This window comes from Eulemur rufifrons, chromosome 16, assembly GCF_041146395.1.
Source record: "Eulemur rufifrons isolate Redbay chromosome 16, OSU_ERuf_1, whole genome shotgun sequence".
Classification (NCBI taxonomy): Eukaryota; Metazoa; Chordata; class Mammalia; order Primates; family Lemuridae; genus Eulemur; species Eulemur rufifrons.
This window is the reverse complement of record NC_090998.1, coordinates 65,386,357-65,530,535: the sequence shown is the minus strand read 5'-3', so window position 1 is coordinate 65,530,535 and position 144,179 is coordinate 65,386,357.

Sequence of the window (144,179 nt, the reverse complement as noted above, 5' to 3'; positions counted from 1 at the left end):
CCTTTTCTCTGTAATAGGATTATAATGTAATTACATTTATGTGAAATAATTTGGAAATGCTTCAAATATACTACCATCTGCTGTGGTATTAAATTTTGGGGAAAAAAAATTTCGTCAATATAAGAATATTTTGCTTTTTGGGCTTCAACAGTGGCTACAAATATCTTTTAAAATACCTGATTATAATAAACTTTAATATATACATGAAGTTACTATCCATTTGGTACACAGTGAGAAACAAATGCTGTTTTAATTTATTGGAAAAATTACAGTAAGTGCAACCCTATTTGCATGGCTATCCAAATGCCCATGTTAAAGCCAAGGGAGAATGAATGCAGGGTGGGCAGAAGAAAGAGTATGTTCTACACAACGAAAGTCAGTTTACCTATGGTGTAGACCTTCAGCCGCATAGCTACGGGATAAGGGTATTATCCCATTGCCTTTACCCTTGTAAAGTAATGATTGCTTTTGGAAGAGAGGTTAGGATCAAGATGAGAGTGAAACTACCTTGTTTTTTCTCATTATGACTATGTTGAGTTGCTGTCCAATTATGAATTGGCTGTCTTAACTCTATTACCTAGAAGCAGAATGTGAGACAAGTTTTTGTGTACTAGTGATGTATTTAAAAGAGTGCTCATAGTTGTTAAATTATGTTTAGCCTAAAGCTGCCTCCTATAAGCTTGCCTAAAGGTTTCTCCATACATAGTAAAGTATAACCTAACAGGATGTGTAAATAGACTATAATCTACTCTTGAGCACTGCCTGTGAGTTTTGGCGAATCACAGGCAGCCAACTGTTCAACTATGTTCGAATAAGGCAAACGCCAATCTGTAACTAATCCAGCTGTTTCTATACCTCACTTCCATTTTCTGTACATTTTTCTTTTCCTGTCCATAAATCCTCTCCAACTACATGGCAGCGTGGATCTCTCTAAACCTCCTCTCGTTCGTGGGGCTGTCTGATTCACAAATCATTCTTTGCTCAGTTAAACTGTGTTAAATTTAATTTGTCTAAGTCTTTTTTTTTTTTTTTTAAACACAGTATAACCCAGCCAAATAGTGGAAGAAGCAGTACTGGGAAGGGGAAGAAGTCAAGAACTGGTGTGACTTTATGGAAAGCCTCAGATTTGCCAGGCATCTCTGGAGTGTAAATAGTGTCTCAGAGTTTGTTATGCCTTGAATCACATGTCTTGGATTTTCATACATCTGTATCAGTCAGTCCTTGGCCAAGGGTGGCACAACTGGACATTAAGGGATACTTGGTGGAACTACCAAGCACTTCCAGTTATTTGCATGTATGGGCAGCAAATGTGCCTCAGTAGGCCCAGGGAAGCCTCCAAAGAGAGTCGCAGGGGCAGGCTCTTAAAAGCAAAGACACAGAAGCTGGGGGAGGGACCCAGAGAAAAGATTAAAGAGATTCAGGGAATCTGGGCAAGACACCACAGTCCACTACAATGGTTTTATGCCCTAATTCCAAAATAATGTGCTGTTACTTAAGTTACTATAGTGTTGAATATAATAGGGCACGTATTTTCAGTATACATTGATTCAAGTCTAAATAAAAATACTAATTTTGTCACAGACGTTCTAAAACACAAAAGTATTACCTTTGAAATTATTGTGATTAGATAGCTACAAAATTTAGTGATTGATAGCTGCTTGGCTTTTGTTTTTTGATAACATACTGGCCTATGCATTGATTTTACTTTAACAGCTTATGAAAAAAATATTTGTATCAATCTGGGTAATCAACACTTTATAGTTGAACCAGGCACAGTGGTGCACATCTGTAGTCCCAGCTACTGGAGAGACTGAGATGGGAGGATTGCTTAAGTTCAGGAGTTTTAGGCCAACCTGGGCAACATAGTGAGACCCAGTGACTGAAAAACCAAAAAATAAAACAATCAAGCTCTGCAGTTGAAATATTGCTTCTGTAAGTGCAAATTCTAAAACTTTAAAAACTGTGCTCTACTATAAGTGCTATTCAAAATTTAAAACATCTGTAATGGCCAAGGTTATGAGGGAGTGTTCTTTTGTAATCATCAAACAAATAGTGATTTAGAATATACTTTGTACTTAGCTTAAAAAAGACACCACACATGCACACACAGTAGTAAGTTAACCTAAAGGTATCTATTTAATCTTCAAACATGATTTATGTATTTATTTAGTATTTATTATCTATATATCTCATATTCTACTTATATATGAATTATATATACATATAAAATATAAATTATATTGCTATTTAATTACTAGATTAGATGTATGACTACCTCCTCAAAGGAGGATGTATTATGTAAGATATTTATCTGTTTATTTCATTTATCAATTGTCAAGGCATGGAATAATGTTTCTATCAATGAATAACAGAATTCTAGAAATGAATTATATTATTTATTGTTATCAATTTATAGGTTAGAACTTAAGACACTAAGAAGTTACAGACTTTCCAATGTCACTCAACTAATGTGATCAGACTAGAATACAAATCTTGTAACATCCAGGTATTTCAGTTTTGGCATACTCTCATCAATGCTTGCCTGTTAATGTATTTATATATGGACAGAATTTTAGAAGGTATAAATTTATTTCCTTCATTTTCAATCTTGCAAATGGAGATTCAGTTCTTAGATTTGTATCATCACTCAGAGAGCTCCACTGGCAGAATTTTTTAAATAAAAAAATTGTATTTTTAATGTATGTATTTGGTAAAACAATAAAACTCAAAAATTATACAATAAAAATAAGGGTAGATTCTTAATATAACTTGGTGGTGTTTTCATAACAGAACATATAAATCTGCCTCATTTTAAAAATTGCTATATAGTATTAAATTGTATAAGTGCGCCAAAATTTCCTTACCCTGTCAATAGGCAGGTTAAAAACAAATAGCTGAACAAACAAAACATCACAGTCATGACAGACTTCTACTTTTGGATGGAATTAAATGCTTTTTTGAGTGGACACACACGCTGTTGGACAATAACTAGAGAAAACTAATTTATGAAGTTATCTGATAAAGATATCAGGGAACTGCAGAAGCAATGAAATTGAATTGGTTAATATTCCAGAGAGCAGAGAACTGCAAAGAGTTAAGCTGATGATAGCAGCTGCCTTTTCTCTGATGTCATTTACTATTCATGAACACAAGCAAGAAGCTAAGAATTAGTGTTTCTGCACAAAGAATCATGCAGAGTTTTGTTTTAGTTCGGTTTTTGACAGTCTTGCTCTGTGCCCCCTAGAGTGCATGCAGGAATTTTTGCTGTCACGTGAGACTTGCTTCTTTCTCAAAACATTTGCCATTTTGTGAAGTTGTGTAGAAGGAAGGGTAAAAATCTTGAACTGGAATGAAGTTTACAACAATCCTGTGGCGCTAAGGTGACAAAGATCACAGGCAGGACCCACCATGAGGAGGAGGCCAAAGCTTTATGTTGAAAGGAGTAAGAATAAATCGGAGTAAGACTGAACTTTTCCAAAAGTGCGATCTAGCCTATAATTATGTTAAGGTCACCTTTCTTCAATTTATTTCCCAAGGGGAGGAAAGAATAAACCTTTTTTGGGAGAAGATAACACCATCTGGAACCTCCAAATTTTTGTTTATACAATACTCATTATTCATTCATTGTATATATATTTCTGCTGTGTATTAGTATAGGTATATACATATTATTGAATATATAATCAAAGATGAATAATTGAAATGAAAAAATCTAAAATTAAGGTATCTATGTATCTACCTGTTTAATAACAGATTAGATAGAGCAAAATACAGAAATGAGCAAATAGTCAATAACAAATATCCAAACCTAAAGTCAGAGTGGAAAAAAAAAAGGTAGTATGAAACATAAAAAGAGCATAACAGAGAATTGGGACATAGTAAACTGTTCTAACAAATACACAAGTTAAATTCCAAGGCAGAGGGGATAAAACAGAACAAATAATATTTGAAGAAATTATGGCTGCTGGTTTTCTAAAAATCAAATTCAAGACACTCTTCAAATACCAAACAGAAAAGATACCAAAGAAAATTACACCTGGAAACATTATAGCAAAACAGTTAAAAGCCAAAGACAAAATAAAATTATGAAAAGCTTTTGAAGGAAAGAAATCACATAACCTTAAGGGGATCAGCAATTAGATTAAAAATTGACTTAATGTAAATATTAAAATTCAGAAGTCAATGAAATAATGTATTTAATGTTTTGAAAGAAAACCTAGAATTCTAAAGCTAGGAAACATATCCCTCAAGATCATAGATGAAACAAAGACATTTTCAGACAAACAAAAACTCAGAGAATTAATTATAACAGATCTCTGCTAAAACAAATAGTAAGTGGAATTTGTGAAAGACTGTATTTTCCAAAGTTTGTCAGAAAAAAAATATCTCTTATTCTACAATGTGACCTTGCTACTACTCCATCAAGTATGTAGATAAGGATGTAGAGCAACTAGAGTTCTCATATGGGATGGCAGCTGTTTAAATTGGTACTACCACTTTGGAAAACTGAACAAACCATATTTCAATGACCCAGTAATTATATAAATATATATCCCACAGTAGTATGTAGAGTATTCACCAAAAGACATAGACCATAATAGCAGAATCTGGAAAAAAACAAACATTGGAAACATTGGTCAGTATTAGAATGGATCAGGGATCAGCAAATTTTTTTTCTACAAAGAGCCAGATAGTAAATATTTTAGGCTTTGTGAGACAAATACTTTTTACATATTCTTTCCTTTCTTTTCCTTTGTTTAAAACAACATTTTAAACATACAAAAATACTCTTAGCTCATGGGCTATATGCAAAAATAGGCCATGGGCTAGATTTTGCTCATAGGCCGTAATTTTCCAACTTCTGAAACACAAAAATAACTTGTGATATATTGCTACCAGGAAATATTTATAAAGCAGAGGTGGGCAAATTTTTCTCTACAGGGCAAAGATAGTAAATATTTTAGGCTTAGTGTGCCATATAGTCTCTGTCACTAAACTCTACATTTGAAGTGTAATAGCAGCTATAGTGTGTAAAAAGAATGAGAAGGACTATGTTCCAACCAAACTTTGTTTGCGAAAACAGATGGTAGCCAGACTTGGCCTGTGGGATGTAGTTTGTAGACTCAAGCTATAACGGAGTGGAAATAAATAGACAAGATGAGTAAAAACATTATGGCTGAATCTCACAAACATAGCACTGACAAACAAACAAAAAAAATGAACCAAACAAACAGTTTTAGTATATATGCTGCTGAAGTGAGCACTGAACCAAACAAGCAAAAAAAAAACCAAAACAAACAAACAAAAACAGAATCAAAAAGAACATACAACAGAATGGCTCCATTCACATAAAAGCGAAAACCAAACAAAACTATGGTGCAAAAATAAGGATAATGATTTTTTTTAGCGTGTGAGGGTGGAGGTTGTGACTGAGGTAAGGCTCAGGTTGGTTCCTGATGTGTTGATATTATTCTATTTCTTGATCTCCTTGCTGGTTATACAGGTTTATTAACTTTGTAAAATTTTTGAACGATACTCATCGAAGTTGTGCAAGTTATTCTATGTACGGAACACCTCAATAAAATGCTTATTTGAATAAAAACCCGACACTACGAGGATTTTGCTTCAAGCATTTATTTTACTGTGATGGTAACTGGTGTTACAGAATAAAGATCTTCACACTGAGAGGCACTGACGCAGACATATTCAAGGACTACATAGTGTTAAGGAAACTGATTTGGGAATTCCTAGCCTTCACATATACTCATATCTAAGACTAACATGCCTGAGAATGTTGGCAAAGGCCTCGTAGTTGTCATTTCCCACAGGTTGTTTTTTTTTTTCACATTCACCTTTCTTTTACTTTATAAAATATGTGCGTATCTCTCATTTATTTGAAATCTTACCATGGTGCATTGATTGCTCCAGAGTGTAAAATCTCCATGGCACCAAACAATTGACAATTTCAAATATAGATTTATGTTAAAGATAAATAGCTCCAATAACTGGATTACAAGCCATATTAATATCTGGTTGTTTCCAATCTTTGTATGCAATAAGATAGAAGAATGGCTTAATTGTCAGCTGATTAAAATTAACTTCTTCAGTTGATCACTGTGAAATTATTGATATACAACTAAGGAGTTCAAATAGTTGAGGGACATAGATGTAAACTTTTTCTTGCTTTCTCATTTATTTATTTATGAGACGGTAACCATCAATGCTGATATTTATTTAAAAAATGGGACTAGAATACATGCTAGATCCAGTCTCAATCTAGAAGTAAGTTATAGTCATATAAGGATACATGAAACAACTGGTGAAAAAAAACTTTGTCCATTGCACTGAGATAAATTTTTAAATTAGCCATCAAAATATGTTGTATTCATAATGTTCTAGTCAATAGTATATCAGCACTATTTGTAATAATACCTTAATCCAGGAGAAAATTTGAACTTTTTGGGATCATAGAATACCAAATGTTGATTTATATTTTTGTGTCGGAGAAGTATAATAGATGATTAATAAAATATTTTTAGGCATCAAAACATAGTTTAGGATAAGATTCTATCAGAGAAGTGGATTGGAAATTTGAGTTCAAGATGAAATAATGTAAAAGTTAAGAATGTTAAGAACTTTTCTATGCATTTAAAGAATGTGTTATAATAGGAATTCAATGCCTATGTTGTTTAGGATCATTCATTTCAATTTTATTCATTTTCTAAAAGTGTTGCAAGCAACTTATTTTAGTTGCTAAACATTAGTCAATGTTTATCAAATGCAGAAATCACTTCCTTTAGTCATATTAAATGTATGAAATATTTTAAGCTAAAAATGTATAAGGAAATATAAAGTTTTACAAATTCCTTTAGGAAGTATTTGGCTAATAAAAGTTGAAAACACCTGCTTTAATAAAGTTCGTATTATTTAACTAAATAGAATAGACTAAATTCTTCACATTTCCTCAGGATTTCATATTTATTTAATTGGATTTCATGCAAAATGTATAACCTGGAGTTGGCAAATCTCATTTAAATTACTTTGAGTTTGTTTTTTAAAGAAAGTTTTGTTATAGGGAAAGTTTTGTTTTGCTTTTTAGCTCAAACTTTGAATATTATATGATAATCATGTTAAGCTTTTCAGTAGAAGATTATTGTCTTCCTAAACACACAGTTGTTCTAGCTGTTTCACTCTCCATAAGAAATCTGATCCTACTGAGACCAAATAGGTAGTCAAGGAGAAGCTGTATCTTTATTGCTAATCTTGCTCAATTCTGTTGATTTTATTTATTGGTAGAGATAAAAGAAACTTAATATATGTGGCTTTGGCTTTAGCATTTCTAGATCAGTTTTTATTATGGAAAACACTGGAATCACCATAGCGTTCAAAAGCTGGCTCAGGCAATGTTTCAGGCACTTAGTGCTGGTAAAGTAAGTGCTCAATAAATAATAGGAATCATTATTAAGATTTAATTTTGAGAGCTGTGGATTCATTTTTCCAAAGCTAATCCCTTGCAGGCTGGCCTTCCAGGTGAGAGTTGACCTCCCTTTGATTTGCTCCATGGAAACCAGCAGTGGCCTGGTGCTTAAGGCAATCAATTTTGGATTACTACAAGGCTTGGCTGCCAGCATCTCTTTTGCATTCATCACACCAAGAGAGGCTGTTTCTTCTCCAACCTGTCACAGAGCCCATTATTTGGGGGCTCTCAGAATCTGACTTTTGGATCTTCTAGATCTTTGTGCTTAATGGGAATCTGGACAACTGCTACTGCTCTTGTCTCTGAGCTTTCTCCTGCAAATTCTATTTCAGCAGGTGTGTGTGTGTGTGTGTGTGTGCCCCCTGGCCATAGGCCTTTGTTCACTCAAACCCTACGCATAATTTATGTGATATTAATGCATATGCATGTGAGAGGAAGGGAAAAATGTAGATAGTATGCTTGTCACCACATTATAATTCTTAATGTCTCAGCCACAAAAATGCATTTGTGGAATGTCACTTCCTAGGGTATTTGTGAGAGTTTCATAAGGTACTATTTGTAAAGTACTTACAAGATGCCTAGTGTTCATTCACTCATCTATTGACATATTTATTTATTTATTTCTAACATTGATGGGGTACCTGTAATGAGCCAGAGAATATTCCAAACACCTAAGGCATTAGGAAATTTTCAGTAAATATTAGGCATTATTTTATTAGCAGAGTTTTACTATTATTGAAATTAATTTATTTTTAATGTATGCCTACATTAAAATTAGTCATGGTTTTATAATTATTTATAATTTATTTAAATCTACTTCTATAAAATATGTGTGTATGTGTGTATGTATTTGTGTGTTCTAGTTAATTTTAATTCTTATAGTACTGCATAGACAGGGGTCTAATATTGAAGTGCCCTGGTTTGCAACACATATACATGGGCCATTTGTATTCATTTAAAGTATTTACTCAGAAGCCATACTCCAGAAGTCTAATACAAGCATGTGAATTCATATAGACTTACATCTCATAAACAATAGAGACTAGTTCATTTTAAGCCTAACAAATGTTAAAAATAATTTTTTAATGAAGTAAGCAGTATTTAGGTATAGGAATTGATGAGGAATATGTGCTCTTGTATAAAGACGGTATAAGAATTTAGAAAGCTGAGTAAACTATATCCTTAGAATGGTGTCCTTGATTTAGAATTCCTTCCTGATTAGATTTTTGTCATTCACATAAACTGAATGTTTATTAAATAGTAAACTTTTAGCCAAATCCTGCCACAGGAATATTATTGTAACTGCCTTCTGCTGTTGGAACACTCAAAAAGACAGAGACTTAAAAATTTACCAAACTTAACATAGCATTTGTTTGCCTTTATGTGTATTTGTAGTTTGCAACTTAGTGCAAAAGTTGCTATCATTGTAGCATACTACCTGACGTTTAATATTACCTTACTTACTTCTGTCTATTATAGGCTCATTTAGCAAATTAAGCTTAAGAATTTTGAAGAACAGGCCGGGCGAGGTGGCTCATGCCTGTAATCCTAGCACTCTGGGAGGCCGAGGTGGGTGGATCATTTGAGCTCAGGAGTTCGAGACCAGTCTGAGCAAGAGCAAGACCCCATCTCTACTAAAAATAGAAAGAAATTATATAGACAGCTAAAAATATATATAGAAAAAATTAGCTGGGCATGGTGGCACATGCTTGTAGTCCCAGCTACTCGGGAGGCTGAGACAGGAGGATCCCTTGAGCTCAGGAGTTTGAGGTTGCTGTGAGCTAGGCTGACGCCATGGCACTCACTCTAGCCTGGGCAACAGAGTGAGACTCTGTCTCAAAAAAAAAAAAAAAAAAGAAAGAATTTTGAAGAACAAATTAGCTTATAACAAATCTATCATGTAAATTAATACATGAATAATGGTAAATTGTAGTTTTTATATAGTGTTATGCACATTAAAAGGTGATTCTAAAATGCTTGAAGAAATGTGAAATGTGTTTGGCTTGTACAATTATGGTCACATTATGAGTTTTTCTATTTTTTCTTTATAGCAAGGATGGAAGCTCAATCAGCAATTCCATATTCTGATATATCATAATAAAGAAACTGAATCTTAATCCAAAAATTGTTTTCTTAAAATGTAAACATACATATGCCTTCCTTTTTTGTCTTATTTTCTAACTTTAAAGCAACATATGGTTACTTCAGAAAACATAGAGTATACAGAGAAATACGAAGAAATATTCTGAATTACCCCAAATTTCACAGCCCCAAATTCATTAATTTTGAAAAGTATTCTTCCTTGGTAATGACATTAGCTGTTCTTTAGGCTTTTGCCAAAGGTATTTTTTTTTCTATAGTCTACTTCCTTCAATTTAAAAAGAAAGAGATATTAATTTTACTTTCCATAGATAGATAGCTCTGGAGACAGAACAATTGTATAAAATATTCTTAATGTTTATTCCAAAATGATTATATGTATAACAGTTTTGATTTTTAAGGTTAAAGCGTGCACTACAAATTGATTTAACTTCAGGAGTTCTACAAAAAATTTCAAATGCATGACCAGGCACCATCTTAGGTGCTGTGAAGACAAGATGTTAATTATTAGCATGGTCCTAATTTTGAAAGACCTGAAAGCCTAAAGAAAGGAGAAGGCAAAGGCATAAATACCAAAATAGTACTCTGCAAAAACTCTGATATAGTAAGAACAGTAAAATGCATAGCCGAGACACAAATCAAAGGAATGAATTTGGAAGGACATGGATTAGTTCATCAGGCCAATGGGACTGGGGAAGCACAGTGGTAGGGAATTTCAGTTCGATTTTGTAGCATATGCAAAGACATAGACACATAAACAGGCATATTGAGGAACTTGGGCAAGTTAGCACGGCTGTTGTATAAATGTGAAGTATGATGAGCCAACACTTCATGCGTGTTTTAGGTAAGGTAGGAAACTCGAATAAGTGAAGAGAGCTGGATGAAGACAATAACAAATGGTTGGAGGCTGTGGCAAACTGGAAAGCATTTGACGCATCTAAAAGTGGTGTAACAATAAACCTTGTTAAGAAATATGTGCAGACATGTAGAACGAACAAGGCATCTAAAGCAAGTTAGGCTGGAAATGCATATAAGACCTGCAAGGATCTCTTGGTGTTAGAAAGTCCTTGTGATAACTCCTATTTCAGGCATACAAGCATAAGCCCCTCCTTTTTCACCTCCTAGCTAGCTCTACTTTGTCTGGGTCTGATAAGAGTGACTTTATCTTGGTATTAGCAACTTTCAAGTTCAAGTTCAACTTTCACAATACCAACTTAGACTTTAACCTTTGGTCAGGGTTCCCCAACCTCAGCACTATTGACTTTTGGACTTGCTAATTCTTTGCTGCAGAAGGCTCTCTTGTGTATTGTAGAAAGTTTAGCAGCCTCCTAGGTCTCTACTCACTGGATTCAAGTAACACCCTCCGTTTGTGATATCCAAAAATACCTTCAGACATTGCCAAATGTTCTTGGGGAGGAAGAAATTGCTCCCTAGTTGAGAACCGCTGGGTTCGATAATCATCAGAGTCCATGTAACGCAGTTATATTATGAGATTTAGACTTTAGAGAGGCAATTCCTTTGGCAGGACAAATAAATGTGTGAGAGTGGAAAGGACAGAGAAAAACTGGAGGCAGACAATCCAGCTCAGAAACTATTGCAATAGCTTTCCCTATGCCTGTGAATATGAATACTTTAACAACTAAAATAATCATGTAACCAAAACAAATATTTAACTTTCTATAAAAGGCCAACTCACAGACTTTTCAACCATTGCCTCATATTCTGAATACAAATATCATTGCCAATGACATATATTATTAATCATATCCTATAATGCTTTATACGAAGCTCTGGTTTCTACATTTAATATTTTGCATAATGTCTATGGTTTTTCTTTCTGTACACCCAACAATCCTAAATGTGTTACTTCCTATTCTCTGTTAGTAACTATAAACACAAAGGGTTAATTTCACTGGAAATAGTACATTAACGTTCGTAAAGGGAGTCTCAATTGGTACTATGGAAATCATAATAAAAGCATATGTTATTGCCATCTTGGAGCATTTGTTTCTTTACACCTATTTATTTAAGAAATATTTGGGATCAACTTTGCGCTAGGCATAGTGTTAGGCTCTGAGGACATGATAGTGAGCAATAGTGATGTTTTTCCCTTATGAGCTTGAAGTTCAGTAGAAGACTCAAACATTAGTCAAATAACTGTACAATAAAAATGAAACTATACCTATGGATAGTGCTGTGAAAGAAGTAGGGCAAAACATTTTAAGATAATTATAGTGATCATGTTAAGTCACAGAGTTATAATCATATTTCAGAGTAATTGCCCAGAGTGACACCTTAAGGCTATGACTGTAGCATAAGAGTATACTCTTGTTTTATGTAAAAAAATGCATGTAGACTATATTTGAACTGATTTATTACTCCATAAAAGTTTTACTTATTATTCTATATATTCTTATAAAAACAAATCTGATACACAGTTGACCCTTGAACAACACCAGCTTGAACTGCCATGATGCAAATTTCTGTACCTAACCAATCATTTACTCTCCAAAAATTGGGATAATAGGTAATCACTAATGTTTGCTGAATAAATGAATGAATGAATGGATTTTAAAAAAAAAAAATCTGCTGTATATAAGGCACTGCAAAAAGCAAGGCACTACTTTCAAGAACTTAAAAATAATAGAAAGAGAGAGAAAACAACACTCATATTGCAATGTGTAAGAGTGATTTGAAAGAGCAAAAAAAGATGGCTTTCTTTGAAAGGCAGCATACATATTCACGAAGAGGTTTTGGAAAGGAGTTAGTATTTGAATGGATTTTGCTGCATGAAAAGATATTTGAAAGGCAGAATTGTGAGAAACGACATTGATGGCATAGGAAAAATACAGGGAGATGATGTGGCTAAGAGAACAAGGATGAAAAGGAATGATCTTTTGTGACCTGCAGACGTGATGGGATCAGAGGCTTCAGGAGAGCTACCTAGCAGTGGAATCGCACAGGGATTGCAACTAGGAAATCACCATTTAAGGAGGTAGAGCAAAGTGTTTAAAAGGCCATTGAAGTAATTCTCTTTTTATCTAAAAACTTCTCTGCACTCTTAAAAGTAAAAAAGTATAAAAGGAGTTATTATTGAAGACCCCAAACCACTCTTATTTTTATAAATTATATTTTCAACATTAGACATTTGAGAGAAATTTAAAAACGGTAAATTCATTTGAATAACCATAATAAATCTTTTAGTTTAACATAAATAACATGTTTTATAAAACATGACTATATTTTACCAAACAAAAAACAGTGAGAATATTGGCAGTATTTTACATTTTTTGCAAATCTAATACCTGGCTTAATTGAAGACCCTCTGAATCACATATTTGCTGCTTCATTCTACCCTATTGGCCTACGTTGCCTTTACCAAAGTATATGAAGAAAATCTAGCCTTATACCCATGTGTAGGTAGAAAAGAAAAAGCATTTTAATGGCCTTTTCTGAGAATTGTAGATATTTTTCTTTGATACTAAATCAAAATTTGCAAGTGGTAGTTTCTTAAATGTTAATGACAACACAAAATCTGAAACTGTATCAATCAGTATTTTACACTGTTGCCTTAAAATCGATTGGTTGCTCTTGTAGTTTCAATGCATCTTTTACATATGCATTATTTGGTAACCCTTTACAATAGTTTCTTGGAAAATAGTGGCTTACTTAACTATGCAGATCTTCCAAAGTTTAACACATTTTTATTATTCAGTATTAAAATATCATACCTGATAATATCGCCACCAATAGCCTCAGAAAAGTCTCTTTGTGTTAAGAAGCTATCAATCTCATGGTGGTAGATGCAATTTTTTAAAAATTATAATTTTTGCTTGAAAGCTTAAATCTTATCCTTGGCAACAAACACTGTAATCTCTATTCTTGGAAGTGAGAGGCTTACTTTGTTCATTTTTGAGAAAGTATCTGCCAAATACACAAGCCTGAATAATCAGTTTGCCAGTTAGTTCTTCTTTAAAATACAAGTGTTACTTCATGAAAAAAGAGGCTAGTTCAGCTTACCACTCAGACATTTGCAAAAGTGCTTTTCTTAGAGACAACCATTGTACTTTTATATGAAGAAGTATGAGGCAGAATGTTAAAAAAATGCATACTTAGGGGTTAGATATTTAATATAAATTTCTAATTTGTACTGCTTCATAAAGGGCATTCTTAAATGAACCTGGAGTTTTTGTTTGTTTGTTTGTTTTTTAACTGTGAGTGCACGGTAGGTAGTAACAATTAGATTAGAATCTACTACAGTTGGGTGGCATTGCCTTGATTCATGCTCATTACCACCAGTGTGATGTCAACATAGGAAAAGGTGAGGGCAAAAAATGTCTTATAAAAGATAATTTTGACCTTGATGACCTCAAGTGTCCACAGACTACACTATAAAATACTGACCTGTGGTAATTAACTTTTTTTTATTTTAAGAATTTTGGGGCCGGGCGCGGTGGTTCACGCCTGTAATCCTAGCACTCTGGGAGGCCGAGGCGGGTGGATCGCTCGAGGTCAGGAGTTCAAGACCAGCCTGAGCAAGAGTGAGACCCTGTCTCTACTAAAAATAGAAAGAAATTATATGGACAACTAAAATATATATATATACAAAAAATTAGCCGGGCATGGTGGCGCATGTCTGTAGTCCCAGCTACTCGTGAGGCTGAGGCAGTAGGATAGCTTAAGCCCAGGAGTTTGAGGTTGCTGTGAGCTAGACTGACACCACAGCACTCACTCTAGCCCGGGCAACAGAGTGAGACTCTGTCTCAAAAACAAAAAAAAGAATTTTGGTTTTATAATTGTATATGATAAAGCTGAACTTATTTTATTAGTTTTGTTGACTTTTGATTGACTCTCCTACTCGACTTATTTTTTCTATGTATGAATGGCTATAGTACAGTAAGTTAGTATTTGTTTTTATCTTGTTGACCCAAGATACTGATCATATATACATAAGCTAACATATTACCTCTACAATAGCCACTGTACTCCCAGGGCATGATTTTAAGAGTGAATTAACTTATCTAAAATAGTAACCTAATATTTAGCATTATAATTTGACAGCAAATGTCAAAAAGTCACAACTTAAAACTTCATACGTTAATGCTTATGGTATAATGAATAATTATGAACAACTGGATAACGAGAAAAAATATCAAGTTACAAAAGTCTTTAAAAAATGTGATTTGAAAATTGAAGGTGGAGGAGAAAATCAGGTAAGCAAGTTTGCTTTTTAAAAGGCTTAATTACCATTCTGATGCAAGGATCAAGCAACAGAAAATGTGCCATCTGGCTATTGTTTAATTGCAACTTTTTTTATTCTTTTAACTGCCAGGGGAAAATAATAGTCTTTATTACTCTAAGTAACCTTGAATATTCTGTATTCTTTAACAAAATATATTATTGTTAAAAATTTAAAAATAACTATTTTATCCATGTATTTTTGCCACCTTATGGCATGGATCTGTTTCTTTATTTTGCTTTTTTGTTTCTTTACTTTCTTATGAATTTAAAAATAGAGTGTTCCGATGTTTTACCTCAAAATAGTTTGAAAATAAAGACAAAGTTTGAGTCTGTTTGGCTTACACAAAATAAAATATTCACTTTCATAATTTTTAAAAAACAATTTCAGGTCCATTATAATCTATTTTAAGATTATGAAGAATATTATAATTCTGTATATTTTCAAGAACGTTTTGATTGTGTGTAGCTTTTCATACATCACTTCATTTATTGTAAATTTCAGTGATAGTCATTAAGCATTAAATAAACACCTACTATGTGCTAGTCTCTCTTAAAAAGATGGTTTCTTTGGTAAGAGGAATATGAAATCAAAAGGGAAAAGCAGACAAATAACTGAGACTTAATACATACAATTACATTTTAGAATACAGGTTTGTGTAGATTTACATACAGATTTTCTATATGTATAAGCTATCCCTCTACAAAAATTCTAGATTGGATATTTAATTTCAGAATCTTAGCAGGAGAAATTGTGACTATATATATATATTTTCATTTTTGGCAAAACCATACTATGCCTGTGATTTTCAGGAAGGAAAGCTAGATTATGAGCCAGAACCAGTTTAGTCTTCACTGAAGTTTCTTATTAGCTTTGTGATTTTGGATAAGATCACTGCTTAACTTGTTTCAACATACTAATATTCCCTCCTATCAGGGAGGGTTGTACAAAGAGGCTTTGGTTATATTAATATTGTTTTATCTATAAAATAGAATGAAATGTGACAACATACTTTGATGCAACAGAGCTTTGTAGAGGTGTATGTTTGTTAATAATTCTGTTTTTGTTTTTTTTTTTGAGACAGAGTCTCACTCTGTTGCCCAGGCTAGAGTGAGTGCCGTGGTGTCAGCCTAGCTCACAGCAACCTCAAACTCCTGAGCTCAAGCGATCCTCCTGTCTCAGCCTCCCGAGTAGCTGGGACTACAGGCATGCACCACCATGCCCGGCTAATTTTTTCTATATATATTTTTAGCTGTCCATATAATTTCTTTCTATTTTTTTTAGTAGAGATGGGGTCTCGCTCTTGCTCAGGCTGGTCTCGAACTCCTGAGCTCAAACGATCCGCCCACCTCGGCCTCCCAGAGTGCTAGGATTACAGGCGTGAGCCACCGCGCCCGGCCAATAATTCTGTTTTATGGACTTTTCTCTGTTTGAAATACATCATCGTGCATTACACATTTTCATGAAGATAGATATGTAACATTTTCCAAACTTAATTAGATCACAGATTTTTCTGGAATATCATATGTAATCATGTTCTGCAGTATACAATTTTGTAAACATTGTGATACCAAAGCAATAAGAAATTTTTAAAGAAAGATTGCTAAGCACTATCATATGTCAAATTTAGGTTAGATGGTGACACCTGGTAGTAGAGCTAATTGGCATTCTTTAGATGTTATCAGCATCCTGGATCGAACACACAAAAACAAACAAACAAAAAAGAAAGTTAAGGTTACTGTTATGATCTATTAGGTCAATTACCAAAAGGGACTTCAAACTTCCCCAAAACATTGCCATTCTCTAATAAGAATTCCTTTCTCCAGAATGTTACCTAAATTGAAGCTTGAAGACTTTAAATTAAAAGCAGATTTAAGTAACTTAATTTTAATAAGTAGTTTGAATTTGTATCAGATGGGATGTTTGTAATGATACAGTACAATCGACTGGGATTTGGAGCATAAAATGTCATGTTGCATGCCATGGCCAAAGGAAGTCAGATAGCTAAATCCAATATCTATGGAATGGAAAGTATATTCTTCCCACAAGAAGTTACTGCTGGACACAGGGCAATTGGCAAAGAGATTTAATCCTCTTAGAGGGAGGGAGAATAAATAGTTAGAAACAATAATAGAAACCATGGTAATTCTCCCTCTTGTACAAAAATATTTACTTCCTCTCTGCATACAAAATTCACTCACTCTTTCCTAAGGAACATACCCCAAAGTCTCACCCAGTCCTGGTTTTAGGCTTGAAGCCCGGGATCTCATGATAATGTCTACATCAGATTTGATATGGCTTCTCTTCCACCAGAGAACAATGAACTAAAAAAAAAAAAGCTATTTTCTCCCACTTATACGATATATTAAACAGGTACATAATAACTACAAAAAGCACTATAGCGTCTAGTGTAAAAAGGGGAAGACTGGCAGTCACTGGTCACGAGTCATTGTGAAATAATTTGGCCATAGTTGTAAAGGACTTCTATCCTGAAGGCAGAACATTCCTGGATTAGATCTCAGTTCTATTTCTTGGAAGTATTTTCTCCATGGGGTTTGGATTTCTGTTCTGTAAGGACTTTCCTTAGTTATATTTGGAAGGAACATTGCCATCCTTGGGAGTAGAATAGTGTTCTCAGTCTCAGTCATCTTCTGTCAGTACTAAAGTTCTTTTCTTTTTTTTTTCCATTTTTGAAAAAATTTTATGGAGATTATAATAGTTGTACATATTTATGGGGTACATATAATATTTTGATACATGCCTACAATGTGGAATGATCAAATCAGGGTAATTAGGACACCCACCAACTAAAATATTTATCACTTCCTTGTGTTTGGAACACTTCAAATTCACTCTTCTAGTTATTTTGACATATGCAATTAATTTTCGTTGTTAATAACTATAATAGTCCTATTACGCTACAGAACACTACATCTTATTTCTGCTAACAGTATTTTTGTATCCATTAACCAACCCCTCATTTTCTCCCTCTCTCCATTACCCTTCCCAGCCTTTGGTAACCATCACTCTACTCTCAACCTCTATGAGATCAATTTTTTTAGCTCCCACGTGTGAGTGAGAATATGCGATATTTGTCTCTCTGTGCCTGGCTTATTTCACTTATCATGTCTTCCAGTTCCATCCATGTTGTTGCAAATTACAGGACTTCATTCCTTTTTATGGTGGAATAATATTCCATTGTGTATATCTACCACATTTTTTAATCCATTCATCTGTTGATGAGCACTTAGGTTGATTCCATATCTTGGCTATTGTAAACAGTGCTGCAATAAATATGTGAGTGCAGATATCTCTTAGATATACTGATTTTGTTTCTTTTGAAATGTATACCCAGCAGTGGGATTGTTGGCTCATATGGTAGGTATACTTTTATATTTTGAGGATGAACTCTCCATATTTTTTTTCGTAGTGGCTGTAGTAATTTACACTCCCACCAACAGTGTATGAGTAAGCATTCTTCTTTCTCCATATTTTTGTCAGCATCCATTATTTTTTATTTTTTTGATAAAGGCCATTTTAATTGGGGTGAGCTGGTATTTAATTATGGTTTTTATTTGCATATCTCTGATGATTAGTGATGATGAACATTTTTTCATGTATCTGTTGGCCATTTGCATGTCTTCTTTAGATAGATGTGTATACACATAATTTGCCCATTTTAAAATTGGATTATCTGTTTTTTTCCTATTGAGGAATTTTAGTTTTTATATATTCTGCTTATCAATCTCTTGACTACAGGTTGTCTCTTCACTATGTTGATTTTTTTTTTTTTTTTGCTATGCAGAAGATTTTTAACTGATGTGATCCCATTTATCCATTTTTGATTTGGTTGTCTATGCTTTTGAGGTCTATTCAAGACATCTTTGCTGAGATCAATGTCCTTAGGGATTTCTGCAATATTTTTATCTAGTAGTTTCATAGTTTCGGGTCTTACATTTAAGTCTTTGATTTATTTTTGATTTGATTTTTGTATATGGTGAGAGATAAGGGTCTAGTTTCATTTTTCTGCACAGTGATATCCAGTTTTCCCAGCAGCCTTTGTTGAAGAGGTTATTTTGTATTTCTTAATCCTTGCCATTGTCTCTTTTGGTGGCACATCTCTTAAATTCATTTTTGCTTTATGCATAAACACTTAGTTGGAGAAATGGTTTTTTCCTCTAGATTGTATTATTTTTACAATGCTAAAAATCTATCTCATCTCTCTCTACTGGAAAAGAGACCCAATTCTTCAAGAGACTGCCCACTGTTTATAGGAAGTCGTCTTCTCTATTATCACCTGAGATTTATTCCATTGTTAGTGAAAGCAGTAATCTTTTTGTACTTCTCTGCTGGGGTTCTTCTCACTTCTACCCTACAGATTTCCAGACAATAGGAGGCATGACATTAATGCTTCCTTTACTTAATTTACACTTAGTGAATCAAAGTTCTTTGTCTAACAGCCCCACAATTTAAGACCAAATTCTACTTTTGCAACTATAAAATTAGTCTTACACTATGGTAGAGGAAAAGGATTTGGTTCTAATTATAATGGTCAGAAACCTTTAAGGCACTAAAAAGTCATGTTTGACATAACTGATGGTGGGGGTCCCATTAGATGAGACTGAAAAAAAAAGGCTGAGGAAAGAATAATACTATAGTAAAATAGGAAAAAGTAAGTTACTGAAGATTTCAGTGAAGATAAGACCCAGCTCTGTTGGAGTGAGAGAATGAGAGCGATTGTGACAATAGTTGGTGGTTTTTAGAGTGAGAATTTTAGAACTCAAACAATTAGAAATACTATAATGATCAGTATTCTGAAGAAAGAAAAAAGATTTGGGGGTATGTGTTAAATATTCTTATTTAATTTTATTTAGAATATAATATATCAAAAAGATGTTATTTTATGCACATTTTTTTCAAAAAATCCTAAGAATTTATACCATTTGTAACATGTAAAAAACTAGGAGATACAGAAAATTACTTTATTGATTACACAGAATTTCAGAGATAAAAATTAAAATCAGGTTAAATGTTACATGTCATAAGAGAAAAAGGAACTACTAATACATGCCCTGTTCAATACAAAGACTATTTACTAGAAAATGTGGTCTCAATTTGAATTAAAGTGACATGTAGGAACTTACTGTTATTATTTCTTTCCAGATAAAGCACTTATCGTACCAAAGTCAGCACTAGTGAAAACAAGGGTTGGATGACTGATTAAATTCCTATTTAGGGAGAAGAATTACACTTATTAAGAACTTTGACTTTCCTTGGAATTCGGATTTTAACCTACTTCAAACCTTAATTCACATAGCTAAGAATTATTATAAAAATGTATTGCCCACTATTTTTTGAGATCAATATAAAGGATTTTCTAAAAACATATCTCCAGATGATTAAATTCTCACTTTGAAAATTCTAAAGAATTGAATTTTCTTCTGCACAACTGTGTTGCAAAAAAACTGATAAGATTGATGATAGAATAAAATCTACATTCTCTTAGTGAGAAAATTTCTATGCAATTTAGTCCTTTTGTAGATTATCACTTGAATAAATGCATAGAGAAGCTATGGAAATGTGTGTTCTGAAATGAGTCCTATAATTTGGAGATTTACATTAAATGTTCCAATTGTATTAAGACACTTATTTATTCATTTTTTTCAGAAGGCACTGTGATAGAAAATGAGAATACAAGGATAAATACACCAAGGTTCTTGCCTGACCTTTTGAAAACTGAAGCACTGCCTTCATAGATAAAATCCTCTGGAGTCCTCATGCTCAAATCATTATTTCTTGTCAGCTTCAGAGCTAGAAAGTGTACCTGACATGGGAGAAGTGGGTTTTTATTAATCAAGTGCTTCTATAGTCTCTCCTAAGGTTATGTGAAAATATACAACTTATTGAAATGCATTAAAAAAACTCACTTTGTTAATTGTGGAGTCTATTTCAAAGCCAGTAGATTTGATGTGACTATCTTTCAGAAAAATATTAATGATTTAAAATTGTAATTGAGAATCTGAAAATACAGATACTTGACTGAACTCCTGGTGATTTGGGAGTGATGATGTATTTTCTACAGTAATGTTGAATATATATGATTTTAAAATTATATTCTCAAAACTTATTATAATTTCATTGACTCTAAAGAGTCATAAACAGTAAATACATTTTTAATCTATGTACAATTAAAAAAGAGAAATAGTGCCAAATAACAACATACAGTCATTGGTTAAAAAATCCTCTTTCCAATATCTTATCAAAATGGGAAAATTAATATTGAAATTAATAAAATAGAATATAAAAACAGAAATCCACATTTCTGTCTTTTTTAAAAAAATAATTGGTACATCACATGCACTTATTAAAAATGATATAGACAGATCCTATGTACCCTTGACCTAATTTCCCACAATAGTACCATCTTGCAAACTATACAGTATGATAGCCAATCCAAGAAATTGACATTGACATAATCCACTGATCTTATTTAGATTTTCCTAGCTTTACATGTACTTATCTATGTGTATGTATGCATGTGCATGTATATTTTATACTAAGAAAATGTTCATGTGCCTATTTGTGTGTCCAACAGTACATTCAAAATTCAGAACAATTCAATTACCACATGGACACTTCATGTTGCCCTGTTGCCTGACCTTCCTTCCAGCCCCAAACCCCAGCCTTAACCACTGGCAACCACTAATCTGTTCTCCAATTCTATAATTTTTTCATTTCAAGAATATTATATAAGTGGAACCATATAATAGGTAATCTTTTATTAGTAGCTTTTTTTTTCACTTGGTATAATTCCCTAGAGATTCATTCAAGTTGCAGCATGTTTCAACTGTTTGTTCTTTTTCATTGCTGAGTAGTATCCCATGGTATGAATGTACTGTAGTTTGTTTAAACGTTCACCCACAGAAGAACATCTGGATTGTTTCCAGTTTTTGGTTATAACAAATAAAGCTGCTCTGGAGGTTTGTGTATAGATGAACATAAGTTTTTTGTGAACATAAGTTTTCATTTCTCTGGGAAAAATGTCCAAGAGAATGTCTGAGTCTTATAGTAATTATATGTTTAGTTTTACAAGAAAATTTCAAACTGTTTTCCAGAGTGGCTTTACCCTTTTGTGATTTATATTCTTGCCAGCATATTGTGTTATTGCTATTTTTTGTTAAATTTTAACCATTCCAATAAATATGTGGTGATATCGTGTTTTAATTTGCATTTTGCTAATGATGAGCATTTTTTTATGTGCTTACTTGCTATTTGTATATTCTATTCAGTGAAATATCTAAGTCTTTGTCTATTTTTTAGTTGAATTGCTTGCTGTTTTCACTGTTGCCTTTGATAGTTCTTTATGTACTCTAGATAACTAGTTCGTTTTTGGATATGTAGTTTGCAAATATTTTCTCCCTCTGTATATAGCTTGTATTCTCATCCTCTTCAAAAGGTCTTTCCCAAAGCAAAAGCTTTAAATTTATCAATTTTTCCTTTATGGATTATGCTTTTGGTGTCAAGTATAAGAACTGTCTGCAGAACCCTAGATATCAAAGATTTTTCTTCTATTTTTTTCCTAAAAGTTTTGTGATTTTGCATTTTACATTTAAGTCCATGATTCATTTTGATTTAATTTTTATATAAAATTTGAAGTTTAGGGTTTTTTGGTTTTTTTTTTTTTGTCTTTGGTTGTCCAACTGCTTCAGTACCACTTATTGAAAAGACTATAATTTCTCCACTCAATTGGTTTTTGTAATTTTGTTAAAAATTGTTTGGGTATGAGCACATATTTTTGAATTTCAAAATATCACTGGTCTGCTGGCCATGCCTCAGTGCTATTTCTTTTCTCCAGCCCAAATTACTTCATTTAGGTTCCTTTACCCTCTCTGCTTTTTAAGTATAATTGTCCTACATATATCCTCTTCATCTGTTGATCCTTACATCAGATGGTGTTATAACTTTGCTTCAATCATCAAATATGATTTAAGAGACTCATGAGAAGTAAGTAGTCTATATTTTTCTTACTTTTTAACAATTCCAGTGTTCTTTCATTTTTGAAGAACTGCGATCATTTCATTTTTGTTTAAGTACTTCCTTTAGCCATTCTTTAAGGATAGGTTTGCTAGCAAGAAATTACCTATCTTTTTTTATCTGAAGATATCTTTATTCCCTCCCAGGATGCTCAGGAAAGACATTTTAACCAATGTGAGTATTGCCCAATAAATGATACTATGATTCTCTTCCTTCCTCAATGATTTGTACCTTTCATCTCACCTCAACCCCAGATGCATCTATATTAAAAAGAAGTGATTACTTATTAAAATATATAGGAAAGGGCATAGGAATTTAAGTCAGGGTATCTGGAAGACGTAGCAGAATCTTATGACTTGGAGAACTTCCCTGGGCCTCAGTTTTCTCATTTTTCTAAAAAAGGAGAGGAACTATATGAGCTCCTTCCAGGTTTGTGATGCCTTATAGCATAACACAGTGTTATGATGCTATGCTTTTATTGCTTAACAATTTAAGATTTTTATGTTAAATATATTTAATATTTTGAGGTAAAAAATCCTTATTTCCATTTAAATATTATATTCATTTTAAATACATTTTTATTATATTTTTCCTTGATGGGTCATAAAAATTATAATGAAAATATTCCCATTGAATAATCCTAGTTGTTTAACATCTATAAACTTTTAATGACAAATTGTTTTAATTATTATAGTTTTAGGTTTATGCTTATTGAAATAATCAGAATTACAAACTTATTCTTATCCATATTATATCTGTATTACCCATATTATACTATCAAAGCAAAACTTGCTTCAGACAAAATTAAGCAGATAAGGAAGACTGTATTCAAGACTATTGAAATAGGAGAGAATGCGGTTTAAACGCAGCTCTGCTGAAACAAAGGCAGAGGGGGTTTTAAGCGGTGAACTAGTGGAAAAATACTAGAAGACAACATTAGAATAGAGGTTGATCAATGGGATGTGTCAACCGCATTGAGTTATTCATGGGTTTGAATTTTTTTCTGTGATTAGTCCATTTGTGTTTGCTAATTGACACCCACTGAAGTCAGGCTCCTGTCCTCTCACGGAGACAGGAAGATAGGGGCACTATTTTCCTTGACAACTACATTTCAAAGGGAAGGCTCACGGGTCCTTGAGAAAGACTTTTCTGTGTTGTAAAACTGGCCAAGAGGATTAAGAAAAAGAAAGACAAACATATATCACAAAGAGCAGAGAAATAGTTTACAATGACAAGTTTTCCAAAGTAAATGATCTAAGAAAAGAAAGGTTAGGGTCCTAGAGTTAAGAAAAGCCTGTCCGAAGTTTAGTTAAGGTGGGGAGAAAGTAAGGCCAGTTTGGTAAATACACATATTCATACATAAATAATCATATCATAACATATGATATATACATTTACTTATATATGCATATACATATATTTGTTTATATGCATTTATATGTACACACATATTCAAGCATATATACACACATGTATTGTACATATACATACACATATATTCCATACATACATATATCAATTCGCATGACAATTTATTGTAAAATTATTTGTAATGATGAAAATTGGAAGCAACACTAAACCTATTAATATAGAAAATGTTAGTTAAATTTTGATTCTCCCATATCATGAAATACTTTGCAGACATTAAAAACAATGGCTTAGATTTATGTGCAATGATCATGGAAAGATATTCTAGATATTATATCAAAAAAGCGAGATGGTAAAGATGGTGAAATCATTACACGACTAAATGAAATGATTAGAAAAACAAAAGTTCAAAATAAAAACTAAGGATGCAAATTCTATGTTGTAAATAATTATATCTTGCAGAAAAGATAGTCCATTCATTACACACCTGGTTTAAAAACAATTCACTTTCCATAGGCTTTTATGTATCATATTTTCTATGTAGGGTTAGTCAGAGCTATTCTCTTTTCTGTTCTGCATGTTAAATGTGGCATTTAAAAATTAAGTATTTAAAATGGTATATAAATATTGAAATTTGTACTAAACCAAATTATTTGCTAAACTATTCATTATAACTTACTCACAAAGCTAAGTTTGGGATCACAGAGTATATGACTAATTGTTCTGCATCTATTGTATGCTCATAAGTCCTAGTAATTAAGTGTCGGGGATTTTTTGTCTCTTGTTGATTGATCTTGGAAATTTATATTTGAATAACCTATATTTAATATTGATAACTAATGGTACAAGTTAAAGCACTCTCAAGTTAAAGCACTTTTCAAAATTGTTTTGATCATGACTATTTTCAAATGATGTTGATATTTTTACAATATTTTACATTCAAATATTTCCAAAAACAATTTAAAATCTAAGCACCATTTTAATATAATCATAAAATAAATATAATTATCTGAGAAAGAATATGTGTTTAAATATAAAGGAATATATGAAACTAAGAGACAATGTAAAAAGTTTAAAAGAAAATTGATTGAAAAGGAATGAGAACATGTTACCTTGCACAGGAAGACCTCATTTTCAAGCCAAATATTGAAAATCCATTCAGTCAAATGGATATTTTTTTCTTGCCTTTAAAAATTGCAATTCCCTTCCCAAACCTTTGAATGGAAAATGAAGTTTGTAAAGCACCATTCTTCAGTTATGGGAAAGCTAAAGTCATTGTTGAACTTGCTAAATTACTCAATTATTCCAAAAACGTCCTTCAGGGATTGCCAAGGGTGACGGTAGTGAATGAAATTGATCTAATCTAGCATATGAAAAAAATTTCTTGGAGTGGAACACTTGTTTCACAGAGGAATCTTTAGGGAAATAACTGGCAAAATCATCCTTTTTTCATGGAAAGAAACTTATTAACATGACATATAAGAGAAATCATGGACATTTTTAAATCCTAAAGCAAAGGTTGTCTATTAAAACCTCACAATAATACTGGCTTCAAGGGAGTTTACAAGCATCCTGAAATAAGAAAATGCCTCAGCCTTTGGCTCAGTTATATATGTACATTTTTGGCCAAATCTTTTTAGTTCTTCTCATGCAGTAAGGTGAAATTTAATTTACTTTATGATCTGTCAGGTACATGCTTCAAGACTTTGATCTATTTTAAAGGCTGGTACTAATAAATGGTACTGCAACTTTCATTCATAAAACAAAGCTACTATGTGGGACCCTACAGTACTGGACCCAGTGATGAAGTATATCTGTACTACACTTGACAGCTTTCAAAGTTCTTTTATATATATTTAGTTAGTTGAATACTTTCAGAACCTCAGCAACTGCTATAACAACCACAATACTTTAATTAATTTTGCCACCGACTCTACTCCTTTCTGCCAGCAGCTGCCTATAGCTACAGAAAAACAGAAAACCATGCTGCCTGATATCACTTTAAATTCATGACCAGGGATCTCAAGTGGGTCCTTAGCACTGCCAGGCAATTTTATTATATTTCCCTCATCACTGTTCTTTCTTACTTTCTACATAACTATTTCACGTCTTCCTTCTCCTCTCTCTCAGCTGGTAACTTTGCTTCTCATTCACTGAAATAACAGATGCAATTATTAATAGAAGAGAATTTCTAAAAATGCTATAAATAATGCTACCATTCTACCTTAGTCTGAGCCCTCATATTTTTTTCTTCCTTTGAATTCCAATGGATGAGCCATTCCTGCACTCAGGCTAACGCTTCCACTTGTCCATCCAGCCCATCCCCTTTTACGTCCTCAAAGGTTTCCCTTCTACTTTTTTTCACTTTGTGTTTTGTGTCATAAGTTTTTCCTTTCTTCTGTCTCTTTGCTCTCACCACGCAAACATATCACATTAGCTCTCTTCTTAAAACATTTCTTCCTTAACTCTACATTCTCATCGTCTAACACCTCAATTCTTTAAACTTCTCTAGAGCGTTTCAGTAGCTTGTTATCTCCATTTCCTCCTCTCCTATTCTCATACAATTCATTCCAATATTTTTTTTTGTCCACCACCATTCCACTCAAACCACAGTCACAGTCATAGAGCTGACTAATAATCTCTACATTGTGAAATCCAAGAGTAAATTCTCATTCCACATCTTGTTAGTCACTTAACAGCCTATAACACTGCTAACCACACCACCACATGAATCTTTTTATTGCTTGAATCCAGGATATCAGTCTCACTTGGTTTACTTACATTACTAATTATTTTTTTCTTTGTAGATTTCTCCTCCTTTCCCTGACTTCTAAGTACTGTAAATGCACAGGGCTTAGTCCCTGCATAGCCCTTCTTTATCTACAATTAATATATTTTGACCTTATCCAAAATGTTTATTTAAATACCACCTAAATACGGATGACTTTGATTTGCATATTCAGCTACATCCACTTTCTTAAACTTCAGACTGAAATATTTCAACTGCCTATTTAACATTTTTTCTTGAATATACTAATAGGAGGCCTCAATGTTTACGTATACAGAAAGAACCTCTGTTCTTTCCCTCACGAAAACACTCATTCTTGAGTAGATGGCAACTCCATTTTTTCATTTACTTAGACCATCCTTGATGGTTCCATTTTTTCATCCTTCACATTCAATCTATAAACAAATCCTGCTGACTTTACCTATGAAAAACATCTAGAATGTGACCAAGCCACCATCATCTCACCAGCATTATTGCAATCACATCTTTTTTCTCTAACCTTTTCTCTTTTTCAACCTATTTTCAACATAGCAATTGGGTTATGTAAAGTACATCAAATAGAATCACTTCTGTGCTCTAAAACCTTCAGTGTGTCCTCATTTTTCTACCTTGACCTATAAGGAACTCATAATCTAGATTCCAGATAATTCTCTGACTTTAGCACCTCTGGCTTGCCCCCTCATTTGATTTACTCCAGCCACATTAACCACAGTCTGTTCTTGAGATAGTCCAACCTTGGATTTCTTTCGCCATGTTCTTTTGACTCCTCTCCTCACTTTTTTAAGGTCTCTGCTCGGCTGTCTTCTTCTCCTAGAGGCCTCTTCTGATGTCTCTATTAAAAATCAATAACTCTCCACAGCTGACTTTAGTGACTCTTTAGCCCCATAGACTGCTTTTCTTTTTGTCTTAACATTTTTTATCCCTAATTCTAAAGTGCAAGGATTTTTGTCTGTTTTAAATGGTGATTTAGCACACAGAAGTAGTCAATGAATATTTCCTAAATAAATAAATACCATAGATTTTTGGTACACTTCCTTTTCTTTTTTTTGTCTTTCTAACCATGCATAACCTTCATTAGGCTACATTTTCTATGTAAGAATGGGCCTTCATCTGTTTTGTTTGAGGATGTACCTCAATGGTTAGACCAGTGCCTGCCTCATGGTAAGACTCGATCAATACATGTGAAATTAATGAACATACTTTAAGAAAAAAGTCAAGCATTTAATCCCAGAAAATTTAAATAAATTGCATGAATTTATATTGCTATGTAAACTAAAACTGACTTGAATACATATCATTAGTTTTAATCTGACTGCAATTTACATTTTCTCATCATCTTCTATAATACCATTTATCTCTCAATGTCTATATAAAACTTGTAGATCAACAAAACTCTAGACCAAACACTATTTGTGGTTCATAACAAGAAACTTTGCACCTATTTTGTATGTTGTTGCTTTCTGGCTTGGATGCTTTGCTCTTTCTGACTGCTTGTAGATATTTCATTTATCTTTCAAACCCAATTCAAATGTCAACTTCTCTTTGAAACCTTTCTAGACTTCCCCCTACAAAACTAATTATTCTCTCTGCTGAGATTTCCCAGCTCATTTATGTACTCATTAAACAATTATTTATTGAATTTTCTAGGCAGCGTACTAAACACTGTGGAGAAAGGAATGAGTCTCTTGATGAATATTTTACTTTACCACCCTATAAGTCGGTTTTCTAGGGTGTTAGTTGAATTTCATGTTGTTATTATTATTTTATACATGTACTACCACAATTTTTCTATGAGCAGATTCCACGAATTATCCTATTTGTGGTGGTTGTGGTTCTGACTATTCTATTTGGTGTGTAACAGAATCAGAAAATGATTGTTGAAGTGAAATTAAAATATCCATTCATTTAAGGGCTATTTCTAAAGCTACATGTGAAAGCTTCTACAATTCCTCTGTTACACACATTATTCTTGGTTAGAAAGAATACCTAATCACTCTACACTCAAATCAAATGGAGTACAATTTCAGTAATTTTTACCTAAAGTCTGATCCTGCTTCTTATCCCTCCCTACTGCCTGTTTTTCCAGCTGAATACATCCACTGTGTTTTTTTTTTTTTTAATTAAATGCCTATTACTAGAAGAGAAAATAAAACATGTTTTTGATCTAGAGATTTGGGATATTTTATCTTTGACATGTATTTTGTTTCTTTACTCACTTTCCAAGGTACTCCTTTTATCCTTGCTAGAAGAGCCCAAAAGTTAGGCTATTTCAAATAGATTTTAAAAATCTATTCACTTTAGAGGTCTGGGAGGCAACTTAATCCTGTTGTTTGATCAATAACTTAAGAGTTATAACACTCTTCAGAGAGAAGTGTCAAGAGTTTTCACTCTTGCCATGGAGTGCAATTGGGAAATTTCTGATTCCAAGTAAACATTACTTTCTTAATCTAATTCAGATGATGGATGAAAATAGGTTCATGTTCCCTGTTCTCTGCAGAATTTCTTTTTCTTAGACTGAAAACCAGTTCCCCAAAATGGCAAGAATCTTGATCTTTTCCATAGTGATTTCATCAATTTTGCTGATAATTCTTCTACACATCTCCCATGCTGATCCTTTTGTCTGATGTTAAGACAGGTGTATGAGATTTTTCTGCTATTATCAGCTCATAACTTAATGAAAAAAGGCAGCTATCAGTGTCCAGCAGCTGTAGTCAAGATAATTTGTGGTCTCAAAGTTTATTTTCTGTTAGCTTATAAAGTTTTAAACACTACTATTTTCTAGCATATCAGCAACACCCCTTTCAGTTTTTTAACAGTGCTTTTTATAATGAAGATACAATTTTAAAATTATACTCTATATCAATATAGTAGCTTGTTAACTAATTCTTTAAAGAAGCTACAGGTAAACATTTATTATTACAGTTCATCAATAAAATTATAACATTTTAAATTTGAGAATACTAGATATTAACTAGAATGATGTAACAGAGCACGCATATAAAGAAGCAACCCTTCTATTAGTAATGATCTCTATTTGAAAATACAAGTTTGTTTACTATGAAAAATCAATAAGCATGTTGAGTAACAAAGACATTTGGATCTCTTCGAGTATATGCTTTTGAATAAAATACGCATCTGAAAATATGATTTTCATTCTAAACTTGCTAATCTTTTAAATTACTATTTATATTTCAATTAAAATATTCAGTATGCCCTAGGACATATTTCTTTTTGTTAATAATATCAAGAGTGTGCTGCTAACAGGGAAAACTGGCTATAGACAAGTTTTGTGCAAGTTATTCTTTGTAAGACCATTCACTCTTCTATGCCCAGCTAGAATTCAGCTGAAGACGAAGTGACAGTGGAGGATGAAGTATTGCCTTTGTCAGGCCCAGTCAGTATAGAAATACAAATGCTAACATTGCAGAAAACTAGGAACAGCTCAACTTGATTCACCCTAAAATGTAGATACAAAATTGCTACTAAGTAGAGCAACAGAAAGTACTAAAGACATCTCCTGTAGCCATAAACAGTCAAAGTGAACGATCTGATGCATGCAGAGTGCAGTCAGCACATCACAATGAAGCTGAACCAAATATTTACCAGGTCTTGGTACTGGAGCCATGAATCAAATACACAATAATGAAGAGCCATATTCCAATACTTTGAACTATTTGTTTTCCCTTTTACCCTCAGTGTGAATGCTTCAGAAAAACACTACAGAATTCTGTTTTTAAATTTTCTTTGAGCCATTCTTTCACTGAATAGAGCAGCTGTAATTTCTTTTTTCCCAAAGTAGGACTGCCAATTTTAGCAAATGAAAACATTTCATGGAACATAGTTATACAAAACATTAATCATTGTTTATCTGAAATTCAAATTTGACTGAGCACCTTGTATTTTATCTGACAACCCTACCTGAAAGGGAAAGCAAGGAAACTCTCCTTAAAACTCAGTTTCAACTTGATAATATGAAAGGTGAGATTATAATGCTTAGAGGACATTTTCTTTCTGGTTTATTTAAAGTTTTAATGTACTCAGCTGGAGTTGAATGCTGACAACGGTGCCCAGACTGCTTTAATTTTGTAGTCTTTTTAGAATCTTAAAGTTTGAGACTCATTGAGTAGGGCATGAATTCCTTTTTCTTCCACTCCTGTCCCAAACAACCCATGTTCACAAAGTGAAAAAGAAAAAATCAATGTGAAAAGTAGGCTAAATAATCTGCTTAACATTTTTCAGACACCAAAATACTAGAGTGTGACTCTTTCCAAATATACTGTAGAGTTTCTGTTTTTATGGGAAAATGAAAAAGGGCTGTTACGGTAGAGAGAATTTTGACTTTGGTCCCAGGAGATATGTTTCATCTTTATCTGTCTTAAATTGGAGCAAATAACGTAATCTTTCAGAAACTCAGTTTCTTTCTTTTTAAATGGGGAAAAAATCTTCCCAAGGTAGGCTCCTTTCAAATGTAACAAAGTACAAAGTCATATTTCTCCCCATAATTAAAATTTTAATCAAGCCATTATTTGTAGAGTCATTCAAAAATTCTATTGTCCCTGAAGTTCTGTTCAGTATTTTCTTTGCTTTATCATGACACAGATTACCTCTCCCTTTTCAATATTATATTTTCAGGAGTGAGCACATATCGTGCACTTAGGAGGCATAAAATAAATGTGTGCAAATACTGAAGGAATACAGAGTATAGAATGATGATGTGTGATTGATGTCTGGCTTTATGTTGATTAAATTATGGAATATTTTTCCCCAAACAGTCAGTATCATGACTTGAATGAAAGTTCCATGAAGACTTTTTTTTTTTTTTTCCCTGTATTGTTAAATACTATATTTCAGCATTAAGAAGAGGGCCTCATTTGTAGTAGGCACTCAATAAATACCTATTGTGCAAATTAAAAAGTCTGCAGAATCTCCTTATAGCACCCAGAATGTGAAGTCTCTTTGCTTTGAAAAAAATCTATATAAAATTCTGGGTAGAAAAGGGAGAAAATATGATTTTCTTAAATGAGGTCAAGCAATTTTAATATTATAAGAAACATAATTCACTTTTTTATTAATATGTCTGTTTTTATAAATTAAACATTCATAAAGGCATAATCAACCATTGAAGATTTGAAAAATTTGAAGATTTTTTGATCTGGTAACCATTTTCATGGCAATAATTTCACAAATGTTTGTAACCTAATAAATGTGGTATATACATACACGTGCACACTTTTTTATATCTAATATGTGAATATACTCAATTTATCTAATCTCCTCAATTTACTTCATTTCGTTAGATCTTCCTATCAGATACCATAATAGAACACTGGGGAGAGAGGCAAATCTGAACAAATACATTCCCTGACTTCAAGGACATGCTGATATAATTATTTTTGACATGAGATCTTTTTCTTTCTAAGTATTTTGTGTAGTTTTAAAGTATAAGCCATTTGAATTTCTTACAGCACATCAAGCATGGTGAATTTCAAATTAAATTAAATAACTTAATAACCAGGGACTACTGTATGACCAGAAAATGTTTTTGGCTACATTAGTAATCTGTAATGTTAGTAATGATGTGGATTTACTTCAGTGACTCTTCCATTTCAATACTTTTATACCTCTCTATACCATAATCACAGTATCCTCAATAATAAATGATAACTATTAAAGATTTTAACATATAGGTACCCTTCAAACAGGTTTTAAGACATCTTATTTAATCTTCACAAGAACATTACGAGGTAGAGAGAGGTATAATCATTGTGTTGAAATGGAAAACCCAGAGCAGCTGACACAATATATAAGTAGTAAAGCTAAGGTTCAAGAATAGACAACAATGGGCAATGACATGTTTCTTCTCATAATTGACTTCAATTAAGCTATGAGTTTAGGGCCCACACACCACAGTTTTAAGTAACCTCAAGGACCAACTGGCTGCCAACAATTCCACATTGAACTGTTCATTCCAGAATTGATAATTCGTAATTTATTCATTTTATAAATATTTAATTAACATTTACTATTTGTCATTTGGTCTTCTGTACTAACAAAGCAGACAAGATTTTTGGCCTGGTGAAGCTTATATTTAGGAAAAATAGAGTCTGAAAAATGAATTTACAAGATTATTTCAGAAACAGTGTCGTACAATAAAGAATATGATTGCCTTTGGGGTCTTATTCATAAATTCTTTGCCAAAAATAAATAAATGGGACCTGATCAAATTAAAAAGCTTCTGCACAGCCAAAGAAACAGTCATGAGAGCAAACAGACAACCTACAGAATGGGAAAAAATTTTTGCATGCTACACATCCGATAAAGGACTGATAACTAGAATCTTTTTAGAACTCAGGGAAATCAGCAAGAAAAAAATCAAACAACCCTATCAAAAAGTGGGCAAAGGACATGAATAGAAATTTTGCAAAAGAAGATAGAAGAATGGCCAACAAACATACGAAAAAATGCTCAACATCTCTAATCATCAGGGAAATGCAAATCAAAACCACAATGAGATATCACTTAACTCCAGTGAGAATGGCCTTTATCAAAAAGTCCCAAAACAATACATGTTGGCGCGGATGCGGAGAGACAGGAACACTCATACACTACTGGTGGGACTGCAAACTAGTGCAACCTCTGTGGAAAGCAATATGGAGATACCTTAAACAGATACAAGTAGACCTACCATTCGATCCAGCAATCCCATTATTGGGCATCTATCCAAAAGAAGAAAAGACATTCTATTACAAAGACATCTGCACCTGAATGTTTATAGCAGCACAGTTCACAATTGCAAAGATGTGGAAACAACCCAAATGCCCATCAATACATGAGTGGATTAGTAAAATGTGGTATATGTATACCATGGAGTATTAGCTATAAGAAATAACGGTGATATAGAATCTCTTATGTTCTCTTGGATAGAGCTGGAACCCCTTCTACTAAGTGAAGTATCCCAAGAATGGAAAAATAAGCACCACATGTACTTACCAGCAAATTGGTTTCCCTGATCATCTCCTAAGTGTACATTTGGGAATAACACTAATTGGGTGTCGGGCAGATGTCGGGGGGTGGGGGGATGGGTGTATACCTACATAATAAGTGCGATGAGCACTGTCTGGGGAATGGACACGCTTGAAGCTCTGACTTGGGGGGAGGGTGGGGGGGCATGGGCAATATACATAAACTTTTGTACCCCCATAATATGCTGAAATAAAGAAAAAAAGAATATGGCTGGCCTTTGCCCCATTTCTTAGGAGACAGCCTATAAATCCTTGGAATTTCTTGGGTGATAGGAATGTCTGTGCTATTCATGGTGGGTCCCCATAGTTTGTGCTACTGCGATGACTTACAGTGGGCCCCTAGAAAACTTGCACTAGTGAGAAAACTCAGAATGGGCCTGGCCATGCCAGGAAGACTAATCATGTGATTAAAGGGTTGGGATTTGAGCCACATAATCTCAGCCCAACTAACCTCTGGGAAGTGAAAGTAGGATAAAGATTGAATTTAATTATATAGCTAAAGACTTAATTGATCAATCACCAATAAACATAATAAAACCCCAGTGGAAACTGGACACCAAACTTGAGTGAGCTTCCCTGATTGGTGATATATACATTGAGGTGCAGGAAGGGTGACTCATCCTGACTTCATGGGGAGAGGGAACAAGTAGCTTTTCATTTGGATCTCTCCAAGATCTCATTCAGTGCCTCTCTTCTTTTGGCTGGTCCTTATTTGTATCCTTTTTGCTATAATAAATCTGTAATTGTAAATACAAATCAGAGAACTCAGAGCACTTTTATGAGTTCTGTGATTTGTGCTAGTGGATTATCAAGCTTGAAGGGGTAGTGGGAACCCCTGAATTGGTAGCCACTCATCTGAAATTGTGGGTGGCCTGGGGACCCCCAAGCTTGGGGCTGGTGTCTAAAGTGATGGTAGTGTTTTGAGCTAATATTTTGCCTTTAACCTATGAGATGTGGCCTAGCCCTGAGTGGTTAGCTTCAGAAGTCATTGCAGAAAAGTAAGTGTTTTTTAGGGCAGTTAAACAAGATGATATGAAAGCAGATGCCTGGGAGTTGGTATTTAGAAAGAGAAATTGAAGAAGATCGCTCCCAGGAATAACATTTGAACAGAGATCTGAAGGATCAGAAAGACCTAAGAATGAATAATCTAGAGGTAAACTATTCTAGGTAAGAGGAAGCAGCAACTTCAATGCCATAAAAATGTTTAGGGGAAAGAAAGAAGCTTATTGAGCCTAGAGCAGAAGGAAATTGATAGAGGAGAGATAAACAACTAATAGATCCTTAAAGGCTATGTTTAACAGGTGTGGCAGAGATTCTTTACTGTTCATCAAAATCCATGTTCTCCTCTCCTTTATGATAAAACACAGATAGATTATGTTTCCCAGCAGCTCTTAGGATAAAGAGGAGGCATATGATTGAATTTTAACTGAGGGAAAACAGGTAGAAATGATGTGTGTTCTTTTTAGCCCAAGACTCTTTTTTCATTTTGCAGGGCTTGATGCAAATGAAAATGATGAGTTAAGGGAACGTTAGAGTTACCAGGTGGAAAGGAGCTGCTTTCCTAAATCACTACATGGAAGGGAATCATGTACCCAACAGGAAAAGAACAAATGATAACAAATGACACAAACCAAACCAAATCAAAACAAAAATACCTCCCATTGTTTAAATCCATTAAACATTTGGGAGTCTACTCATTAATACAGAATCAGATATCTTTCCCAATGTAAACCAGTATAATTTGTTTTTGCAAACCTTTTTGATACTGGAAGGCTTTTAGGTAAGAAGAGCTTTAACACTGAGGATTGAGAGTAGGGTAGTGTTAGCCAGAATATTTTAAAAGAATTTCTAAGTCATAAATTTTAATGAGTGTTAGGAATCAAGCCAATAAGAGAAGAATCAGACCATAAGTGCAATGGGCAATATGGCAGCAAAAAGAAGATATAATCTGAGGGCCAGGAGTTTGATCAAAGTTAGAATAAAGAAGAAGCATGGGCACTAAGTGAGCCATTGGCAATTACTACAAGAGATGCTAAAAGGTCCTTAGCTTGTTATTTTTGGCTTTGAGACATAGAGTTCTTTTATATATTAGACATGCAAGGTTTAGTTAAGGCATAGGTTTTGGGTAGACAATAATGATAATTATGATTTATTACATATCAAGTATGATTCAGTCACTGATTCTTAACATATATTAATAATATCTAAAAAAACAATTTTAATTATATAAAATAAACAGTGTTGGAGGGACTATGACAAGTTAAAATATTGAGATTTTGGAAGGTTGTACTTAAATAACTGGCTATTGTTTTCCAGCTATTATATATAGTAGGTTTTAGATTACAGTCCAGTTCTACTGACTCCACCAGCCTCACCCTTTCTACAAAGCAGCTGCTTCTTTACACTGAACATCATCATGAATAATCACTCCTGAGTGATAAGACAGACCCATGTGGTTGACTAACTGATCTTGTCACTTTCAATATAGATATCTTGGCTTCTAAAAACCCCATAATCATAGTTGTATTTTCTGATCTGCATAATTTCTCTTCTATCTATCTGTCTTAAATTTAATTAAGAAGTTCACGAGTGGAAAAGAGAAATAATGTCATGCAATTCTAGGTCTTTATTTTTTGTTACTTTGAGAAAAACTTTCCAAAAGCCCTCTTCCTATTTGGTATAGGAATGGATTAATACTCTCTGGCACTAGGCATAATGCTCCTATTGCCCTAATTATGCAAGGCACAAAGTCCAAAGCTAAACTACATCAAATACACAGCAGGCCTATTATTTGCAAGACAACACAAAAGAATACATTGATTTAAGGGGATGATAGTTTATTTTTTTGCATGGGGTGTACAAACACATAGCTTTTCAGATACTTCAGTGGTGTAAGTATTAAAAACACATACCATGAAGCATACTCTGTCCATTTAGAATTTACTTGTTTTGTTTAAGAAATGATTTTCCAGAATTTATGAAAAAAAATAAAAATAACTTTTATTTGAGCATCTCCTTTTTCCTCAGGTACATTTGGAGGTGCCTTATATTATGGAAAAGAAAATACAAACTTAGAGAGGGTAAGCTACTTGTTTGAAGTTACAGAAACTTTGTGGCAGAAATAAAAATTTATTTATTTATTAATTATTTTTTTAATTTCAGCATATTACAGGGGTACAAATGTTTGGGTTACATATATTGCCTTTGGCCCATCCGAGTCAGAGATTCAAGCGTGTCCATACCCCAGACAGTGCACACTGCATCCATTAGGTGTGAATATACCCATCCCCTCCTCTCCCTCCACCTATCTAACACCCAATGAATGTTACCTCCATATGTGCACATAAGTATTGATCAATTAATGCCAATTTGGTGGTGAGCACATGTGGTGCTGGTTTTTCCATTCTTGTGATACTTCGGTTAGTAGAAGGGACTCCAGCTCTATTAAAGAAAATACAAGAGGTGCTAGGTCACCATTGCTTTTTGTGGCTGAGTAGAACTCCATGCTATACATATACCACATTTTATTAATCCACCTGTGTATTGATGGACACTTGGTTGTTTCCACATCTTTGCAATTGTGAATTGTGCTGCTATAAGCATTCTAGTGTAGATATCATTTTTATAGAATGTCTTTTTTTCCTTTGGGTAGATGCCCAGTAATGGGATCGCTGGATCAAATGGTAGTTCTACTTATAGCTCTTTGGGGTATTTCCATATTACTTTCCACAGAGGTTGTACTAGTTTGCAGTCCCACCAGCAGTGTATGAGTGTTCCTATTTCCCCACATCCACACCAACATTTATTGTTTTGGGACTTTTGATAAAGTCCATTCTCACTGGAGTTAGGTGATATCTCATTGCAGTTTTGATTTGCATTTCCCTGATGATTAGAGATGCTGAGCGTTTTTTCATGTTTGTTGACCATTAATCTATCTTCTTTTGAAAAGTTTCTGTTCATGTCCTTTGCCCACTTTTTAATAGAGTTGTTTGATTTTTTTCTTGCTGATTTTCCTGAGTTCTATATATATTCTAATTATTGGCTCTTTATCAGATGTGTAGCATGCAAATATTTTCTCCCATTCTGAAGGTTTTCTGTTTGCTCTCGTGATAGTTTACTTGGCTGTGCAGAAGCTTTTTAATTTGATCAGGTCCCATTTATTTATTTTTGTTGTGGCTGTGATTGCCTTTCAGGTCTTCCTCATAAATCTTTCCCTAGGCCAATATCTATAAGAGTTTTTCCAACATTTTTTCTAGAATTCTTATAGTTTCATGCCTTAGGTTTAAGTCTGTTATCCACCAAGAGTTGATTTTTGTGAGAAGTGACAGGTGTGTATCCTGTTTCAGTCTTCTACATGTGGCTATCCAATTTTCCCAGCACCATTTATTGAATAAGGATTCTTTTCCCCAGTGTATGTTTTTGTCTGCTTTGTCAAATGTTATATGGCTATATGAGGATGGTTTTATATCTGGATTCTCAGTTCTGTTCCATTGGTCTATGTCCCTTTCTTGTGTCAGTACCATGCTGTTTTGGCTACCATAGCCTTGTAGTATAGCTTGAAGTCTGATAAGTTGATGCCTCCTAATTTGTTCTTTTTGCTTAAGATTGCTTTTGCTATATAGGATCTTCTTTGGTTCCATACGAAGCATATAATTATTTTTTCTAGATCTGCCAAAAATGATGTTGGTATTTTAATAGGGATTGCATTAATTATCTAGATCACTTTGGGAAGTAGACATTTTACCAATGTTGATTCTGCTGACCTATGAACATGGCATGGTTTTCCACCTGTTTACGTCCTCTCCTATTTCCTTCCTCAGTGTTTTGTATTTCTCTCTGTAGAGCTCTTTCACCTCCTTAGTTAAATATATTCCTAGATATTTTATTTTCTTTGTTGCTATTATGAAGGGTATTGAGTCTTTCATTTGGTCCTCAGTTTGACTGTTGTTAGCATACAGGAATGCTACTGATTTGTGTACATTGATTTTGTAACCTGAGACTTTGCTGAATTTGTTTATCAATTCCAGTAGTCTCATGGCAGAATCTTTGGGATTTTCTAGATATGAGATCATATCATCAGGAAAGAGTTTGACCTTTTCTGCTCCAATTTGTATGCCTTTGATTTCCTTCTCTTGTCTGATTGCTCTGGCCAGGACTTCTAGCTCTGTGTTCAATAGAAGAGGTGATAGAGGGCAACCTTGTCTGGTTTCAATTCTAAGCAGTTATGCTTTCAATTTTTCCTCATTCCATATGATGTTGGCTGTGGGTTTGTCATAAATAGCTTGTATCATTTTTAGGTAAGTCCTGTGTATGCCTATTTTTTTAAGTGTTCTTATCAGAAAAGGGTGTTGAATTTTGTCAAATGCTTTTTCTGTGTCTATTGAGAGGATCATATAGTCTTTGTTTTTGCTTCTATTTATGTGGTTAATTACATTTGTAGATTTGCGTATGTTGAATTATCCCTGTATCTTTGGGATGAAGCCCACTTGGTCGTGATGGATTATTTTTTGATAAGCACCTGAATTCTGTTTGCTAGGATTTTGTTGGAGAATTTTTATATCTACATTCATAAAGGATATTGGTCTATAGTTTTCTTTTTTTGTTGTGTCTTTTCCTGGTTTTGGTATCAGGGTCATGTTGGCTTCATAAAATGTGTTGGGGAGGATTTCTTTCTTCTGGATTTTGTGGAATAATTTCTGCAGGATAGGCAGCAGTTCTTCTTTGCAGGTCTGGTAAAATTCCGGTATGAAACCATCTGGTCCGGGACTTTTCTTTTTAGGAAGGTTTTTTTTGCTGCTTCAGTTTTGGTACTTGATTTTGGTCTATTCAGGAATTCTATTTCTTCCTGATTGAGCCTAGGGAGGCTGTGTGTTTCTAAGAATTTGTCCAAGATTTATACTCAGATCAATCCCAATATAAAATGCTACTGTTATTTAAAAGTTTGGATTAACAAACAAAATTGTTTTCATTTTAAAAGTTGGTATTTAAAATTTTTAAAAAAGGAAGGCAAACTATTTTTTTTTTTCTGGAATGATATTTGAGTAGGCTTCATTGACTCAGTCATTCAGCAAATATTTATTGTGTGTCAAATATATGCCAGATATTTTGCTACATACAAAGACTAAAGCAGTGAACATAGACAAAATTCTGGAACCTCATGGAGTTTGTATTTCAGGTAGGAGAGACAGATAATAAAATAAATTAACAGAGATGTATTATATGGGAGATACTTTAAAGTTCTAAATATAATAATATGTAATAATATGATTTTTCAAAAGTTTGGTTATGATGGACATTTTGGTGTTTTAAAACTGAATATAAAGTTATATGTCTATTAATGAAGGATGATGAATTATTTTCTTATATATCTACAAGTTTGTTTCATCTTACAGAAACTTACTGTAGTTGTTGTCAGATAATATATATAACAACTGTTAAATGACAAAAAAGAAAATAAATCCTGTAACAATGTTCTGAAAATAAAAGATATTTAAAATATTACAGCAAAATTGTTTTGATTACTGAGGTAATTCCCTGGATATGCAAAGAACCACAAACAGTAATGCTATTTTTTGGCCTATATTTTAGATGCCCTTCTCTATATGTAGTTACAGCAGTGCTGTTGATTAGTTAAAATTAAGTATTTTAAAAGTATCCAACTAATGACACATGAAAACTAGGGCAATTTTTAATAAGAAGTAAAAAGATGCATCAAAAATCTAAATTAATAAACTGGGAGCAGAGCTAAAGCTGTTCGATCATCTGTTTAAAATGTCTCTCAAGAACACAATTCTTGTCGGATTAAATGAAGATACTTCAGTTTGGAAATTATAGCTTCTAAAGGACAACACATGCCATTGCCCCCGTTTCTCAACTGTGCTTGTTTTACAAAGCCCAGACCAGATGCAAACAATTTAATGGCATTTAACAAAATCTTTGTGTGGAAACCCACAGTGGAATAATGCTCATTGGTCAGTACTCAGGCTTGCCTGGAATTCCATTTATTTTATTTTTGTTTCTAAATATAAAAAATATAGTAATCAATATGCCAAAATCACAGTTGCTCAACACATTTCATTTTCTATTTCTTTTTTTTTTTTTTGCCTCACAAAATAGATTTCTTCTCTTATTTCTTTTTATTTAGGTGAAAAAATGGCTTTAAATGGTAGGAAAATCATTCTTCAGTTCTGTTTTCTCCATTACATAAGACATAACTGCACATGCAAAATTACTCTGCCCAGGGGATTGCTATTTGAAAGCTCTTTAAATTCACTGTGAGAAAACAATCAAGAGGACATATAAATGTGATTGAAAAAGCTCCAAATTGCTACCTTTGAAGCTACATATGCAAGATAAATATGTCTCTACATTTCCATTTATTTTGTTTTTTTTTTCTTTTTAAAGCCAGTGGTAACTAATATGAAATATTTTTGTTTCTTCATTAAAATGAAAGTTCAAAAGTGCCTGGATTATATTTGATATTTTTATATCACAATGTGCTTATATTGATTTAGTTTTCTAAGAAAACCTTTTAGTTTTTATCTTAGAGAAAGGCAAAACAACATTAATATAACCTACTTGTTAAAAATAATCACATTATATTTATAAAATTCTTTGGCTATATGGAATTTATTGTGATTTTAGGATAAATTAAAACAGATTTTTTCCTAATGTATTTTTATTTTTCACATTACATATGGTGATTTTATTTTTCATGGGGCAGGGCCCAGTCAGACAAATTAGATCAGAAATGTGAAATTGCATTTGGTTCTCTCCAAACAGCCAGGAAATTATAGTCATCTTCAACGTAAGTCCAAAGATGAAGAGCAAGGAGAGTTTATCTTCAGTGAAAATAGAAAGAGAAGACTGTATATTTTTAATATACAATAGGAGCACAAATCAGATAAAATAGTCCATTAAAAACACAATTTCAGCCTCTCAGGAAAATCTTAAAAATATGATTTTCCTTCAGTCCTAGCAGGTTTGGGATAATTCAACACCACTAAAGTCAGTGGTCTTCAAGCAGAGTGTTCCACACCATTTGCCTCCCCTGCCAACACATCTTCTATCCTGGGGACATTTAGCAATATCTGGAGAAATTTTTGATTGTCACTCCTGGAGGCGTTACTGGCATCTAGGGGGCAGAGGACTTATATGCTATGCATGTAATACATAACACAGCCCCCAAAACAAAAAATTATCTGGCACAAAATGTCAAAAGTGCCAAGGGAAAAACCCTGAAAAGGTAAAGATGATCTTGTTCTCACCATCATGGAGGCCAATCAAAGAGTTCTATAGACTTTATCTTTTCCGTAAACATCTAACTACATGCCAGATGTTTAATATTTTATATCAACTACTGCATCAAAATAATTATACAGAAACAAAAACTGTATGACTAAGCACAGTTTTTTGAACAGTTAAAAAAAAAAAAGGTATTTTCATGATTCTCCATCTTGGCCCTGTGCCAAGTCACTATGTGAATTCCTAGTCTCACAATTTGTATTAGGCCAAATTATCAGAGAGCTCTGGTACATGAGAAAAGGGTTTGGCATTTCTGATTAGAAAATAAAATTAATCTCCGGGCATTTATTCATGCATATTTGACTATAGGCCTTTTTCGTATTTTCTGAATGGCTGAAAAGAAAAGAAACTCACCCAAAGTTTTCTATGGAAAAGGTTTATTTTCTGAGAGACTATCATTTGTGTGAATAAAAGGATAATCTATGTATTTGTTAACTGTTGCATATATATTGTCTGACACTTGTTGGAATATTTCAATTACATGGTCAACAAATGTTGCAAGAACCTAAGGAAAATACATAAAATATGGTGAGTTGAATATAGTGGGTAATTTTTAAAAAGGTAAGATTCAACTTTGCTTTCAGAATGTTGTGCTTTGAAGTTATACTCACCTTCATTCAAAATATTTTAACATTAAAAAAGAAAAATTTTTAATGATTCATCCATCCATTTACTCATCCAACAAATATTTACCATAAAAACTTCTATGCATACCCTTTGTTATATGCAAATATATTAATATATACACAGTCTGCATACAAGGACATTACAGTTGTAGATAAATACTCCAGGAAAGCAGGAAATCATTTTTGGTGGTTTGTTCAATGTTGTATTTTTTAAATTACTCGAATAGAGAGTGAATACTCAAGGCTTAATAAATAATATATTTATTGAATTAACACATAAATTAATGAATATGTATGACATGACAAGCATCCACCAGGTACTTTGGCAGTTCAGAGAAAGAAAAAGTGTATGTGGTCAGACACACCAGAAGGGCCTTTATGGATGAGGTAGCATTTGACCTGAGCCTAATATAATGAACAAATTATTGAAAAATAATGGAAAAATTAGGGAGGGATGGATTATCCTAGAGAAGAAGAGGATAGATTTGGTTTTGTACAAATTGAGCTTTAAAAGATAAGGCATTCGTGATGAGCTATAGGGTGGACTATTACAAAGATGGGTCTGTAGTGCAAGAGAAAGGCTAGGGCTGGCGATAGTGATTGAGGAAGTAGCTACTCAGTGGTGTAAGAAGCAGCTTGAGAGTGGAAGAATATTAGACTCAGAAGAGAGAAGGAGGGTGAAGGAGTGACTAACAGAGAGATGGAGAGAAAAAGAGAGAGAGATTTAAAAATGGAATATTCGAAGAAGTGAGAGATAGAGGTATGGATCCACCTGTGCCTGCTGTAGTACAGTGTCATGATATCCAAGAGAAAAAATGGTTTTCAAAAGGAATTATTAGTTCATAGTGACAAATAATGAAAACAAGTCAAAGAAGATGAGGCTTCCAAAGGCCACTGGATTTTTCACCAAGATGCCAATATTTCATACACATATTTCAGGTAATAGAAAGAGGCAGGGACAAAGGTCAAGGAGAATTTTCATGAAAGAGACATGGAAGTTTCACTCCTCTTGCCTCCACCACTTTTCTGGTTCACAGACTCATTATATTTTACTTGGGCTACAGCCATAGCCTCCTAAATGGCCCTTCCCTGGCGCAATGCCTTTTATGCACAGCTGCAATGTGAATCTTGTCAAAGCTCAAATTTGAACATATTACTCCCTGGCTTAAAAGCCATCACTGACTCATCATTATTTATAGACCCAAATTTTTATCTTGGTACTCAAAGCCCTTAATTATCTGCTTCTATTTTTCTTATCTTATTTTTATATGTTTCATCACAGTTTGAATAATTATATAACAGGTGGTACTCTGTATTTGCTCCATTATTTCTTGTCTCAGTGTCTTTTCTTATGTTTTTATTTCACCTATCTTGGAACATCATTATTTTCATTTCTCAATGTCAATATTGTAGGCATCCTTGGCTCACCTCGATGCTTCTCTCACCTAAAGATTATTTTAATTTTCCACTCTGCTGAAATATCTTTGGACCTCCTTCACGGCACTTAAGTACTTATTTCTTTATAATATTTATTTGTTTTAGTTGTCATATAGTTTGCCTTCCCAGAATCCATGCCACATGCTCCTGTTAGTGGTAGCCTAGTGTAAAATAGGTGACTACTCAGTCATGTATTTCACACAGGATTGACACCATTCTCATGACCATCGTGAATTGTCTTGTGATCCAAGTAAGGCAGAGCAATCGAGCATCAACTGCTGGACTTTTCCTGAAACTATACAGAATGATGTTTTCCCTTTCTACTGGAGTCCCTAAAGTGAGATAATTAAAGCCTGAAGCTGCTGTGTACATGAAGAGTACCTGCTTGAAAATCAAATCAATACAGGGACAAATGGAGTTGAAAAGAGACGAGAGACGAAGAAAGCCCAATTTCTAAGAAAAGTTTTTTGAGATGCTGAATTCAGGGATGCTGTGTTGCTGAACTTCAGAAAGTATCATTTATTTGTATTCCGTACGATAGATACCTCCTGGAATTGTGCCATGTGACAGACTGATATTCTAGTTATTTGAGCCAATAAATTCCCATTCTTGTATCAACCCAATTAGAGTTCCTGCCATTGTCATTTGCAAATAAACAAGTTCATACACTTTTATGTGGCTTTTTAAAACATTTCTTTGACCAGATATTAAGTTCTCTTTTTTTTTTTTTTTCTTTTTTGAGACTGGTTCTCACACTGTCACCCAGGCTGGGGTGCAGTGGAGTGATCATAGCTCTCTGTAGCATTGAAGTCCCAGGCTCAAGCAATCCTCCTGCCTCAGCCTCCCTAGTTGTAGCTGGGACTACAGGTGCGTGCCGCCAAGCCTAAGTAATATTTATTTATTTATTTATTTTCCTTTTGTAGAGATGGGGGTCTCACTGTTTTACTCAGGCTGATCTCTAAGTCCTGGGCTCAAGCCATCCTCTTGCTTCAGCCTCCCAAAGTGCTGGAGCCACCATGTCCGGACAAGAATGAGTTCTTTAATACAGTATTTGCTTATTCATTTTGAATTCAAATCATTCCCAACACAGTGATTTCCCTATAGTAAACAAATTTATTTAGTTTAGTATACTCTGATACTTTAGGGGTTCTAAAATTGATAAGTTGGTGTCAATAGGAAGAAAATTGAGGAATATAAACCATAAAGTGTTTATGTGGTAAGTATAGAGTTAGCAGTTTAGGGAAAATACCAACGTTTCATTTGAGGGAAAGACATTGGCTTTTGAAACATTACATTTAAAAACTCTAAACAAACATAATTACATCATATAACTTGTTATTTTAATTTATAAATCATTCATGCAATTATTTTATTACTGGATTTTTAATTGTATAACTGATGGACCATGGGCAATATGTAGCATTTCTGATAGATGTGGATCAATAGCTGTATCTACCTACTAATGTATCTATGTGTTCACCTCAATAAGAATATCTTAGAGAAATATGAGGCCATTCACAGTGCTTGAGAAAGTAAAATAGCTTCATATCTACACACACACACACACACACACACACACTCTCTCTCTCTCAAACTCTAGAGTCATAACAGAGGCATGATAATGAGACATTCTGTTAGTGTTTGGTAAGAAATCTAAAGAAAATAACTGTTATAATCTTCCCTTCCTCCTTGACTTGCTTGCCAATTTTAAAAATCCTCCAACTCAGAGCCCTATTTGGCTCAGTCTTCACTTTTCTTTTTTCATACATGTTTTAAACATATTAGTAAATGTCTCTAAATTATAACAAAATAAGTATGAGATCCTGGAGAATGCTTTATTGGTTTTTTAAAAAGCAGTGAAAAGAAGCAGAAGGATTTGGGGATTAAAGAGTGCAGGCAAAAATTATTTTGCTAGTCTTATGTAGTTGAAAAGAGTAATCGTGGGAGCAGGACCCGAAAATTAATGGATTTCTAAAATGGCAAAAGTGTTTAAGTTAAAATGGATAGAAATGTACTTTTTTTTAAGGGTTTGGAATGCTAGAGAGGACTATTATGCTTAGGTGTGGAATCATTTTCTCTGATGTTATTAATGAAAAGTCAAATCGTTCCTTTTCTGGGCTCTTTCCAAGGCAATTATGCCTGGAGATGTGAGAATGTACCAGATGACTTCTTGAAATGCTTCCTTTTGATTTATAACTATCTAAATGAGTATATATAGACACAAATACACATGTACTCAATTTGAGAAAGAGCAGTGCTCCAGATATGTGTGGGCATAGCAATTGTGAATTCTCTGAAGAAACCAAAAGAAAAATCTTTGTAGACAAAAACTTGCAACAAAAATTTAAAGAAGTTTCTCAAAATTTCTTTTACCCTTCACACTGATGTACTACGTAAGGCTTTTTTGTGAAAGTTCTATAATCAAACGTTAAAACTTTCTATATAGTACTCTTTTTCTATTTAGAGAAAAGAGATCAATGAGTTAAATAATGTGATGCAAATTAGTACCATTAGAAACAAACCAGGAATAAGCTTAGTTAACAGGAATAGGAAATAAACCAATATGTCTTTTAATTACATTTACATGGTTACTAGTCAAAGCAAAACATTTACATTTCTGTTTCTGCGTAGTTCTGACTTCAGAAAATACATTATTTTTAGCAGTTCCAGTATTTTCTTTAAAATGAAAAAAACGTCAAATTGTACAAGAAAAAAAAATCAGACCATGCGTTCATACTTGGAAAATTCCAGCTTCATCATTGAGTATTTATCCTCAGTGTGTTTAAAAGCTGTTATTCACTCAACACTTACACAGTGGGGAACAAGCTTGAGGAAAACTACCATTATTTCTCTGAGCAATTTAAACTTAGAAAATTCTAAATGTTGATAGTGTAAGGTAATAAGAACAGATGGCATAATCTTTATGTAACTATAAGAAATTTCCTATGATTTTCAGCAGAATTTGAGTTAAGGCTAAAAACACATTGCTGAACTATTTTACAAAGCACAGCCTTTAACAATAAGGTTAATGATAATACTAATAATGATAATAAAAACTTGTCAGAATGACACTGTCCATTAGAAACAGATCTGTTCTGAAACTAATCTATAACTACATAAAATAAACCTTTCTAGGCCGGGCGCGGTGGCTCACGCCTGTAATCCTAGCACTCTGGGAGGCCGAGGTGGGCGGATCATTTGAGCTCAGGAGTTCGAGACCAGCCTGAGCAAGAGCGAGACCCCACCTCTACTAAAAATAGAAAGAAATTATATGGACAGCTAAAAATATATATAGAAAAAATTAGCCGGGCATGGTGGCGCATGCCTGTAGTCCCAGCTACTCGGGAGGCTGAGACAGGAGGATCGCTTGAGCTCAGGAGTTTGAGGTTGCTGTGAGCTAGGCTGACGCCACGGCACTCACTCTAGCCTGGGCAACAGAGTGAGACTCTGTCTCAAAAAAAAAAATAAATAAATAAATAAACCTTTCTAATGGAATTTTTAATCCAAACTCAAAAAATAGTTTTCCTTAAAATTGTGTTATTTTTGATATTTATCTTGGGTAAATATGATAAGGTTCAGGGTGCGGCATAGAAAGATATATATTCCTTCATCTTATACTGTGATGTAGGTTACTTTCCCCATTCCTTAGCCAATTATCTAGCCCACGGTGATCTTGGTTATATGATATTTTTCTCTTTTACTTAAATAATTTATTTCTTAATTACATTTGATTGTACCGATACTCCCAAACTTTTTAGTACATTCTCTCCTTTCCCCTACCATAAACAACATTCCTGTTTTATGCCTGTCCTGCCATATGTACTAAAAGTCTGGGACTCACTGGCCCAAGATATGTCCCAAGACAACTTTAATTCCTAACACTTTGCACACTATTTTAGGTACCTGAAGAAAGGCCCACTATTTCTGAGAACTAAGCCACCAAGTTCTCTATCCTCAAGGAAACTTTAGAACTTCTAAATTTACGTAAAATTAGTTAAGCTCACTGGGCTTAATCCAGTTATTCTATTAAGGTCATTAAATATGAAATGTCCAATTTTGAATCCAAAGTTTAGTTTACTGTATATATAAAAAGAAGCTGTACAACTAATCAAAGTATGAGCTTAAACTATTAACACAGTTTTGCCATCTTAATTGTTTATGCCAGCAATGAAGAAGCCTGGAGACCCAGTGGCGATGAAATCGTGAAAAGCGTTTTCCACAGCTTGTGGAGAATTGAATATTTTTCCCTGCAAGAAGTGGTCCAAAGCCTGGAAGAAGTGGTAGTCAGTTGGTGTAAGGTCTGGTGAATATGGTGGATGACAGTTTCCAAGTCCAGGCTCTGTAGTTTGAGCAGTGCCCTTTGTTTGGCACGTGGTTGAGCACTGGCCTATTTCTATTGACCAATCTTAGATGCTTAATTGCAAGTATCCCCATCATTTCATCCAATTGGTTGCAGTAGACATCTGCTGTAATTGACTGACCAGGTTTCATGAAGCTGTGGTGGATAATACCAGCACTGGACGACCAAACAGACACCTTTAGCTTTTTTTGATGAATATTCAGTTTTGGACTGTGTCATCCTTATCCAACCATTGTGGCGAATGCTTGTGATTGTCAAAAACAACCCATTTTTCATCACACGTGACAATACAGTGTAGATATGGTTTGCCCCTATGTCGTGACAGCAAAAAAAGCAAGCTTCAAGATGATTTCTCTGCTGATGCTCATTTAATTCATGTGTAACTCATCTATCCAGTTTTTGTACCTTGCCGATTTGTTTCAAATGGTCCAATATTGTTGGAATAGTAACGTCAAACCTTGCTGCTAATTCACACATAGGTTGAGATGGATTCACTTCCACTACAGCTTTCAGCTCATCATTATCTACGTTGGTCTCAGGTCACCCATGTGGCTCATTTTCAAGATTAAAGTCACCAGAACAGAACTTTTCACACCATCAAAATCCTATGCATTCATTAGCTGCATCCTTCCTAAACACTTCATTGGTATTTCGAGCTGTCTGTGCTGCACTGGTACCACGATGGTACTTATATTAGAAAATAACTCGAATTTTTTACTTATCCATGGTTTCACAAAAATTGTTCTAAAAAATTTTGAAAGATAATCACAAGCCAAACCATGTGTTTGAAAGAGTAAGGATGTACTTTCACAATAAAAATAAAACAAGAACTGTCAATGTGAAATGTCAGGGATATCAACTGTCAAACTTAGTACTTAAGGAAATCAGACATTTCATGCTTAATAACCTAAAATTATTCTAGTTTTCTGATTGATGTCCCAATTATTTACCTTTTATTTAGATAATGTGTAACTTTCTTTCTCTAGTAATGCTTACTGCCAAAAATCTTTTGATCTGATAGTAACATGGCTACTCAGCTTTCCTTTGATACACACACACACAAACATCTTTATATATAAATATATATTATATATACAAATATATATATAAATGTGATAAATTTGTATAGGGTTACTAATAAAATTTTATTGATTTCTACCATTTTACTCTTGGTTTTCTCTTTGTCCTACTTTTTACATCCTCCTGCCTCTACTCTTTTCTGTTAACTGAAAATATATTTACATCTTCTGCCTAAACTATGTAAGGATCTTTGAGAATATTGATTTCAATGAGAAACTTCCTGATTTATAAGATTATTCACTGTTTTAACTGTATCTTATATAATCCCACAAAATAAATATAATTCATATTATTTTATACAGTTAAAGTTTGTTTAGGTTTATCTATATTTTAGGGTTCCTTTACTCATTATTTTTATTTGCATCTTAGACCTTTCTTGGGGGTTTATTTCACTAAGCTCTGCTGTATAATCTTAAAAATTCCTTTTCCAAGGCTCTATTTATTGGGTGTCCCATCTTAGTTTTTAGTTTGCCTAAAAATGTTTTTAATATACTCTCATTAAATTATAGTTTCGCCACATATATGATTTTGCATTACCAACTTTTTCCAAATATTTGGTCATATTATTTTGATTTCTATTGTGGCTGTTGAAAATGTCAACTGGTTAATTTTTATTTAATTTTATTTTTGTGTGTGTTGAGTTGGCTTTTTTCCCCTGACTCCTTTTAAGTTCCTCACTTTATCTTCATTCAGCTGAAGTTTCATTACATTATATCTTAGTTCAAATTCCTTTGTATTCATCAGTTCAAATTCCTTTGTATTCATCATAGTGAGGCTTCTTGTTCCCCTAAATCTGATGATTTCTATTTTGTGTCAGTTCTGGAAATCTCATCCAATAGCTATTTGAATCTTGTCTCTCATCCATATTATATTTTCTCTTTCTAAAACTTCTTGGTCTATTTTTCTTATGTCTTAATCTTTTGGCATTGTGGAAAGAAATCTTCATATATATTTTCTAGTTCATATACAAATTCTCACTTCAGCTTTGTCCAGTCTATTAATTAGTCCAGGAAAGAATTTTAGTTTTAACTGTTACTTTTTTTCTCATTTCTAGAAGATCTATTTGTTTTTTTAAAAAACTCTATGGGATCTTGTTAAAAAAATAATCTCTTTTTCTGCTGTCATTTTTAATCCTTTCTTTTAATTTTAAACATATTAGCTTCTTATTTCATATTCTATCTTATATATTGCTGAAATCTGCAGTTTTATGGATCTGTTTCTGTTTGTTATTATTTCCACTGCTCCCACTGACTTGCTTCATTGTTTATTTTATGACTTTTACTTTGAGCTCAATTTCCATGGGAATTTACCTATGGTAAGGCTTTGAGCTTTGGGCTGAAGGTGATTTCTTCCAGGGAGGGGTTATATTTCCTTCTGCCAGGCATCAGGGACACTACCAATCTGGAACTACTTTAAATGCAATTCATATTTGTAATTAGAAATACTTAGGGGAAGGTATTCTACCCCTCCCTGCCCCCACCTATCCAGCACCAAGGCTGAGACAGTCAATCTTCATAACATTTCCTTTTTGGTCAAGGCATTATATATAATAATATGAAGGCATCCATCCAACTTCCCTTCTTGCACAGGCTTTAGGGTTTGCTTTCCGCCTCACACTTATGTGGACTTTTAAAATGGAAAACCATAGGCAAGGAATGGCAGATGTCTTAAGGACAGCTGTTGGCTTTAGTCCTTGATGGCCTATCCAGAGTCATGTTTTCTTGAAATTTTGTTCTCTAGGAATTTTCTTCCCTCTGTTGCTGCTTTTTTTTTTTTTTTTTTGAGACAGAGTCTCACTCTGTTGCCCAGGATAGAGTGAGTGCCGTGGCGTCAGCCTAGCTCACAGCAACCTCAAACTCCTGAGCTCAAGCGATCCTCCTGTCTCAGCCTCCCGAGTAGCTGGGACTACAGGCATGCACCACCATGCCCGGCTAATTTTTTCTGTATATATTTTTGGCTGTCCATATAATTTCTTTCTATTTTTAGTAGAGATGGGGTCTCGCTCTTGCTCAGGCTGGTCTCGAACTCCTGAGCTCAAATGATCCGCCCACCTCGGCCTCCCAGAGTGCTAGGATTACAGGCGTGAGCCACTGCGCCCGGCCTGTTGCTGCTTAAATTACAAACTTAAGGAGAATTAATAGATATTGTACTCAGCATTTCTATTTTTCCAATTTTGAGTGGGTATCTCCAGTCATTTAGTCTATCGTATTTCCAGAAACAGAAGTACCTAGACTAATTGTATAAAGTTAATTTGGACAGATAAATCAGCCTAGTTCCACAATAGGCACATGGAGATCATCCACTTTATGATCCTAATTGTATATTGTTCTAGGATGAATAATGTCCCCCCAAAATTCATATCCACCTGGAACTTGTGAATATGACCTTATTTGAAAATAAGGTCACTGGAGTGTAATGAAGTTATGATGAAGTCATATAGATTTAGGAGCGTCCTATATCCAATATGAATAGTGTCTTTATAAAAGAAGACCCAGAGAGAGACACACACACAGTGAGCATGCCATGTGATAACAAAGACTGAGATTGGAGTGATGCATCCAAAAGCCAAGGAACCCCCAAACTTGCCAGCAACAACTAGAGGTTAACAAAAAGGTGTGGAATAGATTCTTCCTCAGAACTTTCAGAAGGAACCACCTTAATTTCAGACTTGTAGCTTCTAGAACTGTGAGAGAACAAACTTTGGTTGCTTAAAGGCAGCAAGTTTTTGGTAATTTGTTTCAATATACCTAGGAAATGATGAAACATTTACTATGGGACCTCCTGATTTTTAAGGTATTTGCCCTGAGTTTTATTTGAATCCGTGGCTATGCATTAATAGTCACTCACCCTAAGATATAGAAAGTACTTTTTATGCCTTGAATCTTTAGGCATTATTGTAGAAACTTTACTTTCATGATTTACTAAGGGAGTAGATTCATATAAAGTTCATGTCTAAAGAGAGAGAACATCATTTAATCATTTTGATGTGTTAATCACTAGTAGATTATGGAAATAGACTCTAAGCAGCAAAATCTCAGAATTCTTGTGATAATCTTTTTAAGAATAAAACAAAGTATCACATAGTGTGTTCATAATAGAGAAATTTTCAGATGAAAAATGCCACCATAATTTTCAAAAATTATTAATGGTTTTCAAACCTATGACATATAAACACTGACATGTAAGGTAATAGATATATTTTATATTGGTTTCTTGCTTGAAGAAGTATTAAGATGTATAGTTGCTCAAAGTAAATACTGACTTTAGAATTTGGACACTCAATGTTTGCCTCATCCATCAACATATTTTGAGAATCCCTTCAGCTTTCAATATTTCCTTAGTGTTAAATGAAGTGGCAGTAATAAAAGCTGTTTATCTTTGTGTGCCCTCCAGCAGTCTTTACAGATGATTTATTCAGAATCAGAAACAAACTACTCCAACAGGATAGTTTTTTAAAAACTGCCTTTTGCTCAAGGTATGCGCATGCACACGTGCCTACACTAGCGACACAAAACAGATGGAACTGTAATGTAGATTTTACTGAGTTGCAACCAAGAGATTTGGGAAAGAATCATGTAGCTTTGATGTTGAGATAAATTCTCAAGGATCATTTGTTTTCTTATATTGACCTCATTTTCTTCTTAAACACTGTCAAATTACATTTTGGGGTTATCTTATAATTACAGTCAGTCATGTGCCACATGACCAAGTTTTGGTCAATGATGGATCACATATACAAAGGTGGTACCGTTAGATTAAATTGGAGCTAAAAAAAATTACTATCACCTAGGGACATCATAATGTCGTAACACAATGCATTATCTTTTCTGTGTTTAGATGTGTTTAACTACACAAACACTTACCACTGTGTTACAATTGCCTACACTATTCAGTACAGTAACATACTGTACAGGTTTGTAGGTTAGGAGCAATACGGCACATCACATAGCTTAGGGGTGTGGTAGGCTACGCCATCTAGGTTTGTGTAAGTTCATTCTATGATGTTTATACAATGAGCAAATCATGTAAGAACACATTTCTCAGAATGCATTCCTGTCGTTAAGCCATATATAACTATATATCCCTAATTGCAGTCTATATTTTACCTTACATAGATAATATATTATATATACATCTATCTATATCTACATGTATATGTTTATATGTATATTGATGCTCATATATACATACATATGTATAAATATATATCGATATATATACGTTAAACACCCATGTATATGTTAAAAACAGAAGATACTAAATGCTAAAATAGAAATCAAAGTTAAATCTCTGGTATGAACCAACCTTATTTAAGCTATGTATTTACATGCTGGTACATACGTACATTGATTCCAAAGGCCTTAATGGTATTTTTTAAAAGTTTGAATATTCTTTTCTATTAGAGACTAGTGATCATTCTTCTTCATTATATCCAGCCACTAAAAATATTTAATTGCCTACCATATAAACAATTTCTGTATCATAACACAACTATAAAATTCTGATTGATACCTGATAAAGGTCACATAATAACTTTATCCTTGGGAATATCCTAAACTTCCTTGACACACACTCTTTCCACAGTACCCATCTGATAACACTTCTCTCCTGGATTCATCCAAATATTCTCCACATTTAGGCCGGGCGCGGTGGCTCACGCCTGTAATCCTAGCTCTCTGGGAGGCCGAGGTGGGCGGATTGTTTGAGCTCAGGAGTTCGAGACCAGCCTGAGCAAGAGCGAGACCCCATCTCTACTAAAAATAGAAAGAAATTATATGGACAGCTAAAAAAATATATATATAGAAAAAATTAGCCGGGCATGGTGGTGCATGCCTGTAGTCCCAGCTACTCAGGAGGCTGAGACAGGAGGATCGCTTGAGCCCAGGAGTTTGAGGTTGCTGTGAGCTAGGCTGACGCCACGGCACTCACTCTAGCCTGGGCAACAGAGTGAGACTCTGTCTCAAAAAAAAAAAAAAAAAAAAAAAAACAAATATTCTCCACATTTGCACCTGCTCCCAAGCCACTGAAAGTTACTAGAGAAGTCACACACCTGGGCTGAAAATTATAATATTATTTTAAACAAATCACCACATACTTCAGCTGAGTACTCAAGAATGTTTTAGAATTATACCATATTTTCAGTTTTCATAGTGTTTGTGGCGAGGTAATAGATTTACTTTTCTCCTTGAGTCTGAAGCTTTTTCTCTAGCAAAAGAAAAGAAATGCCTGGGAGCTCCAAGTCTAATTTTTCATCAGCCCAGGAATGGGGACTTTTATTCAGAAATTAACCTGAATAATAGAAAATAAAGAATGTATTTTTTTTTGTAATTTATGACTTACATTTATTATAGTATTAAAGGGCTTCGATTTGAGAGAAACTACCTTATATATACTTCTTCCATGTTTTCATTCTTACTTCATGACCTATTTCATTCTTCATTTTGAATTTTTGAAAAGGGGGAAATTTTTTATCTTCTGTATTGGAACCACTATGTTGTCACATTTTCTCTAATGAATGCATTGCTGAAAACATTTCATAACCCAAAGCTTACATAACTCAATTCAAGGCTAAGTTTCCAATTGAATGCGAAGAATGAGTATGCAATAGTGCTTATTCTTGGAAAAAATAAATTTAAAAGCATTAATATTTCCTTCCCTTGAATGCTGATTTTTATTTGTGCAGCATTATTTGTTACATTCCTATCCCAGAAATTAACTAATTAACTACATGATATATAATGATGCCATTTGTTCATCTTCAATATCTTTTATCACATCTAACTTCCTCTTTAAGGTTATTGCACAGTAAGCACATTTTTAGCACCAGCCTCAAAACTTAATGAGTGCTTAGAAGATACTATTATAAGACAACATTTTAAGTTAAATAATGATATAGCAATAATAGCACAAGGATAAACAAATCCCTTACGGAAGTACTAATGTGCACAAACAACAGCAAAAACGATCCTGTAGTTTTAACCTCAAAGTGACTCCGCAATGTGAAAAATGGTACATATAGTTTACAGTTCACTTTGTCTTTGAGATTTGAAATTATTAAAATTATGGACAGTATTTTTAAATTGAGAGATTTGCATAATTTCAGAATGTGCACACAACGTGAAATTTAACTTAAAATTCACTTCATTCTTATACACCTAAAGTTCACATTATATTGTTTTTGCTCATCAGCAATCATTCACCTTTCTTTAGGTTACTGTACTCTGGAATTTCACTGGATTTGCTATCATCTCAACACTTAGAAATTGTGACTGGATAAGGCTGGCTCTAATTCAATTCTGGGGGAAAATATGATTACCTTAAAATAATTAGTTTATACTCTACCCTTAAATAAAAATGGTTAATGAAGAAATGAAAGGAGATCTTGCTGATACTACTGGGCAAGAGAAGGTTGCAAGTTCTTTAAGATTTGAAGCTGCCACAATGTAACGCCAAAGGCTAGTACAGAGAATGAATGCACAGACTGGAGGCAGAGCCAAGAGAGAGAAACCAGGAATAATTACATCATTTCAGTAAATAATTTAATGACTCCTGAAACTAGTTCCTCTGGACTTTCAGCTTATATAAGATAATAAATCCCACCCTTTTACTTAAACACATTGCATTAGTCAGGATTCTTCAGAGAAACAGAACCAACAGGGGGTGTGTGTGTGTGAGTGTGTGTGTATGTGTGTTGTGCATATATACATATATAATGAGGAAATTGGCTTATGGAATTATGGATATTGAAAAGTTTTGTGGTCTGCTATCCTCAAGTTGGAGATCCAGGAAAGCAGGCGGTATGATTTCATTCTGAGTCCAAAGGCCTAAGAACCTGGGAAGCAAATGGTATAAATCTTATTTTCAGGGCAGTAGGCAACCTATGTCCCAGCTGAAGCAGAGAGATAGTAAGAAAAAACGTGTATTCCTTCTTTTTCTGCCTCAGTGGATTAGATGATGCCTACCTATATCATGAAGGACAATCTACTTTACAGAGCCCACTCAATTCAAATGCCATTGTCATCCAATCCTAACCTCAGCTGGAAACACTCTCATAGGCACACCCAGAAATAATGTTTAACCAGATAGCTGGACATCCCTTGTTCTAGTCAAGTTGAGACATAAAATTAACTACTATACATATTGAATTGCATTATCTATTACTTGCAACTAAAAATATGATATTCCTGTTATCAAATACTTAAATCTTCTTTTTTTCCTACTTCTATTTTCTCCATCATAACCTCTATTATGATTCAATAAATATCCCTTCTAAGTCAAACAACAAACCCTTCATTTGTTCTCTCATTCACATCCCTCTCAACTTCTCAAGAAGTTCTCGGGTTAATTCCTCATTCAGCTACATTATTTTTCCCTTCTCTGAAATTTCTGTCACTGAAATCTCCCAGCTTAAAATATCTCCCAGCTGAAAGGCTAATCATCTAAAACAAAACCTTTCCTTGTCCTCACATTGTCCCCTCAAATAACATTAAATTCCTCTGCTTGTGTGATAATAAAAAATAGAGGCATTGTCCACACTGTTACTAATTACTTCTCTTTTCAGAACACCAATCTGGTTCTCATCATTACCACTTTACCTAGAAACACTACTTTCCAAATCAACACAAATCATTCTCCTTTATTTCCTCCATCCCCTGTTTCAGCAGTGTTTGTTCTTTATCTCACCTTACAGGCTTCTCCTTGGTATCTGTTTTTGTTACCAGTTCTCTGCATGTTAACCCACATCTGAGATTCCATTTTGGTTCCCCTTCCCGTTCCCTCTTTTACTGTATCATTTCTTACATCTCTTTTCTCCTCTCTTTTCTCTCCCTTTTTATTACCATGATGTTTTAAGGCAATTTTATTTGATCCTATGACATCAAATGGTGACTATGCTGATGTTCTCAATACAAAACCTATCCTCTGATCTCCAGATCCATAAACTTAACTGCCCAGTTCACATTTATTCCTACAATGCATGTTTATTATGCATCTATAAAGTGCCACTTTTTTTGTGCTTAAGATATACATCACCAGATGAAATAAATATCCATAATAGGGCCAGCAAACTTTTTTTGTAAAGGGCCAATTATTATATTGGGCTTTGCAGACTATATCCTCCCCATTGCAACTCTGCTGTATAAATAAATATATAAATATATATTTATATAAAATATATATTATTATATTTAAATATAATAATATATATTATATATATTTAATAAATATATAATATATATTTAAATATAATAATATATATTATATATAAATATATAAATATTTATATTTATATATAAATATATAAATGAATGGTGGTGGTGATGTTCTAATAAAACTTTACTCACAAGAACAGGCAGTAGATCATATTTGCCCCATGAGCCATAGTCAACTGACCCTGGTCCATAACAACTCTTGTTGAATTACTCATGGGTATTTTAAACATAAATTCCCATGGCTATTTGAATTAATTTCAGAAGTCTATGATCCAACCCAGCTGGAATTCTTTCAGTTTTCTGATTACGCCAAGGTCTTTCCTGTCTAGTGGAGTTTGCATCCACTATTTCTACACCTGGATTTCTTTCTCTAGTTCTTTGCATGGCTGGCTCTTTCCCATCCTTGTTAAAGTGTTGCCAGCTTTTATCCCCTATGCCATTTCTATTATATCACTCTTTATTTCTTTGGGAACATTTATCACAATATAATTATTTGTTTATTAGTTTACTGCCTTTTCTTTTCCTCTGGTATGCAAGATCCTTGAATACAGGGTCCTGATTGACCACAAAATCCCAACACCACCAACCATAATGTCTAAGAGTCAATAAATATTTGATAAATAAGGGAATAAATGAATCTGTCTTTATGAAAAGAACTATAAAGGAAAAATATCCTAATAGAAAAAAAAAAGGTTTTGTTTATTCATGTTTCTGGATTTTGCATTTCTTCATAATATAATTAGTTTATTCATTAGTTATCTAACTTATTAACCCAATAAATACTAACATGTAGAGCAGAATTTCTCAATCTCAGCACTATGGACACCTTGAGCTGGATGTTTTTTTTTTTTTCTTTTGTGGGGCTATTCAGTGAAAGGTAGGTTGCATAGCAGCATCCTTGTTCTTTACCTGATAGTAATCAGCCCCATCTTCTTCCTCCCCGAGTCCTGCCTAGTTGTGAGAACCAAAAAAAAAAAAGTGTTATGCAGAAGTAGAGGGTACCACTAAAGTATGTAAAAGAGAAATTTAACCTAAATTAGGAGTTGGGGAAAACCTCCCTTTGAGAAGTTATTGTAAGCTGAGATTAAATTAGTGTCCTAAAAGAATAGGCTAATTAAAAGAAATTGAATATAGGGGAGTAGTATGGAAGAAAAGAGCACACCAGACAGAGGAAGAGGCATGTAGAGGAACAAAGTATGGCTCATTTGAGGAAGTGAAAACAAAATGGCAATCTATCTAAGGTATAGAGAGCAATTCATCATCTAAAACCTGGAGAGGTCAGCAGGTGCCAGATCGTGTTTATGCAGGTGCACTTCATTAAAGATTTGGGACTTTATTCTACAAAAGACTTAAAAAGGAGAAACATGATCAGACTTGAATTTTAAAAATTCACTCTGGATTATCTAAATAAAATGGATCAGAGGGGGGAAAAACAGCCTGTAAGGAGTGAACAGAGAGGGTCTGATGTATCATTCTCAGATGCCAGGTAATGGTGAAAGCAGTAGGGAAAGAGAGAAGTGGGTGGATGTGAGAAATTTTTAATAGTGTGAATTAGCTGGGCTAAGTGATTGAATGGATGTTAGGGACAAGGATAGATGAATTATGATGCAAGCAACTAAGCGGATGGTGGTATTTTGTTATTATTAATGCTAGATCCACATACCCAAACTAATATAGGAAATATCTCAGAGGATATAAACGTAGCTTGAGGGGGCACAAAAACTCTTAATACTGACAACTTAAATTTTTCTCTTTTTATTTATTTTTACACTTGTATTATTCTATGTATTTGTTATCTATTACTGTCTAACAAATTAACACAATTTCAGCAACTGAAAACTATGCATATTTATTTTTTCACAGCTGGTCAGGAGTCTGGGCATGGCTTAGCTGAGTCCTGTAATTCAGAACCACTCACAAGGCTGCAATCAAAGTATCAGCCAGGGCTGGGGTCTTATCCAAAGGCTCAACTTCAGGAGGATCTTCTTCTAACTCTCAGTGGTTGTTGATAGGATTCAGTTTCTGTGGGCTATTGAGCTGAGGGACCTCACTTCGGTTACTTACTGGATGTTGACTCTATTTTGCCCTCAGTTTCTTATCTCATGGGCCTTTCCACATGGCATCTTGCTTCATCAAAGGTAGCAAGAGAGAGAACCTACTAGCAGGACAGAAATCATCATCTCTTGTCACCTAATCATGGCAGTGACTCCTCAGTGTTGCAAGTTTCTGTTGGTTAGAACAAGTTACTCAGGAGAAGAGATTACACAAAGCCATGAACACCAGGATGTTGGGGTCTTTTGGCACCACCTTAGACATCTACCTACCATATCCTATATATTACGTCAGGCATGTATTTTAAAATAAAATAAACATAATGTGAATACACAGGTATTTAGAGGTATTAAAAAGTCTAAAATAAACATTTCATCTAATTTAACTCTTCCCAGGAATAAATTTACACAGATTTTGGAAGCTCATATGTAGCATGAACAAGAAAATATATGTTCTATGCAGAAGGTGCAAGTTGAATGGAAATAATGTATTGGTAAAATGTTTCCACTAATTACACAGGTATTTATATTATAGGGTGGGACTAGGCAGGGACTGTGGAGAAAGGGGCTCAGGATAACTGCTAGGGACTATAAACTTAAAAGCATAAATTGTTTTAATATTCTTTAAAAATGCTCACATTATTTTTTTCAAGAAACATCTGCTTTGGACTGATCCTAAGGCTTGATGTCCTAAAGTCTTTGTAAAACTTGGGAAACTGAGCATAACATTTTTTCGCCAAGTATCTTACTTTACATAACTTCCTGCACATTGTTTGGAATTGTTCTTGACAGACCTTAATCAGCTTCACGGAACTCTGTAAATTTTCAAGCATAAAATTTAATATTTTGTCTACCCATTTCAGAGAGCAAAAAATGAATGTAACTCATTTGTGACAATAACAACCAATGTTTAAAAATTGCTTTTACATTTTTTTTTTAAATCTGTTCTTGGTAGTTAGGGGGTTTCCAGAGGATAGAAACTTCTAGATCTTTTATCTACCTTAACATGACATCTTACAATGGTGATATTTTCAGTTTATTGATGTTTTTATAATTCGTGATGTATATATAATTCAAATATAGATTATTTGAATTGTTTCCACTAATAGTTTTCTATCTTATTTCAAGCTGCCATGTGAGTGCTCTTAAATATTGCTTCTATCATTCGAAGCACACATGTTTAAGCTTTACAAATAACTCAATTCTCTTTCACAATTCATTTTTGTAAGAATTTTCCATGCAAGTACTTCAGGAAAGGGCTATTATTTTTAAATATCAGTTTTCTAAGTTCTGTATTGTTCCTAAATGTCAGGTCAGCATTGCCAATTTTATGATTTAATTATTTGATCCATGATGTCAGACACTTATTATAAATAATGAACAATACTTCCTTTAATCTAGAGCAAATGTTATACATATGGAAATAGTCCAATTTAGAATTTAACAAGAAGGGAAGTAAGATAATTTATTAGATTTCTTTTAACATTGTGCATGTTCAATAATGTGCAATGAATACAATTAATACTGTCTGCTGTGAGGTCAAAGTAATACTGTCTTCTGTCAGTACAATTGAAGTTTCAGGTTAATAGGCTTGGCTTATTCTTTTCTTGAAATTTCTAAGTTCTGAGACTACTTCTCTCCATTTACAGCTCTGTGAACTAAAATATTTACAAATTAAACCACATATTTAAAAACTTTTTTGTTAACGTGAAACAGTGTATGTTGTGCTAATGTACCAAGGGAATGTAGTAAGAAAAAAACCATATTTCAGCATTTTTAACTTCTAACTCTATTTAAACAATAGAAAAAGAAACCAACATTAAATCCCTGCAGGTTCTTTGCAGGAAAGTTATGAGAGATCCATACCTTCATCACAAAAGACAGAGGGTATGGAGGAAAAGACTTGGAGGGAAGTAGAAACTACCAACCCTGGGGGAGTGAAATGGAGACATTCCCAATGCTGAGAAGGGGATGCTGATTAATTCCGTATAGCAGGACCTGAGTCCAGCAGAACAATGCCACTGTGGAGTGGTAGCAGGACCTCAGAAGGAAATATATCCCTAGATCATGGTGTGTATGGGAAAGCTGGGCTATATAACATGGGCTTCCTGTCATGGGAAGAATTCCCAATGGACACTAAAACAATGGAGATGTCCACAATCTGGGAACCATTTGAATCAAAATAATAAGTTGATCAAACCAGGGGACATAGCATCACATGTGTTAACATGAGAGAGCTTCTCAGGCACCTGGTAGAGTAAAGAGATAGAAAGTCAATGACAGAGGTTATTTATTTATTTGTTAACTATCAGGTAAAAGGAATCTGAGTTGAGGAGTGTGCAGAGTCAAATTTAATTTGATTTAGAAAATACGGTCACTGAGAATTTTCTTTCTGTTTAAAATCTGTAATATTACTTGAATGAATAATGTTTACATCTATCTGAGGGATGCAGAAAAGTATAAAATGATCTCTATCAATAAGGAATATATATACTAGTAGATATATTTGATACAGTAGCAACATATAAAATATACAGTTCTCTGTAAAAGCTATCATAAGAAACAACTTAGTATTGTACATTAATGCTGCAGTAGTTGAAAAAAATAAAATGTTAGAATTAGTGAACAAAGAAAATCTCTCAGAGGGTAAGGAAATGCTGTTTTAAGTGGGATTTAAAAGTTGAGCCTTGTTTCTTCCAGCTGAGTTGGAAAGACAAAACTGAGTATTTCCTTATAAACAATAAAGGGTCATAAGAATCATTTTAACAAATTATTTTCTCAGTTAATTTGGAATTTGAGGAATATATCATTTATACTTTATCTCAGATTTTTAAAATTTCTGTATATATATATAAAATAGAGCTAAAATGAATCTGAAACAGAAAATCTGTTAAATCATTTTATTAATTGTTACTAATCAATTAATGTAATCAATCACTTCAATCCAAAGTCTCTTGCTTTGATTAAAGATAGAAAATGTGAATTCCACATTCACTTACAAATCAATTTGATTCATAAATATACTCTTCAAATGAACATGCAAATATCTCATGTGTCACACTTGTCTGTCAGTTTGTCTGTCTGCCCATGAACCATTGTAAAGAAGCTGCCCTTCCATAGGACCTGGAATAGGACATCTTTTTTTTTTTTATTTCAGCTTATTATGGGGGTACAAAAGTTCAGGTTACACACGTTGCCCATGTACCGTCTGTCCCCTCAAGTCAGAGCTCCAGGCGTGTCCATTCCCCAGACAGTGCACATTGTACTCATCATGTAGGTAGGACATCCTTTTTGAATCCTGTGACCTTCTGGCAATGATTGTTTAAATGAATCAGGTCTAATCAATGAGGAATCAGTCACCTAGCAACCAAATAGATGCTTTCTCTTTCTTTCTTTTTAATTCTAAGACACTAGGATTAATCAGTAAGTTTCCAGTGGGAGGCTGAGACAGAATATGGATCAGAGTGGGTACAATGGCCAGCTCAGGCCATGATCAAGCTCAAATTAATGGGATGTGAAGAAACCTTGATTAAGCTGACAATTATAGTCTTCACGGGGAAAAATTTAACAGATTTGCACAGAGAAGAGACCACAGGAACCTCAGAAGATAGGAAATGAACACAGTAGCTTCTTTAGAAACTGGCACCTTTCTGATTCTTTATTCTAAATTCTGAAGACCTAGGTGTGTTTTATAATTTTTTCATGATTTCTGCCATTTTTTATATGTATTAGCATGATCAAATTGTGCTACTTATGACCAAAAGAACTTCAATTGAAACATGTAAGAGATAGATTCACATTACAAATACATGGCTCATATTTTTATGTGAAAAAAGTACTAGGCATTAAACAGGAGTTTAAACAAGAAAGAAATATAGATCCAGGCAAAAACTTCACCTATGTCTAAAAATTTGCATCAGGTTTCTTGTCCAAAACAGATGCCAATTTAGCCGGTCATCCTTTCTCTTAGTCTCGTTTGGGACTTGACATTTTCTTCCAGGGATTGGGTTTTTCCATTGTTTGGCTACAGTGAAAAAAAACATATTCATTGCAAAGGTGCTGTGATATTTCTGGGAATTCAAGGTCTGAAGGGTTTGTGTGTCAGAAACAGACAGAAACAAGCAAACCAGGTACTGGAAAACATAGGACATTCTTTCTCTCTTCCTCCCTCTATCTCATTGTATTCCCTACCTTGTCCCTACTGCTCACTGTATCCATTAACTTCTCCCTGTATATCTGCTTTATTCGTCTCCCTAGTTTTCAACTATTTTTTTTCCTGCGTGTTTGTCTTTAGAAAAAATGTGGCCAACAATGTGGCAGCTTTTTAATTTACCTATTCTGTGATTCACCTAAGTAAAAGGAAAGACTTTTCTTCATTAGCTCCCAGGAAGAGAGAAGATGCTGGGCAGAGAAAATTGGAGGGGTCCAGGTCAAATACACGAAGCTTTATTTTTATATTGCCTGCCTAAGTCCCTTTATAAAACAAATTGTCATTGCAAATGTGCATTGTTTATTTTGCAGTTTATTTGTGAAATCCTTATATGGTACTTGCCATATTCTAAATGCATTACAAATGTGACTTCATCTAATGGTTTTTGAATATTGCAGAGCTGAGTTTTGAAGGTAGGTTTTCTGTTTTATTTATCTTGTTATCTCTTAGACCTAATGTAATATTTGCAGCCACATAGAGACCATCTAATACATTTTAAAAAACAATGAATAACTTAATAAAGTAAGAAGTTAATAATCTGATTCAAACTGGCTAATCATGCTTGCTATCTTGTTTTTGGGAGTGATTTCTTCCTCTTGAACTGGAAGCCTGCTCTGGGAACCCAATCTCATGGCCAGGGCCATGTTAACTATGGAAAAATTTCATTTCTTGCCTAGATTTCATACACTGTGGGCTATGTCTGCCTGTTTTTGTTGTCCTCTATCTATCTCTTAAGACACCATGCTTATACTTCCTGTTTTGACTTTTTATCTGTTCCTAACTTTATCCTCAGAGTTCTGTAAGCTATTTTTTCCTTTCCAATTAAATGTATATGGTTAAGATTTATAAATTGTATTGAATAAAAGAATAAACTAATCCATAAATGAAAGAGTTTAGAAGAGTTATGCCTGTGAAACTGAACTGTAATATTCTTAAGTGTGACTTTGTATAGTTACATGGAGCTTTTTGGATTTTTAAATATTTCAGGATACAGAAGAATAGTTTGATGTTCTTCCCTATGCCTTTTATCTAATGATACTCAATTATTTTAAGGGAAATGAACTTATACCTGTATCTATATAGTGCTTAGGGTTTAATAGACAACAACATTTTCTTGTGGAAAAAATGTAGTGGACATTTTCTTTTTTTTGGCAACAGATCTCTACTTTTCTTCTGTGTGACCACTCCTCTCGCTATGTGTAGCCATGTGTTTAGCAGAAGTTGTCTGCTAGGACACATTTGTTTTAATCCATAAATGTTATCATCATATGTTAGCAAATGACTAGGCTTATTAAAATTATAAAAACTTCATAAACTTAAAATACAGATGGCTTCTATCTATTGCTTCTTTTATACAGTGTTTAGGAAATAAGGTTGGCATAGTCTTTCTAGTTTAAACTCTTGAGTTTATTAACTAGAACAAATACAGCCTCACCAAAGGCTCTCATAGTATTTCAAATCTTTTTTCAATCTTTAATTCTAATTCTCACCTTCATAGTACCCAAGGGAAGATAAAACTCAGGGGAAAAAGACAAAAATATAGGATCAACAATGATGAGAGGTCTCTTGCTCCAACAATGCCCAGGCCAACCTGTTATGAAATTCTGACCGTTTTGTTCTGGTGGAAAAAGAGAAGTAAAAAGTAAAGATCTTGTGAGAATGCTTGCAGCTTCTTGAGCTTAGCCAAGCTCTGTCTACTGTTTTTTGTGCTGAGATCCGTGTGAATCACGTAACTGTTTTAATACCCAACTGAGCCATCTCAGAAGTGGGCATAGATTTTTATTTCAAATTCTTTTAAATTCCTAGCTACATAGCACCAGCTAAGCACCTTCTAACCTTCCTTTAAAATAAAAAAAATGGAGATGACCCCTAGATATAAAAACAGTAAAAAAGGAAAAAGATTGTATGAATCAAAATTGTTTTAACAAAGGAAAAGAGCACAGGTTCTCTTAGACATTTGTGAACTATAGCTATAGAACTTTGATTTTATTACTTATAGGTTACAGGAGGCAGTGAGGGGCATTACATGATCTCTAAAACCTGTTTGAAAACTTGGAACCTGTCCAAAATGTCCCTCGAATCCACCTGTAAAACAGAGAATGAAATAGTGTTTTGCTGATTTTTCCCCCCACAATGGCCTCTATAGATAGATAGGTCTAAAAGTTCTATCTTTATGGAGATTATAGTAATTATTAATTTTGTGTTAATTTACTATTATTTCAGATAAATTATATTTCTGATTAGTCACAAATGCTTAATATTTTATCATCGATATGCTGTTTACTGTCAAACACTACAATATAAAAAGTATTAACAATCAACTCGTTTTCAGATGGTGTTTTAGTAACTGACCAAAAATGAATTCAAATTGATAACTTAACAGGTGTATTGCTATTTTTAGTTAATATTCAATCTCTGCCTATGGGAACTTAGAAGTAGGCAAATGAAACCATGATGATATAAAGTTAATATATGAAAGACATAGATGCCATTCAAAATTAATTCACTGATTTGCTACAATGTTTGTATAAAGAAACTGTAGAAGATGACACCAACTATGAAAAAATAACTCATGTTAAAATATGTACCCTAAATAAAAAATAGTTAATGTGGCAAATATTCTTGTGCCTTGCCCAAGCATAATTTAAAGAAAGGCTCCTTACAAAATTATATGGTCCCAACTCAATAGAACAAAGGAAAGTTATGTTATTTTTTTCTATAGAAAGCCATCCTATTTGGTTGAAATATTAGCTACCATTTATTGACCACTTACTATAGACAGACATTGTTATAAATGTGAAATACTTAGTATGTATTTTGTTGTTAGTGGTAAACTATACTCTGAGCTGAGAAAAAATTCAGAATTTTTGTAAGATAATGGAGTATGACACAATTATCAAATTTAATAAAAAGGGCCCTTTCATATTCCCTGATTTGGAATTTTGAGCACATCATTTTGGTGGGTAATGCTTTTAAATACTTATTAAGAATTCATCTTCCAAAGATTCTTAGTAATCTCTGACTTTTTTGGCAACAATTAAGCAGCTTTGAAAGTTTTCCATTCGCTTTGGGATAGAGAAATACAGCCAAGAACAAAGACATCATTGCTCAGCTTTTTATTCCAAATTAACTTCTTTTAAAGCCCATAGAATAAGCAATAATTCTGAAAACAAGAATTGTAATTGTAGAATTGGGAGATTTTGAGAGAGAAATATATGTTGAGTGTCAAGGGAGTAAGAACCTTAGAGAATCCAGAGTAATGAGTTTAGTTAGTATCACAAATCAAATGAGGGAAAATCAAATAAAGTGCCTTGACTAGAGAAAAATGTGATAATTTTTCCATTCCCTGACTGTCTGGCTTAAATTTTGAACCAGAGCCTTGACAACTCCTTAAACATTCTTGCAGATTTGAATGTGAGTTCTCTTTAGGCAAAATTACCCATGGAGGGTACCTACATTAGGAAAAGAACAATCCAATTATTGGAGGTTACTGCCAAACATCATAGACTCCATCATTTGGAACTATGAAGTAGTCAGGAAATCAGAGCATCTGGGAAAATGATCGTTTTGGTATTGTAAACCTCCAGCCTTTTCAGAGGAAAGCTATAGAGCTAGTTTAAGAGGAACTAAAGAAAAGGGACTTTCACAGGGTTGCACATTTAATCCTTATAAACTCTGTGAGTTAGATATTATTTTGTTCATCTATAATTGAAGGTATTGATATTTAAAGTACTTAAGTAATTTTCCCAAGGTTCTACACCTGGCCTGTACCAGAACCAGGAATCAGCCACTGTAGGTTTTTCTGATTCCCCAGTCCATGTTTTTGTCATTATGAAATACTAACTTCACCAAAGCCTAGAATGTGAAACTCAGTTCAACACATGGTAGATGGCAAACGCCACCCATATTAGTGTCCATACTGAAAAAAGATTGACACAATTTTTTTTTTTTATTTTAGATGCTATGCTCTGAGCAAAATGCCTCTTTTCATCTCCAAAATACACAGTATCTTATTTTTTTTCATTAGCAAAAAATACTTTGCTTATTTGAAGGGGAAATGAGGGATGCAATTTAGGTTATAACTGGGGTATGCAGCAGTAGGAGGTCTCATATTAGCCTATGATATCAGGGCTTATTGTAAGCAAAGAGACGTTTCTAAGTAAGGGACAACTAGTCTTGATCAGGAAACAATGCTGTTTGTTTGTTTGGTGAAAATAAGTTTTAGAATTTATACATTTAGGCTTAGCTCTTCATTCAGTTGTGTCTCTTTAAAATCTATTTGAATATGCGTTTATTTAATAAAATATACATTATATTCTTGGCCCTGTGATTGGCATGGGAGTTAAAAAAAAGTTTAATAAAACACTATTCTTGCCCATAAAAAATGATAGTTGCATTTGGAGACAGCCAAGCTCATATTTTTTATTTAGGATATGCTATTTAACTCATTTGTTTTTACTACAGCTATTTATTGATGACATATTTGATATCAGACACTGCTAGTAGATTTTGTTCCTACCTTATGTAGTTTACATTTTATAGAGAATAAAGACAAGTAAGCAGGCAAATACATTGTGCATGATAAGATCTCAGAGAGAGAAAATTAGAGGTCTGTGGAACATTTGAAGGGTGCATCTAACCCATATCTGACAGTATTTTCCTAGAAGTCATATCTAAGCTGAGAGCCACAGTGTAGGTATTATAGAAATTCCTGTGGAAGTATGTGTAGAGTTTGAGGCATCAGGAAAATTTAAGAACCCCTGTGAAAACATGTTTTCTTTAAGGACTGAAAAAGAGATTAGTGGTATTAAAAGAATAAAAACTTCATCTTCCAATTTCAAAATCTTGATTAACCCTAAGCCAATGAAAAAAATTGTTTTCATTAATTTATATTATTCACCTCTGCCAGGCAAATTGAACCCATATACATTAACTGATTTTAAACAGTAATCAAAAGAATTATTTTCTCATCTTAAACTTGTTTAATAGTGGCTTCAACAACGATGACATATTCTCAGTACTTTTTGTTATGCTTTCATATCAACATTTAAATTTCTAGCTGCTTTGCCACTAAAGAGCCCAAGTTATGGTGTTTTCTTTCAATAAATTCCAGTAGAATTTTATTTATCTTTGTATCAGATAATTGAGTTTCTTTTTTGACTACAAATTAATGAAATGGGGCCAGGCATAGTGGCTCACGCCTGTAATCCTGGCACTCTGGGAGGCCAAGGCGGGAGGATCACTTGAGCTCGGGACTTGGAGACCAGCCTGAGCAAGAGTGAGACACCCATCTCTACTAAAATTAGAAAAATTAGCCAGCTGTTGTGGTGCATGCCTGTAGTCCCAGCTACTCAGGAGGCTGAGGCAGGAGGATCTCTTGAGGCCAGGAGTTTGAGGTTGCTATGAGCTAGACTGACTCCAAGACACTCTACTCAGGGAAACAAAGTAAGACTCAGTCTCAAAAAAAATTAATTAATTAATTAATTAATGAAATGTATACTACTTGCTTTATAAAAACAATAATGTTTATATTTACAATTTAGAAAGTGAAAAGTTGTTGAAAATTTTCTATAATATCTTGACATTATTATTGGCTATCAAATTTCTTTTTTCCTGTTGTATTCTCAACAGTTTCAAAGATAACTTATGTCACTATTTTCAGTAGTCCACAATCTGCTAAAGTTTTTCTTTTTCTTAAGTTCAAAGGGTTCATGTGTCAATTTTCATTCCCACTGTCATCAGAGAAACAATATTAGATATCAGTGAATACGCTTTGCTGAGTTTATACCAACCTTAAGCTGCAGAAAATAAGCCTGGTCACCCTTAAACTCATGCTGTCAATCAGAAAGCAGAATACAGATAGCATATGCTTATAGCATTGTAGAAACCACATGTGGTTGACATGCTGAATGATTCATAAATATATATCTTTACCTCTGGAAAAGAAGCAGAATTTGAATGAATAATAAGAGGCCAAGATGAATCCTAAACATTCAAGTTATTGTAAGAAATCAGAGAAGGGAAAAAAAAATTTTATTAAGGGAGCTAGAATGAATAAAGTATTGGCAATTTCTTATAAATGGCTTTAGGATAAACTAGGCAAATTTTAGATTAAACATGAAATATAAATGCTGATTATATATATATATATATATATATTTGAATTATTTTCCATTTCTAAGGGGAAAAGGGGTATAATCCATGAGTCAAGACTGTCTTTACTAAAGCCTATTTTAAGAATTGGTTATCAGTTTTGGCCTATTCAGAAAAGGAGAAAACAATCTTCATTTTAAGATAAGTTAGATAAGTTGTCTATATGCTATATTTCTCTTGTTTTAGAATGAGTATTATGTGTTTTAATTATTTAGTTTAGTTGGCTTTGATTTGGACATTAACTTATTGAATGACTGACTATATTAGAGATTTATTACAAAGTCTTACAGCAACACTTATAATATGATCGTTAGAAAATCAAAGTTTAAAAAGAATTTCAAACATTGTAACATACTGTTCTGATTCATTCTGGTTAGAGAATTACATAGATATCTGGCTTTAGTTTTAGAAGCTTTAATTAAAATTCAAAATTTCTTTGGTGCTTGAATTTTTTTATGATTGTTTGACGTGTACACTTTGGGTGTTCATTATGTTAAATCTCTGGCAATTTATGATGTATGAATGATTGAAATAACAGACCATCACTTTTTCAATAATATGGCATAGAGATTAATATTTTATTTGCTTTTTCCACTGGTAATATACTGAGTACGGTATCCTTAAGGAAAGCTTTTGTTTGTTTGTTTTTGTTTTGTTTTTTTAGTATGGCCAGGTAATATGTTATATGCGGATCCTGAAAGGATGCTTTCTTAATGAGATCAATATTGGAGGGCAAACTAACAACAGTATTGGTGGGTGGGGACTAGAAATAGTATATCAAAGTAGCTAGGAGGTCTGCCTGTGAAGTCAGCTTCTTTTGTTCAGATCCTCACCCTGCCATTTACTAGGTTTGCGACCTTTAGAAAGTACTTAATCTCACCATTTCTTCTTACCTACCTCAAAAATAATACTAAATATTAACAAACAATGAATAACAAATCCTACCTTAGATAGTAGTTCTGAGGATTAAATTAATTAATACATGTAAAACATTTAAATAATACCCAGGTCAAAGTATATATTAAAAAATACTATTTATTTATATTATTGAATACAATAATATTCAGTTCATGGAAAGCTAATGGACAATCAGAAATCACTGTCATATAGACAAGAAATCTCAGAAGTCAACAATATGAAGAATTTTTTCAGATGGGTAGACATACAGAGAAATGAGTTTATATATTTTTATTTATTTTTTTCTGAGCCTAAATGTAGAATAAGAGTTATTAGATGATTCAAACTTTCAGAAAGTTTTAGTATGCATTACTGAAAACTCATTTTTTGCAAGTCTATTTATATCTGCACTTCAAAAGGTATGATCTGCACTGGGAGACAAGACAGCTGAAATTATATACCTCATATAAATTTCTCTATTTCTAGTAATTTTCCCTGCAGATCAGAAATATTTGAAGTTCAATGATTAACACTGTCTCCAAGACAATGTTGATGTCTTTCAACATGTATTTGTTGAGCACCCTGTCTATATGCAATGCTCAGGGATAAACGTATGGCCCTCAAAAAACTGTGCTGAGTGAAAACATAAAGACATGAAGAAATTGGTCTTATGCATTACCCTTATGAGCTATTAAAGATGGAAGTTTGTCAAAATGAAAGATACTGGAAAAGATAGATAAAAGGACTTCTTTTTGTAAGACTGAAGAATGCTTAGGTTTTACTGTTAGGTGTCTAAAATAAAATATCCAGCTTTTATATTAAAATAAATTCCTCTATAATTATGACCTTAATAGTATCAGGACATTTATGTAAGATTGCATGTCCTATTATAAAATTACACAAGGTACATTTCCATTTTTCAAATTAAATAATACCTGAACCATTTTGGAAATTTATAACTAAAAATGAATTCTCTTTTTCTTATTCTTGATATTGAAGAAAAATTCTGGATTCTTTTTTTTTAACATAACATTGCACATTCTGTTAGATTATGTATTTAATACTTCTTCTTAGAATAATTTTTAGATATTGATAATATTGATGACCCAGGTAACCAAATCACCACAAATGTAAAATCATTTAAGGATTATACACACATTTGCTTTATTGTGCTTCACAGATATTGCATGATTTACGAGCTGAAGATTTGTGGAAACCCTGCCTCTGGCAAGTCTATTGGTGCTATTTTCCAACAACATGTGCTCACTTAGTGTCTCTGTGTCATATTTTGGTAGTTCTCATGATATTTCAAACCTTTTTATTATCATAATAACTTATGGTGATCTATGATCAGTCATTGCTGATATTGCTATTGTAATTGTTTTGGGGCACCGAGAACCACACTCACATAAAAAGGCAAGCTTGACTGATAAATGTTGTGTGCGTTCTGACTGCTACGCCAGCTGGCTTTTCCCTCATGTTTCTTCTTCTCTTTGGGCCACCTCATTCTCTGAGACACAACAATATTGAAATTAGGCCAATTAATAATTCTACAATGGCCTCTAAATGTTCAAGTGAAAGGAAGAGTCACACATTTCTCACTTTAAATCAAAAGCTGCAAATGATTACGCTTAGTAAGAAAGGCATGTTGAAAGCTGAAATAGGCCTCTTGCACTAAACATTTAGCCAAGTTGTGAATGGAAAGGAAAATTTCTAGAAGAATCTTGGAAGTGCTACTCCAGTGAACACGAGTGACAAGAAAGCAAAACAGCAATGTTGCTTATATGAAAACAGCTGTACTCGTCTAGACAGAAGATCGTACCAGCCACAACATTCCCTTAAGCCAAATCCTAATCCAGAACAAGACTCTAACTTTATTCAATTCTATGAAGGCTGAGAGAGCTGAGGAAGCTACAGAAGAATGAAGCTAGCAGAGGTTTTTTCATGAGGCTGAAGGAAAGAAGGCATTTCCATAACATGAAACTGCAATGAGAAGCAGCAAGTACTGATGAAGAAGGTGCTGCAGGATGTCTAGAAGATCTAGCTAAGGTAACTGATGAAGGTGGCTGTACTAAACAATTGATTTTCAATGTAGACAAACAGCCTTCTACTGAAACAAGATGCCATCTAAGACTTTCAGAGTGAAAGAGGAGAAAACTCCTTGGCTTCTAAGCCTCAAAAGATAGGCTGCATTAGGGGCTAATGCAGCTGGTGATTTGAAGTTGAAGTCAATGTTCACCCGTTTACCATTTCAAAAATCTAGGGCCCTTAAGAATTATGCTAAATCTACGCTGCTCTATAAATGGAACAACAAAGCCTGGGTGACAACGTATTTGTGTATAGCATGGTTTACTGAATTTTTAAAGCCCACTGATGAGAATTATCATTTTTTTAAAAAAGATTCCTTTCAAAATGTTATTGCTCATTGACAATGCACCTCTGCACCCAAGAACTCTGATGGAGATATACAGGAATATTAATGTTGTTTTAATGCTTGTTAACACAACATCCATTCTGCAGCCCATGAATCAAGTAGTAAGTTTAACTTTCAAATCCTATTATTTAAGAAATACATTTTTAAGGCCATAGCTGCCACACGTGGTGATTTTGCTGATGAATCTGTGCAAAGTAAATTGAAAGCCTATTGGAAAGGATTCACTTTTTTAAATGCCATTAAGGACATACATGATTCACGGGAGGAGGTCAAAATATGAACATCAACAGTTTGGAAGAAGTTGATTCCAACCCTCCTGGATAACTTTGAGGGGTTCAAGAATTCAGTAGAGGAAGTCACTGAATATGTGGTGGAAAGAGCAAGAGAATTAGAATTAGAAATGGAGCCTGAAGATGTGACTGAATTGTTGCAATCTCACGATTAAACTTTAAAGGGATGAGGATTTGCTTCTTACGAATGAGCAAAGAGAATGGTTTCTTGAGATGGAATCCACTCCTGCGGAAGATGCTGTGAACATTGTTGATATAACAACAAAGGATTTAGACTATTACAGAAACTTAGTTGATAAAGCAGTGGTAAAGTCTGAGAGGACTAACTCCAAATTTGAAGGTGTTCTACTGTGGATCAAATGCTGTCAAATAGCATTGCATGCTACAGAGAAACTTGTCCTGAAAGGAAGATAAAATCGACATGGCAAACTTTATTGTTGTCTTATTTTTGGAAATTGCCACAGCCTCTCCAACCTTCAACAACCACCAAACTGATCAGTCAGCAGCCATCAACATGGAGGCAAGATCCTACACCAGTAGAAAGACTACAACTCATTTAAAGCTCAGATAATCACTAGCATTTTTTAGCAATAAAGTATTTTAATTAAGGTATGTACATTACATTTTTAGACATAATGCTATTGCACACTTAATAGAATACACTTTAGTGGAAACATAACCTTTAAGTGCACTTGGAAACCAAAAAATTTGTGTTATTTATTTTATTGGGATATTTGCATTATTGCAGAGATCTAAAACTAAACCAGCAATATCACCAAGGTATGCCTATAAATACTTGTGAATCTTAATTATTTTACTTTTAATATAATAGTTTAGTCAATAAAATAGTGTGTATGTCTTTATAAATAAAATCAAGAGATTATATGTCTTACTATTATGTTTTTGTTCCAAATTATCTTCTTAAACTCTAATGTATTTCTTGCGCTCTGTAAGTCATAATAACTCTTTTGGACTTTCTGTAAATTGGTGAAGTAATTACTCTTCATTCTTTTAAATAATATATGCATTTTGTAACTATTATTCAATTTCCTGCTCTACTCTTAGTTAAGTTAAATTATAATACTAATACCAGAAGGGTGCCCAATAGCTCTTTCTTCATGCCTTAATAAAACAATTATCAATGTGGAAGAAGCATTTTTTTCTTGCAAATAGACTGACTATAGGAACAACTGTTTTGCTGGAGTTGACAAATGATATTTACCATTGTTTAGTGCTTACTGTTCTGCAATAGCAAAACCCTGGGAAATACATTGTAAACAACTGATGTGGTACAATCGTTTAGTGAGTCCAAACAGCAGCATTTGCTTTATCTTCTGAAGCTGCTTGCCTCTTGCTCTCTCATTTGATGAAAATGAATGCAGAGTGGATGTAAACACATTTCTGCTCTATTCTCATTTTCACAGCTACATTGCTCTTGTCAAACAGTTAATTTACACCAGTACATACAAAACTTTTAGATTCTATTGAGGTGGATTTCATGCCTCAAATAGTTCCACTTGGACCTATACCTAAAACTTAAAACAACAGAGCTTCATAGTTGCAGTTTGTAGAAAGATGCTTACTTATGTAGGAATCCAATGCATGTAGTTCAAAGTTGGTGGGCAACTATTTAAGCTATTAATTAATCAGATCTTAGCATAAATAATGTTATGGTTAGACACATTTAAAAATTCAATCATGCTCAAGTTTGACATAAAACACAGGTCTTAAGCAGGAATGAATGTAAACATCTAACAATGGAAAACACTTGTTATATTTTACTACACGGAAAGAATTTCAATATGACTTGCCCATGATTTCTTGCAATTAAATAGAATTTAGTTTTCCATTTTGTTTAAAAATGGGCTCTAGCCATAGGACCTTAAGCTAAAATGTATATAATTTTATTATCTTATATGTTGAAGTAAGGAAAAATTAATTTTACAAGAATTAAAATATACTTCTTATGTTGAGGTCTTTGGAATATTTTCTGCTAACTGTATTCTTCAGAAGGTACAAAATTAAAGAGCTATTATGTGTTTGTTGCAATTTTATGTGTTATTGAGCTATTAAGAACTTTTTGGAGATAGAGTGAGGTTCATAAGAATTATGACATAAAACAAAAGTTATATTAAGATAGATAATATGAAAGTAAAAGAAAAAGTAAAACAGAAGATTAGAAAAAATGTAGATGTAAAAGCTGTAATAAATGCTAATGTTTTAAAATATTAAATAAAAGGGCACAATTAAAGATGCTAAAGAAAACATAAGTTAGGAAATATTTTCTCCTTTTTTTCTTGTTTCTTTTGATGAAGGAGACTTAATCTTTTTAATTTTTTAATACTGAAAAGTTTATTTCTCTTATGAGTTATATACAGTGTCATATCATTTTTTTCTGTCTTCTTCCACTATAACAATTTAAATAAAAATATGTGAAAGAAGAGCAACGCTTCGGACCTCATTTAAGTACAACTCTTTGTGCTCATGAAATGTTTCTAGGGGAAGAGAGAGGGCTGTTAAGCAAGACAGATATCATACAGGCATGTCAATCACATTTAATGGGCAGTGGTGGAAGGTAATCTCCTTCTCCCCCATCAGTCTCTAGCAGACTGGTAGACAGAACTCATTACTGTGCAAATGAACCTGCCAGACGCTTCAGCCATTTGCCTCACTAGAGGTCAGGAAGAGTTGACACCAGTTAAAGCTAGTAAATGTGGCAAGGAAGGAAAAAGGAGGTTGAGCAACTCCATAGGTTGAAATAAACAGTATCATATTGACAATAACCTTAAGAGAGTTTAAAAATTCCTCCTGGAATCTTGAAAAAAGAAAGTTTTTATCAAAGTAGTTCACGTGTTTAAAATTAGTTCCTCACATCATTCAATATATACAAAAATGTGATGCTAACAAAATTAAGCTCATGATACTTTAGCATAAATTTCAAAAAGATTAATCTGATTTTCAGCAGGCTACCTTTTACCAGGTCAGTTTATTGGCTTAAAAATACTCAGAAAGCATCATCTTATTAATACAAATTATTATTAGCCCCACGGACTGTTTAACTCTCTTTGAAGAACTCTGCTAAGCATCATTTTACTTAATTCTCTAAACTGCTCAATGAGATAGCCATCATTATTTTTATTTTACAATTGGGGAAAGTGGACCTATAAGAAGTTTGAATTTGCTCAAAGTCATCAGCTTAAAAGCAGAAAAGTTCTGATCTGGACTCAAGTGTGTCTGACTCCAAAGTCCAATCTACTAGAGTCCCAGTATTGTTTCTTTATCATCTCTAACTTTATTATATTTCTCTTCATGAGTTCTCTACTTGTATTAGAGTTAATTTTTATAACAATTATTTAAGATAGATACTATTTTTCACCTTATACTGATAAGAAAATTAAGGATTAGGAATTAATTTACTTGCCGAGATCTAGAAGATTAGTGAGAACTAGAGATTTGAACCTCTATGAATGTCTCATTTCTTATTCCATAAACTGAGCTGCTCCTGTAGCTGGCTTTTCAAATATGCTATAGACATAGCATCCATAGCAGAAACAAGATTTAAAGCTAAGATTAGATTAAATAAAAAGCCTATGTAATAGTTTTCCATGTTTTATGCATTCTAAAATTTCTTTCATAATAGACCTAGAGCAGAACTCATTCAATGAAGTTTTACACGTCATTGTGTCTTGAGAAAAACACAGCTATGGAAAATAAAAGTATTAGTATTTTGGAGGATAACTGGAAGTTCCTTAATTTTTTGATGATTTTCCCATTTTTGCCGTAAAGATTTTGTCAGGGCTATGATGATGAAAATAACTTGCTCTTTTTTTATGCATCAAAATTATGTTGAAGTATGTTTTTCTTTGAATACTACCACATTTGCTTATTTATTTCAAATATATAGTTTATTTTTAAAATAAATTAATTAGTATATATGAAAACATTATCATTATTGTTATTATCAGAAGGTTTTGATTCACATTGACTGGCTCATGGCAAATTTTTTTAGCCAAAAATGTTATGGATTAGGATGGAAGTAGTGGCTCATGCCTGTAACTAGCACTCTGGGAGGCTGAGGTGGAAGGATCACTTGAGCTCAGGAGTTTGAGACCAACCTGAGCAAGAGTGAAACTCTGTCTCTATTAAAAATAGAAAAATTAGCCGGGTATGGTGGTGTGTGCCTGTAGTCTCAGCTACTTAGAAGGCTGAGGCAGGAGTATGGATCTCTCAAGCCCAGGGATTTGAGGTTGCAGTGAGTTATGATGATGCCACTGCAATCTAGCAGGGGCTACAGGGAGAGACTCTGCCTCAAAAAAAAAAAAAAAAAAAAAAAAAAAAGTGTTATGGGATTATGCCTTATAGGATTATGTAGTCATCTGTACCTTATTTCTATCCTCTTTACCCACACTCATGTGCATTTTTCTTAGGTAGCTACCTTATTATTTTTATTTCCCTAATACACCTTTTCTCTGGCTCTCAATTCAATCTGATTTCCATGTAGGCCTTTTCCCCAAATCTCAGACTCTCTGATAAAATGGTAAATTAAATCCATAGTACTTCAATGTCCCTGGCTTTCTTTTCTCTTGTTACTATGTTCACAGAACAGAGAAAATGAAATGAAGCCAATAATGGCTCCAATTTCTTGCTCTAATAAAAAACTGTATTTTAAAAATAATGTTTTCAATTATTTAATTTTAAATAAAAATATTTACAGGAGAATTCATTTAAACTTTTTAATTATGTCCATTGAACAATAAAATCAGTGACTGTATCTGATAGTGACAAAATTATGTGTTCAATACTACCTTAATTGTATAATCTAGGCAAATAATCAAATGTTGGATTTACATTTTTAAAAGAGAAAAATCATAAAATTAACTAACAATCTCTACCTAATATATTTTCCTAGTGGACTTCCCAGTGCTTCTATAGCCATGATTCCAAAGTTAACCTTTCAGAAGATGAAAGAGCTAAAAATAAACAAATAAATGTGAGAGGAAAACCGGAAAGATTTTATCTTTGGAAGACAGGGCAAGAAAGAGAATGAGACAGATACAGAAGGAAAGATCAGAGATATATTAATCATAACAAATATTCTAGCCCCGAAGGGAACACTGGAAATTAGGAACTAGTGATGGGTAAGCCTTTTAAGGTTTAAAGATGAGATCCAGATAAGAAACTCAGCATTCTTGTGATTATCCTAACCTTTCTCATGGAGGTTGAAATCAGATTGGAAATATGAGAACAAGCTTTCTTGTAATATATTGCTCCTTCCAAAGTCAGTCCAGCTGGAAATGCATAGAAGCATGAAAATGAAAAAAGAAAACAAACAGAAATAAGCTAACCAAATTTTTGAACCATAGGAGAAGTTCATTTGGGTCTGGGTAGGTATAGGTCACTTCTTTTTCATCTGAACCGATTGTTCCCTTGTTTCTAGTAAGAGCTCTTTGTTGTTTTTCGTAAATGAGCCTTCATGGAAATAATTCATCATGTCTGCACAAAGAGCTAGAATTATTTATTTATTTTTTTTCCCTGAGAAAGAGTTTAAAACATCACGACAAAAAAATGTTGAAGAAAAGGACATGGTTTTGGATTAGGGCATAATGGTTGGAATTGAAAGTAATTAATGAGAACATTCTCACCAATGGTGTGGATAGCAAAATGAACGAATTATGCTATAATAGACTCAGGAAACCTTTGAAGGCCAGAAGTCTGACAGGATGATATAAAGGGATCAATGTACAAATTGCAGTATTAGTGCTCTGACTCCATTTTTCTAAAGAGAAACAATATAATTACAGAGCCAATTATCTCAAACTGTAATAATGCACTGAATAAGTATCTACATGTTCATACTGAAATTTATTTTAAGGTTCAGGGAACAAAATTCCAGGTTAGAGAAGCAAAACTGCCGAGAATTTGAATTTGATATAAAGAACAAGTTTAGGCTGTGCTAAAGAGGAGGAGGAAGAACTTTATATATAGCAGGAATCACTCTCAATCTTAAAAATTAAAACAAAACAAAACAAAACAAAAAACAAACTCTGTTTCCTTAAAGTCCATATCTTACACAATACACACACACACATTTTGTTTTTATAAAGTAAAAGTCAACTGTACAATAGAAAAAGTCCCCTGATTATATAACTGAAAAGCCCACAGACAATTCTGGTGGCAGGCATGACCCAATCAGGACTCCATTTCCATTTTTCTGTGACCCTCTTGGCAATGTTCTCTTTCATAGATTGACTTAGGCCTCAGGCTGATTTACTCAGTGTACAGAATGGCTGCCACTAGCAACCAGGGCTGCAAATGCTCTGGTTCACGTTAAGGGTAGAGAGCATCCACTCTGATCACCATCAAATAAACCCCGGAGTTTGGCTAGGCAATATCAGCTCTTATTTATTGAGATAACTATTCATTCCTCAACTAAATCATCAGCAAAGGAACATGATTATGTTTATATGGTGATAGAACAAGGGACCTTTTTAGTCCATATTGCCCAAATCAAGTTCCAAACACCTTCCATAAGCAAAGCACATTCAAAAAAGAGAATATGCAATTAGAAATAATTTTATTTCAAAATGATAGCTTGTATTTTTATTTAAAATATTCAGACTGTTTTTCTTGCATCTATTCAGTATAGTTATTTGATATTATTCTGTAGATAATGAATGTTGAAAATACAATTACTATATTTTCCCAAAGAGCAATCAAATTTTATCTGATTTGAATTCCTTCTCTATTAAGTTTTTTTTGTAGTTTTTATCTCCCATATATGTTAATATCTATAGTTGTTTTACTTTTTATTCCGTTTACTTTCTTTCATGCTTGTATTTATTTATAGGCATTTCTTTTGTAAGTGACATTCACTTTTCTGTCATTGGGGTAATGAACAAACTAAATGAAATTCCTAACTTCACTGAATTTATAGAAAATATAATACAGTATCGCTGATGATGATAGAAATTATGGAGGAAAATAAAAAAAGTAAAGCAAAGGAGAGAAATAGAAAGGGCAAGGAGATATAGTTTCAATGTTAAGCAGTGTCACCAGGAGAGATTTTAATGGAAACAAATAAAAAGCACTTATATTGAAGATATCTATGTGGATAAAAGAATTCCAGGCAGAGAGAAAAGCAGATGTAATGTCCTCAGGCAGAACATAGTTGTTATTTTTCAGGGACAACAAAAACAATAGTGTTTGGGGACCAGAGAGGTATTAAGTTAAGAGGAGAGTTATTAAGAAATTAGGTCAGAAAGAAGATAGGCAGATTCTCTCTCTCTCTGAATCATAAATATGAAAGTATTATCTACTTGATAGATTTTTCCAGGAATCATTGCCTTTATTAACTCTTTATTTTAGTTTTAGTGTTTTAGTTCTGTTCCTGGCAGAATAATGGCCTCCAAAAGATGTCTATGTCCCAATTCCTAGAACCTGTAAACATATTACTTTACGTAATAAAAGGAATTTTGCAGATATGATTAAAGTTAAGGACCATGAAATTGTCCCAGCTGTGCTCAGTAAAAGAAATGTGACAATTAAAGAAGAATTTGAAAGAGATGCTATTTTGCTGGCTTTGAACACGAAACAAGGGAGCCATGAGCCAAGGATTGAGAGTATCCTCCAGACAATGAAAAAAGCAAGAAAAAGGATTCATCCCTAGAGCCTCCAGAAAGACAGGCAGCCTTACCGACACCTTGATTTTAGCTTGGTGAGAACTGTGTCAAACTTTTGACCAATAGAACTGCTTAAGATAATAAATTTGTATTGATTAAGCACTAAACTGGTGATAATTTGTTACAGCAGCAATAGAAAACTGGCATAATATTCCTTAAATAAAGCTGTTTGATTTAGTTATTTACCTCTTCTGTATTATTTATTGTTTTCACCCCGGTCCGTCCATTCTAAAGCCATATTGATGAAATGTTGGTTTTTATCACATTTTTCTTCTTTTCCATAACTTCCCTATATATATGTATATATTTCAAAGCTACATAATTTTAAGTAACAGTTTGGGGCTGATATATGTTTTTAATATCTTCCTCAAAACAAACAAATGAGGATATTATTCAAACAATCCTGGTAATTATTAAGGAGGGCTTGTATTAAGGTAGAGATACTCAGAATGCAAATCAGACACTGAAGTTGAAAATGCTTTAAGGTGAGAAGACTGGGCAATACAGTGCCTAAGTGAGATAAAGAGTAAATATTTAAAGCTGAATTTCAGGTTTTTTACTTTGAGTGACTATGAAGATGCTGCTTCATTCAACTAAGATATAGAAGCAGTAGTAGGTTTGATAATACAAAAAAACAGAACATTGCCATACACTTTTGACTTTTGCAGGTATAAAGTATCTGAACACTCAGATAGTTTGAGGGCAAACTAATTAATGTATTAAGTCTCCTCTGGCTGTTCTTTGGAAGCAAAAGAGGCCATACTAGTCTTCTCGCCCCCAGTTAGGAGGGATCAAAGTCACAGTGTTGGTATCATAACCTTGGCAGTGTTCTCACTGGACTGCTCCTGTGGTGTGCTTCTGGCAGTATTTCCTGCTGCCTAGCTAAAACAGCTTCTGGCCGTTGCTCAAGTCTTTTCTTCAGGCTTCCTACTGATTCTATCATATATCCACAATCCTTTGAGTAAACTAATTTTTTCTTAATTAAGCCCGTCAGTATGTTCTTCCACATAGGATCCCTATGTGATATAACCTTCTTTTCAGAACATTAGCAATGCTTTATAAAGCAAATAAAAATAATTTGCAAAGAATTTAACATATACTGTAGAATAAACTACAAAGAAATAGGAACTAGACATTGTAATATCTAATTGCACATACATATTTTATTTGGGTTCCTTTTGTACCTGAACTACTTTTTAATTGTAAATTAATCATATTTGGGGCTAAATTTTAAATATAGAAACTTATATTTCTATGTTATATGTCTATGTTTACATTTTTTCTAATTGTTTAAAAAGAAAAAAATAATTTAGACTGTCTAATTCATATTTAAATACACAAAAACATTTATAGTGCCATATTTTAAAATGAAAATAAATGCTTTATTATAAAATTATAGTACTTATAAAAGTAAAATGCAATGGATGTAGATATTTTATAAGATATAGAAAACTATTAGGAAAATGTTATAAACACAATGCTTGACCAGAAAAATATTATAATTATAAATATGTTTCTGCATTTTATTCTATTTTTTTCTATGCACACTTTTCTTTGTTTAATATATTTATGATTGTAAAAAATCTTGTTAGCTTTTCATACCAAAAACTTGCACAACACTTAGTCTTTTCTTAACTGTTACCCTATAATAATCATTTACTTTTTTAATCCAAAATTTTTTTGTATACTATATTATAAATGGTGCTAAAATTTTAGATTGGTTTTCTGTGGTAGATTACGAGAAGTGAAAAGCTAAAGCATACAAGCTTTTTCAACTTCTGGAGGGCTCTCTAATGGCATGTTTTATTTGTGTTGTATTATATTATATTGAGGAGTTAATGTTTGTGATGAAACTGCAAAATATGTTAGGAAGACAATAACTAAACATAGGCACTTGTATCTGCTCTTAAAATGGGACTTGGGAACTTTTTGGATAAAAACTCTAAAGTCACTTTAATGTAGATCATAGCTAATCATCTCCTTTTACCAAGGAAAGTCTTAAGCACAGAGAGTTTGATTATCACTTAAGACTTTTGGTTAGGATATAATCAACAAAATTTATTCAGGAAACATTTTACAAATCAACATAGACAAAAGATGCAGAGTTTGATTTTTATACATAAGAAGAAAAGGAAAGGTTTGATTTCTTTGTATACAAGTAACTAAATCTAGTTATACATTTGATCAAATAACATATTTAAAAACAAAAGATTGTCTCCTATTTTTAACACTATTATATTAATATAAATACAGTTGCTATGTATAAATTAACTATGTTAAAGAAAATTAAATTTTCTCAAATTTTACCTTTTAGATATTTTTAATTTTTTAAATATTTAATTGTTATGGATACATCATAGTTGCACATATTTATGAGATATATGTAATATTTTGATACATGCACATGATGTATAATGATCAAATCAGGGTAACTGAGATATTCACTACCTTAAGCAATTATCATTTCTTTGTGTTAGGAACATTCCAATTCTATTCTTCTACTTATTTTGAAATATACAATAAATTATTGTTAACTATAGTCACCCTATTGTGCTATGAACACTAGCTATTAATCCTTCCATCTAACTGTATTTTTGCACCCATTAACCAACCCCTTTTCAACTCTCTTTCCCCACTATTCCTTCTCAGCCTCTGGTAAACCACCTTCTATTCACTACCTCCATGATATAAACCTTTTTAGTTCCCACATATGAATGAGAACATGTGATATTTGTCTTTCTGTGCCTGGCTTATATGGTACATATACACAATGGAATATATTCAGTTATAAAAAAGAACGGAGTCCTGTCATTTGCAAAAACATGGATCGAACTGGAGAACATTATGTTAACTGAAATAATCAGTTTAATATTTATGATCAGGTCAGGTGGAGCTGCTATAGTTAACACCTATGGAGTAACTGAAATTGCCAAAGGGTATCTGTTAAAATGATGAAAGTATTGGTTATTGATTAGTAGTGATTATTAAAGAAAACCTTCAATAATTGGTTTTATTGTGCCTATAGAAAAGAAGACAAGAAGCTTTAATAAACAAGATATTATGCAAGATAATCTATGAATCATCCTTTTTATTTAAGAAAGGAAGAGTATGTATTAGACCAGAGGTTCACTAGCTTTGGCAAAGAAAAACATCTTCAAATTTGACAATTAGGAACGCACTTTATTTTACAGAGATATTTAAAAAATAATTTGAAGATCTGGTTGTCTGCAAGTTTGCTTATAAGACCCTTCCTTTACAAACTCTCATGTTCTATGGATATCCTAGTCATCTTGCTACTGTCAGTGCCTTTTAGCCAAAAACTGCCAGGAACACATGTAGTTAAACAAGTTGTGTTTATACTGGTGGCAGGAAGGGAGAATGCTCACAATGGGAACCATGGTGTGTCACAGTAATAGAGTGTTAGAAAGAGCTTCTTATAACAATTTATACATTGGTTGAGTAATTTGGGAAAGGGAAGGTTTGCTCTAAATTGGGTATTTTCAGAAAGTGGGGGGAGGCAATTTTTTGACTGGGTATATCAGTAATTCTCAGCTATAGGGAGGACAGACCAAAGATGAAGTTGTATTAATAATAGGTAAAAAACAGCAGTCACTCATTTGGTAAGAGAAACGTTTGATATTTTGTGGGTTGCTCGATGACCTTGTATGAAGTGGATGTTTTTGGTGAGATTGTTTATGTCTAGACCGAGCACAGCATGGCTTAGCTGCAATATTGGATAAATATGTAATAACATTGAGACTTAGTTGTGAGCATCAGATTTTTTCCCTAGTGTACAGGGCTACAGTTTTTTCTTTTTCACAATGTTTAGCAGTAAACGTATAAAAGAAAGAGGGAAGATGGTGTACTTTTTTTTGGTTTCATTTTAACGAAACTTCTTTATAGAAAGAACAGTGCTATTTGGTAGTATTGTATATTTTTGAGAAAATGTTATAATCGCTACATTTTTTCATTAGCTAAAATGTTAAGCAAAATATTTTTCTGAAACCAATTACAAGACTTCTTCATTCAAAATGTATAAAAAAAATTTGTTCACTGTTATTAACTCTGTGATTACTTTAAAATTGTATTCCAGCAATTCTTCAGTGTTTTATACCATTTCATAAGTACCTAGAGAATGTACCCTGAAGACTCATTAGGAAATTGAGCCAAACTCCTTAAACTGATTTGTTGGTGTATTACCTTGCATACAGAGGATTTATAACTGGATGAAACAAAGCATGAAAAGGTAAAGATTTGTTGGAATTAAATAAGAGCAAAAATGTCAGTACTTGAGCACATTCCTTGGGAAAATTATTATCAACTCTGACCTGTGGGGAGCTATTATGAAAACCCTAAGAAATATCAAATGGATTTTAAAAACAACTCATCTTTGATTTCACAATATACAGAATAGTTATAAAGGGCTTGTTCCTTCAATCCATATTAGGAGAAGGCAGGATAAGAAATGTTGCTTTATAAGTGAAAAGTGAAGCCAAAGTAATTCAATGTAATTATCTTGTGGTATATTTTATGGGTGTTTTCACTTAAAAGCAATTCTTCAGAAATGCTAGTTCTGTAAGGCAAGTGGGTTCGGCCATTTTCAATAATCAGGTTTTCATTGCTTTTTTTGTTTTTTAATTTTGGCACAAGTAAATTTTACAGCAAAATTTATTATTTAAATTACCAAGATGTCACATGAATCTACATTAAATTATACACAAATCCCTCTGTTTCTAGCTGACAAGAACATTATCTCTCTTCAAATCTGTATATTTACAGAAAAAACTGACACCTCAGATTAATCTCTCACTAAGTTATTTTTGGAGTTCTGAATATAAGATAAATTTAATTTTAGACAAAATCATTATTCTCATGTTGTATTGGATTAATGTCATTTACAGTAACAAATTATTTATAAGATTTTGATAATTTTTCTTCAAAATTAGAAATAAAAAAACCACTGCAGTACTTATAACCCAAGAATTCATGTATTTGTAAGGAATATTTTGATTCCCACTTTGTCAACTGCCAAATTTATGAAAGTTTGTTTTAATTATTCAAATACACATTATAAATGAAATGTAACTATTTTCAAAACTGCCCAGTCTTTTACAGAAAATAGACCCTTAAAATTCTCCCTGTTGTCCTAGCCCACTTCTCCACATCCATTTCCTTCAAAGCAGCACCAAATGGGCTGCACTTTCTTTGTAGCTTGTGCTGTCAGACTAAAGTACTAAACTGGCCACTTAATTCTGAGGTTTGTTATCAGTTTAACTGTTCCTTACCAGTGGTTATTATCATGACTGTCTCCTGAATGCTTCTAGAGGTGGGACCATTCAAGTAGAAGGAAACAAAACAAAGAATACTTTCCCGGGCTGGGCTCCTCAGAAAGCCTCCTCTGAGACAGAGATTAATAGTGTGCAAGAGGTTTTACTAGGAAGCTTCAAAGAATACCTGGAAAAGGAAGTGACAAATAAGACTGGACAGAGAGAAGTTGAACTTCCATGAAGTCTTAATAGAGGCTAAAGCTGGGATATTCAGAGTTTCCCCAGTAGGGGTGAGGGGGCCTAGCTTCCATTGAGGGGGCCCATTGATCAGGCATTGCCTGCAGCCACCCTAGTATGGGGATGTGACCTTATATAAGGTGGGGCTCCTAAGCTGAAGCAAGCCTTAAAGCCAACAGCACTTCCAGCAGCTGGGAAAATGAGTTTTTAATTCCTGAAGGGGAATCTGGATGATGCATCGCAGTGCACATCTGGAGCATTATGCATCCATCCTTTATAATTGGTTCTGCAGAGATAATTTTTTCTTTTTCCTCTGACCAAAATTGCTTCACTAAAAGACAAAAAAAATCTGCAGTTCTTTTTAAAAAACTAACTTGTTTTTGTACTTTTTTTTTTTGGCAATAAATACAAATATCTATATTGTATTGACTTTCCTGTTATAGGAGTGTAGAGTGTGTTTGTGTTTGTGTATGTATTTCCCACATATTTTTGCATACATTAAAAAATAGAATAAAATTTCCTTAAAATATGTGAATAAACTAGGTATTTCTGTATCTAAGACATTCCATTTTCCCACTGTATCAAACTGTATAGAATTTATGTGCTTAGAACTATGGAAGACTACAGAATTATAGAAAGCTAAAAATCGGTTTTTATGGGTGATGAAAAAACCTTGGTAATCATCACGGAACATATAAGGAACAGCATTGGAAAATGTGGAAAACTTTGAGGTATAAATTTTATAATACAATTTTTTGAAGTGCCAAATGCTTTAGATTGTGTAAAGAAAAACTATTTCCATTAATGTATAATCCCCAAACTGTATATGGTCTATCATGTAATAATTAGATATTTAATTAATCTAAAAGTAATAATTGAATTTTTAAACACTCCCTTAGATAAATTTTTAATATTTTTACATGAAATTACTAAAGTCTATGATTTCCATGAGTGAGAATGATTTTTCTCATTTGTAAAATGAAGGCATTAGTAACAGTCTCATAGGGTTACTATGGAATTCAATTATTTAATGCATGTAACGTGTAAAGTTCTGAATACCATGCTTGATGCATTGTTAGTACTCAATAAATTTTAATGCTTATTTTTGTTGTCGTGAAATTTCAGCATTTGCTACAATGCAACAAGACATTTTGATATATTTGCCAATAATTTATAAAGTGCACACCCTCCAAAGTCAAAGTATAGTACAGAAATACATTTTATAATGCTTGTATTTACTTTTGCTTTTGGATATGGAAAATATTCACAAAATGTGCACTTTAGCTGTAACAATTCACTAACCATATTCTAAATATAACATTTGTAGTGTTTTCTAACGTAACCATATTTACTCCTTTCTTTTTTTGTTCACTATTTTTTTTTTGTTAAGATCGCTTGAAATGACTAAGAAGTTTGTTTCCTAATTAAGTTATAGCTCATCTAAAGACATTTTAGAAGATAGGTGTGTTATTTTCTTACTTTGAATACTTGAATGGAAAAAAAAACAAATTGAACACACCTCTTCTTTGGTCATTTCCTTCAGGCATGAGGAGTGAGAACAGAGTTTTAATTAAAACAATTTTATGGTGAGAAATGAGTGTTTAGGTCAAAGTGAATATAGTTTTTAATTATGCACCTCAGAATCAGGAATTGCAAAATGTTTGCACTTGCTTCCTAAATTGCACTATTTTATACAATCTCTCTCTCCTCTTTGGCCTTAGCCATGTCATGCTGCCTTATAGAAATCCTTTCCCTAGGCAACATTTCTGTTTTCTGTTTATTTTAATATTGTTGTGTTATACTGTATGTTATTAGATTACTTAATTCAGGTAAGGGCCACTCTGCTTATTAGAAATCCACAGCGAAATGTGAGTAGTCATTATGTCAGGAAACCAGCTGAGTCAGACACATTGACTGAAATCGACTTGGAATATTAATGAATAGGTCTGGGCCAGACAATAATGCATATAGATGTAGAACGACTGTCTCCTAATAAGACTGAAGTGTAGGTAGATGCTCAATGTAAATTTTTTTATTAAGTAAATAAAATAGTTTAAATTCTACCCAGATATTCGTGAGAAATAACTTTGAGAGGAAAGTGGAGGACAGTGCTTGTATACATTTGTAGAACATAAACAATTTGATGACGGGTTAATATGTATCTCAGACAAGGAGGAAATCACTTGTTAGCTTTCATTTTATCTGTGAAGAAAGTGAACATTAGGCAGAGAGGGATCTCTGATCTTCAAAGTGTCCTTGTGAGTCAGCAATGTAATTCTAATCCTTTATGATGCACACATACCTTCTATGGAAAATAAGATAATAAACATCTGCTAAGAATAAAACTTCCAACTTATTATATCTTATATAGGGTGGTTTATCTCAATGTGAGTTATTTACCAATGTATCATTGATTGCCCTATTGCTTGCATTGTTTATTTTTTATAATCTATTCACTAGTCCAATGTTCTATCTAGTTTGAACTCACATCTAATTAGAAGATTTTGCACTCTCTCTCAAAATCATCAAATACCCTCATATGGACTATGAAATTAGCTTGATTGGGAATTGTTTTGTGTCAAATGTGTGGCTTTGAAAATAGTAGATAATTGTTCATTGCTGTATGAGTTGTTCTTTCTGAAGTCTGTTATTTTTTCTAATTAATTTCTCTTAAAATACTTAACTATTTCTGTGAAACGTATCCATCAGCAATAGTTAGCACTGAATGGACAATGGGACAGATGGTACATAATTTATAAACTTTTGGGTTGCTTGCTACATTGGGGTTGGGGAGGGAGACTGAGTGATGATACTAGTCAAATGGAAACAGATACAGAGGTGGGAATGCATGAAAGAAAAGAACATAAGGCCGGGCGCGGTGGCTCACGCCTGTAATCCTAGCACTCTGGGAGGCCGAGGTGGGCGGATCGTTTGAGCTCAGAAGTTCGAGACCAGCCTGAGCAAGAGCGAGACCCCATCTCTACTAAAAATAGAAAGAAATTATATGGACAGCTAAAAATATATATAGAAAAAAAATTAGCCGGGCATGGTGGTGCATGCCTGTAGTCCCAGCTACTCGGGAGGCTGAGACAGGAGGATCGCTTGAGCTCAGGAGTTTGAGGTTGCTGTGAGCTAGGCTGACGCCACGGCACTCACTCTAGCCTGGGCAACAGAGTGAGACTCTGTCTCAAAAAAAAAAAAATAAATAAAAGAAAAGAACATAAGATGCTCTATTAAAAGTTTTGTTCTTAATCCTTTCATATGCATTTCTGCTAGCAATCAAGATAGCTGTCTTTTAATTATATTCTTCTACTCCCACTCTCACCATCTTTCTCTGCCATGAGAGGCAAAGCTAAGGTAGATGGGCATATGCATATAGGAATCAATCCCACGTGAATACACCAATAGAACATTCTGCAAGGATGAGCCAAGGTATTCCTGTGTGTATTTTCCTTGAAGATTGGAAAGTATAAATTCATGACATATACAATTTTGGAATAGAGCTTATGATTTAGCTGATTGCTTTGTAAAAAGATGCTTTGCTTCTGTTTTCTGATATTTCAGAGAATCATGTATGTATTACTAGTACTGTCTTCTCCCAAAGGTATAGCAATGCTTCAGATTTGGTCTCAGGTCATTTTATTGTAATCAAATAATGTACAGGAAACCATACATAGAACATAAATAATTTCTAATAACCTGAGGGTAAGATAGATCGGCTGCTATAGGATGCATAAAGAAAATACTGTCCTTGGGGATCTAGAAAAACCTGACTAGCTAAATTTTCTGTAACTATTATCCCTTTCGTTTAATTGCTGCCTTTATTTACATTTTTTGAACAGTTAGCTTGAAATCAGGTTTTAGTCTTTTTATAATGTGTGATTTTTGATTCCCAAAGTCCCAATGCCCTATCTGTAGGGATCGCCCCTGAGCAAGAATTGGCTTGAGCTCAGAGTCAGCGAAGCTGGAGGTGCTTCTTGGGTCCAAAGGTCAATGGGTCCAGAACACTCCTTGAGGCCAGAAGTCAATAGGTCCGGACATGGCCCATTGACTGCTGAATGCTTCTTGGAGCTAAAGGTCAATGGCCTATTGAAATAGACAAACTGTTTCCTTTGGCAAATAGCCAAGGTATGTCTCATTGTCCTGCACAGGGGTAATGAGGTCCAAAGGTTAAGATGCAAACGTTTGCCTTCCCTTGAGCAATTTCCATAAGAAATGGAAAATGTCGCCTCAGGACCCTAAAGATAGTCACGTACCAGGAAGTAGCTGCTGGACAAAAGGTCTATAAAAAAAAAGGACTGGAGTTTTCCAGACTGCAGTCTTTACCTCTCCATGTGTGTCCGTGTGTTTATTTGTGTGTCTGTATGTATGTTTATGTGTTCATCCCCCGTTCTGTAATCGGGCCGCAACACTATCTCAAAAAGTATACATGAAAATGACAATTTTAATATTTAATTAAAATCTGCTGACTAAAACAGATTTGCTTTAGAAAATATTTGCTTTTGTGAAATACTTTCATGTAGGAAAGACTTCAATAATATGTCAGTTCTTTTGTTTCAATGCTGACATGTTGCCAATGTACAGAAGATGGAAATCCATTTTGTGAGTATCATTGATCTTGATTGGGGTCAAATTTTATTTCATTCAAATATTATGCTAAATTGATTGGTTAACATGCTCACAGGACATAAACAAACCTCTCAAATACAGTGTTTATGTTCATAAATTTTGTTAATGAATACTCCTAAATAGGGTTTTGTCACACAAATCCCTTTGGGCTTATTATCTGAAACTACTAATTTGTTTGAAACTGCTTGGGGAGGTGGGGATTATGCAGGTTAGAATTATTGAGTTTCACAGTACTATTCTTTGTGTGTTGGCATTTTTCCTCCAAGGCACAAAGTATCTTAATTAAAAATGTACTTGAAGAAAAGCCAAGATGGCAGACCAGAGACACCAGCTGCCAGATCATCTCAGAAAGAAGGAAAAGTTTTAGATGAAAAAGAAAACAAACAAACAAACAAATATGGATAGGGAGTAATTCCAAGGGAAATGTGCCAGAACCTAACAGAGGCTTGAAGTCCAGCGAGAAGGGTAGGTGAAGCAGTTTGTTTCTCCCTCCCCCACATCTCTGGCAGTCAGTGGGCTCTTGAGATGCTGGAGAGCCTTTCTACCCTCATTAGCCCAAAAGCTGCTGCTGCAGGTGAACTGGGAGCTTCCTGAGGACAAAGCACTAGGCTGCCAGCACCCTCAGGGCTGCTTCTCATCATCGCAGAGCAAAGCCAAGATGGCAGGTGCCATATTTCTTTTCCACCCATCATGCACCTTTGTTCTCCCCACGGGGCTTCAGATCCTCAGTTTTTGTCTTGCTAGTTCCCACACAAACATTTCCCAACTCTAGTCCAGACTGTGGGAGACAGAGGGGACTGGAGGATTTGAGGGGATCTGTATGACCCCAGAGACTGGACATTCTGGGCAGGCTGCCATTGGGAGAGAGGGACAGAGATGAACAGAGTGCTAGCTTCCTTCCATTCAGACTAACGGCAGAATTCTCAACTGGGACCTTACAAGCCAGAAGCGATTGGGGCTCCATCTTCAGTATTCTTAAACAGAACAACTGACAGCCTAGAATTATGTATCCTGCAAAACTAAGTTTCATATATGAAGGAGAAATAAAGACTTTTCCAGACAAGCAAACATTGAAGGAATTTGTAAAGACCAAACCTCCCTGCAGGAAATACTCAGAACTGCATTATTCACGGATCAGCACAATAGACATGTGCCAGTGTAAAACCACCCAAAGGCTAAAGCTCATAGCTCATATAAAACAATAGCACAAGAAGTAAAACAAAGCAATAAGGAATACCCAACAGGATGAACAAAACAGCATCCCACATATAAATACTATCAATCAATGTGAATGGTCTGAATGACCCACTCAAGAGACATGGGCTGGCTGAATGGGTGAAAAAATACAACTCAAATATCTGCTGTCTCCAAAAATACATCTAAACCACAAGGACTCATACAGACTAACGGTGAAGGGATAGAAAGAAATATTCCATATAAATGGAAAGCAAAAGTAATCAGGTATAGATATTCTAACATCAGATAAAATTGACTATAAATCAACAATGGTAAAGAAAGACAAAGATAGCCATTATATAATGGCAAAGGGAGCAATTCAACCAGAAGACTTAACAATCTTAAATATTTATGCACCTAACACAGGAGCACCCAGATATATAAAGCAAACAGTACTAGATCTAAGCAAAGAGATAATCAGCAACATCATAATTGCTGGGGACTTCAACACCCTACTAACAGAATTAGACAGATCACCTAAGCAGAATATAAATAAACACTGGACTTAAATGGGACTCCAGAAAAAAAATGGGGCTAACAAACATCTATGGAATATTTTATGCAAATATGACTGAATATACTTTCTTCTCACCAGCACATGGGACATTCTCCAAGTTAGATCATATTTTAGTCCACAAAACATGTCTCAACAAATTCAAAACAATAGAATCTTACCATGTATCTTCTCAGACCACAATGGAATGAAACTAGGATTCAACTCCAAGAGAAACACTCAATTCTACACAAAGTCATGGAAAATAAACAACCTTCTGCTGAAGGATTATTGAGTCAATAATGAAATTAAGATGCAAATCAAAAGATTGCTTGAACTGAATGACAAAGGGGACACAAGATATAAAAATCAATGGGATTCAGAAAAAATAGTCCTAAGGGGAAAATTCATAGCCTTAAATGCCTACATCAAAAAGACAGAAAGATCATAAATTAACAATGTTATGACACATCTGAAGGAACTAGAAAGGGAAGAGGAAACCAAACCCAAAGCCAGCAGAAGAAAAGAAATAACTAAGTCAGAGCAGATCTTAAAAAAAATGAAAAACAACAACAACAACAATAAAAACAAAAAGGATAACAAAACAAAAAGTTGGTTCTTTGAAAAGGTAAACAAAATTTATAGACTTCTTATTTGATTAACCAGGAATAGAAAAGAAAGGACCCAAATAAGCTCAATCAGAAATGAAGAAAGAGATATTACAGGTGATACCACAGAAATACAAAATATCATCTGTGAATACTATGGAAATCTTTATACACATAAACTCAAAAATGTAGAGAAAATGGGCAAATTTCTGAAAATGCACAACCTATCAAGACTCAATCAGGAAGAAATAGAACTCCTGAATAGACCAATAATGAGCAACGAGATTGAAGCAGTAATAAAAAATCTTCCAACAAAAAAAGCCCCAGACCAGGTGGATTCACAGCTAAATTTTACCACACCTACAAAGAAGAACTTGTACCTATTCTGCAGAAACTATTCCATAACAACAAGAATGAGGGAATCCTCCCCAACTCATTCTACAAAACCAGTATCACCTTGATACCAAAGCCAGGAAAGGACACAACAAAAAAGAAAACTACAGAAAAATATCCCTTATGAACATAGATGCCAAATCCTCAACAAAATACTAACAAACCACATTCAACAGCACATCAAAAAATAATCCACCATGAACAAGTGGGCTTCATCCCAGGGATGCAAGTATGGTTCAACATATGTAAATGAATAAATATGATTCACCACATAAACAGAAGCAAAAACAGAGGTCATATTATTATCTTTATAAATGCAGAAAAAGCATTTGACAAATTCTGCAACCTTCATGAAGAAAACCATTCAATAAATTAGTCATAGAAGGAACATATCTGAAGATTATAAAAGACATATATGACAAACCCACAGCCAGCATCATACTGAATGGGGAAAAGCTGAAATCATTCCCACTAAGAACTGGAACAAGACAAGGGTGGCCACTGTCACTTCCATTCAACATAGTATTAGATGTCCTAGGCAGAGCAATCAGGCAGGAGAATGAAATAAAAGGTATCCAAATCAGGAAAGAGGAGGTCAAATTCTCACTTTTTGCTGATGATATGATCTTGTATCTAGAAAATCCCAAAGCCTCCACCAAGGGATTTCTAGAATTGATCAATAAATTCAGCAAAGTCTCAGGTTACAAAATCAATGTGCACAAATCAGTAGCCTTCCTATACAACAACAGTAAAGTTGACAGTCAAATAAGACTCAATACCGTTCACAATAGCTACAAAGAAAAAATACCTGGCAACATACTTAACCAAGGAAGTGAAAGATCTCTACCAAGAGAACCATGAAATACTGAGGAAAGAAATCGCAGTTGACACAAACAAATGGAAAACCATATCACATTCATGGATTGTTAGAATCAACATTGTTAAAATGTCTGTACTACCCAAAGTGATTTACAGATTCGATGCAATCTCCATCAAAATACCAATGTCATATTTCACAGGTATAGAAAAAAGAATTCTACACTTCATTTGGAACCTGAAAATTGCCTGGATAGCTAAAGCAATCTTACACAAAAAGAACAAATCTGAAGGCATCACATTACCAGACTACAAACTATATTACAAGGCTATATTAAGCAAAAGAGCATGGTATTGGCACAAAAATAGAGACATAGACTGATGAAACAAAACAGAGAACCCAGCTATAACACCATCCACATATAGCCAACTGATCTTTGACAAAGCAGACAACAATATACATTGGGGAAGGGAATCCCTGTTCAATAAAATGGTGCCAGAAAAATGGATAGCCACAAGCAGAAGAGTGAAACAGGATTCATCTCTCTCACCACTCACAAAACTTAATTCCAGATGGATAGAAGACTTAAGTAGGCATGAAACCATAAGAATTCTAGCAGAAAATGTTGGAAAAAGTCTTCTAGCTATTGGCCTAGGCAGAGAATTTATGAGGAAGAGCCCCATGGCAATCATAGCAACTTTAGAATTAAATAAATGGGACTTGATTAAGTTAAAAAGCTTCTGCACAGCTAAGGAAACAATCAACTGAGCAAATAGACAACCTACAGAATGGGAGAAAATAACTGCAAGCTATAAATCTGATAAAGGGTTAATAATCTGAATTTATAAAGAACTCAAGCAAATCAGCAAGAAAAAACCAAACAAAAAAACCGTTAAAAAGTGGCCAAAATACATGAGCAGAAGCTTTTCAAAAGAAGATAGAAAAATCGCTAATAAACATATGAATAAATGTTCAGGGTCATTAATCATTAGGAAAATGCAAATTAAAACCACAATGAAATACCACCTTACTGCAATTAGAGGTAAAAAAGTCCCAAAACAATAGATGCTGGTGTGGATGCAGAGAGAAAGGAATGCTTATACACTGTTGGTGGGACTGCAAATTAATACAACCTCTATGGAAAACAGTTTGGAGATTCCTCAAAGAACTAAAAGTAGACCTACCATTTGATCTAACAATTCCACTACTGGGTATTTACCCAAAGAAAAAGAAGTCATTTTATCATTTTTTTTTATTATCAAACTTTAATCGATAGACTAATCTTACAGGATAAACAATAAGACAGCTAGTCAAGGTTACACTTTAAAAAAAAAAAAAAATCCAGCAGCGCAAATCTAATAGACTAAATACGTTCATCTCCTCCCAAATAGGCATTTGATTTAAAAACAGAAACCAGAACAGAGCGTACACCACAAGAAAACATGGTACTTACATTTATTGTCAAATAATTCTGCAGAACTCTTTAAAAAAGAAAAAGAAAGAGGTTCCTAGAAATCTAGAAAGCAGTAGAACCACCCAGCCTGGCAGGTAAATCTACCAGATGTTCTGCACATCAGAGGGCTCCTGACTGCCTGCAACTTCAGAAAGGCCTCGAGGCCCTATTAAGAAGGGAACAGGCACCAATCCTAACTGGAGATGACTTTATCGCAAAGCCTTAAGACAAAGGGACCATCCTTTTCCAAGACAACAAGCAGGAACAGCGGCGAGGAGCAAGAGAAAAGACGGCTCCCTCAGAGGGTGGGTGGAAAGAAGGCCTGCCCTTGCACAGCCCTTGGCACACCGAATCCGTTCCCTGTCCCTTCCCTGCCCCTGGCAAAGAGAGGGTGGGCCAAGTGCAAGAGCCCAGAGCGCTCCTCCAAGACACCTGCATGTGAATGTGTATTGGAGCATAATTCATAATCATAAAGATGTGGAATCAACCCAAGCACCCATCAATTCCTGAGTGGTTTAACAAAATGCGGTATATATACTATGGAATACTACTCAGCTATGAAGAAGGATGAATTAGGACCTTTTGTAACAATTTGGATGGAACTGGAGACTATTATCTTAAGTGAAATATCTAAAGAACAGAAAAAGAACCACCACATGTACTCGCTTTTAAATTGGACCTAAACAATGAGCACACATGTGCACAGTGTGAAGTAAAACCCAGGGGAAATCAAGTGGGGCAGGGAAGGAGGGGATGAGTGAAAATCTACCTAACAGGCGCAATGAACACTATCTGGGTGTTGGGCACACTTACAACCCTGACTCAAGCATAACAACATTGATACATGTAACCAAAAACATTTGTACCCCTGTGATATTTTGAAATAAAAAAGGAAAAATATGCTTATAGATTATATTTAGCACAAATTTATGACAGGGACTTTAAAACAAATAAGATTGAGTAATTTGTGAGTATAAGCGAAAGAAAAAAAGCTGATTAATTTATTGCAAATTACATACAAATCAATACCATTATGATTTGTTTCTTTGAGTAACACTGTGACCATACAAAAATATTTTGATACCTTTTTTAATATTAGAAAAATAACACTAACCTATAAATAATCAATAGTCAATATTTGTTTTAGTGATTTGCACATTTGAAAAAATGCTTGTAGCTTTTCACTTAATATTTGAATTGTTTTAACAGTATCCAACATCTCTTTATATAAGAGAAGACTAATTCACATTTTCACTAAAGTTTCTATTAGGGTTAATGCATTTTTTTCCATGTCAGCATTTCTTGTAGTATGGTCACATTTACACTCACAGAATTACTTATTCACTGCAGTAGTTGGTCTGAATAGGAAGAAGAAGGAAAAGTTTAAGGCACTGGAATTGATCAGTTGCTCAGTGCAATGCTGGAAAAAATCATGCAAATTGGAAAGTTTAATAAGAGAAATAAAACTTATATACAAAATTAATCTCCTGAGAACAACTGGAAATATGAAAAGGTTTAATACTTCAGCCACTGCAGTTGACTTTGCTGTGTTGTCTCTTCCTATTCTTACTAGTTGGTGGACTCCCTTGATGACATCTCAGTATGATCTCATAATTTTTATTCATGTTTGGTTATAATAACTGTCAGATGCTAAAGATTTCTTAGGTGAGGAGGAGGAAGGAGCATGATCTCACTGTCTTCCTGTCTCTTCCAGCCTGTGCCTGTGCCAGTACTTTTTCAGCCATTGGGTATGGGATAATGGAAACTCACTTATTTTGTTTCTTCTTAATTTTTCATGGTAAATTTATAAAAATTTATGAAATTTATGAAACAAAAATTTATTCTTATATTCAGAATTGGACAAGGCATATCAGGCCAAGAAATAGGCTTTTTAAAGGCTTGACCTTGGAGAATTTAGTAACTTTGATCTCAACGGAGTGCCAACTGTCTCCCACAGAACCTAGATTCTCTGACACTTTCTGGAGACAAGACCATATGCCAATCAGTACCTCATTCAAGCTGTACCTTGTAAAATCATTATACTTGGGGAAGTTTATAGTGAAGGGAAATGGTTGTTAATAACCATAAAACTAATATGGCAACCAAATAAAGAAGTAATTTAAAAGAGGACATGGTAAGTCAAAAAATCTAGATTCAAAGCTTTAACCATATAATTGTTTGTTCATTCAACAAATATTTTTCAAGCTCCTGCTGCATACAAGGGACTGTGATGGGAGCATGAGGTTTATGACATACAACTCTTTTCATCAACAGGTTCTGAAACGGACAATATTATCTTAATATCTCAGTATAAACTGTTCATATAAAAAAGAGAAAAGAATAGAAAAGTCACTATACAAGACGGCTTTGTAAAAAGATCATTTTTCCTGTATAGAATAGCAATGTCTTAGGAATACAAATTTGTAATTATTTACTCTCTTTGGAAGACAGTTCTGAGAATATGTACAAAAATATATACATATATATATATATATATATATATAAACATATATGTGTTTCTGTATGTTAAAGCAAACATAGACACTGTTTAATATCTCATAAGAATATTTTTTATAATGTTGGTTTGTGGACTATTTAAGAAAATTGAAAATAAGTCATATATTAGATAAAATTAAAGAATATTTTAATATAATATTCAAAGATATATTTATGCTAAAATTGTTTTAATATATCTAAATTTTAAATACTGCAAAACTGTATTAGGCAAAAACATAAATGAACTACTACTGATAATTCTATATGTTCTAGATATTTATACACATGGAACATGGGTAAAAGGTCCAATTTACAATGTGGTACATAATAAGTTTTCCAACAACATTAATGGCATTCATTACCATAAACTAATAACAAATAAAAAGAATTCTACACGGCAACCAGAGAGGGAAAAGGGCACACTAGTTTCAAGGCAGTGACAATATGACCTACTGATCACTATGCAAAAAAAATAAATGAGACACAGAAGACAATGGAATCCCAATTAAAAACTCAGAAAAAAATAGCTTCCAACATAAAATTGTCTATGAAATGAAAATAACTTTCAAAAACCAAGACAAAATAAAGACATTTTTAGCAGATAAAAACTAAAGGATTAATGGGCCAATAGAACATTAATAAAAGATACAAGCTGGAGTGCTTCAGGGGGAAGAATCAAAATCTTAATGAGACAAAGAAATGCAAGATAAAATGAGGGACAACAGAAAGGGAAAATGTGTAGATAAATATAAATAAATATTGTCTCTACCAAATAATAATAGCATCTTGTGCTGTTTAAAATGTAAGTATAATCAAAATACACAAAAAGTAAAAATAAAGGTGGGTATGATGTAAATGTAATTAAAAAGTTCTGATTTTATTACATTATTGAGGGGAAGATAAACATAAAAAATTTGAATTAAATTTTAATAAATCAAAGAGTCATTATAATCTTTAAATAACTAACAATTCAATAACGGAAAAACAGGATAAAAAATGTTGATTAATTCAAAAGAAAGCAAGAAAGAAAATAAGTAATTTATTCATTCATTTATTCTAACAGAAAGTAAATAATGTCATGTAGGTGAAATAGAAAACAAATAAGAAAAAGTTTGTTATAGGCCAGGTGTTTTAGTAATTATCCTAAGTCTAATTTGACTAAATAATCTATTTAGAACTAGAGGATTGTATGGTTGGATAAAACATAAAACCCAAATAAAAGTTGCTTACAAGAAGTAGATTTTAAATATGAGGACACAGAAAGGTTTAAAGTAAAAGGATGAGAAAATATGTGTACCATCAACCTAATCAATGAAGGTTGATGTAGCTATTATAATATCACACAAAGTGGACTTTAAGGTAAGATATTTTTTAAGAGATAAAGAGGACCTTTCATAATGATAAAATGGTGTTCCAAGATGATATAACAATTTTCAATCTATATGCATCCCGTTACATAGCTTCATACTATAAGAAAGAAACACCCACCACAACTAGAAGGATAGACGAATCTACAGAGTAGGACACTTTCAATAGCTGAAAAATCAAATAGAAAACAAGATTCAGAATGTTTAATATCACAATTAACAAATAACCTATTTGACACATGCATATCTATCATCAAAATGACAGAATACAAATTCTTTCCATGAAGCATTGCACAGGTAGCATTTTTTGACACCATAATTAAGCTTCATCAAATTTGACAGCATTGCAATCACTCAGTATATGTTCTGTGACTACACTTAAATGAAGCTAGTAATCAATAACTAAAAGATAATTAGGAAAATGGTAGTACAGTGAAAGACAGTGATTCTATCACATATAATTTAATTTTTTTAATTCTTTAAAATTTTTTAATTGCAGCATATTACGGGGGTACAAATGTTTAGGTTACATATATTGCCTTTGCCCCACCTGAGTCAGAGCTTCAAGTATGTCCGTCCCCCAGATGGTGTGCATGACACCCATGAGGTGTGTATATACTCATTCCCTCCACCCCCCTCGCACCTTCCCAACACCTGATGGATGTTATTACTATATGTACATTTAAGTGTTGGTCAGTTAACATCAATTTGATGGTGAGTACATGTGGTGTTTGTTTTTCTATTTTTGTTATACTTCACTTAGTAGCATGGGTTCCAGCTCTATCCAGGATAATACAAGAGGTGCCATATAACCTTTGTTTTTTGTGGCTGAGTAGTATTCCATGGTATACATATACCACATTTTATTAGTCCATTCATGTATTGATGGGCACTTGGGTTGTTTCCACATCTTTGCAATTGTGAATTGCACTGCTATAAACATTCTAGTGCATATGTCTTCTTTACAGAATATCTTTTGTTCTTTTGGGTAGATGCCCAGTAATGGGATTGCTGGATCAAATGGTAGTTCTACTTGTAGCTCTTTGAGGTATCTCCATATTACTTTCCACAGAGGTTGTACCAGTTTGCAGTCCCACCAGCACTGTATGAGTGTTCATATCTCTCCACATCCATGACAACATTTATTGTTTTGAGACTTTTTGATAAGGGCCATTCTCAAGTTAAGTGATATCTCATTGTGGTTTTGATTTGCATTTCTCTGATGATTACAGATGTTGAGCATTTTTTCATATGTTTGTTGGTCATTAGTCTATCTTCCTTTGAAAAGTTTCTGTTCATGTCATTTTCTCACTTTTTGATAGGGTTGTTTGATTTTTTCTTGCTGATTTTCCTGAGTTCTATATAGATTATAGTTATTAGCTCTTTATCGGATGTGTAACATGTGAATATTTTCTCCCATTCTGTAGGTTGTCTGTTTGCTCTTGTGATAGTTTCCTTGGCTGTGTAGAAGGTTTTCAATTTGATCAGGTCTTATTTATTTATTTTTCTTGTTGCTGTGATTGCCTTTGGGGTCTTCTTCATAAGTTCTTTGCCTAGGCCAATGTCTAGAGTTTTTTCGATATTTTCTTCTAGAATACTTATAGTTTCACGCCTAAGGTTTCAGTCTGTTATCCACCATGAGTTGCTTTTTGTGAAAGGTAAAAGGTGTGGATCCTGTTTCAGTTTTCTACATGTGGCTATCCAGTTTTCCCAGCACCATTTATTGAATAAGGATTCTTTTCCCCAGCGTATGTTTTTGTCTGCTTTGTCAAAGATTAGATGGCTATATAATTTTAAACAGTTGATTTTTAAAATTGCCAAATTGACATCAAATTTAATTTAAAATTGAAGTTCTAGTATATATAACTTTTTTTTTTCAAATATTTTAGACATCAACATATATGAAGTAACCGATTTAACTTGAAAGCATGCAGTTTCTCATATTCAGACATAGAGGGAATACTGGGCAGTGATTAAGCAAAGGAGATCAGTAGGCCTGGTTGAGATCCAGTCACAGCCTCTTATTGGCCGTGTGATCTTAGACAAGTTAGTTAATTCCACAAACGCCAGTTTATTATCTGTAATATGGGGATTACTTCAATAGTATGGCCATAAATTTGAAAAGGTAATGCTGACAAAGTGCTTTGCACAAAGTAGAAAAAGAAATTTCCAGAAAACTTAGTGGAGTGCATCACACACTTAGTATTTTCCTTTCATCCAGTCCCTTCAATTCCACACAATGTATTGGACAAGATACTTTTTGGAGCCCAAGAGACATGCTTTGAGGCAAATATTTTTCACAACAGCACTGTAGTAATTTTTAAATATCCCATATAATACATTTGCCTTCAGGAAAAGTTATATTTATAAATCCTTGAAAAAATTCAAATCCCACAATATTGAACATACTCTACTTGATAGTAATAACGCACAAAATATTGTTGTCTTTTTTTTCTGGTGTCTGAAACAGACATCATGATAATTAGGTGGGCTCCTCTCTTTCTTGGTCAAAGATTCAAGACAGAAAGTATTAGAAACGTTGAAAACAAGCTGTAATGTTTTTGGGGGGATGAAGACATGATGCAAGTTTGTAAAATAAGATGAACATGTGTTCCAAGAATTTTGATTAACTTTACCTATTGCCTTATTTTTAAAAGTTTTATGATAGTCTATTATTACTATGAAATTGAAAGACAGACTGTATAATAAGGAAAGTTATGAAATCATAGGTGTGTCTACTATTCCTCTGCTTGAGAAATTCTGAAATCTGTTAAGAATGATGTACTTTATTTTAAGGGTAACACGATTACTATTCAATTGTACTGTCTCTGTTGACCTAGTAAAATGTAAATATAATTGACATACTTAAAAACTTCTAAATTATAAAAATTTCAAAATAAGAGAAATATAACAATTAAGGAATGTCAGTTTGTTTTAGTTTTTTTTTATTGCTGAATAACACTTATCTCAACTTCAGCAGCTCAAAATGATACCTATTAGCTCACAGTTCTGCAGGACAAGAGTCCAGGCACAGTATGTCTAGGTTCTCTGTTCATGGACTCACAGGCTAAAATCAAATTGTTTTATGATGTGAGTTGAAGGCAAGAAGCTCTGAGGAAGAATCTGCTTCCAACATCATCCAGAATTTTGGCAGAATTTAGTTCTTTGTGGTCATAGGCCTGAGGCTTTTTTTGGTCCTTCTGAGTTGTCAGCAGGGGCTGCTCTTAGCTCCTAATTAACACCCACATTCCTTGTCACAGAATCTTCCCCACCCCCACAATTTCAAAGTCTGTAGAGAATTTCTCTTGTCCACTCCCTCTCACATTGAACCTCTGACTGCCCTGATTCTGACCTTAGGTGACTGACTCAGATCCAGCGGATAATTTCCATATTAAACTTTCAACTGATTTAGGACCTTAATTACATATGAAAATGTCTTCATAGCAATACCTATGTAAGAGTTTGAATGACTAGGAGGAGGTATGTGTGCACCAGCTACTGGGAATCTTGGGGCCATCTTAGAATTCTGCCTAAGTGTTTTTAAACCTTATTATTTCCTAAAAAAACCCTAAAGTAGCAGAAATGGAGAGATAACTATTTTAGCCATCACCATTAACTATAAAATCAGTCACTTCAATTAATTGTCAAAATGGATTTCAGTAATTTTCTCCTGGTTTTGTTCAACTTCTGTTCAATTGAATTAACTATCTGTGACCATTCATGAAATACTCTATTATTTATTATGTTGTATATGATTTAGCTTAAAATCCTATAAAACTTTGTTAAAGCAGGGCCTACTACATGTAAACAGCAAATTTTATCCATATTGTTTTAAAAAATGGCCCTTAAATTGATTCTCTTCTCTCAACTTCTTTCCATTTATTTAACCTAAGATAATCAATTAATCAAACCTGAGGTTATTATCTGACCATTCAATTCTTTTATCTTCTTTTTTCTTTTCCGGTAGACAATGTGAGGGTAACTAAGTTTATCTCCCTATTATGAGCCAGATCATCTTTCATCTAAAGGGCCAGATAATAAATATTTTAGGCTTTTCAGGCCTAAACATCATCTTTGGTTTTTGTATTTTTTAGTGGCCCTCTTAAAATGTAAAAACCATTCCTGTGTCATAGGCCATACCAAATCAGGCCATAGCTAGCATCTGGCTTGGGGAAACAATATTTTCTAATCTCTCTAACATGGAAAAAAAAAAAAAAGAAACAAAGAGGAATCAACATGCAATCTTACTATCATCATAATTATTGTTATTTAAAATTGATTTAGTGTTTACTATGTGCCAGTTTCTGGTTTATATATATTTTATCAGGAATAAGGCATAATTATCATGTTCACATTACAGAGGAGGAAAGTTAGGCTTAAAGAGACTGAGTGAATGTCTAAGGACAGAAAGCTCTACTGAACACTGTTGCCACTGCTTGACAACAGACTATATGCTTAATCCCTATACTGTAACTGAAATTGTAATCTACATAGGGAGATACACTACACTAAACAGAAAGATAGATAATAAAATAATTCCAAAAAAATTACTTGTGCAAACCCTGAAGATAAATTATTAAACTTAAGACTTTTGATATCAAGGTTTTCATTTCTAAGGCAATTGTGTTGCTTTAAGACAAAAACCAAATTTTCCTACTTCAACGGTGAGAAAACACAGGATTCCAAAGACTTAATATTTCTGTTCACCAATAGCTGTTATTTTTCTTCTGTTGACCAGTTCCTCTTTGAAAAATATTAATCAACTCTTTTTTGATTCTTTGAAAAATGACTAGTGCCTATAATTTACTTTCAAAGCAGTGACACTTAGAGGTCATTTAGGTGTGGATATTGTGAAATAATCAAGTGTTCTTTTCTCTCAGGATCTTCCAAATAATGTTTCTTAATACACCTAACAAAAATATGTGTTCTAAATATTTCTTTACAAAAAGGATTACTTATATAATTGACAAAATGAGCATAAAATGATTATATGCATTAGATATAAATAGATATAAATTCTCGACAGGAGAATTATAGGGTATTTATTGAAACTATTGCAAAAATTCCTAGGACAACTTTGTTCAGAGAAGTGTAAGATATATAATTGTCGGTGCTCTAAAATAGCATGGTACAAAATCAGTCAATTTTTTAAAAAATTTCCTTTGAGTACCTGAAATTTAAATTGCTAAGTCTTGAGTGGGGCTACATCACAATACTTATAAACATATAAGTTATATAACTTATACAAGTGCAAGTTATACACCTTAGGTTAAATGGACAAATTTCATGAATAACACACTCACTATCCGAATAGACACAAAAGTAAATAGAAAAGCCAAAGGCCTAAAAAAATTGAAATTTTAATTGAAAGTTCATCTTGTGAAGGAAAACTTTAAGCCCAATTGACTTTATTGGTCAATTCTCTCAAATGGTTAATATTATATAATTTTGTTTATTAAATAAAAACTATTAGAAACATTCCCCAACTCATGAGATCAGTATTACCTGATATTAAAACCTCATAAAGTAATTTTAAAATAATTCTACATAGCAATGTCTGTTGAGAATCCAGAGGCAACAATTCTCCAAAATATATTATTAAAAAGACCTAACTATAAATAAAAATAGAACATTATATGCAGGTAGAATTTATCCCAGAAATGCAAAATTGGTTTAAAATTTAAAAATCAGTTAATGATTCATTATAAAAACAGCAAAAAGTGGAAAACAATAGATGTCCAAAAGGAATTTTTAAAATTCAACACCATTCATGATGAAAACTTTCAGTAAAATTGGATTACAAGAAAACTTTATCAAACTTTAAAAGACATTATGAGAAACCTACAGCTGTCATCAGACTTAATTATATCCATCTAAGGCAGATCAAGAAAACAGGGATTTCAGTTTCACTACATCAATATAATATTTTATCTGGAGGTCTACTCAGTATAATCAAACAAGAAAAACAAGGGAAAAGCAGATAAATAAGAAGACAAGATGATCACATATGTAGAAAATCCTGAAGAATGTCTCAAATAGCTACTATCACTTATAAGATGGCAGGATACAAGCTCAACACATAAAATTTCATTGCACGTCTGTACATTAGCAATCAAAAACAAGAAAATAAATTTAAATGGATCATTTATAACAACATTCAAAAGCATGAAATACTTAGGGATAAATTTAACAAAAGAGGTATACGGAAAGTCACAAAAGTTAAAGACATTGAAGAACTAAATGGATGGAAAGATATATTTGTGTATTTGAAGACTCAATATTGGTGAAGTTCAATTCTTACAAATTGATCTATAGATCCAATGCATTCAAAATCTCATCAGGCTTTTTTGTTTTATTCCTGCAGGCTGGGAGGAGGATTAATAAACTGTTTTGCAGATGTAGAACAATATGCAGAGGCTTAGAATAGCCAAAGCAATTTTACAAAGGAACAAAGTTGAAGAACTGATGTTAGGACTTATTATAAAGCTACAGTAATCAAGACAGTATGGTGTCGTGTATGGATAGATGACAAATGGACCAACTGAACATAATAGTGAGTCCAGAAATAGAATTACACTAATCCATTTACTTACGGAAAATGCAGACACATGTCCTGCAATTGTACATCTACATTCGTAGCAGCTTTATTCATATTAGGCAAAGATTGGAAACAATACAAATGTCTATCACCAGTGAATGGACAAATTGTAGTGTAGCCGTATTTTGGAATACTAATCAGCAATAAAAACGAAAAAAACGACTGACTCATGCAACAACAAACTGAATCTGAAAAAAAAATGTCGAAAAAAATAAGCTAGACATGAAGAGTATTCATTATATGATTCTATTTATATGAAATTCTAGGAAAGGCAAATTTAGTATTTAATGACATAAAGCAGATTGCTGGCTTTTTGGGAAGAGTAGTGTGTTCAGATGACAGCAAGAGAGTCACAGGAGACCTTTGTGGGTAAGCAAATTATCTTTATCTTGACTGTGGTGGTGAACACACTGGTGAATACAGTTGTTACAATTGATCAAACTGTACGCTTAACACAGTTGTCTTTTATTGCATGTAAATTGTACCTCAGTAAAGTTGGAATAAGACAAGTTCCAAACATAAATAAGAATATCCTATACCTTGTTTGTTCCTCTGAATGTCATTTATTTAAAACTCTATGGCACTATTTTTCTATGCTTTTCCACAATTTTTCTTGTTATTCTGATCAGTCTTTCACTTTTTGATATGTAATACATTGCATCTTTATACTCTAAAGCAGAATTCATAGATAAATCTGATGTCCTCTATTTAAACCATACTTATTTGTATTTACCTTTCTTTGCAGTATGCAGTATAGATAACTATGATTTCTACTAACATATTAATAGCTCTGTTTATAGTACTACAAATTCTAGGGAGCTCAAAAATCAGTGTGGAATGATATCTATCCATGTACACATTCATGAAACCTGAATTCTAGCAATTGTTTTATTATTTTTAAATTCAGTTTATTGAAAGATGGTTATGACAATTGGCATTATATCTTCTTCCCTACCAAACCTAAACCTCCAAATTAGGCAATATTTTATTTTTTCATCTCCTCTCAGATATTTGACTTTAATAATTACCATCACAACTACCACTATCACCACTATCGTTGCTAATATAACCATCATGCTATGCCAGGAGCTGTATGAGGCACTTTTTTGTGCATTCTTTAGTGCTTTCAAACTAGCTTTGCACATATTACAAATGGTTCAAATTAGGGAGACCTAATCCCATTTTCTTTTTTCATGCGAGAACTACCTTGCTATGACTACTTTCTAATGAGTAATTATGAGAGTAAGAAGAAATTCCTTAGAGTTAATAATCATAAAAATAGAATTCTCCAGTTTAAATCCTTATATCATCTTTGAATATGGTTGAACTCCATTGCATAAAATAACAGGGTTTTTGTCTCGCCCTAAGAAATCTTTTTATAAAAAAGATGACTTGTTTACATAGAATTTTGACTTAAAAATTCCAGGAAATGAAGCTCTTTAAGAATGCCTCATGATATGCCTTTCTACAATTCCTCCCGTATCATTGTCTTTTAAGTTGAGTTACAACAGACATTGGGAATATGTGGAGAAATTAGTTTTAGACCCAAAAAGCAGTGATTTTGATGTATAAGCACTCCCCAAAACATTTGTGTGTTTATGCCTCAGGCTGAGAAATTCATCTAAAAAACCAGCCGAAGTTCTTATTAGCCAGCGAAATAAAATGTAATTTTTGTTTACAGTTATCAGAGTTGTCACTGCTGCTATAAGAGTGGGAGAATATGTATCTTAATGTACGTAAAGGGAGCTTAGAGATAAAGCTCTAAGTCGCTCTATCACAGAAGACACTACTGACCCTGGGCAGGTGGCAGCCACAAACAGAATGAGGAAAAGTTGCACTGCTTCCTCAGGAAAATGGATACAAGTGGGCAAGCATCAAAGTATATAGATGCAGAAGTGTTCTGAAATGTTCTAAAGAAATTCAGATCTATGCCTAAAAATAAGGACACATATGTAGAGCTATAGCCACATGATTTTACATCATCAGCCCTTTGAATGACATAAAAATTAACTTCAATTGAGCTGCCAAAAGCTGACTTATTCTAAACTTAATTTAATTTCAGTGGGCTTTAAGCAAGGTAGCAGAAACAGATTTAGCTTGAAATGTAATTTTCAAATGTTTTATTCACATTATAATAGCCTCTGACAGCAGAAGATGCTGAATTTTATAATAGGTCTTGAAGAGCCTTGAGTTTGATCGTTATATCTGCAATCCATATTACTGACTGGCTACTTTACTATCGTAGTCCCAATCACAGCTATGAGCCCATGACTCAATGAAAACACAATGAAGGAATTGCCAGGGAGGCATGATTAACGAAGGCATCGCTCTAACTGTTTTCTCAAAGGCAGTAAGAGGATATGCTTGGGGTCTAGAGTGAATGAGGACCTCCAGAGAGAACCACCTCCAACAAAGGGGAACAAGAAAAAAAAAACATGGTACTTTTTGGCACACACATGCATAGAAATGAAATTATAAAGGTCAAAACTGCAAGCTGATGAGAGTAAAGGAGAGACTGGAAGGGAAGTTATATTTGACACAGAAAGTAACCCCTGAATATTATTTGTCGGGCATTTCCTTTGAAACACATTTCCTAAGAGATGTTCTTTGAACAAGGTTTTCCCTAGCTAAATTTGCTTGGTAAACACATTGCACAACATATCCCTTTTGTTGATTCAAATTATCTTTAGAATATGTAAGATAATTTGAGAAGTTAGAGACTAAAGAAATCTGTTTAATGCTTCATTTTCCTGATATCACAGGATATATTTTGGGACACCATACTGTAGAATAGTACTTGAGCAATGGAGTTGTTCTCTGTGGGAATCTTCAGCCTAAGGGTTTTAATATTTATGCTATTTATGAACCCTACTGCAAGAGAGTGCATAAATAAGTGGTGTAGTCTTATAATTGACTTTTATACATCTATGAAAATAAATAGATAAAAACATCAATATGAATATAGCTTATAAGCAAAATTAAACTAAATATAAGTGAAAAATTAGCAATTATATTATTTAAAGACATAAATAAATGATAAATATTAAAAAGTGGACTGATTACCACAAAAGTCAGCATAATGATAATATTTGGTCAGGAAGAAAAAGGAAGATGTGATATGCCAGAGACATATATAACAGAGGACAGAGGAACTTCTAAAGTACTGACAATGCTCCATTTCTTAACCTGAATGGCACTTATATGGGTATTTATGAGTATTCTTTGTACTGTGCATACACATTTATATTCAGCTTTAGTTCATAAATATACACCTGGGCATGCACATGGGCGTGCACACACACACATGTGAACATACACACACACACACACACACACACGCACACTACCAGTCAGCAGCGATAAGGCTTCCCTGAGCTGTAAAGGGTGTATTTTCTGAGTATATAATGGGAAAGAGTGAATTTCCTTAGAAATGTTTCCTAGAATTTTTATGGTAGGTATTAAGAATAAAAATAACTGAAGTTACTGAAATATAGAACAGGGCAATTTAAGTCTAAATTTGAACAATTGCAGAGACAGAATAAGCTGGTTAATAGTTATATCAAGTGATATATAGGATGTTGTGGAAGAGTATAAAATATAGATCAGCATATGACAAAGAAGACCATGCAATTAAATAGGGCTAGCATAATAATAGAAAAATACTTCCACTAGAGTTAGGGCAGAGATGTGAGTTTTGTACTAATATACTGAAAAGTGTTTGATTCAACACTGAAAACTTTCTATCAGTCCATGAATATCATTTTTCATATGCATGTAAGTTGAGATAATTAGTCACAACTTTTCTCTAGCAAATGATAGAAATCCAATCCAAATATATGCAAAATGGAGGAATGGGTTTTAAATGCTCTCACTAAAAAGGTACGACAAATATTTGAGGTGATCAAGACCTTAATTATCCTGATTTGATCATTCCACAATAGATACATGTATCAAAACACCACATTGTACCCCATAAGTATACATAATTATTATTTGTCAATTAAAAATAAAATAAAACATAAAAGAAAAGATGGTAGGAGCAATACATTGTGGTTCCTAGTGAAGCAGAAGGATTTTTGAAGTTGGAGAGCTTAAAGAAGGGAGCGGAAAAGGTAAGGAAATAGTGGTAGATGAAAATGGGTTGCTTGAAATTGAGATTTTGGAGAAGCCATTCTTATTGTTAATGACAGAATCAGAGGGAATGACTATAGAAATGGAGGATAAGATTACTAAAAGAGATAAAAATCACTTAGAAGCCAATTCTGTGTTGACACTGGAATCATCAGAAAGCAAAATAAAGTTAATAATAGAGAAATTAATGGTAGCTCAGAAACTAAAATTTTCACAAAATGAGAGGGAATGGAGGTTGAAAAATTATTTCTATATTGCAAGATAATAATTGATAAGCTCGATGTTTTTAAGGTGGAGGAGTAGGGTTAGGGAGGGCCATTTTGCTGTAGGACAAGGATGCAGGAGAGATCAATCACAACCACCACTGGAGAGAGTTGTAGGGAAAGCAGTGTCCTCAAGACATAGCCAGTTTCCTAGTAGATCAAAAAGATTAAGAAGGTGGAATTTCCTTAGTAAAAAGAAAGAGTTGGACTCACTGGTCTTTAGAACCTCTCAATAAAATTCGGTGATTCTACAAGTCAGATGGCCTCTGTTTTTTTCCAAGTCTCATTAATTGAGCGACTTTCCTGATGGTCGTCCTTCTCTCTTGTACCTCACATGCAGTCAAGCACCAAAAGCAGTTAATGCTACCCCACTCCTTACAACTCAAGGACAAGCCAGCATCATCTCTAAGATCCCCTAAAGCTAGAGTAATATTTTAAAAATACAAACTCAATTGCCATTTTCTTATTTTAAACCTGTTAATGATTCTCCATTGCCTTTTACTGAAACCAAAGTCCTTAATACAGTTTCTTGTTTTAAAGAAAGCTTTAAACGTTATGGTTGTTACCTATTTCTTTAACCTATGTCCCGATACCCTTCACCTTATTCTTTTTAAAAAATTGTATGTATTTAAAGTGTATAAATGCTGTTTTGAGATATATATATGCATACATATATGCATATATATGTATGTATGCAGGGTGAAATGATTGTTACAGTTAAGCAAATTAACCTCACTCAACTTCCATAATTACTTTTTTCCCCTTGTGGTAAGAACATCTAAAACCTACCCTTTTAGCAAATTTTCAGTATGCAGTACAATATTACTAACTATAGTCCTTATGCTGTATATTAGATCTCTAGACTTATTTGTCCTACTTAACTGCAACTTTTTACCCTTTGACCTACTTCTCCTCATTTCCTACTCCCTGCCCCTGGTAATCATTGTTCTATTATCTTTTTCTATGTATTTGACTTTATCTTCTTAAGATTCCACACCTAAGTGAGTTCGTGCTGTATTTGTCTTTATGAGTCTGGCTTATTCCACTTAACATAATATTCTCCAAGTTTATCCATGTTGTTGCAAATGAGAGCATCTCCTTTTTATTAAGGCCCAATAATATTCTCTTGTATATATTACACCACAATTCCTTTCTTCATTCCTTTGTTGATGGACATATAGGTTGTTTCCATATATTGACTATTGTGAATAATGTTGCAATGAACATGGAAGCCTTTGGGTATATACCCAGCAAAAGGACTCTTGCAAATACCCTCAATAAATCATGAGAAAACTGAATTCAACACATCAAAAAAGATGAACACCATGGACAAGTGGGATTTATCCCTGGGATGCAAGTTTAGTTTAAAATACACAAATCAATCAATATGATAATGTGATACATCATATCAACATAAAGAAGTTAAAACCACATGATCATCACAGTAAGTGCAGGAAAAACATTTGGCAAAGTTCAACATCTTTCATCATAAAATTCCCAACAAATTAAGTATAGAAGGAAATTTCCCAAACATGATAGAGACCATTTATGAAAAACTGACATCATAATTGATGGGCAAAAACTGAAAACTTTTACTCTAAGATCTGGTACATAACAAAGATGCCCACTCTTGCCACTTCTATTCAACACAGTACTGGAATTACTAGTAAGAACAAGCAGAATAAAAAGAAATAAAACGCATCCAAATCAGTAAAAGGGTAAAATTTTCTCTGTTTGCAGATGGTGTGATCATGAATACTCTAGAATAAAATGACAGAACTAATAAATGAATTCAGTAAAGTGCATAAGACAAAATCAACATTCAAAAATAAGTTGCATTTCTTTTTTTTTTTACTTCAGCATATGATGGGGATGCAAATGTTTGGGTTACATATATTGCCTTTGCCCCACCTGAGTCAGAGCTTCAACCATGTGTGTCCATCCCTAAGCCGGTGCGCACTGCACCCATTAGGTGTGAATATACCCATCACCCTCTTCTCTCCTTCCACCTGCACAACACTGGATGAACGTTGCCACTATATGTGCTTATAAGTGTTGATCAGTTAATACCAATTTGCTGGTAAGTACATGTGGTGCTTGTTTTTCCATTTTTGTGATATTTCACTTAGTAGAATGGGCTCCAGCTCTATCCAGGATAATACACGAAGTGCTAGATCACCGTTTTATTCTGTGGCTGAGTAGAACTCCATGGTATACATATATCACATTTTATTAATCCACTCATGTATTGATGGGCACTTGGGTTGTTTCTGCATCTTTGCAATTGTGAATTGTGCTGCTATAAATATTCAAGTGCAATACTCAAAGGAGAAGAAGATTTTCTATAAAACAGTTGCATTTCTTTCTTTCTTCTTTTTTTCCTTCCTTTTTTTTTTTTTTTTTTTTTTTTTTTTTTGGTGCAAGGACTTCCTCTGTTACCCAGGCTGTAGTTCAGTGGCACAATTATAGCTTATTGCAGCCTCAAATTCCTGGGCTCAAGTGATCCTCCCTCCTCAGCCTCCCAAGTAACTGGGATTACAGGCATGAACCATTGTGCCTAGCTCTCAGTTGCATTTCTATCTCAAAAAAAGAAATCAGGAAAACAATCCCATTTATGAGATCACAAAGACTCAAATACTTAGGAATAAATTTAACCAAGGAAGTGAAAAGTGAAACATCTGTACAGTGAAAACTATAAAATATTGATAAAAGAAATTGAATAAAACACAAATAAATGGAAAAATAACCCATGTTTGTGGATTAAAAGAATACAATTTTAATGTCCATACAACCCAAAGCAATATACAGATTCCATTTAGTTCCTATCAAAATTCCAAGGGCTTTTTTACATAGAAAAAAAATTCTAAAATCCATAAAGAACCACAAAAGATCCCAAATAGGCAAAGCAATTATGAGAAACAAAAACAAAGTGAAGGCATTACACTTCCTGAATTCAAATTATATTACAAAGCTGTAGTAATCAAAACACTGTGGTACCAGCATAAAAACAGACACATAGACCAATGGAAAAGAATAGAACACCCAGAAATAAATAAGATTAGGCAATTAATTTTTATTAATGTAGAAAATACCTCTTGAGAAGAGGTAGCTGGGTTTATCTTACTCAACAAGTAAAAAAAAGAGTCCAACTTTGAAGCAGTTTTATTATTCCTCTTTAAGTTTTTTAGATGTTTCAATACTTCTAAAATTCAGAAAACTATACTCAGACTGCCTAATCCTTAGCATAAGTAAAGTGTTATTTGATTTTTAAACATATAAACTCCATTTCTGACTAATTTTATGTTAAACTCCAGTTTAAATTTTTTATTATGTGCATATTTCCAGTAAGTGATTCCCTCAGGTCTGTGGTTTAATTTTAGCCTTCATAATATAAACCTTTTCCAAAAGAGTGCATAAAAATCTAATTAAATCACAGGAAACTGTGAAGTTGGTGGAAAAAAGAAAGATGAAGAAAACAAATAGAAAATAAGAAGAGTGGTTGCTGTACCATTCGTTTAGTTAAACCAAGTTCAGCTTTAGCGATCATGCTTTTATATAAAGTACTCAGAAGACATCTTAAAATATTTAGTTATATTCTTGCTCATGGGACCCATTAGGAAAGTCTTTAGACTATATTTTGAGCATTCCAGTAGAGTAAGAGAAAGTGTGTTACTTAAAATTCTGAAGGCCATTATCATCTTTGCTTTACCTACTGATAGAAGCAGGCAGTTGTTTGATTTTTTTTTTTTTCTTTCTTCCCAGGACCTTTCATTACTCAGAACCATATTATTTTGTTGAAGCACTAAGTGATGAATAATTCTATACAATTTTTTCCATTTTACTGTATTTCCAGGAGCTTTGGATGCCTTCAACAAATAAAACAGCAGGCTTTCTCTACACTATTTAAATTTCCAGAGTTATACAGTGTTAGCCCTTACAGATCAGTCTGTACACAAAATGAGTCAAAGGCATATATCACCCTTTCCCTGTAGCACACATAAATAAAAGTAACCAGAATGTCTGCAATTTGCATTCTGTTAAATGAAAGCAAAATTCCAAAAAGCCATTTATAATTATGTCACAATTTCCTGAACTACTATCATAAACATTATAATTTTATTTAGCTCTTGTAAAAGTGCACTATCTAAATCCATTGTTTGTTAACACAGAATCGACTGTCTGAGATTTTCATTTGTTTTTATCATTGCATTTAATAATTACCTTCGTTTTGAGTGTTCTAACATGAGGGGAAAACTTTAAATAACAACGAAGCACATTATATCACAGCAGTCTATTTTCTTTAGGTTACAGGTATGAGGAATGAGTGCAGTTTTCTCATTAGGAAGACATGTTTGCAACTTGCAAAAATGAATTCAAAAAAATCTTAGCCAAAGATACCACTTGAGAAAGCTTCAGGTGTTTAAAGAAACCCACCTTTTCTTTCTTAATAGAAAACGACAAACAGAAGCTGCTTGTGGCTGTCTGATTGTTATTTCTTCACTGTCTTCAGGCATACAATTTAAGAAATAATTTCTGTTTTACTTGGAACAAAGTCTGGCCAGGGCATCCTCAAAGCGGGAGGTTTTAAGCAAGAATCTGATACCAGTTATTTATTGAAACAATTGAGATCTCTAATTTTGAGAACTCCATTTTGTTCTCATTGCTAGCTTCTAGGAAAGACATTCTTCCTTTAGAAGATTTGAAAATCTCAAAATATTCAGAGCAAAAAACACAATGCCTACTTAATTTTATTATATTTATTTACTTTTGAGACAAGGTCGTGCTCTGTCATCCTGGCGGAGTGCAGTGGTATGCTTATAGCTTATTGTAACTTTGAACTCCTGGGCTCAAGTGATCATCCTACCTCAGCCTCCCAAATAGCTATGACTACAGGAGCATGCCACCACACCTGGATAATTTTCTCATTTTTTTTGGTAGAGACAATATCTTGGCTATGTTGCCCAGGCTGGTCTCCAACTCCTGGCCTCAAGTGATCCTCCCGCCTCAGCCTCCCAAAGTGCTGGTATTACAGGGGTGAGACACCTTGCCTGGCCAGAATACTTATTTTATAAAAAGAAAAATTTAAATGTCCCAGAATACTTATTTTAAACTGACAATACTTGTTATTACCCTACTCTATATTGTTTTTAATCTCTCATTCCATGAACTTTTATTAGGACTCTTCTGAATGTACAAGCCAATATGAAGTATTAAGATTTTTCTATAAGGCAATTATGAAGCAAACATGTAGGAAATAGATATAAATTATGTAAAGTGATAAAGATATTACTAAATTCATGTATACCTTTGAAGTGAGAAAAGTAAAAACTATATCACAATTTAGACACATTCTAAAAATCATACAAATATAAAAATAGTTGTAAATAATTTGTTGATACATTAAGATACCATTGTTTTATCATAGAGTAAGTGCTCTCAGATGGGGTAAAGAATAATAAACACAATAGATACAGTCTTTGTTCTTATGGAAATCACAGGTGCTTTAGCTATGTGACAATAGAGCAGACACTTGATTGCTTGATTGATTGATTCAAATAGATAGAACCCTTTTAGTAGGCACTATGTTTACAAAGATGAAAAAGATATAGCACCAATACTATGTCACTCACACTCTACTGGAAAAGACAGACCTGTAGACAGATATTACAATACAACATACAGCATAGTGAATATTATCAGAGTTTTATAGGGGTACCATAAACAGTGCCATTAACTTTTCCTCTTAGACTCAGGCATTTTTTTCCCCCACAGTATGAAATATTTAAGCAAAGACTTAAAAATATGAGTAGGTCATTTTCAGAGAGAGTAGAGAGGGTATTTCAGGATTGAGAGTTGCACTAGGAATATGCCTTTGGGGAATCACAGGCTACATTTGCCAGAAGAGGGCAGTGAACGGAGTGAAGAGGGTGACTGGAGATACGCTGCTCAGGATCAGATGTTAGAAGACTCCGAGTGTCCTAATAGGAGGTTAAACTCCTCTATCTCAGTTTACGATGCAGATAATATTTTTAAAAATAATAAAACTATATTTCCTTTGAAATCTTATAAATGTTTTTCCCATAGCTGGCCTCTGTCTGATTCTTTGCATTTCCAGCACTGAGAAAAGCCTGCGTCACATACTAGCTGTTTTAGTCCTTTCAGGCTGCTATATAAAAACACCATAAATTGGGTAACTTGTAAACAACAGAAATTTATTTATCACAGTTCTGAAGGCTGGAAAGTCCATGATCAATACACTGGTAAGTTCTGTGTCTCGTTAGGGCCTGCTTCCTGTTTCATGGAGAGCCATCTTTTTGCTGTGTCCTCACATGGCTGAAGGGGTTAATGAGTCCCCTAGGGCCTCTTCTACAAAGGCACTAATCCTATTCATGAGGTTTCTACCCTCATGACCTAGTTACCTCCCAAAGGCCCCGCCTCCTAATACCATCGCTTTGAGTATTAGAATTTCAAGGTATAAGTTTTGGGAGGACACAAATATTCAGACCATAACACTAGCGATGTTTTATTATTGTGGTTTTTTAAAAAAGATAAATGACACCCTTGATAAGAAAAGGTTCAAATGTACAGTTTTAAAATTTTGTGAGCTGATTTTAAAGCTGTGCTGTGTAGCAATTTGCACATATTTGCATGTGAGGGCTGATAAATGAATGAGAGATACCAAGTCACTTAATTATTTCTATGAAGCAAACTCTGCCTAGCATACACTCATCAAAAAGTTTCTTATTCTCTTTTCCTTACTGGGGATATTGTATTTGAATTATAAGAATATCTCTTCCAAGGAGAGGGAGATCATGATGAACTGGGGGCTTTTTATGGGTTATTAGTATTTTTTTCTAACCATTGGACATACTGTACTATGTACAGGAAGAATAAAAGCCTTTTTTTTTAAGCTGCCTATCTCACTTATTCAGAAGAGGAACAATTACAGATGTCTGAGGCAAAATGATTCCCTCCAGGCATACAATTAGGATACCACACATAGTGATTCCTATATACAGGGGTGGTGCCAGGGGTACCTGTATCTCTTGGAAAAAGAAAGCATGAAAATACCTTCATATGACTGTAACTGTTTAGTGTGTGTGGGGGGGGCTCCCCACGGGCAATTCATACGTGCTTCCCTGAGACAGAATAGCACATAAATTAAAAGAATAAAGCAATCATAAGTAGTTCGGAACTTAGAGACCTTTACCATCCCAAATATTCCCACTGTGTTCTTCATCTTTTGTGAGGTATCTTCTCTTTCCTTCTCTGTACCCAGTGAGCTATAGGGATCAGAAGTCTCTTCCCAGATGCAAAATTTGTCTAGCTTTTTTTCTAGTCTAAACTGAGGGTTTTGGTTTTTTAAAAAATTGAACAATTTTTATGTATATTTACTTCACTATTCTCTCATAATTGAGTTATAAGATCTGGATAACTAAGGCCAGGGTACTAAAGGAACAGAAAATGAGGATTGCCTCCAGCTTAGGATGAAGACCTTTTTCCTGGCTTTAAATAAAAGTCTTAGCCAGTAATATAGATAGTGAATTTGTCTAGGGGTGTGGTTTCAATTTTTCTCCTTTTTGGCTCTTTTTCACATGTTATATTTTGGTAGTATAATTAAAGGGATAAATTATCCCCCCAATATTACATTATTTATTGATTTGTACTGGAGAACTGTGTCACCAATTCAGAAATGTTATTGTCCCTAACTCTGTCTTTTTGTAGGCAAAATGTTTGCATATTTATTTGGGTAAAATTTTTGGCCAAAGACTGACAGGGCTCTCTCTCTCTCCTTGCCTTACCATTAACTTATTAATAATTTTATAAGGCAAAAAATAAAATTAAATATCAAAAGGCTAGCATCAATCTATGGGTAGAGATTTTACTGAAAAAAGTAAATTTATTTTAATTTTATTCTCAAACATCGTTACATAGTAAGGACATATTCTCAGACTGATATCTCAGCACTTAACTAGTGAGGTACTTTCCTCGAATTGTTTCAAAAGCTGTGCAGAAATGGAGAATTTCTTCTTCTTTATTGTTTTAGGAAGGGAAAACAAAAGGCTTTATCCACATTCATTCTCTGTGATCCTGACCCTGTCCATCCTCCTCTGGCAAGATGATTTGGCTGGCTCTTTTGTACCAGAGAAGATTGACAATAATGACATTTTTCGTTTACAGGATTTCCTTCTTTATTGGGGGCACTTTATTTTCAAATGGAAATGCCACAAACTAGTAAGTAGCAAGAGAACAAGATATAATGGCTTATAGCATGGCCTGCTATTGATTCTTCCCTTTCATGTAACATAAAAATTATGTCTTGAGAAAAAAATGGTCTAAACACTGTTTTTCTAGTGATGGTTTATCAAGTCTGTAATTACTTTTCCAGACAAAGAAAGAATTGTCCATGGTGAATGGTCAAAAAGAACCCCTGATCTGTGAGGCAGGAATGGAGTAGATTACCCTTGCAGAATTTTCTAATAAACTCTTGAGCTTTAGGGCTACCTGGCTTATCTCGAGGCTTTTCTACATTGTGAAACAAGTTAAATTTACATCATGGAGCATGGTTTTCCAGTTCCATGGTCTGTCTTAGAGATGGGGCCACATGCAATGCATCCTTAGTGTAGCAATGACACAATGAATACAATCAATAATCATGATATTTTCACATACCTGTGAGAGGTTTATGGTAAAACCGAGTGCTCTGGCACACTACTCTAGAGCAGCAGTTGCCAACATTTTTGGCACCAGGGACCGGTTTCATGGAAGCCAATTTTTTCACGGACAGACGGTGAGGTCGGAGGGATGGTTTCAGGATGATTCAAGCACATTACATTTATTGTGCAGTCAAACCTCTCTGCTAATGATAATTTGTATTTGCAGTCACTCCCTAGGGCTAGCATCACCACCTCAGCTCCACCTCAGATCATGAGGCATTAGATTCTCATAAGGAGTGTGCAGCATAGATCCCTGGCATGCACAGTTTACAGCAGGGTTCATGCTCCTCTGAGAATCTAATGCTGCCGCTGATCTGACAGGAGGCAGAGTTCAGATAGTGATGTAAGCGATGGGGAACAGCTATAAATACAGATGAAGCTTCGCTCCCTTGCCTGCCATTCACCTACTGCTGTGTGGTCCAGGTCTTAACAGGTCACGGACAGGTAGGGGTTGGGGACCACAGCTCTAGAGTGTCCACTTCGAAATTTACTGCACAATAATTAATGAAAAGATACTGAAGCAGTTGGAGACCCAGAGCCTAGTCTCATATTCCACACTTAAGAGTTACCTTCCTGTTTACACATCTGCCTAGCTGACATGCCTACTCAAGGCATATGAAATCTAATGTGTCCAAAATAACATCTAGGTATTATCATCTATTTCTTCTTTTCTCAGAGACTTTCCCATCTCTATAAATTGCAACTTCATTCTTTCTGGTTCAGGCCAAAAAGCCTGGAATCTTTTTGGGCACCTATTTATTCTTATACTCCACACCTAATTCACCAAAAAATTCTACCTAACTGTACTTTTTAAAATATATCTAGAATTCAATCAAATTTTACCACTTCTCTGCCACCACCTTCTCCTAAGTCACCATCATGTTTCATTTGTATGATTTTAACAGCTCTTCAGTGGATCCACCTGTTTCTGATGTTGCCCACCATTGGTCTATTCTTAACCCAGCAGCAGAATTATCCTGTTAAAACATTACACTGATCATTTCATTCCTCAGCTCAAACCCTCCCATAGCTCTCTCCTTCACTGAGTGAAAGTGAAAGTGCTCATGATGACCCACCAGGTCCTTATGATTTCTTCCCTTGTTTTCTCTTGTATCTCCTCCACCTGCTTGTATCTCCTCCACCTGCTGTTCCTCTTCTCTTCCCTTTCCTACAACCACACTGGCTGTCCTGCTGTTCTTTGACAAGATGGGTCATGCTCTTTATTGAATGCCTGTGTATTTGGTTGTCCCTCTGATTGGAATCCTCTCCCCACAGATAATAACACAAATTGTATACACATTTTATCTTTACTCAAAGCTTATCTTCTCAGGGCTGCCTTCCTGATTTTCAAGCTTATCTAAAATTACATCTTGTTGCTCTATCCTCTTATTCCATCCCTGCCCCAGACTCTTCCTATTCCTAGTTCAGGTTTGAATTTGTTTTCCTTGGTGCTTATTACTATCTAACATGCAATATAATTTAATAGGGATTCAGTAAATGTATATTGAATAAATAACTGAACTTTAATGATCCATATCCTCAAACATTTATTAAGAATTCTACATTTAAAGTTTTTTAATTTTTTTTATTTCAGCATATTAGGGGATACAAATGTTTAGGTTACATATATTGTCTTTGCCCCACCCGAGTCAGAGCTTCAAACGTGTCCATCCCCCAGATAGTGCGCACTGCACTCATTAGGTGTGTATATACCTATCTCCTCCCTCCTATCCCATCTGTTGGACACCCGATGAATGTTACTGCTATATGTGCATATGTGTTGATCAGTTAATACCAATTTGATGGCAGAGTAGATGTGGTGCTTGTTTTTCCATTCTTGTGATACTTCACTTAGTAGAATGAGCTCCAGCTCTATCCAGGATAATACAAGAGGTGCTAGATCACCATTGTTTTTTGTGGCTGAGTAGAACTCCATGGTATACATATACCACATTTTCTTAATCCACTCATGTATGGGCACTTGGGTTGTTTCCACATCTTTGCAATTGTGAATTGTGCTACTATAAACATTCTAGTGCAGGTGTCTTTTTTTACAGAATGTCTTTTGTTCTTTTGGGTAGATTCCCAGTAATGGGATTGCTGGATTAAATGGTAGTTCTACTTGTAGCTCTTTGAGGTATCTCCATATTACTTTCCATAGAGGTCGTACGAGTTTGCAGTCCCACCAGCAGTGTAGGAGTGTTCCTATCTCTCCACATCCACACCAACATTTATTGTTTTTGGACTTTTTGATAAAGGCCATTCTCACTAGAGATAAGTGGATATCTCATTGTGGTTTTGATTTGCATTTCCCTGATGATTACAGATGTTGAGCATTTTTTCATGTTTGTTGGCCATTAGTCTATCTTCCTTTGAAAAGTTTCTGTTCATGTCCTTTGCCTACTTTTTGATAGGGTTGTTTGATTTTTTCTTGATGATTTTCCTGAGTTCTATATAGATTCTAGTTATCAGCTCTTTATTGGATGTGTACCATGCAGATATTTTCTCTCATTCTGTAGATTGTCTGTTTGCTCTCGTGATAGTTTCCTTGGCTGTGCAGAAACTTTTTAATTTGATCAGGTCTCATTTATTTATTTTTGTTGCTGCTGCAATTGCCTTTGGGGTCTTCATAAATTCTTTGCCTAGGTCAATGTGTATAAGAGTTTTTCCAACATTTTCTTCTAGAATTCTTATAGTTTCATAAAATTTTATTTTATACAAAGTTCATCTAAAGGCATTATGCTTTATGTAACAGTAAAATGAGGAATGAGATATATAACATAATATCATGTCCACAAATTATTTTTAGATATATAGCAACAAAAGTTCCCTTTTTATAGGGACATATGCAAACAGAAATGTAGCTATATTAAGCAGAATAGAACAGTTACCTGTGGAAGAGTAGGGGCATGGGAATGCATTAAGAGGATAATAGCAAATAATTAGAAAGAATGAAATAAAACAGGATTGTCTTAGAGTATGATGTTAGTGGTTGACTCAGTCCTCAGCACCTGAAGGGGTGTGTGTATGCGTGTGTGTGAGAGAGAGAGAGACAAAGGGAGAGACAGATAGACTAGGACTAAGTGAGTGACAAACCTATGGTACATGCTGAAGTTTAGTAAATGCGATCTTCATATTCAACTCCCTTCTTCAATTACCTGATTCTGTCTTAGAGAGTGTGAGGCTGCAAATGTTAAAAAACAAAACAAAACAAACAAAAACACCTTGATCTGAGTTTTTCTCACACCTGGTGGTGGGATGTTACATCAAAAATGATAGTTCATGGGAGGACAATACTTCCAAAAGAAAAAAAGCATTAGCCTGGTTAGAAGAAATTGTTTTGCTTTTGCACATTGACCTTTCCTCTTTTTCTTGCCTGAAATATATTCATGATATCTTTAAGTATGCAGCCAGCTTGCAAACTTGAGGACAAAAGCCATATGATAATGATCATGTAGCAGAAAGGTAGAAGTAGCACAGGTCCTTTCTGACCATCGTGAACGGCTGTATCATCACTGGATTGCTTACATGTGGAGTCTTCTAACCTGGGAAAATTAAACACTTATCTGTTTAAGTCCTTATAATATAATTTTTACACCATTTGATGCCTTTATTCATCTAGGTAGCTCATTGAAAACTATTGCTTTCCATTATTAAGATCTGATACATACATCATTGACTGACAGTTAAAATCAGGCTATTTTTTGGCTGAGTCTCAAAAATATTATCTGTATCCATCAAATGGTAGAAGGGAGCCTGATAGAGTTTACTTGAATGCCTTGGATAAGAAGGAAGACTAAAATATAGATAATATATTTAAAATGCAGAATAATACAATTGTATTCCATTTCATGGCTGATGATTTATAAATATAAATAGATACTGAATAAATTTGGCAAAATTTCTTTCATGAAGAATAAATTAGGTTGGATCATTTCTTTATTGCTGACTGATACAGACACAGATTCTTTTTTTTTTTTTTGAGAGATAGATGCTAAAATATTTTGAGGGCTCTAAAAATCAAGAAAATATATCTTTTGAACTGTTTTTCTTGACAAATTGTTTGAATATGTAGCCACTGCAAAGCACTCAATTAAACTTGCCCAATGAGTCTTCAACTGCAGTTTACCCAGCCATTGAGGAGAGTGTATGAATATGTATATTAAATCTGAGGCAATCCATTGTATATAACTTAGAGAACTTTTTAAGAGCAGATTAAATTATATCAATAAGCTAGTCTAGCACAAAAGATTTCCCAAGTATACACTCTTCATATGCTCAATGTCAACCTTTCGGTTTTTTCTAAATGCTTAGCATGTAGATGTTTTATATTATGTATTTAAATAAATGAAAGGCTATCATAATTTTTGACCACTAGGAGAAAATAAAGAGTAAAAAGAATTGGTTCTAATTTTTAAAACATTAATGGAGCAAGTAAAGATACTAGAACTCTTTGCTGTTCTTATTTAGTTAAAAAAGTGACATAGGAGCAATCCAGCACTTGTATACAGAATTGTTGTATATTAACTTTCATTCCATAATATTTTATAGCTGTTTATTTTATTTCTGTAGCCAGATTCTGAACATTTAAAGAATAAGGTTATCTAGTTTATTTTTCTTCTCTATCTTTGTGAGAATTTAATAAATTAATAAAAACTTTTGCTCATATTAAAATTGTAATTATCCATTGAAAAAATAGGAGGTGCAGGTGAACATTCAGTATGAAGAAATTATGCTACTAGGTGAGTAGAGTTATGAGAGGGGAAGCCCAGATACTGTAGGAAATTTAAGAGGTGGAACCTAATGTGGATTTAGGATTATAAAAGTATTCCCATGGGAAGTGAGGAGAAGTTAAAACTGGAAAAATCAAGGCAAAGTGGAGGAGGAAATTGTAGGGAAAGGGATTCCATGCAAAGGTATACAACAGCTAATGTGTCAGGAGGATGGAGAGAGCATGCTTCTTTCTATAAAGGGAAAATAATCCAGCATGGGTACAAAGCAGAATAGGAGTTTGGAAGAAGGTGGGGCAATTATGGATAAAGTCTGATGATTTATTTGAGAAGCAACATTTCTGTAGCATGCCCTCTTTTCGCCTCATTATTCATCTTTTGTCCTTATCTCATATTGGTCTGATTCTTTAAAACTTTCCCTTAGCATTTTCTCATTAATCCATAGCTCCTCTTAAAGTGGATAACACTGTAACTTCATGCCAAATTTGGGCATATGGGTCTTTGCCAAGTCTGGAAGCTCTAGTCCTAGTGTGTAGCCCGACACAAAGGATTCCAGTCTAAATTCTGGCCTCCACAAACCTGGGCTGTCAGTTTGATATCTGCCCTCAATATGCCTTTAGGTAAACAACGAGAAGAAACGCTTTTTCCCGGGGATGTGGGTGAGGAAAGCAATGCTGACACCCTCCAGTTGTTCCTAATAACTCACCCTGTTAAGACTAGTAGGAGAACAAAGTTTGGAATCAGACTGACCTGTGATAAAGTCACAGTTCTGCTACTTGAAAGCTGTGTAAACATTGTCAAGTTACGCAATTTCTGTAAGCTTTAAGTTGTTTCATCTTTAAAATTGGAGACATTAAAGCTATCTCTGTGTCGTCATCAGAATTGAAAACAATTATTTATAGAAAGATTTTAGAAGAGCATTTGGCAGCTAGAAAGAGTTCAATACATGGAGATACTCTTGTTAATTTTTTTCTGAACCTGTGTTTTTTCATCTTTAAAAGTCAGATCATCCCTTTCAAATGACTACTGTGAGGAATAAAACAGATTAAAACTGCAAAAACACATGGTGGGATACCTGGTGCAGGCTACTCAACCAAAATGAATCCTCTCTCTTATTATACTTGAGGTATTAAAACTATGTTTTTTCATATGCTCTTATAGCTGAGAGTAGGAGAAATGGTACATACACATAAACACATGTAAAAAGCACAGGGAATTTGCCCCAGTGAATTCATGAAAATAAAGACCCATGTACCGTCACTGTTATTAATTCTAACAGTGGGTATGCTTGCAATTCTTCACTTGTCCAGGCTGTTGAGTGAAAAAATTAATACGCTTAAGTCATTGCTACCCCTGCTAAAAATTTATATGACTTTTTGTACAAATTAGGAATAGTCGGTCTGTTCTGAGTAATGTATTATAAAATTATAAACTAACATGTAGAGTGTTATATTTATTGAGGATAAATAAAAAATTGATTGAATAACATGCTTATTAATATTTTATCTTAAAATATTAAAAATAACTCAATTTTACTTAAATTCTAAATTTGATGGAAATGTTAGTTTTCCTCTAATGCTGCAATTTCCTAAACTTTATGACTTCATCCCACAGCTACACGTAGGAAACATGTGGGAGACTTGCCAAAGCAAAGACAAAATAATTCCATATAATTTTAACAGATACCATGGTTCATACAATTTGGATCACATTAAGAATATAGCATTGCCAAATAAAATATCATTACCCGGCATTTTGGATGTCCCTTGAATATTCAGCAATGGTTCTTGATCTGGAATGGACCTTTTCTGATGTTGAAAATCACAAAGCAATTTGAAGTCACTCAATTTTGCTGTTCACTTTTCAGCAAATTCTCATAAAGAAGGTGATGCAAGTCAGTTCTGAGAGGCATTCATAGATTATTTAATAGTATGAGCTGGCATATGGTCTATATCTGACTGCATTCTAATTTAAAAGTCATAAATTCACCATAGAAAATTAAAACAATGCTGGTACATATGCTCCATTATGTATTTTCAATGCAGAAGTTCTGTTGATTGATATTGGCCATTGATAGGTAAAGAATTATCTTCTTAGTGCTATTGATGGATCTATCACTGGATTTGAAGTTAAGTTCAAAGAGCCTCTCCTAAAATAATTTTCCGAACTTGGTTTAAACTTTCCTTTTGGCTCAATCCCTTCTGTTAATCTTTCACAGACCGTACTTTTTTTTTTTTTTTTTTAATAGCTGCATCTTCTTAATATCCCATCCTTGTTTTGAAAACAATCTCTTTGTAGGAATGGAGGAAGGCTTTAGGTTAGGCTCCTGTTACTTGACACAAACCAACTGCTCTAATCACAGTTTCAATATTTGGTGTGTTGGAGGCTAGTAGATTCAGAGAAGGCACCCATTTAACAATATGCATACTTTGTTTTATATATACACCCAGGAGAAAACATGGAACTCACAGTATTGAAAAAGGCAGCAGACAGTCAAGTTTGTGTGAACCTCTGAAATCTAAGAATGGATTTATGCAAATGAAAAGTCTTGTCTGGCATTCAAAGAGAAGTGGAGGAGGGGCTGGTTAATCTGAGTTGAACAAAAATAGCAAGAAAAGTTACATTTTGTTGGGTTTTATATTTAGGTTGAACTGACATCTGGCTCTAATTTGCTTTCCAAGCTGAATATCTTTTACCCACTTCATATTGATCCAAACTTACCATTTTAAAAAACTGTATTTTTTAAACAATATATAATCTAGAAGAAAAAAATGCTATTGCAAATTTCTGCACACTAGAGGGCACTAAAATATCCTAAGATGGAATGTACTCAACATTTTACCTTAGATGGCTTTTGAGGGAATAATTATTACATTTTAAAATCCTTTAAAAGAAAAGAAAAATAGGATGAGTACATCCAACATTGTAAATATTACCTTTGGAAAAATAAGATTGTTCTATTATATTTTACAGGGACAACTGCATCAGATTTCCCTAGTAAGGAATGCATCTCTAAACATTAGTATCTCAGGATAATTTATAGGAGCTTCTCAAACTCCTTCTTATAACTAATCTTTTTTTTTTTAAGTTGTAATTGCCAGACTAATTTTTAGTAGGTTTTCCCATTGATCCGTAATAGCAGCTTTTCCAACCATCTTGATATAATCACACCATGTCCATAATATCATCAAGTGTTCAGTTATCTACCATTATTAGGGCTGAGAAACATCACCTATCTATTGGATGGATGGCTATTGTTCAGAGCCAGCATATTCATGTTTTTATTTTATAGCTTAGAAGTGTGCTTAAAAGCATAAAGATTTTTCTTTTTTTTTTTTTTTTTTTTGTGGGTGGTGTTGGGGGTGGGTAGAGAAATGAATAACTAAAGAAGTTTTAGAAATGACAGGTTCTTTATCCTTGTTCTATTTTGGTTTTTTCCCTTACCATTCAGGAGACATTCACCTTTGTCTGGGGCTGCCCAGGGTATGCAGGTGTTCAGTCTACAGTAGCATGGCATCTTTTTTCCATCTAATAAACAAAGGGAGAGTTCTCTTACATTTGTCTTTATGCCCAACTACACTTCTAGATAGCCATAGCAGGGACATGGTGACTGCCTGCAATAGACTTAAGTCTCTGCATATTGCAGCCAGAAGTCAAAAAGCATAAAGATTTTTCAAACAGCTAATAACATATTTTTGACAAACGAGTTTTTTCCCTCTTATCTTTCTTTTTGTAGTTTTTTTCTTCCACTACACTTCTTCATCTTAGCACTTTGATATTCATTCTTAAATAGTTTCTTGTGAGTCACATAGAAACAAACACAAACTTTTAGTCATGTGAATCAACTACTAATAAGAAAAGAAAAAGAAAAAATAGAACTTTGTGTGCTGTAGATTAGAAGCCATTTTCAACTGTATCTTGAATTTAGGAAGCATCTTCTTTGAAGTGTGCACATGAAAATATTAAAGGAACAGAACTTAAAAATAGATGTAAAACCAGGAAACAGAAAGATGACAAAAAATGACAGAAAAACAAAGAGATGAAAGTATTAAGTATATGTTTATTATTTTGAAGTAAATGTAAAAGTGCTTCATTTTGAAAGTTGTGAGTAGGAGTAATTTGTCTCTTCTGGAAGATAATGTTTAGGGAGTTTGCTTTAAACATGCTCACAATACTACACACATCTGAATACATTCATGGTTTTCAGTGACACAGAAAATAAACCCATGAACACATGAATTGATATAAACTATTGTGTTCCATGAAAATGAACTTTTTCTATGTATTGCCTTAATGCATTTAATACATCATAGTGGTCATTACCACTATGTGTAAGAATCATATCTAATCCTTAAAGTTTTATCAGTCTATATAGTAGGAGGTGACATTAAAAAGATAGTCAATATTGATAAAGATATAACAAAAGTAGTTCATAACCTGAAAAATGAATGTTAGAGCAATACCCAATTTATCAGATGTAATCAATGGCAGATCTGACATGTAGGGGAGCAGCAGTTCAAACCTCAAATAATGTCTGGGTTCAGTACAAATAAAAAATATTATACATTCATATTAACATAGAACCATGTTAGATGGCATGGAGAACACAATTGAAAAAGATCTACAGGAGGTCATAGGAAACATAGGTAGAAAGACATTTTTACAAATCATTTCAACTCAAGGCAATGTGAATTAAGTATTACATACGATAGAGGACAAAACTGATCTATGGAAATTGGAACATACAAGAGGTATTCTTAAGAGGTGGTGATGTTGATATGGCATTTAGATATGCGAAGGAAAAGAATTCTCGCCAAGAGAACCAACTCGGTCAAAAATAAAGAAATAGAAAAATATAAGGCAGATTTCTGGTATAACAATATCAGTGATAACTAACCATATAAAGACACATATTGAAGATATTGTAAGTTCAGTTCCAGACCATCACAATCAAGTGAATACCTCAGTAAAGCAAGTCACAAGAGTTTCTTTGCACAGTGCATTTGAAATTTATATTTACACTATATTGTTGTCTATTAAGTATGCAATAGGATTATGTATAAAAAACAATGTACATATCTTAATTAAAAATGTATTGCTAAAACATGCTAATGATCATCTGAGCCTTCAGTAAGTCATAACCTTTTGGTTGGGGAAGGGTTATACCTCAGTGTTAATGGCTGCTAACTGATGGGGGTGGTGGTTGCTGAAGGTTGGGGTGGCTGTGACGGTTTCTTAAAATACAACAACAATGAAGTTTGCTACATGATTGACTCCCCTTAATGTTTTATCATGAGATTGCCACAATTAAGTCACATCTTCAGGCTCCACTTCTAATTCTAGTTCTCTTGGCTATTTTCACCACATCTGCAGTTACTTTCTCCACTGACAGTCTTGAACCCCTTAAAATCATTCCTGGGAGTTGGAATCAACTTCTCCCAAACTCCCACAAATGTTGATATGTTGACCTTCTCCCATGAATCATGAATGTTCTTAACGGCATCTAGAACAGTATATCCTTTCCAGAAAGTTTTCCATTTACTTGGCCCATATCCATCAGAGGAACCACTAACTATGGCAGCATCTTAATCAATAAGACTATAAGTCAAAATTACACCTTGATCAATGGTCTGGGGAAAGGATGTTGTGTTAGCAGGCATGACAACAACATTAATTTCCTTGTACATCTCCATCAGAGCTCTTGGGTTTCTAGGTACATTGTCAATAAGCAGTAATATTTAAAAGGACTCTTTTTTCTGAGAAATAGGTCTCAACAGCAGTCTTAAAATATTTAGTAAACTATACTATAAACAGATGTGCTGTCATCCAGACTTTGTTGTTCTATTTCTAAAGCATAGGCAGAGCAGATTTAGCATAATTCCTAAGGGTCCTAGAATTTTCAAAATTGTTAATGGGCATTGGCTTGAGATTAAAGTCACTAGCTGCCTTAGCCCCCAAAAGAGAGTTGGCCTGTCCTTTGAAGCCAGGAAGTGACTAATCTCTAAGTATGAAAGTCCTAGGTGGCATCTTTTTCCAATAGAAGGCTGTTAATCTACATTGAAAATCTGTTTTTTGTGTAGCCAACTTCATCAATGATCTTAACTAGATATTCTGGATAACTAGGGGCAGCTTCTCCATCAGCTCTTGCTGCTTCTCTTTGCATTTTTATGTTAGGAAGACAACTTCTTTTTTTCAACCTCATGAAACAACCTCTGTTAGTCTCAAACTTTTCTTCTGCAGCTTCCTCAGCTCTCTCAGCCTTCATAGAGTTGAACAGAGTTAGAGCATTGCTTTGGATTAGCTTTGGTTTAAAGTAATGTTGTGGCTGGTTTGATCTATCCAGATCACTAAAACTTTCACAATATGAGGAATAAGGCTGTTTCGTTTTCTTATCATTTGTGTGTTCAGTGTAGCAGCACTTTTAATTTCCTTTAAGAACCTTTCCTTTGCATTGGCAACTTTGTCAACTTTTTGAAACAAGAGGACTAGTTTTGGGCCTATCTTGGCTTTCAACATGCTTTCCTCACTAAGCTTAATCATTTTTAGCTTTTAATTTAAAGTGAGAGTACAACTCTTCCATTCACTTGAATTCTTAGAGGCCATTGTAGGATTATTAATTGGTCTAATTTCAATATTGCTGAGTCTTAGGGAATAGTGAGGCCCAAGAGAGAGAGATGGGAAACAGCAGGTAGGTGGAGCAGTCAGAACACACACAACAAGTTTCAATTAAGTTTGGCATTTTACATGGGCATGGTTCATAGTGCTCCAACAAAATTTCAATGGTAACATCAAAGATCACTGATAACAGATCACCATAATAGATTTAATAATGGAAAAGTTTGAAATATTGTGACAATTACCAAAATGTGACACAGAGACACAAAGTGAGCACATACAATGGCACTGATAGACTTGCTGGATGCAAGGTTGTCACAAGCCTTCAGTTTGTGAAAAGAACAACAAGGCAAAGAGCAATAAAACAAGGTATGTCCTAAGTAGATTGTATCAGGCACTGACCTAAGTAGATTGCATGTGTTAACCCAGTTAATCCATAACAACCCTGTAAGGTAGACATTCTTATTATCTTAATTTTATATGTAAGATAATTGGAATGTTTAGAATTATATCAAGTGTTTTAGATTTTCTAATGCTTATGATCCTGAAGGGAAGAAACACAGTAGTATGAGGTATAAAGAGGGATAAGTTTCAAAAAGACACACACACAAAAGTCATATTACAGAGTATGTAAATGTCCTTTTACAATCTATCTTCTTTAATTCTCAAACCTCATACCCTGTGAATCTCCTTATATTTTATTCCATGATCCTGCTATATTGAATGTCAAATACTCAAATGACCTTTCTTCATTCTTAATTGTGGGTGTTTGAAACTGCTATTTCCTTTACCTGGAATACTTTCTTTCCACAGGCACCAACAGTTCCCTGTCATTATTCTGGGCTTCATTTAGATGTTACTGTTCCTAGGATGGTACCCCTGAAATCCCTAGTTGCTTTCTGTCCTGTACTGTATTGTATCTCCTGACTCTGAGCTAGCATAGCACTCTTTAGTCTTCTTTCAAGAAGTCTACCACATTTTAGCTACTCTTGCATGGTAAATTGTGTCCTCTCCTGGACTAGAAAATACCTGAGGACAGACATCTGGTTAAGTATATCCATTATGATAGTTCCTGTCTGAATACAGTTATCTAACATTTAGTGGGGTTTGGATAAATATTTGGGGGGCTTTTTGTTTTCTGTATGTAATAACAAAAGGAGTTTTTGAGATGGTCAGTGATATATGCACATCTATGTTTTGGAAGGATAACTTTTTTGGTGTGAAAAGAAGGAGAAAGATTTGACTTGCTAAAAATACAAAAAAGGAGGTGAATGCATTATATTACAGCAGTGCCACTTTAAAATTTATACATGTGGGGAAATGTATGTGTTTGATTATTAGGTGCTAAGGGTTTTACAGGAATTTTTATTTGTTGCTTTTGTGCTGAATCCATTTATCTTTATTTTGACTGTTGCATTTAATTTTTCTTTTGAGAAACACTTTTCTCCCCATCCTAAACCAAGTACTTATAGCTCAGTCCTGGGACAGTTAGAGTCCCTACCACAGTGACTGGTTAAGGAATATACACATGACTAAACACCAGTGGGCATCAGCTTTTAGAACTTTTCTAGAATTATTGAATAAAACACCTTCACTTTTTGTCACATCCAAGCTGAGAGAATATACACCTGGCTCTGTCCATCTACTAGTAACTGTCATCCTCACTCTGTAGGTGGAGTTGGCCTGATGGTATTTCCCTACACAGGGTAAAGCAGAACCAAGACACAGGGAGACTAATGCCCTTATGACATTGTTTAATTCCTGGCCCGGGCAATATCTAAAATCATATGTGTCTTCATGGCTTACTTATTATATGAGTTAGTAAATGCCTTTTTCTTTTATGCTTAAAATAACAAGCCAATTTTTTTCTCATTTGCAACCACTGAAAAATATGTCTATGGTGAGTAAGAGGTGGATACTCATGGAAAAATATCCATTAATTCTCTGAAATAATAAGAAAGAAGGAAAACATAAATGACAATACAGAACAATGTTTGAGAATCCATGCATTATTTATATTTTGCAATGTTATATCTGGCATAATGAAATATAATTTTAATGTACTACTACTGCAATTTGTCAAAATTAGTACCATTTTAAAATATGGAATATGTTAACAATTTCATATTTATTTATTGCATTATAAAGGTTAATTTCTTAGATATTTGAAAATTCATTCTTTCCTATCATTGTTTCACCTAGTTGTATTTTTATTAATTCAATGTTATTTTTGTCCCAATATTAACTCTGTACTTTCAGTATATATTGCCTTATAATATTTTAAGAATTGAATTAAATTATATATTGCAGTTTATAGTTGTAGTTTTTGTTTTTTTATAGTTGTAGTTAAATTATACATTTCAGTTTATACTAGTAATTTTTGTGTAAATTGTTGAGTTTAATACCTACATTAACTGTTACTAATTAATTTTTGTTTCCCTTTTGTTATGATGCTGTACCTACACATAAAAATGTATACACAGTTTCTTTAATCTAATATTTAGAAATAAGGATTCTCATAAATGATTAAGTTATTTCTTACATAATCATATTCTTCCTAATTTTAAATTCCCTTTAATTTAATTTGAACAAAATAAATGGACATTTTGTTTTAATTTAAATAAATTAACCACATATATTTATTATTTTCCACTTATGTAGATTATATAAAATTACCTATTGATTTATTCTGAGTAATCAGGGAAAATGTTATTCATGCCTTGATTAGATGATATGTAGAAATCTCACACACAAAAATTAAGATTTTGTTTGTCATTAGAAAGGAAATCTGAAAAATGTGTCTCCTGATATGCTTTCAGCAAGCTATTTTTAAGAGTTGAAAGTATTTCAGCATAATTGGCATTTGTAAATAATTTTAACTACATTTTATGTTCCTGAAAATGAACTTTATTAAAACTTACATAAAAGATATGTAACATATGTAAATTATAAAACATAATATGATTGAAGCATAATAATATAACAATATTTATGAACTAGCTACTCAAAGAACCAGAAAATTTATAGTAATTGAATCTATTGAACAATTCCTCTCCAATTCTTCCTCTACTGTCCCCCCTCAGAGATTCTAAATGATTTTCTAAATTAATTTGCCTAAGGAAACAGTAAAATACATAATTTTTATTACACTGTTTCTTAGAACAATCATTATATGGTGGATAGAAAAGAAAGACTGCAGTGAATTTAACTTTAATGAAAATATGTGAGTGTTTTTTTTAACATAATATACCATTTTTGAATAATAGGAAACTCAGGATTCACATTTCACTACATACTGAATCCAACTATGGAATTTATAACAGCATAATAACAAAACAATGATTTTCTCTTGACTTTAGGGAATCTCATAAATAGCAAAATTTGAAATATTGGAAAATTTATTACTTTGCTAAGTTATGTTGCTTATGGATGTTCTTTGGAAAATTTAATAGGCATGCAGTTCCTGGTTTAGTGCAAATATATTTTCCCTTGAATTTTATAAATTCCTGAGTGTATAAAGTGATTGAAGTTAAATGTAGTCTTAGATTTTTAATCTAACAATATGCTCTGTTTTGCCTGCCAAAGTAACTTGAAGGAAACATTTTGATTTGACAGTGAAGTGTTCGAACAGCCAGGAATCTAAAAAGAAATCTGCAAAATGTATAAAACCTGAAAATGAAACGGAGTCTTTTTAGCTCTGATTTTCATCTTGGGACTATTCATGTCACCTTCAAGAAATTTATGAAGGATCTGATAGCTCTTACAGCATGTCTTTATTATTTTCCAATTACATGGATGGTGGAAAATACTCTGCTGATTATTCCCATGTCATCAAGGAACAATGTTATTCAATTACATAATGGCATCATTCATTCAGTCAACAAATATTTTATTCAAACAATATTTATTAATCCCATACTCTGTACCAGGTTCTCTTCCAGGGTCTGGTAATCTAGCAGCAAACAAGACAAATATTCTGCCCTTCTGAGCAAGTTCACTACTAAATTTGCTTGTATCAGCAAATCAACCTGACCACTTCTTACAATTCAGTATTAAAACGGTTATATAGCTTCCAAATACAAAACATGATTTTTATTTTTTTTCATTTGAATTATTGTTATTTTATAGACAAAGTCTAAATTACCTCTATATTAGGCCAACGATTATTTTTGGAAACAGTAAGGTATTTAGTGAGTAATGCATTTGATAAAAATCCATGGCTTTAAGAATATTCAAGAAATAGTTTTAGCCCAGAAAATGTCCATTTCAAACTTGTGAATTAATGCAGGTATCATTCTGAGAACACAGATATTTATTAAGCCAATTTGAAAGAGTGAATTGAAAATAATAGGAATCAATTGAAATATTAATACCATAACTTAATTTTCTGGTCTATGTGGGAGAATTATGCTTTCTTCTAGACCTGATATTAAGGAGAGTTTTATTTCCTACATATCCTTAGAGGATTAATAATTATATTTTGTGTATTGAATAGAGGTAGATCTCAATGCCTCGCTTCACTTTACGTTTCTGTTTTTATAATGTTTATAAATTCCCATGGAGGAAAATGCTTATTGTCATCGAGTTATGTCTGTGACTCTACTTTTCATTGGAGAGGTGTCTGTCTAAGTAGAAGAATCCTTACTATGTTACTGGGCAACCTTTTTACACTATATGAAATAAGAACTACATAAGTTCCAATAGTTGTTGAAGTTTAATTTGTTAATGTTCAACTCATTGTCTCAGCAATGGTAAAACATGATCAAAGTGATTGAGGTGGAAAATTTGTATTTGTTTATTTGGGAAATAGCCTGTATAATTGTCTTGTAGTTCATAAATACAAAATGGATACACACATACTCACACACACATATATATTATATATATATTTATGTATATATTAGTTAACTGTGTGTAGCAAAATTCTTATGTGTAGGTAATTTGGTTGGCTAACAGGAGTAAAAGTAAAAGAAATTGATTGAAGATATGAAAAAATATATAGATTCTAAAAATGGTGAGAATCCTTTGACCCTCCCTGGATCTTTACCCTTTGTCATGTGACTTTGTAGTTCTTGTAACTAAAATGTTAGAAGTTTTCCCATACTGTGAAGTTACCCTGGCCATGTTTGGCCATGAAGACACAGCCAGACTAGCCTGCTGCAGGTTGAGAGACGTGTGGAGCAGAGCTGACTTAGCCCAGTCACCCCAGTAGAGTTGAACAACCATCTAACATGCAAAAATGTGAGTGAACCCAGTTGAAACCAGTAGCATTGCCTAGGTGTTGACTGAAGATGAATAAGAAACACACACTTTGAAGTATTGAAGGGGCTTGCTGTCATTTGTTATGCATGATTACTGTGGTCTTACTAATTGATTTTTTAAAAAACTATTTAAAATATCTATCTTAAGTTTTTTGAGGGTCAAAGAGTGAACAAATTAATTGTAGAATGCCCATATAACAGATCTTAAAGTTTTTGAATTCTGAGTGGTTGAATCATATTATTAGTTCCTTTTTCATAATATATCTCAAGGTTTGCACTTGAATAACTAAGCAGTAACTCATTAGCAAATAGTCTAGTGAATTAGAGATATAAGAAAAAAATCTATAAAATCTTATGAAATATTTAATATGACTATATGACTACAATCTCTCTTTTTGAATGAAATGAATAGTTTCACTGAAACACAGAATAATTTATCCTTAATTTACATTTCCTTTTTTTTACTGAATATTTTCCCATTCTAGACAGAATTAAATGTTAATAGAGTCCAGAATATTTTAATAAGAATACTTATAGTTAGGGGAAACCTAGTTCTGATACATATGCCTATCTTTTTAGATTTCCTTCAAAAATAATAAATGTGACTAACATGAGAATGAATTAAATTCATGTTACTTCATCCATATATTAAGAAGATAAAAATGTAATCACAGAGATATTCAAATGATAGACTGAAATAGCATAAAATGCAATTAGTTTACTAATCAATAATTATGGAGGATTCATATATACTCTTTTCTATAACTTTGGATTCAACTTCCTCAGTGTCACATTAAATCTGTAATTACAAACTATGTTCTTAAAATATTTCAATAAAATATTCACAATGAACCTATTGGAGTCACTTTCTTTAAACCCTAAACTACAAATAATGACAGGATTAATCAGTATTAACTCCTATTATTCTATGGTGGCTCAAATAAATGAATAATTTTCATTTAGCTCAACTGATTGCAGAAATAACAACTCAACCAGTAATAAGTTTCACAGCTAAGTCCTCTGCCTAAGTCAAAATCTCTTTTAGGCTGTTATTTTGGTAAGAAGCCTAGCGCTTAATGGTTGATGTTAGTTTGAAAATCAAAGCAGAAGATGATAAAAATGCTTTATTTTCAGAGATACACAAGTGAAAACTATTTTTTCTCTCTTTTTCAATCTCTCCTCTTTTTATCTTATTCTTGACATTTTGGATATGAAAGTGTTTTCATTTTTCTTCTTTTTAAAAATAGCTAGCTCATTTGTATTTGCTTTTCAGCACTTTTAAGACATTTGCCAATTTCTGCATTGCTTTGTGATTACCCCTTATAACAATTGCTTGTTTTCCCATTGGAGTGTGCTGGATTTTTATGTTTTGCTCAACTGCCTTAAGCATAGTGCAGACTAGTTCACAAACTATGTCATTTTTCCTTGTATGTTAGCAAAAAATAGGAAAGCTAATAGGAATGCTAATGCTTGGAATTTAAAGAAATAAATAATTATTTTTATAGATTATTTCAAAATTATTAGCTAATTTATATAAAGCTACTTCATTATTTATATTAGTTACAATTATGTCTCGTAGGGCTCTTAGATCTACAATGATAGTAGAATAGCTATAATTTATTAGTTTTTAAATCTATTCCAGGGAAAGTGTTAAATCATTTATCTTAAAAAGATGATTTTATGGAATTTTCCTTATTTTAGGAATACGACAGTTGAGGCTTAGAAAAGATGAGTGACTTTACAAGTTATGGAGCTATTATATTAAGCATAAGAGCCAGGGGGGTCTGACCCTAGAACCTATTTATACTATAGTCAGTCAAAACTGAATTTAAAAGTTATTTTGTTCTGATGAATTTCAGCATCCTTTCTATAGTCTCCCTCCCTGCAACTTGTATATTTAAGTTTTTATAATATATTTATTTTATTAATTATAAGCCAGTCCATCTTTATTTTTCTAGCACTTCTCATATTGTATTATAGTAACAATCTCAATTTTAAGACTAGTAAGAGTCAGTGTGACATTTGAGGCTGGCAATATTCACTAGAAAAAGGCCAATTGGATGTTGTGAGATGATGACAAATTAAGGAAAGAATAAGGTTCTGCATATTTTCAAGATGCCTAAGGATGCAGAAGAACATCATTGAATGTTGACATAGAAGAAAATAACACCACCATACATAATGAACATAATGTCCTTGAAATGGGCAATGTTTACTTTTTCAATTAATGATTTCCATGCCAGAGCAGACCCACAACATAGTTTGTCTTACTTTAATAACATTGTACCAGCAATCAAAAAGGTTGCTCTAATCCTAGTTTCATCATGAACTAGATTGTAAGAAAGTCATTTGATTTTGTTAGAGCCTCAGGGCCTCATCTGTAAAATTGAGGTTGCTAATAATCTCTGTACTTAATTAACCGTCAGAAACATGCAATCTATTCAAATCAATTCAGTAACAGGAAGTGGTCATCTACAATGGGCACGATTTAGGAACTATATAAATGAATAAAACTGTACACTCCTTGTAAGAATTTGGCAGTCTCTTATTTGAGGTACATATCGAAATACTTAAGTGCGATAGCGTGTATGAAAGAAATACAAGAATGCAATAGTATTCTTATGTTCAAGGCATAGAAGCTAAAGCAATTGATTCTGTCCATTTAGACAAAGTTTCCTTATAATAAGTAGCACGTTTGACAGACTTCAGATCTTACTCCCAAATCTGTTTGCTTCTTCATCCTAAGGATATGGTCCCCCAGCTCCCTGTTACAGCTCCCAGCCTCCCATGTTAGTAAGAGTGAGTTGTGTAGCTTCCTCACTTTCAGCTCAAAGAAAAATTGCTGCCTTGGATTTCATCTCATTTTTCTGTTCCTGCATAACAGAATACAGATGATCCACAACTCAGCTTGGACCATGTCGAAGAGTCCAACGGGCAAGGAATGGCAGAGCACATGAAGGAAGAGCCTGGGTCCCTGAATGACCTCACAGAGCACAGCTGCCTCACTAGCCAAGACTAGCTGGACTGTTTCATGAGAAAAATGCACGTATTTGTGTCTCTTTGTTATAGTTATCTTAAATTAGCCTGTACCATAATTAATACAACATTTGAACTAGGTCTAGTACTACCAGATGATAGAGAAGGAGGAATAGAAAAGCAGGAACTAAGGTTGAGAAGTTAGTAAGAAATCAGACCTTTAAAAGGCTTAAATTTCATTAAAATATTCTGAAAAAAATAAATAACAATTTTTTTTGACTATGAAAGCAAAGTGTTTTTTAGTTTTTTTGGTTGTAATTGCTTCAAATGGCATAAAGATATGTATTAGGGAGGTCAAGTGATAGCTCAGATACAGGACGGCAACATGAAGTATTCTCCATTACCTAGGCAGGCCAGGGCATTCCATCTTGCCAGTTCCTACAGAAAATACCAATATTTTAAGTTGACATGCTCTATATGAACTTATAAGTCCTGGCAAATTTCTCTTACTACAGTAAAAGAGGCAAGCTGTCCATGGATAATGTGGTAACTCTTTGCCCATACTAATAATTCCAATAGTAATCTAATTCAGAGCTTGGGATATTCAGTTTCAGAAAGCTCTGACTTTTAGCAAACAGTGGATTGTCAGTATATGGCTTTTTGATATGTGAAAAAATCAGCTCCAAGTATCAGGTAGTGGCAATTTGCACAGTTTTACTCAAGTGAGGGCATAAAGTTTTTCTTCTTACACATTCTCCTACACTATCAGTTTTCTTTGTGGTCCTCTATAAATGAGAATAATAAAAACAATAACAAGGGAGGTGAACCTACAGATGTATGGACGTATGGAGAATCCCAAATTGTCACTTTTTTTTTTTTTTTTAACAAATTAAAGCTAGGAAGTATATAGACCTATTTCAGACAGTATTTGCTTTTCTTCCTCCTCCCAATCTGGCAATACCCATCCTCCTTCATATATAGAAAATTAAATATTAATTTCTAGGGTGAGGTGACCAACCATCGTAATTTGCCCAGGATTAAGGGATTTCTGGAGATGCAGGGCTTTCAGTGCTAAAATCTGGAAAGTTCTGTGGAAAGGAGGAGGAGTTATTCACCCTCTTCTAGGGTAAGGGGAGGAAGAGGGAAAAGGAGACCCATGTGATAGATTGAGAGCCATGAGCATTGAGAATGTCTACATTTATAATAATCTCACTTAAAAGCGTATTTCACTTATAAAACCTTTGTTTACCTTTCTATTCTTAGCTTTGTGACACTGAGCCTGGGACTTTGAAGATTGCATTTTTCCTTTATTAGCCAACCTCAGGGAGCTGGAAGAAGATGGAAGGGACAGTCTCCTTCCAATTTATTGTTGTTACTGTCAGCATAGCCCAAGCAATGGCACTTCACCTGGGCAACAATAGCTGGTTCCAGGCTTTGACAACTCAGAGCAAGAGCTTCATTGTATTCTCTCATATGTATGCACATAAGCTGGACAATACTATCTTCTCAGCAATTTTGGCCACAATCCTTGTAGGGCCCTTCCCTCTGAACTCTTAGGTTACTATTAATAGCATCAATCAGGCACCTTTTTCTCCTCAAAGGTTTGAGGACTAGCTCTGCTTGGCCCCTCCCCCAAGCTTCTAGTTCCTGACAATCTTGCTTCCTACAGCTGGTAGCTGCTCCCCATGGTTACTACCTCTGCATTCCCTCAATGTTCCTTTTTGCTTTATCAGCCCTCCACACATGGAACCAAATCACTGTTAAATTCTCTGTTGAAGTTTGTAGTGTAATTTCTATTTCTCTATCCAAACTTTGACTTATGCAAACAGTCACTTGAAATGAAAATAAAACATTCCTGTAAGAAATGTAATTCAAAGATTCTATACCAAAAAATATAAATTAAAAAGTTACCAACCAATTAACTTTTAGCTAAGATTGTTTACTGTGCCAGGTTTCTCCCAAATATGATTATGATTTTCTGATAAATAACTAACCAACCACAAGGTCCTAATTTAGGAAAGTCCAATTATGTCACTTTAAAATCTCATCAGCTGTTTGTACAAGAAACAAAAGCGAAATTATCCTTTCATCTAACATAAATGTAATTGGCTTAAGTCTTAGAAAACATAAGAAAAATGCTTACAGAAGTTTTATTTTCCTTAACTGTAAAGATGAACAAATTATTTCTAGAGCATATTTAATTTGTGTAGCTTATCAACCATTTACTGTATAAAGGAAACAAAAATAGAAAGTTAAACAAGGCTTTCTTTAGTTTTCATCCTATTTAAACTAAAGTATGATCACTAGTGCTGTCTATTAAAATAGCTGGACTTATATATTTATATGGTAATATTTTATACTTTTATTTATAAGCATATCTAAATGGTTCATTGCTAACACAGAGGGTCTACTACCCCAGGCACAATTGTAAACTCTTTACTTAAAAATTAAGTTAGTTACTCTTCTGAGGTAGGATTATTATTTCCATCCTACAAAAAAAGAAATGGTGCACAAAAAGGTTATGTTACTTGCCTAAGGTCACATAGATTTTTGGAGCTAGTAGCCAAACCTGCACAGCCTGGGTTCTTGATTAATGCTCTAAATACCTGCAGTATGTTGCTCCTTACCCAAGTGGATGCTAGGATAAGTCATTTCTCTGGACATAAGGAAGAGCATGAACCACACACTCATCATTTTAGAGAACAGTACTTCAAGTAAGCAAGAATGTAAACAGCAAAATAGTGTTACTCATCTTTTGTAAGAAGTAGAGAATTACTTTTGTTTTAACTTAACATCACTATTTATGTAACATAAATATTTTTGTTTCCAGTTCTCTACCTACGTTGTTCTGTTGCAAAAGAAAATGAATCCCACTAACTGGGGTGGATTTCTTTTTACAAGTTCTTCCTATAAATCTAGTATATAATACAGGTTAAAGTTAAAGGGATAGATTATATGAAGTTTCTTCAAAGGGTGACTTTAGCTTGTTAGGCAAGCAGAAATTTTTGAGAAAATTGTTTTTCAAGGAAAGTAATCTTTGATATATTTCAATTACCAACAAAAGGAACGTGAACCACAAATATAAACTCCTCAGTAAGGTCAAGATAGCTAGAACCTTAAGATCTATTCTATTATATAATATATAATATGTATTAGATACTAGTTTAAGATTATAAAACAGAAATAAACAATTCTAATTTTATTAAAGAGGAAATGCATTTGTATTTCATTAGCAATTAACATCATTAACATTTAATACATTATGTTAGCATTCATGGTCTATTACAAGTATAAATTAGGATTTTTTTCTAGTCTTAATTTACAAACCATCCATCATTGTTAAATAAGGAGGAGGAGGTGTGGTCTGTAGGAAAGTTAATCCCACAAAATGTATATGTCCTATGAATGTAAGGCAGTTTGGTGTATAGGATAAGAGCAAAGGATTGCACATCCAATTTGTCTGGTCCATATCCCTGGCTATTCTACTAAAACATATTATGGCTTTTGTGACTCAGAGTTTTCTTATCTGCAAATGATGGTTGATTTCATGGAGCACTTAAAGACATTATGTCATAAGTTTTTATAAATGATGATGGCTATTTTATTGCTATGGATATCTGAGGCTAGGGACAGTACAGAAGCAATATGGAATTTTTCTCACAATGTAACCTGAAAACATAGATATTGAGTTTAGAACAAATAAGTGATTAGAGGCTGTGATTTCCTTCAAAGGTCCCAACCCCCAGATCAAATCAGACATCTGCCTTGATATGCTATCCTTACGTGAACTGTGGCATCATGAGTAATTTTAGAATAGCAATGTCAAATAGAACTTTCTGCAATGATGGAAATCTTGTATATTCTCAGATGTGACTATTGAGCACTGGAAACATGGCTAGGGCAACTTCTGATCTGAATTTTTTCACTTGATTTATTCTTACTAATGCAAATTTACATAGCTGCCTGTGGTGTGGCTCTCCCATTGGACATCTCCACTTTGAAGAGCTTGTCTGTGATCAGAAAATGCCAGTCAGACTAGGGAAGATGGCAGGCAATTTGGAAGTCCATAACCTCAAACAAAATTGTATATGCCACTACTTCTGTATGTGAATACTGCTTTTAAGCAAAGAACA